Below are 111050 nucleotides of genomic sequence, written 5' to 3'. Positions count from 1 at the left end.
CAAAGAGAATAAAATAGCTAGGATTAGTCTTAACCAAGGAGGTGAAAGACATGTACTCTGAAAACTATAAAACGATGAAGGAAACAAAACAGCACAAATAGATATTCCATGCTCATGGAATAGAAAAACTAATCTTGTTAAAATGTGCATACTACCCAGGGCAGTCTACAGATTAAATGTAATGCCTGTGAAAATACCAACATCTTTCACAGAAGTAGAACAAATAATTGTAAAATTTGTATGGAACCCAAAAAGACTGAAAAGCCAGAGCAATCTTGAGAACAAAACCGGAGGTGTATCACAATCCCAGATTTCAAATTATACTGTACAACTGTAATCAAAACAGGATGGTACAGGCACAAAAACAATCACACAGACCAATGGAACAGAATAGAGAACCCAGAAATAAATCCACCCTTCCATGGCCAATTAATCTACAAAGAAGGAGGCAAGAGCATACAACACGGAAAAGATAGTCTCTTCAATAAATGATGCTAAGGAAACTGGATGGCTACATGCAAAAGAATGAAACTGGACCACTTTCTTACACCATACATGAAAAGAAACTCAAAATGGATTAAAGAAGAGACCTGAATGTGAGATCTGAAACCATAAAACTCACAGAAGAAAACAGGCAGTAACACTGGCTATCACAACATTTTTCTAGATCTGTCTCCTCAGTCAAGGGAAACAAAAGCAAAATTAAACTATTGGGACTACATCAAAATAAAAACCTTTTTCACAGTGAAGGAAACCATCCACAAAACAAAAAGGCAACTTAATAAATAGGAGAAATTCACAAATGACATATCCAATGGTTAATGTCCAAAACAGACTAAACAACTCGACCCCTGCAAAACAAATAATCCACTTAAATATGGGCAAAAGACCCAAACATTTTCCCAAAGACGACATACAAATAGCCAACAGACTCATAAAAAGATGCTCAACATCACTAATCATCAGGGAAATGCAAATCAAAACCACAATGAGCTACCACCTTACACCTGTCAGAATAGCTAAAATAAAAATGAGGAAATAAAAAGTGTTGACAAGGATGTGGAGAAAAAGGAGTTGTCCTGCCCTTTTGGGAATGCAAACTGGTGTAGCCACTGTGGAATACATATGGAGTTTCCTCAAAAAATGAGAATTACCATATGATCCAGTAATTCCACTACTCGGTATTTACCGAAAAATACAAAAACACTAATTTGAAAACATAAACGCACCTCTATGCTTATTGAAGCATTATTTACAATAGCCAAATTATGGAAGCATAATTTATTCATTGATAAATGAATAAAGAAAATGTGTATATACACAGTGGAATATTACTGAGCCATAAAAAAATGAAAGCATGCCATTTGCAACAACATGGATAGATCTAGAGGCTATAATGCTGAGTGAAATAAGTTAGAAAAAGACAAACACCATATGACTGCACTCGTGTAATTAAAGAAACAACAAAGAAAAAAGAGACAACCCAAAAAGCAGACTCTTAACTATGGAGAAATAGTTACCAGAGGGAAGGTGGGGGTGGGGAGGAGATGGGTGAAATAGTAAAGGGGATTAAGAGTATATTTATCATGATGAGTACTGAGTAATGTATAGAATTGTTGGATCACTCTATTTTTACACCTGAAAGTAACACCTTATGTTAACTATACTGGAATTAAAAAAAAAAAAAAAGGTGTGGTGTATGTATGTACATGTATATATGTAATTCCACACACTGGGATATTACTCAGCCATTAAAAAAACAATGAAATGTTGCTATCTGCAACAATATGGATAGACCTAGAGGATATAATGCTAAGTGAAATAAGACAGAAACACAAATAGCATGATTTCTCATATGTGAAACTTAAGGGAAAAAGAAACAAAAAAACATTCTTAAATAGAGAAAACAAACTGACGGTTTCCAGAGTGGAGCTGGGTATTCGGATGAGTGAAATGAAAGGGATTAAGACTACACTTAGCTCAGTGAGGACTGACAAACGTGTAGAATTGCTGAATCACCGTATGGCACATCTGAAACTAATAAAACACTGTCAGTAAAGTTCAGATGCCTCTGCCAATGCACAGAAGAAACATGAAAACGAAGACACTATTTTCAAACATTTTTAGAAGTGTTAAAGTTAAGCAATGTAAAAATAACTACACCCTAGTTTATTTTAGAGTGACAGTGCACAAATTCTATTGGGGGTTGAAAGCTAGTATTCTCAGACCATTCTAGATGGTCTTCATGCTAGAGGTTATTCAAGGTCCTGCTGATCACTGAGACAGAAATGGCTGTGGTGTCTGACCGCAACCAAAGGAGGGGAGGGAGTTAAAAGTGGGAGTAGGCTAAGGACCAACATGACTACTCCCTTTCAGAGCTCAGCGAAATTTCTCCAGTTCTTTTGTTGGCACTGAAAGAAAACAGGACTCTGAGCAAGCGGTGTCCTAGAAGCCATGGGAGGGCTCAACGGAAAAGGCTCACAGAGCAAATGTGGGGGAAGAAGACCATGACGAAAAGGGACTGCTAGGCATCATTTTGGAGGAGGGAAAGTTTAAAGGGGACCAGACAGAACAGGTGAGATTCTCTGCAGAGATGGCCCATCACCTAAATTATCAGTGAACTGCTATATTAAACAGCTTGTACCCAATTTTATCTCAGAACGTCTGCTTTATGTCAAGAACCATGAAGAATATAAGATTTTTACCATTCTTGCAAACCCTTTGCCATTCTTATAAACTAGTTTCACGAATGATGGCAAAAGACTTCAGATCCAGAGACAATGGACTTAATAATTACTTAAGAAGGGCAAGCACCATGAGCTTCATGTTTGCTTTGCTTCCCTCGTACCCCAAATACTATGGAGATGTCCTGAAGTAATCCAGGTGGATGCTGCACAGGCAGAGGGACTGTGTCACAGATGAAAAACTCTGAGCTTAAGAAATCGAATCCTAAAGGGCTGACTGCAAGCAAACATGCCTGACTTTGGCGTCAGAGGAAGACATTTTTATTATACTGGTTTGTGAACAAGCCTGTCCTATTCTCCAGAAAGACATATCTCTATCTTCCCAAACCATTCACTATATAAACTTTTTTGAAAGGACAGCCTGGAAGAAAAGCTGTCAATGCCTCTGTTCACAAGAGAGGCAGAAACTTAAAAGAGACTCACCGCGAAATGACTACCTATCTGTACATATTTTTACCTTTTATTCATCTCAAGCTTAATCTTTCACCAATTACAATGCCTATCTTGGACAATAGCATGGTGCAGGGAAAAATATTACTGGCCTCAGCATGAAGTGACCCAAGTTCTAACTAACAACGCTTTCCACTGCCTGTGTGATCTTAAGTAAATAATGTCCTATCCAGCTCTATATTACATGAAGCTACACCATACCCAATTAGAATCCCTTAGGGTAAAGAAAAGATTCCAGAACACGTAGAAGTCATTTAGCCAGAAAACTTATACATAAATTGGTGCAATCTGGAGGAATAAATTCACTCCAACGTATCACGTTTTTACTGAGCATTCATCATGGTGAGGACCAGCCATAAAAAGGTGAACATAAAGGCTTGAGGAGCTCCAAAATGAAGACAACAAAATTGGTACCATAAAGCTCTATCTATACAATGTGGTATGGAAACACACACAACAGTAATGAATTCTGCTAGGGCTTGACGGATAAATAGATTTAGGTAAGAGCTTTCTAGAAAATGGGAAAAACCACCAGAATTTAAAAATAAAACCTAAGTGAAGACACATTATAAGTATAAGCTGAAAATAAGCCCTCCAAGTTAAGAGTCCAGCAAGATGAAGCTGTTTTTATTTTAACTGGTAAGAAGATGCCAATAGTGTAGCTTCATGTTTGAGAACTATCCGCATATATTTAAGACTGCACATAGATGAGATTACTTCAGGAGAAAATAAAAAGGGCTAAAAATAAACCTTTGGAAACATCAATATCTAAGGGACAAACAAAGGTGGCAATGAAAAGTTGTAGACCACTAACCACAGTAAGACCAAGGTCCCAATGATAGTGTTAGGTTTTGGGGAGGTCAAATGGACAGGTCTACAAATAGATTATCAGAAATCTTTGCCAAAGAAGTGTCATTGGAATGGTAAGGGCAGATCCACTGAAAGACAAGAATGGACTAGGGAGCAGAAATGACTCCTTTAAGAAATGGGGTGAAAAAAGACAGTTCTAAATGAGGTAAACCCAAGGAGGTCCATACCAAGACACAATTAAAATGGCAAAGGTTAGGGGCGCCTGGATGGCTCAGTCAGTTAAGTATCTGCCTTTGGCTTAGGTAATGATCCCAGGGTCCTGGAATTGAGCCCTGATCAGGCTCCTTGCTCAGCAGGGAACCTGCTTCTTTCTTCTTCTCCCTCTGTTTGATACTCCCCCTGCTTGTGCTCGCTCTGTCTCTGTCAAATAAATAAATAAAATCTTTTAAAAAATAAAATGGCAAAGGTTAAAGATAAAAAAAAAATTTTTAGAAGCAGTATAAGAGAAGCAAAAGTTACATATAAGGGAAACCACCAAGTGATTTTTCAGCAGAAACTTAGCAGACCAGAAGAAAGCAGCATGATATATTCAAAGAGCTAAAAGGAAAACGCTACAACCAAGAATACTCCACTAGGCAGTTATCATTCAGTACTGAAGGAGAGATGAAGAGATTCCTAAGCAAAAGTAAAAGGAGTTCATCACCACTAAACTGGCCTTTCAAGAAATGTTACAGGGACTTAAGGGGAGGGGGGAAGCCATAGATAGAAAAGAAAATTATGAATAAAAAGATGTAAAATATGACAAAATACACATAAAATGTGAAAGAGGGAGTAAAAAAGAAGAATGTGTTCAAACTTAAATGACCAACCTAATGTAGTTTGTTATATACCTAGGGTCCTATAAATGAACTTCATGGTAACCACTAACCCAAAACCTGTAATAGTTACACAAAAATAAAGAGAAAGAAAACCGAGCCTAACAGTACAGAAAGTCATCAATCACAAGAGAGCAAGAAAAGAAACAAAGAAGAAATACAAAAACAACCAGGAAACAACAAAAAAAAATGACAACAAGTACATAGCTATAAATGAGTACTTTAAATGTAAATGGTCTAAATGCTCCAATCAAAAGACATAGGGTGGCAGAATGGATGGAGAAAATAAAACTCCTCTATATGTGGTCTACAAGAGACACTTTAGACCTAAAGACACATACAGACTGAAAGTGAAAGGATAGAAGATACACCATGCAAATAGAAGTGAAAAAAAGAAAGCCAGGGTAGCAACAGTTAGACAAAATAGACTTTAAAACAAAAACTATAACAAGAGGGGCACCTGGGTGGCTCAGCTGGTTAAACATCTGCCTTTGGCTCAAATCATGATCCCAGAGTCCTGGGATCAAGCCCCATGTTGGGATCCCTGCTTAGCAGGGACCCTGCTTAGCAGGGACCCTGCTTCTCCCTCTGTCCCCCCACCCCTGCTTGTGCATGTGCACTCTCTGACTCATAAATAAAATCTTTAAAAAATAAAAATAAAACAAAGACTATAACAAGAGACAAAGAAGACTACTACCTAATGATAAAGGGATCAATCCAACAAGAGGACATAACAATTGTAAATATGTATGCACCCAACACCAGAGTACCTAAATACATAAAGCAAATATTAAAAGATATAAAGGAAGAAAATGATAGTAATACAATAACAATAGGGGACTTAAACACCCTACTTGCATCAATGGATAGATCATACAGGCAGAAAATCAATAAGGAAACTGTGTCTTTCAGTGACACATTAAATCAGATGACTTAACAGATAATACACAGAACATCCCTTCCAAAAACAACAGAATACACATTCTTTTCAAGTGCACATGGAACATTCTCCAGGACAGATCATGTTAGGCCACAAAACAAATCTCAAATTTAAGAAGACTAAAGGCATATCATACATCATTTCCAACCACAACAGTATGAAACCAGAAGACAATCACAAGAAAAAAACTGAAGAAAATACAAACATGGAAGCTAAACCACATGCTACTAAACAGCCAATGGGTTACAAAGGAAGAAGAAATCAAAAAACTACGTGTAGACAAATGAAGATGAACATACAGTAGTCCAAATTCTTTAGGATACAGCAAAAGCAGTTCTAAGAAGGAAATTTATAGCAATACAGGCCTACCTCAAGGAATAAGAAAAATCTCAAATTAACAATCTAAACTTACACCTAAAAGAACTAGAAAAAGAAGAAAATCAAAACCCAAGGTTAGCAGATGGAAGGAAATAATACAGTTCAGAGCAGAAATAAAATAGACTGAAAAAAAGAAAAATTAAAAAAAAAACAAGAGAAAAGATCCATGAAACCAAGTCAGTTCTTTGAAAAAATAAAAAAAAGAAAGAAGATAAAAATAAATAAAATTGGAAATGAAAGAGAAGTAACAGTCAACACCACAGAGATACAAAGGATTACAATGCTATGAAATATTATATACCAGCAAACTGGACAACCTAGAAGAAATGGATAAATTCCTAGAAACATATATTCTTCAAAAACTGAATCAGAAAGAAACAGAAAATCTGAACAGACCAATAACTAGTAATGAAACCGAATTGGTAATCAAACTCCTAACAAAGTCCAGGACCAGATGGATTTGGTGAATTCTACCAAACATTTAAAGAAGAGATAATAACTTCTCTCAAATTATTCTAAAAAAATAGAAGAGGAAAGAAAGCCTCCAAACATTTTACAAGGCCAGCATTGCCTTGGTAACAAAACTAGACAAAAACACTACTAAGAAAGAAAATTACAGACCAATATCTCTGATGAACATAGATGTAAAAATCCTCAACAAAATATTAACAAACTGTATTCAACTATACATTAAAAGGATCATTCATTGTGATCACAGAACTCCAGGGATGCAAGGATGGTTCCCTATTTGAAAATTAATCAACATGATACACCACATGAACAAAGGATAAGAATCATATAATCATCTCAATTTTGTCAAAAGCATTTGACAAAATTAAACACCCATTCATGATACAAACCCAGCAAAGTGGGTTTTCAGGGATTACGCTTCAACGTAATAAAGGCCACATGTGAAAAAAGCAAAACAAAACAAAACCTACAGCTGACATCTTATTCAATGGTGAGAAACTGGGTGCTTTTCCTCTAAGATTAGGAACAAGACAAGGATCTCCCATAGTCTCACTGCTTTTATTCAACATAGTACTGAAAGTCCTGGCCACAGCAATCAGACAAGAAACAGGAATAAAACACATTCAAATTGGTAAGCAAGAAGTTAAAATGTCACTATTTGCAGATGACATACTATGCACTGGAAACCCTAAAGACTCCACCAAAAAAACCCATTAGAAATAATGAATATAAAATTAACACAGAAATCAGCTGCATTTCTATACATTAGTAATGAAGTAGCAGAAAGAGAAATTATAAAAACAATACCATTTACAATTGCATCAAAAAGAATAAATACCTAGGAATAAATTCAACCAAGGAGGTGAAAGATGTGTACTCTGAAAACTATTAAAAAAAAAATTGATGAAAGAAACCGAAAATGACACAAATGCAAAGATATTCCATGCTCATGACTGGAAGAACCAATCTTGTTAATATGTCCATACTACCCAAAGCAATCTACAGATTCAGTGCAATCCCTATTAAAATACCAACAGCATTTTTCACAGAACTAGAATACTAAAATTTATATGGAACCAAAAAACACCCTGAATAGCCAAAGCAACCTTGTAAAAGAACAACAAAGCTGAAGGTATTAAAATCCCAGATCTCAAAATATATTACAAAGTTGTAGTAATCAAAACAATATGGTACTGGCACCAAAAAAGACATTGATCAATGGAACAGAACAAACATCCCAGAAATAAAACCATGCTTATATGGTCAATTAATCTATGACAAAGGAAGCAAGAATATGCAATGGAGAAAGATAGTCTCTCCAATAAATGGTGCTGGGAAAACTGGACAGCTACATGCAAAAGAATGAAACTGGACCACTTTCTTAAACCATACACAAAAGTAAAACTCAAAATGGATTAAAGACCTAAATGTGAGACCTGAAAGCACAAAGTCCTAGAAGAAAACACTGGCAGTAATTTCTCTGACATCAGCCATAGCAACATTTTCCTAGCTGTCTCCTCAGTCAAGGGAAACAAAAGCAAAATTAAACTACTGAGACTACATCAAAGTAAAAAGCTTTTGCACAATGAAGGATACCACCACCAGAACAAAACAACCTACTGAATGGAAGAAGATATTCACAAATGATGTATCTGATAATGGGTAATATCCAAAATATATAAAGAACTTCTACAACTCAGGGGAGGAGGGAAGATGGTGGAGGGATGGTGAAGGAGTAGGGTACCGTATTTCAACCAGTCCCCTGAATTTAGCTGGGGATCTACCAAACCATTCTGAACACCCACAAAATCAGCCTGAGATGTAAGAATATATATCTGGATCTATACAAGCAGGAAATCTTCAACAGTCTCGAGGTATGAAGGGCAGAGCCGTGATTCTGCACACAGATATCAGAAGAGAAACAGAAGGGAGAGGGAGCTGCCATAAGCTGGCGCCAGGAAGGTGATGTAACACCAGAGAGCAAAAGCGACCCACGCTGGGGACCAGGCACAGACTCGCAGACCAGTAGTGGCAGTGAAAAGACTTCAGTCCAGCCCCCAGACAGGATCCAGGAGCTGTGGGTGCATGCACATGACCCACGGGTGGCTCGCCGTTTCAGAAGCACAAAGGGCAGACATGTGCCCGGCCCTGGGATCAACCTCTGGGAGTGTTGCTGTGGGGCGCACAACCGGGAGGCTGAGGTTTTTAGCAGCGCAGATGGAAACAGAGACTGTCATAGAGAGCTCAGGGAAGAGCAGACTGCGATTTCTCTGCTCTGGGACAGAGGTTTGGGTACAGTCACTTCTGCTCTGACTCTCGGAAGAGACTCGGAAAGCTGCCAGACAACAAAAGCTCAAAAAACCGGTTTCCACTGAGCCCACCTCTCCAACAGCGGGCAGGGCAACTCTGCCCAAGCAGGGTTGCATGAGTAACAGCATGACAGGCCCCTCCCTCAGAAGACTGCTGGAAGAACAAGAGGACGGCATTCACAGGGTCGCTATAAAACAGGTGTATCTTGCTTGGGTCGTGGTTAATACTTTGGACTCTGTACATTCCCTCAACCACCCCCCAAAAGAATGACTAAGAGGAGGAACCCTAACAAAGAAAAGAATCAGAGACTATGGCCTCTGCCACAGACCTAATGGATATGGATGTAAGCAAGATGTCAGAGACAGACTTCAGAAGAGCAATTATGAAGTCAATATCTAGGCTTGAGAAAAATATTAGCAACAATATAGAATCTCTAAGGGCAGAAATGAGATCTCGTCAGGCTGAACTTAAAAATGCTATGAATAAAATGCAGTCTAAACCGGATACTCTGTCTGCTAAGGTAAACAAGGCAGAGGAACAAATTAGTGAGCTGGTAGATAAGATGACAGAAAAGAAGGAAACCGAGGAGGCCTGGTTTAAAGGCCAGGAGATCAGACTGAGAGAGATTAAAGACACCATGAAACATTCCAATGTCAGAATTACTGGATCCCTTGGTGGGGGGGGGGGGCTAGAAGATATATTTGAGCAAATCGTAGCTGAGAAGTTCCCTAATCTCGGAAGGAAACAAGCATTCCTGTCCAAGAGGAAGACAGGATCCCTCCCATGATCAATGTGAACAGATCAACACCCTGACATATAATAGTACAACTCACAAATCTTAGATCCAAGAAAACAATCCTGAAAGCAGCTAGGGAGAAGAGCTTTCTTACATACAGAGGAAGGAACATCAGAGTAAAGTCAGACCTGTCCACAGAGACCTGGCAAGCCTGAAAGGGCTGGCAAGACATTTCAGGGTACTAAATGAGAACAACAGGCAGCCAGAAAGGCTGCCATTCAGAATGGATGGAGAAACAAGGAGCTTCCAAGACTGGCAGAAACTGAAAGAATATGTGACCATCAAGCCAGCCCAATAAGAAATATTAAGGGGGGGGGGTGTTCTATAAAAGAAGAAAGACCCCAAGAGTAGTACAGACCAGAAATTTACAGAGACAATCCATAGAAACAGGGACTTCACAGGCAACATGATGGCACTAAAATCGTATCTTCGAATAGTCACTCTCAACGTGAACGGCCTAAATGCTCCCATGAAATGGCACAGGGTTGCAGACTGGATAAAAAGACATGACCCATCCACATGCTGTCTACAAGAGACTCATTTTGACCCTAAAGATACATCCAGACTGAAAGTGAGGGGATGAAGAACCATTTTTCATGCCAACAGACCTCAAGAAAAAGCTGGGGTGGCAATTCTTACATCAGACAAATTAGATTTTAAGCTAAAGATTTTATTAAGAGGGGCGCCTGGGTGGCACAGCGGTTAAGCGTCTGCCTTTGGCTCAGGGCGTGATCCCGGCGTTATGGGATCGAGCCCCACATCAGGCTCCTCCGCTGTGAGCCTGCTTCTTCCTCTCGCACTCCCCCTGCTTGTGTTCCCTCTCTCGCTGGCTGTCTCTGTCTCTGTCGCATAAATAAATAAAATCTTTAAAAAAAAAAAAAAAAAGATTTTATTAAGAGATCCAGAGGGACACTATATCATTCTTAAAGGGTCTATCCAACAAGCAAATATAACAATTGTAAATAGCTATGCCCCCAACATGGAAGCAGCAAACTACGTAAGCCAAATATTATCCAAAATAAAGAATTCTATTGATAATACTTTAATAGGAGGAGACCTCAATACTCCACTCTCAGCAACAGACAGATCATCTAAGCAGAAGATCAACAAAGAAACAAGAGCTTTGAATGACACACTGGACCAGATGGACTTCATAGATATATACAGAACCGTCCACCCTAAAACAACAGAATACTATTCTTCTCGAACACACACAGAACTTTCCCCAGAACAGACCACATAAAGGGTCACAAATCAGGTCTCAACTGATACCAAACGACTGAGATTATTCCCTGCATATTTTCAGACCACAATGCTTTGAAACTGAACTCAAGCATGAGAAAAAAATTTGGAAAGAATCCAAACACTTGGAAGCTAAAGACCATCCTGCTAAAGAAAGTTTGGCTCATCCAGGAAATTAAAGAACTTAAACAATTCATGGAAACCAATGAGTACAAAAACACATTGGTCCAAAACCTATGGAATACTGCAAAGGCGGTCCTAAGGGGGAAATACATAGCCACCCAAGACTCACTCAAAAAAAGTAGAAAAATCCCGAAAGCACAAGCTAGCCTTATACCTAAAGGAACTGGAGAAAGAACAGCAAATAAAACCTACACCAAGCAGGAGAATAGGAATAATAAAGATTAGGGGCGCCTGGGTGGCACAGCGGTTAAGCGTCTGCCTTCGGCTCAGGGCGTGATCCCGGCGTTCTGGGATCGAGCCCCACATCAGGCTCCTCCGCTATGAGCCTGCTTCTTCCTCTCCCACTCCCCCTGCTTGTGTTCCCTCTCTCGCTGGCTGTCTCTATCTCTGCCAAATAAATAAAATAAAATCTTTAAAAAAAAAAAAAAAAGGAATAATAAAGATTAGAGCAGAGATCAATGATACAGAAACCAGAAAAACAGTTGAGCAGATCAACAAAACTAGAAGCTGGTTCTTTGAAAGAATTAATAAGACTGATAAACCTCTAGCCAGACTTACGCAAAAGAAAAGAGAAAGGACCCAAATTAATAAAATCATGAATGAAAGGGGAGAGATCATGACTAACACGAAGGAAATAGAAACAATTATTAGTAATTATTATCAGCAACTATATGCCAATAAATTAAGCAACCTGGAAGAAATGGATGCCTTCCTGGAAACTTATGAACTACCAAGACTGAAACAGGAAGAAACTGACAATCTGAATAGACCAATAACCAGTAACAAAATTGAAGCAGTAATCAAAAACATCCCCAAAAATAGGAGTCCAGGGCCAGATGAATTCCCAGGGGAATTCTACCAAACATTGAAAAAAGAAATAATACCTATTCTCCTGAAGCTGTTTCAAAAAATAGAAATGGAAGGAAAACTTCCAAACTCATTCTATGAGGCCAGCATTACCCTGATCCCACAACCAGGCAAAGACCAATTACACACCAATATCCCTGATGAATATGGACGCCAAAATTCTCAACAAGATCCTTGCCAACAGAATCCAACAGTACATTAAAAGGATTATCCATCACGACCAGGTGGCATTTATTCCTGGGATGCAAGGGTGGTTCAACATTTGCAAATCAATCAAAACGTGATAGAGCACATTAATAAAAGAAAAGAACCACATGATCCTCTCAATTGATGCAGAAAAATCATTTGACAAAATACAGCATCCTTTCCTGATTAAAACTCTTCAGAGTGTAGGGATAGAGGGAACAAAATTCAATTCATAAAAACTGTCTATGAAAAGCCCACAGCAAATATCATTATCAATGGCGAAAAGCCGAGAGCTTTTCCCTTAAGATCAGGAACACGACAAGGATACCCACTCTCACCACTATTGTTCAACATAGTGCTAGAAGTCCTAGCCTCAGCAATCAGACAACAAAAAGAAATAAAAGGCATCCGAATTGGCAAAGAAGAAGTCAAACTCTCTCTCTTTGCAGATGACATGACCGTTTATGTCGAAAACCCAAAAGACTCCACCCCCAAATTACTAGAACTCATGCAGCAATTTAGCAATGTGGCAGGATACAAAATCAATGCACAGAAATCAGTTGCTTTTCTGTACACTAACAATGTAACTGTAGAAAGAGAAATTAAGGAATTGATTCCATTTACAATAGCAACTAAAACCACAAGATACCCAGGAATAAACCTAACAAAAGAGGTAAAGGATCTATACTCTAGAAACTACACAACACTTATGAAAGAAATTGAGGAAGACACAAAAAAATGGAAAAACATTCCATGCTCATGGATCGGAAGAAAAAACATTGTTAAAATGTCTATCCTGCCCAGAGCAATTTACACTTTCAATGCCATCCCGATGGAAATACCATTGGCATTTTTTAAGGAGCTGGAACAAACAACCCTAAAATTTGTATGGAACCAGAAAAGACCCAGAATCGCCAAGGGAATGATGAAAAAGAAAAAGCTGGGGGCATGACATTGCCTAACTTCAAGCTATATTACAAAGCTGTGATGACCAAGACAGCATGGTACTGGCAGAAAAACAGACACATAGATCAATGGAACAGAAAAGAGGGCCCAGAAATGGACCCTCAAATCTATGGTCAACTAACCTTCAACAAATCAGGAAAAAATATCCAATGGAAAAAAGACGGTGTCTTCAATAAATGGTGCTGGGAAAATTGGACAGCTACACACAGGAATAGATTCAGATCAGTGATTAAACCTACATGAACAGATATTTCTCCAAAGAAGACACAGAAATGGCTAACAGACACATGAAAAAATGTTCATCATTAGCCATCAGGGAAATTCAAATCAAAACCACACTGAGATACCACCTTACACCAGTTAGAATGGCTAAAATTAACAAGGCAGGAAACAACAAATGTTGGAGAGGATGTGGAGAAAGGGGAACCCTCTTACACTGGTGGTGGGAATGCAAGCTGGTACAGCCACTTTGGAAAACAGTATGGAGGTTCCTCAAAAAGTTAAAAATAGAACTACCCTATGACCCAGCAACTGCACTACTGGGTATTTACCCCAAAGATACAGATGTTGTGAAAAGAAGGGGCACATGCACCCCAATGTTCATAGCAGCAATGTCCACAATAGCCAAACTTGTGGAAGGAGCCGAGATGCCCTTCAAAACAGATGAATGGATAAAAAAGATGTGGTCCATATATACAATGGAATATTTCTCAGCCATCAGAAAGGATGAATATACCTATCATTTGCATCGACATGGATGGAACAGGAGCGGATTATGCTAAGTGAAAGAAGTCAAGCAGAGAAACACAATTATCACGTGGTTTCACTCGTATGTGGAACATAAGGACTAGCACGGAGGACATTAAAGGAAGGGAAAACTGAAGCACTGGAATCAGAGGGGGAGATGAACCATGAGAGACTATGGACTCCAGGAAACAATCTGAGGGTTTCAGAGGGGAGGATGTTGGGGGATAGGTTAGCCTGATGATGGGTATTAAGGAGGGCATGTACTGCAATGAGCGCTAGGTGTTATACGCAAACAATGAATCATGGAACACTATATCAAAAACTAATGACGTACTGTATGGTGACTAACAAAAAACAAACAAAAAAACCACCTTATATAACTCAACCCCAAAAAAACAAATAACCTAATTAAAAAATGGGCAAAGGACCTGAAGAGACACTTTTCCAAAGACAAACAGATGGCCAACAGACACATGAAAATATGTTCAACATCACTAATCATCAGGAAAATGCAAACTGAAACCACAAATGATATATTGTCTTATACCTGTCAGATTGGTAGAATTAAGAAGACAAATAACAACAAGTGTTGGTGAGGATGTGGAGAAAAAGGGACACGTGTGTGTTCTTGATGAGAATGCAAATTAGTACAGCCATTGTGAAAAACAGTACGGAGGCTCCTCAAAAAAATTAAAAATACAAAGCCCTTATAATCCAGGAATTCCACTATTGTGTACTTACCTCCCCCCCCCAAAACCATGAAAACACAAATTCAAAGTTACATGCACCTCTATGTTTACTGCAGCTTTTACAATAACCAAAACAATGGGAGCAATCCAAGTGTCCGTCCACAGAGGAATGCATAAAGATGTGACCTATACATACAACGGAGCACTAGCCATAAAATGGATGAGAGCTTACCATTTGTGACAACATGGATGGACCTAGAGGGTATCATATTAAGTAAATCAGAGAAAGGCAAATACCATGTGATTTCACTTATAAATTGAGCCCAAAACACAAATGAATAAAACAAAGACAAAGCAGAAAGAAACCCATAAATACAGAGAACTGATGCTTGTGGGAGTGCGGGGGGGCAAAATGGGTGAAAGAGTAGGAGACACAGACTTGCACTTATCAAATGAGTAAGTCACGAGGATGAAAGGTACGGTGTAGGGAATAGTCACTGATATTATATCAGCATTGTACAGCGACAGACGGTGGCCACACTTGTGGTGAGCACGGCACAACGTACAGACTTACTGAATCACTACATTGTACACTTCAACTAATGTAGTATTTAGATAGACAATAATAAAAAGAAATGTGAAAAAATAGGAATATTTTACAGGATGGTACGGTTTTAAGGGAGAAACTTTGAGAATGAATCTACAGACACAACTGTACTAACACGAACACAAAGGAACACATTCATGGGGTTTTAAGTATTTCCGGAAGAGCTAGGAATCACAACACTCAGAGCATGACTACACCTTGCCCACCATGCTCCACTCTTCCAGATTCTTGTTCACTTGGTGAATTATGAACCAGCTACGAAGTAATTACTGAACAAGAAGTAATGTCCTCGCCTGTTTGAGTTTTGGTTATTTGATGGTAGATCTGGAGCTTGAGTTGTTTGCTGTTGTTGTTGTTGTTTTAAGTAATCTCTACACCCAAAGTGGGGCTTGAACTCACAACCCCAAGATCAAGAGTCTTACATTTCACTGACCAAGCCAGCCAGGCGCCCCCAGAGCTTAACTTTTTAACTCTTGATTTTAACAAACCACTTTATTCTAAAGTGTATTCTCTCTTCCAATAACTAGCTTTTACTTATTCTTCAATCTTCGCTCAAGAAGAAATAGAGCTGAATGAAGATAATAATTTAACAAGAAATACATAACTACAACACAAAAGTGGTTGTAAGGCATAACGGAGAAAAGCCCAGATGAAACCTGCTGCACTGGCAATATGTTTGGCCAGTGCACACATCACAGAACACACAGCTTTTCCCTTGCCATCCCCAGGATTCATGACCCACTCACCATCAAAACACACCACACACCGTTTAGGAGGCGGCATAAAAGACTTAAAACTACTGCCAGCAGGGGCGCCTGGCTGGCTCAGTCGTTAAGTGTCGGCTTCGGCTCAGGGCGTGATTCCAGGGTCCTGGGATCGAGCCCCACATCGGGCTCCCTGCTCTGCTGGGAGCCTGCTTCTTCCTCTCCCACTCCCCCTGCTTGTGTTTCCTCTCTCACTGGCTTTGTCTCTCTCTCTCTCAAATAAATAAATAAAATCTTAAAAAAACAAACAACAACAAAAAAAAACCCTACTGCCAGTAGAGCAGAACTTTGATCCTGAAACCTAAACTCTTGTCTAAGCCCTTTTTCACTTGGTAGACTTTGCAGAGACCTAACTTTTGGTGGCGGCAAGAAGTACTTCCTGAAACAACCACCTGATGTCACAATCTAACAGTTTAAACTCTGTAATGTTAGTAAGTTACTCATTGCAACCAGTGCAAAACCCATTATTGTCTGTTAGCTCTCAACTTTAAATAGCTAGGCCAATGATGAGTGGCACTTTCATAACTACCGGCATATCCTGACTTATTTCAACAAAGGACACCATTACTGTAAGGGAGTCACTTCAATTAGTTAAATGTGCGGCCTTATGTGAATTGCAGGAGAAAGATTGAGACATGTAATAGCAAACTTCAAAGTATTATGCAAAAAATATCACTGCCTAAGTCAACAAAACGTGAGGGATTACAGGGGAATGACCTTTAATCAAAACATTTTCATGGCCTTGAACGCAGTATTCTACTGTTACAAGTGGACCAAATCCACGGTTCACTTTGATCAGGTATCACTTCCTTAAAAGTGGAATCAGGTGGCATGTTACCACAAGCTGCATGAGAATAAAATGTTACCTACGAATGGAGATGCCTACTTCGTTCATTCATTTTACAGTCTCTGAATGCACCAGAGGCAAGACCACCCAATACAACACCAAAAGGACAAGAAGACATGCATTTAATGACAAGTTTTAGCATCCATGTGCTTATCTGTTATAGGAATGCTGCATAAAGGTAAAGTATCTTTCCTTCTACAGCAAGGATGGCTTGTCCACTGATTTTCAAGCTATTCTGAGCTGTTCTTTGAAGAAAATACTATAAAGCGTTCTCGGGGGACGAAGAGGGAATCCAAGGCAGAGGGCTCCTAGGCTTACCACACCCACATCAGTCGGATCATTCTTACAGATATAGGGTTTACTGCAAGATTATCTATCAAAAAATAGTTTCACACTAAAATTATGAAGTTTAAATATTTATCTGTGGATCGCTTCTCGGCCTTTTGGCTAAGATCAAGGGTAAATATTTATCTGTGGGACTACTAGGATACAGAGCAATGATTCTCAAAATACAGTCCATGGTAACCTGAAAGTTCTGACATCTTTTAAAAGGATCTGTGAGGTTTAAAGTATTTTTATAAAATACTAAGAAGTCATTTGGGAACTTCCAGTTGTGGCCAAGATGGAGTTATAGGGATCAGATTTACCCTCCCATCTGGAATAACTAAAAAAGGGACCACATATGAAATAGTATTTTTCAGACATCAGACCTCAGGACAGTGATCCAAGAGAAGGTAAACAAACGAGGCGAACCCTCTAATTGCTCCAGCTTGAGTTTCCAGTTTACAGCACAGGGAGCAGGAGCACAGCTGGAGGTTAACAGTCTCCCTGAGTTGAGGAGGCTAAGTTGGAAGCCCCGGGAAGCCAAGAAGGTAAGAGTTCACAGGGCAGAGGTATCGGAGAGGAGAGAGTTGCATACAGAGGAATCTCAAGAGATCTGCAAAGGGCGGTGCTCACATCTTCAGCTGAGTATCGATCAGCACATGGATATAAAGAAACTACCGGAATCATGGGCAGGAGCCACCTGACAGTGACAAAGAAAAGACAGCCACTGATACATCAGGCAATGATAAAGAAAAAAATACACCAAATCACAGAAACTAGCCAAAAGGAAATACACAGAAGAGACATGAGGGCGGTGTGTGGGGGGGGAGGACAACAATATCATTGTCGGGACAATTTCAAGCAGCCTGATGTACATGTAATCAGGAAAGGGTTCAAAACACTTTAAGAAATCCTAGTGGATAATGTTCTAAATTTGATGAAAATTATAAAATCAAGGATGCACAAATCACAAAGAACTCCTAAGCACAAGACACATGGGGAAAAAAATGCACTAAAGCACATCATAATCAAGTTCTATAAAATTAATGATGAAGAGAAAAATCTTAAAAGCACACAGAGCAAAAACAAACATTACAGAGAGGGACAAAGGATAATAATGACAGTACACTTTGCCTCTAGAATGCAAGCCAGAATACGGCGTAGCAACATATTTAAAGTATTCAAAGGAAAGAGGTGAATTCTATCATCAATAAAAATATATTTTAAAAAAATAAAAGTAAAATAAAAACTTTTCAGATACACAAAAACTGAAAGAATAAATCACCAGCAGACCTACGCTACCTGAAATGTTAAAAGAAGTGCTTTAAACAGAAACACAAAGGATCTACTCTAATGAAGAGTACCAGAGAGGGTAAATATGTTGGTTATAAAAGATGTTGCCTTTTTTTTTTTTCACTTGTTTTTTAAGTATCTTTAAATGATTACTGGGTGTTTAAAACAAAATTAGCAATGTATTGTGGGGTTCATCCATATGCTGACGTACAGTGTATGACAATACAAAGGAAGGGATAAAATGAAGTATACCACTTTAAGATTCTTACATGTCAACGGGCATAATACTTGAAGGTTGACTGTGACGTTAAGAATATATACTATAAGCCATAAAGCAACAAGTAAAATAACACAATAAAGAATTATAATTTATAATCCAACTTAGGAGATAAAGATCACAGAACAATAATTAATCCAAGAGAAAGAATAGGAAGAAAAAGGAAACAAAGAACAAATGGGATAAATACAAAATAAAAAGATGGTAGATTTTTTTTTTTAAGATTTTTATTTATTTATTTGACATAGAGACAGCCAGCGAGAGAGGGAACACAAGCAGGGGGAGTAGGAGAGAAAGAAGCAGGCTCCCAGCAGAGGAGCATGACCAGGGGCTCGATCCCAGAACGCTGGGATCACGCCCTGAGCCGAAGGCAGACGCTTAATGACTGTGCTACCCAGGCGCCCCAAAAGATGGTAGATTTAAATCCAGCTGTATCAATAATCACAGTAAACATAAATGGCCTAAACACCCCAATTAAAAGACAGATTGTCAAACTAGATAAAAGTGCATGACCCAGCTATATGCTGCATAACAGAAACCCACTTTAAACATGAAGACACATGGGACACCTGAGTGGCTCAGTTGGTAAGCAACCAACTCTTGATTTCAGCTCAGGTCATAATCTCAGGGTCGTGCAATCAAGCCCCACACTGGGCTCTGTGCTGGGTATGGAGCCTGCTTGAGATTCTTTCTCTCCCTCTGCCCCTCCTCACCCCATTAGCTTGTTTTCTCTAAAATAGACTAATGAACCAACAAGCATGAAGACACGAAGAGGTTAAAATTAAAAGGATAAATGAAAAAAGATAAATCATGTTAATACTAATCTAAAGAAAGACTGGCATTGTTAATATCAGACAGAGTCACTTTAGGGCAATAAATAGATACTTGCTTCATAATGGAAAAAGGGTCAATTCAGGAAGATGATGTAACAGCTCTAAATATTTATGCACCTAATAAGAGAGCTTCAAAAAACATGAAGCAAAAATTAATACAAGTATAATGATAGACAAATCCAAAATCCATAATTATAATCAGAGATATCAACACCCCTGTTAATTGATCAAAAAATTAGAAAATCAATACAGATATAAAAGACTAAAAACATTATCACCCAATGTGACCTAACTGACATTTATAGAATACCTACCAGCAAAATACACATTCTTTTTTTTTTTTTTAAAGATTTTATTTATTCATTTGACAGAGAGAGAGACAGCCAGCGAGAGAGGGAACACAAGCAGGGGGAGTGGGAGAGGAAGAAGCAGGCTCCCAGCAGAGCAGGGACCCGATGTGGGGCTTGATCCCAGAACGCCAGGATCACGCCCTGAGCCGAAGGCAGAGGCTTAACGACTGAGCCACCCAGGCGCCCCAAAATACACATTCTTTTCAACTGCACATGGAACATTTACTAAGACAGAGCATACTCTGGCCCATAAACAATCTCAAAAAATTCAATACGATTCAAATTATACAAGGTATGTTATTTGGCCACAGTGGAATCAAATTAGAAATCAGTAACAGAAAGATTTGGAAAATATCCAAATATTTAGAAACTAAATAACATAAATAACTAGGGTCACAGAAGATGACAAAGAGAAGTTAGGATTTTAAATTGAATGACAATGAAAACACAACATAACAAAGGCTGGGGATGCAATTAAAGCAATCCTGGGCCATTTAAAGCACTAAACACCTATACTGCAAAGAAGGAAAAGTCTCCAAAGTACTCAGTAGCACCTTAAGAAACTAGAAAAAAAAAAAAAAAAAGAGCAAATGAAACCCAAATAAGCAGAAGAAAATAAATGAGCAGAAATCAATGAAATCAAATCTAAAAAAGAGATTTAAAAAAAAAAATCAATGGAATCAAAAAATGGTTCTATGAAAGGATCAATAAAATTGATAAACCTCCAACCAGAATAATCAAAATTAAGAGACTAGATGCAAATTACCATGCAATTCTCTCAGACCACTGAAGAGCAGGAAATACTTTCCAAGTCATTTTTTAAAAATGTTTTAAAGATTTATTTATTTATTTGAGAGAGAGTATAAGCGGAAGGGACAGAGGGAGAGGAAAAGAGAGTCCCAAGCAAACCCCCTGCCACACGTAGAGCTCCATGTGTGGCCTGATCTCCTGACCCTGAGATCACGACCTGAGCCGAAACCAAGAGTCAGACACCCAGCCAACTGCGTACCAGGCGCCTCACTTTCCAAGTCACTTTAGGAGGCCAGCAAACCCTGATACCTAAATCAGAAAGAGGCTCTACAAGGAAAGTACAGCCCAAACTCCTTTATGAACACAGATGCAAAAATTCTTCAAATGTTAGCAAATCAAATCCGACACTAATTCATTATGGTCAAGTGAAGTTGACCCCAAGAAAGGAAGGTTGGTTTTACAACTCCAAAATCAACGTACTTCACCATATAAACAGCCTAAAGAAGAAAAAAAAGACATGGTTGTCTCAGTAAAGACTGAAAAGGAATCTAAAAAAAAAATCTATTTTTATCCTATTTTATCCTGTTCTGATAAAAACTCTCACCAGACTAGGAATGAAAAGGCATTTCCCTAACCTGATAGAGGGCATCTAGGAAGGGCTAAATTCTTCTCTAAGATCAGGCCCAAGACAACTTACATCCACTCACTACTTCTATTCAACACTGTTCTGGAACTTCTAGCCAATGCCACAGGCCAAAAATGAATGAATCAATGAAACAATGAATGAATAAACAGAACCAGATTGGAAAGGAAAAAGCCTATTTATTTTATGAAATGTCTTTATTTGCAGACACGATCATCTATGTAAAAAATCATATGGAATCTACCCCAAAAAAGCTGCTAGAACAAGTGAGTTTAGTGAGGTTGCAAGATAAAAGACCAAATACAGGAATAAATGTTATTTTTACTAGCAGTGAAAAACTGGAAATTAAAGTTTACAAAACAATACTACAGCATCAAAAAATCTGTACTTTTTACAGATAAATCTGACAAAAGATATGTATTACCTTTACAGAAGCAAACAAACATTGCTAAGAGAAATTAAAGGCCTACATGACTGAGGACATATCTCGTGTTTACAGGTTTGATATTAAGATGTCAATTTTCCACCAAACTGCTCTATAGATTCAATGCAATCCCAATCAAGATCCCAGCAGGCGTTTCTTTCTGTAGAAATTTACAACCTGATTCTGAAATTTATATGGAAATACAAAGGACTCTGAATAGTCAAAACAATTTTGAAAAAAGTTGGAGGACTAATACCATCAGACTTTAGTATTTGTTATAAAGCTACAATAATCAACACAGTAAGTTACTGTGTAAAAATAGATGAATAGACTGATGAAACAGGAGAACACAGAGGTAAACTGAGATATATACAGCTAATTCATTTTTCTTAAAGGTGCCAAGGCAATTCAATGGGACTAGGGTAATCTTTTCAACAAATGGTGCTGGAACAAATAGATAGCCATAGGCAAAAAAAAAAAAAATTAATAAAAAAATAAAGAAAAGAAAAAGAAAGAAAAGAATCTCGACTTATTTTTAAGATTTTATTTATTTATTTATTTTAGAAAGAGAAAGAGACAGCATCAGTGGGAGGGGCAGAGGGAGAGAATCTCAAGCAGACTCCATGCTGAGTGCAGAGTCTGACATGGGGCTCGACCCCAGGACCCTGAGATCATGACCTGAGCCAAACCCTAGAGTTGGACCCTCAACCAACTGCGCCACCAGGTGCCCTGAAAAGCATCTTGACTCTTACCTCACACCATATATAGAAAATTGACCATTCAAAATGGATCCAGGACCTCAATATAAGAGCTAAAACTTCCAAAAGAACACACAGGATAGTTAGTGACATCAGGTTTGGCAATTTCTTAAACACAACATAAAAAAGACAAACTTTTTAAAAGAAGATAAAGCAATTAACTGGCTTTCATGGTAATTAAAACCACTGCTTTAAAGAATATTTTTTAAAAAATGAAGACTTTTTTTTTCTCAGACTTGGAAAATTTATCTGCAACACATAGTATCTGACAGAGGATTTTTATCGTGAGTACAGAAAGAACTCTTACTAATCAATAAGAGGATAAATAACCCAACAAAAATATGGGGAAAAGACATGAAGAGACATTTCACCAAAAGGGTTACTCAGCAAAGCCATGAAAAGTTGCTCAGCGTTAGTCATTAGGGGAATACAAAGTAAAAACCACAATGAAATAACCTTACACACACATCAAAATGGCTAAACTTAAACAGTCGTCATACCAAGTACTGGTGAGGCTGTGGGGCAGCCGGGACACTGACAGACCGATGGCGATGAAGTAAAATGGCACAGTCACTTTGGAGAACAGTTTGGCAGTGAAATACACGTGGGACCCCTCCATGCCACTCCTAGATATTTACTCAAGAAAAAGGAACAACTTGTACAAAACGTTTTTAGCAGCTTTATTTCTAATCGCCAAAAACTGGAAACTCAAATGTCTATCGAATTATGGTTTATCCATACAGTGGACTGCCACTCAGCAATAAAAAGAAATGAGTGATACACACAGGGATGGGTCTCCCAATAATCATGATGAGTGGAAGAACACAAAAAAGTAGACACATGGTATGATTCCACTTTTAGGTAATCACAGAAAATTCAAACTCATCTACAGTGACAAAGCTGTTCAGCGACTGCCTGGGGATGAGAAGAGTAGACAGAGGGGACTGATTATACAAGAGCTCAAGAGAACCGCGGGCGGTGGGGGGAAGGGGGGAGGGAGGGCTGCTCCTTATTTTGATTAGGGTGCTTTCATGGATGTATACATGAGCCAAATTTTACCAAATTGTACTCTTGATTTTAAAATGTCGTTTACCTTTTTCATTCTTATATTTCCCTGAGCATACATGCTGGTTTCCAAAGATTAAATGACACATGACGTCATCGCTCTTATAGCTAACAGAATGTGTGTGCATGCCTTGTTTTGTTTTAAAATGTTTTACTTTCCAGGGTGGCAAATATATACGTAAACAGTGCTGTGCTAGAGCAGGACTGCACCAGCTCAAAGTGCCAAGTGTGTTTTTATTTCCAACTCTGTGTTCAGAGGTGTCATACTGACGGTTTGAACCTTAGCCACGGTGAAAGTATTTGCACCATGGATCTGGCAAATGCTACTGCGAAACCAGGGCTTTCTGGAGGACGGCTGGTTATTAAACGTTTACCAGCCCAACATAGAACATGCATAAAAATAAAGTTCATTGGAATTCTTAATTTTTAATTGTGCAAAGGGATTCTGAAAACCACTAGGCTAAAAATTTGCCTTTATCAAGCTAGAAAATGTTACTAGGCAGAAAAACAAAAAGATTTTCAGACATTCACCCCCATCAAGAAAATCTTTTGCCGAGACTCCTCTTTAGTTGCCTTGACTAAATGCCACCACCGCCATTCTCCCACGGGACTCACTGCTGACACAGCCTCTCCCCTGAGATCAGGAGGGTCTGGGCTTGACCCCTTAGCTCCTTCTTGAATCTGAAGACTCCCCAGGCTGCTAGGAAAGACTGGGGCTGCCACCTCCTCTAGCAAACACCAGCGGTCCATCACCTTACTTCCCACAGCTACCACAGACAAAAACTCTAACATCCTGCTCGAAAAAGTGCAGCATCGGACCAAGTTGTCTACATAATGGATTCCAACTCCAGCAATGAGATAAGAGGCGTGTAGTGACACAAATCTGTACCAGGTGAATCACCCTGGATACCAAGGTCTGATACCTTCACCAACTACTATGAGGCAACTTAGCAAGGAAGGTACCTAGTCTTCCCCTCTTCCTCCTGCTCTCAATGCCAGCCTGAGTCCTTCTTAACTATTTAATAAGGTGTGAAAAATACCACCTGCTGCTTGATGCTCCATCGTCTCATTAGAGAGTTCCCAGGAAGGGAAAAAGCTGAATTGGAAAAAAAAAAAAAAAAAAAAAAAGATCTCTTTAAAGAATTCAGCAGGGAGTAGATTACGTTGCAGAAACATATCAGGCTGTTTCATGACATGTTAGAAACATAAACCTTAGGGCTTTTTCTCCACCACTGCATAGAGATCTGATCGCTTCTGGCTAAAAATGGGGATTTGCTGGCGTATTTCAGCCAACTTCTTCAGGTCTGCAAAAACAGGAAAGCGTACCATTAATAAGATGTAACTCCTCGCTAACCAATGAGAATTTCTTCCCAAACAGGATAAAAACCACCAGAATCTCAGCAAGTAACTCGGTAATATCAGCCTTGTCCAGAGGCGCAGGTGGCCTGGCACTGCCCCTGGGGTCATTTCAAACCAAACCAAGAAAACTCAAGCTGAGCTATAGCCCCCAGGGTTTGCCCAAAGAACCAAGGATAAATGAGAAGGGGGCCCAAGGGAGCCCCTCCAGGTGACAGCAGCTTCAGAGCTACGGAATCACCTCAGACCGATGGGGACACCACGGACCTAAACTGTGCCACGGCAAATCTTACCTATGTCTGAACACACGACTGTCTCTTCGGTGCCAGCTGTGGCAAGGACCTCCCCCCTGAAAGAGATTCAGGAGGGAGTGAGTGCGTTGCTCATGCTTGCGGGCATCAAGATCCCTGTTCTCTTCCCACCTCACAGGCCCCAGGGGAAGGAACCGGGGGATTAAGGACAAGGAGAGAGGGGCATGAATTCCTGCTCCAGCATTTAAGCAGCCGTGTGGCCTTGTATCAAGTCACTCCTTCCTAAATCTGGGGAAAGGCTGACCGGGAAAACCTTCCAGTCCTGAGTGTCTTGGCCCAAAGCAGAACTTCAAAGACATCTAGCGAAATGAAATTTCTCCAAAGCACAAAATAATCTGACTTGACAAACAATCTGACATAGTAACTGGTTCCATTTCCCAGATGGCCAAAAACACATTTCTGGCACGGATGAGCTATAAACATCATCATTAATGCCATTTAACTGAATTCTTTTTTATTCTTTTCTATTTCCTCCCCATCTGCCCTGGTATTCAAAAATCTCTCTCTGGGGTAATCCCAGGCACCCATCCTGATGTCAATATAAGCCAGAAGGCCCCCCAAATCCACAGACAGAATTTTGAAAAGGAAAAATAAAGATAAATCTCGTACAACTATTTCGTGTCAGAGCAGTGATCAGGAACAAAGTTCCTTGGGAGAACCAGCTGGGGAGCAGAGCTGCCCAAGAGTCCAGGAAGCCTAGCACTAATATCTGGACAGCGGAACTTGCACTAAGGTGGAGAAAATCTTCAAGCCAAGTCAATCCTTCCAGGCTGCGGGTGCCTCCCGAATCCTAATGTGCAGGAGGCTCCCTGGGCATAACTTCCACGGCCTTCCCCTATCACACACTTTAATCTGTGGGGCCTACAAAATCAGAAGAGAGAACTGCAGGGACCCCACAGTGGTACAGAACCCTTCTCAGCCTTGTTACTGGTATATTTACCCTGAAATTATAGAAATACACATCAGTGTGTCTATAAACTGAGCTTAATACAGGCAGTCTCTGTGAGTTCACATGGGGACCACGTGTGTGAAACTGCTATGAAAACCACACAACTACAGACCTTAGGTGCGTACAGTAACAAATGACAGCGTGTGTAGCTGGACAGACTTTCGTGCTGGCTTCACTGGGACGATGCTTTTCACTCTCACAGAGATCAAGGTCGGAGTTTCCCTTAATTGAACTCATCCTCCCCCATCCTCTATTCACTAGGCGGGGAGTGAAATCTTCACCCTGTAACTAATCCCTGCTCTAGAACCAGTCACCCAGCCTCAATTTTAACCAAAAACCAAGAGTCTGGGAGCCCTTTTTACTAAAATCATCACTGCTGCCTTGTTTCCCCCATGTGATCCAAGTCTGACAAAAGCCACTCAGAAACCCGGAAGAGAACTAAGGCCAAACACTCCATCGGGACAGCAGGACCGTTCCTTTCTCACACGGTTTTCAAGCAGAAGCGTCTCTCGCGGACGAGGCGCAGACCTGGCAGGCATGTGAGAATATGGGGGCTGGGGGCAGGGCTGGTCAGGAATCCGCAAACCCACCCACCATGTGCCCTCTCTCAAGCTCCTGGTGAGCCTGTCCCCACTCAGCCCACTCACCAAGGATTCACAATAGTGCTGTGTCCCCAGGCAACGTACGAGGCCTGATCGTTCTGGGCGGGAGACGCTGTGGCCACATACACCTGATTATCAACAGCCCTGTTGTCAACAGACAAAAAAGAGATAATTCATACGTTACAGATTGGCAACATTTTTCTATTCCAAACGTACAGATCCTTCGTTCGAAAACTGGCACAGGATAGGCTGGCCCAGAAGTGGAAGGAAATACCCAAAGCCATGAAACCCTCTCTTCGAAAACTATGTTAATGCATAAACCAGTTCTCAACTGGGGGTGATTCTGCCCGGTGGGGACATCCGCCAACCTCCGAAGACACTGACTTTGACTCGGACTTTCGTGATGGGGGCTGCTGTCGGGCCCTAGTAGCCGGAGGCCAGGGCTGCTGCCGAACACCCTACAGTGTGCAGGACGCACCAGCAACAAAGAATGCTCGAGTCCGAAGTTCAGTGCCGGCGCAGCGGAGACCCTCGCCTGAGCCAACCTGTTCACCTAAAAAAGAGCAAGTCAAGGCGGCCAGAGGGAAGGGCCTGGCCTTGCTGGGGCCGCACGCCTTGCGGGGCCGCATGGCACTTCCATGCCCCCGGAGGCCGAAGTCCCATCAGCCCAAATTAGGTAAGAACTTCAGGTGGCAGCCTAGGTGCATCAAGCCACCTCACCTGGGAGCTCTCCGGGCTCAATCCGCAGATCACGCCGGGCCACTCCAATGCCTCCCAAGCTTTTCCGGCGTTCTACAAAACTGCATGAATTAATATACATGGTATCGGACATCCCTACCCCACCTTCCACCGAGCAAGCAGCCGGACACCTCTGCTGCCTCCTCCAGTAAAAATCACCAGTAACTTCAGAAGTGAGACTAGCAGCTACATCTGGGCCAACAAGGAGAGGGTCGCTGGGAGGAATAAGAGAGAGCATTCTAGAGATCTGGAAGTGTTCCATGTTGACCTTGGTCGCAGGTGAATACACGTGTAAAAATTCACTGACCTACAGATTTAAAATCAGTTTACTTTTCTATCAGTATACTATACCTCAATGAACAGAATGACGAAAACCAGCATTTCTGACCCATATTTCATGGTTTTCAGCACACTTTACACAAATACACATGGTCACACTCCTCCTCCCTTCCACATTACACCCACCTCCGCTATCTGCCCTTCACTGCTCACTCCCCAACCTTAGGGGACTCAGGACACGGCTACTGTCACATGCCAAAGACACTACGCAACACCTTGGACTTCAGATTAGAAAAACAAGAGCTTATGACAAGTGTTTAGGCAGAGTATTCCAGGACTAGCAAAATGGCGTAAAGGATGGGGTGGGAGAAGCACCCCAATCTGAACGGCACAGTCAACGGGGTGATTCATCTTTCCCGACTGCATTTGAATGTCAAGGCACACTGGGTCAGGGGCAGCATTCTGAATCAGGAAGGTCGGTACTGCCACCAAACTGGAAATCTTCGCACAAAGCTACACTGAGACACTTGAAGGTACGACTGAGGCTCTTTCTTACCGGCCTCGTTGAAGCAACTCCCAGTGGGCTGGTCCAGTGGTCATGTTAAAAGCTCCAGGATATACCAACAGCTGGCAGCCTTGGGAGAGAAAGGCCAGAGAAGAGTGGATGCAGGTTAACACCCCACCGCACTAGCTCCCCATTTTGTCCCTTACCCAGTGGGGACCAAGCATAAAAAGATGTCAGCCAAGCCGGACAGTGTCAGGAATATTAAGCTATGGCTCTGAATTCCTTCAGAGACACGCACATGCTACAGACATACAGAAACAGTGATACTGATGACCAAAAGCATGGTATGTGGCTTCACTTAAAAAAAAAAAAAAATCATTCAAGTTTCTCTCAGCACCAAATGGTCAGCTCCGCACCGCCAAGGACACTTTGTAATGCTTTTCAAATGAAATGGGGGGCAGAGTAGGTGTTCTAACGCTTATTGAGAGAATTCAATAGGGTCTGCCAACCCAGAGCCCCCACACCTCCACCTTTTTTTGCTGAGCAGGCCGTCAAAATGTTCACACCCACTCCACTTTGTTAGGTCAGAGTCAAGTCCGGATCAGAGTAGCTTGGACAGTCTAGAAGGGATGCTCACATTTGCTGAGTACCATACGAGGAGCTAAGTTCTCCCCCCTTAATCTCCACACCATGCCTATGGAAAAACTGAGGTCCACACTACTCTAAAAATTAAATAATTTACTCAAAGTATCACATCAGTTAAGGAGGAGAGCTTGAACCAGAACCCAGATCTTCTGACTTGGCTCAGTGTTCTTCCAGGGCAGTAGGACACTTCTTCTCTGGACCAAAAGGTCCAGACGACATTTCTACTGTACCCAACATTGAGGACAACTGAGTGTGAAATCCACGACAGACACCAGAGACCACATCTTCATTTCTAGTGGGCTCCAAGGGAGCCTTTCCAAACACGGGGACAAGAAAGGCTCAGAGACTAGAGCCGATTTAGGGGTATGCTTCCTGCCTTAGCTGCATGGGGTGTTGAAATACAACCTCAGAAAAACCATACTGTCCACAGGCAGCAAAAGTCTTAAGCAACCAGATGGGGGTGGAGAGATTAAGACCTCTTCTCCAGTTCTTCTGCCTAAGGGCTCCCTTGACCCACAAAGACCAAGGCAGAATCAAGTCTCTAAGCACCTATGCCACACAGCCGTGGTGCTGTCTCACCTCTCTGTGCGTAGATCTGCGCGAGCTCTGCAAAGCGCATGTCGTAGCAAATGCCCAGGCCCACTCTGCAGTACGCTGTTTTTCAAACAGAAAATGCACAAATGAAAAGTTAACCTCTTGCAACGTGGTGTGGCAGAGAAAAGCCTCCAAGATCACAAAACACTGATGGCAATACATTACCCCAGGGCCATGGACGGAGAAAATGTATAAACTTAATCCTGCTTGGACTTTACCTCATAAAGACATCATTTATCGCAGATTAGAAATGAGAAATTCATTCTAACTGAATGCTTATTATCTCTGGGGGAGGTGTTCAATCACAGCCTAAGAGGTAAACTCCGGAGGCGAACATACTACTAGCATGCTGTGACCAAATGGTAGAGCAAAACCCTTCGTTCTCTATTCAGCCCGCCCTTTCTAGATCTCTGACCATTCTCTGCCCGTCTCACTTCTGGTCTTGCAGTCAGGGTATATAAAGAAGTGGGGGAGGGACATAAGAAGAAAAAAAGGAAGGAATACCTGATTCTCTTCTCCTGATACTACTAAAACAGGTGAACGGGTCTGGTACTTACGAGTATCAAATGTGGAGAAACTATCACCAGGACTCAGTATTTTAGATTCTTCAAATGTGATTTTCCCAGGCACATCGATGTCAAACAAATGGAGCTGCACCACAAGTAATGAGTTTGGTTACCTCTTCTCCAGCAGAGCTCATGGCAGTCATAACAAAGATCTTTCCATGGCCAGAAACGGGATGCTCTGTGATCAACTACACAAACAGCAACCCCGCCTGCCCCCAACCCACCCCACACACTGACATCTTATCAAAATGAGTTCTAAGGAGCAGAACGGGAAAATCATGCTGGAGGGTTTATGACACTTCTTTCCTAGGTGGTGTGCAAGCTGATGTCTAGCTTTCTTTTGGGAAGCAATTAACATGTTATTCTTTTACTCAGTATAAATGCTAAATGAAGTCTTCACAGAATCATCATCAGCCTGACAATCTGGCACGAGAGGTGGAAAGTGGGAGAGCAATTAAAAATAGGTAAAATTTTCCAAACCAAATACAGCAGTATATAAAGAGTAACACATCACTTTGAAATCGGATTTATTCAAGGAAACCAATGTTTAACAATTGGAAATCAATCAACGTAATTTACCATGCTAACAAAAAAAGGAGAAAAGTCATATGATCATCTTAAGAGGTGCACGGTAAGCATTTGGTAAACTTCTACATTCATTCTTATTTTTTTTTCCTTTTTTTTTTTTTAAGATTTTATTTATTTATTTGAGAGAGAGAGACAGCCAGCGAGAGAGGGAACACAAGCAGTGGGAGAGGAAGAAGCAGGCTCCCAGCGGAAGAGCCTGACATGGGGCTCGATCCCAGGACCCTGGGATCACGCCCTGAGCCAAAGGCAGACGCTTAACGACTGAGCCAGGCGCCCCCGTTCATTCTTATTTTAAAAACAAAACAAAAAAACTCTTCAAGAAAGGAAACTCCCTTAACCTGATAGAGTATCTGTGGGGAGGTAGGGGTAAAAAGAGAAGGAACGTCATACTTAATGGTGGAATATTAACAGCCTTTTCATACTGAGATCAGGAACAAGACAAGGACACTGGGTGAGTTTCCTGTTTATACCTTTTAGTTGGAAGCAAGGTCCCAATTGTTGCTAGGAGTGGTGGTGAAAATCACCTATAATCATATTGGCCCAAGGAACCAGAGGACAGAGTTTCACAGCAGCTGGAAAGTGAGGGAGAAATCCTGAAAAGGAGAAAGCCAAAGAGGAAGAGCCCTAAATTCTACATATAAAAATCTGTCCAAGTCTCTGGCTAAGTACTGAATTAAAGATGTGTAGAGCAGACTCCGAGCAGCCCAGCTAAAGCTAAACAACTTAGAACAGAGCAGCTGGTGTTGCTGCCTGCCTCCCAAAGGAAAAAGAGTAGAGTGTTTGCGTATGACCAAGTTAACTACTTATTAAAACAAAAAAGTACAATATTTTTCAGAGTAATAGAAGCCAGAATCTCAACAACATATAATCCAATATGCAATCCAAAATTACTAGACAAAGAAAACAAGAAAATGTTACCCAACTTTAAAGAAAAGGCAATCAATGAAGCAGACTCCAGCAAAACCCAGATGTGATAATTACCAAAAAGTGGCTATTGATGGGGCGCCTGGGTGGCACAGCGGTTAAGCGTCTGCCTTCAGCTCAGGGCATGATCCCAGCGTTATGGGATCGAGCCCCGCATCAGGCTCCTCCGCTATGAGCCTGCTTCTTCCTCTCCCACTCCCCCTGCTTGTGTTCCCTCTCTCACTGGCTGTCTCTATCTGTGTTAAATAAATAAATAAAATCTTTAAAAAAAAAAAAAAAGCGGCTATTGAAACTAAGCTCAAAGATCTAAAGAAAAACACACTCTTAATGAATGGACATATAGGAAATATCAGTAGAAAAATAAAAGTTTACATGAAATTTTAAAAGATTTCACTGGATTGGCATACAGGAAACTGGGGTTTACAGAAGAAAGATGCTGTGAACTTGAAAACAGATCAATGGAAAGTGTCCACACTGAAGAAGATTGAAGGAGAGAGAGAGAAAAGCTGGGAAAAACAAAAAACCAGAGTCTTGGTGACCTAGTCTGGTAAAACAGTATCAAAACTGAAGTCCAATAAGAAGAGAATGGAACGGAAAAGTATTTACCAAAGTAATGCCCCAATATAACGAAAGAGCGAAATTTACAGATTAAAGAAGCACGAAGCAAGACAAATACAAAGAAAACTGTGTCCAGGCAGGCACACCACCATCAAAACACTAAGACCTAAAGATTATGAAAAAAATTTTGAAGGCAGACAGAGAAAAACATGAATTACATACAGGAGAACAATACGAATCACCACTGACTTCTTATCAGAAAAATTTTTAAACAGAGCTAGAAGATACCTGAAAAACATCACTCAAATTGCTAGGAGACAAGAGAAAACTGTCAACCCAGAATTCTATTCCACCAAAAGTATCTTTCAAGAATGAAGACAAAACAAAGATATATTCATAAACAAAAACTAAGAGAATTCCTATCTGGCACATCCTCACTACAAAAATTCTAAAGAAGGTCTTTTTGTTTGAAGGCAAAGACACCAGATAGAACTATACTCTTTAGAAAGAAAAATACCAAAAAGGTAAACATTCCAGTAAACAAAAATGTTTTTATATTTCTTTAAAATACACACAATTACTTAAAAACTTAGTGCTTTGTGGGATTTACAACCTATATAATGCAACATGTACGTCAACAGAGAAAATGGGGTGGGGAAGGAAATGACCTATACAACTGGGAAGCTCTTAAATTTCATATGAAACAGTATAATATTAATTCTAAGGAGACCGAAAAGATAGGGTGCATGTTGTAATCCCGAGGGCAACAACTTAAAAAAAAGCAAAGAGGTGCAACTAAAAGCCAATAGATAAATTAAAATGGAATTCTAAAAAATACTCAACTAAGCCAAAAGAATGCAAGGAAGGAAAAAAAAAAAAAGTCAACCTGATATCTACTGCCTAAGTCCAACCATATCAATAATTAAATATAAGTGGAGTAAGCACTGCAGCTAAAAAGGCAGAGACCGTCAGAACGAAGACGTTCACGAGACCCAACTGCACGCTACAGGAGAATCGTTTTAAAAATAAAGACACATACAGGTTGAAAATAAGGAACTAGAAAAAGATGTATCATACGACACTAAGTATAAGAAGCCTAGAGTGGCCACAGCAATATCAGAGATTAAATAAACTTTAAGACAAAGAGTATTATGAGGAAAAAAAAGGATTTCATAATGCCAAAAGGACCAATTTCCCAGGAATATTTAACAATCCTCAATGTGTACGCATTTACTACAGCAAAGATGTCAACTCTCCCCAAAGTGATCTCTCTGTATTCAATGCAATTTTAATCAAAATTCCTGTAGATTTTTCCTTTGCTGAAATTGACAGGCTAAGTCTAAAATTTATATCAAAATGTTAACAGCCAATATTCGACAAGTTGACTGTACCAGTTAGTGTAATGCCCCGTGTGTGTACAATATGATGGAAGGAACTAGGGGGTTTACGGCAAATTCTCAAGAGGTAATGAGACTTGCCACACACCATGCTTACCTTTCTGTACTTTACCAGTAAAGTTCCGTCAGGCCCAAACACGGTACAGGTGTTATATAATTTCCCAGCATCTTCTTCAGGAATGGAGCCTTTCATTGAGAGGAGAAACACACAAAGAAAATATTCTGAAAAAAGCATTCTTTTATGATCACTGGACAAACACGTGATAAACTGTCACTTGGGTCCAACAATAAAGTATACTGTCTTCTAAGGGTTATTAATGGTTTTCTTGTCTTCTTGAGGATGATCTTTCAGAGATAAACTCCAGAGTATAGATGAAATATAATCAAGTCAGATGCCAAAGACAGGTTTCAAAAATAACCAAACTGTTTCTGAATTCTTTGATCTGGAGCTGCACTTAATCTGTAACGTGGGGGGTCACTGTTGCTCAGCTCAAAGTCGGGAAGCCCTGCAACATAACTGTATCCAGAACGGCCTCAGGAAGGGAATGGAAGCCAGTCCTGCCGTCACGGAATGTAGTTCCTGCAATTCTCTCTTTCCTTGCTTTGTCTTTTCTTCACCTCTCATGCATTTCTAATTCTTAATATAACAGAATAATTTTGCTATATTTATTAAACAGTTTTACAGTATTTTTTCTTTAAGCAAATAGAACATTTTAAAATGTATTTCAAAACCACATTTATTTCAAAACCACATAAAGTTACCTCGATGTATATGGCCTCTTTGTGAAAAAACAAATTTCTTAACGTTGTATTAGTATAATGAAAGACACTCCCATACAGTTTTCCTTTCCACATTTCTACTTGCCCCTGTATTCCCGCTGCTTCTCCAGCGAAAATCATCATTATCAGTTCGGTGTGTCCTTACACAATATTTACTATGTGCTACATATATAAAGACAAACGAAAATACACAACCTCTTGTGTGAGGGACTAATCTGAATGGGAGTACCTGTTCATGTCATGCTGAACTTGCTTCTTCCAAGTAAGAGTGTGTCCTGAACATTTTTCCACATTATTACATAAGATCCACTTTGTTCTTTTTTCTTTTTGGCTTAAACACTTATTTATTTATTTGAGAGAGAGAGAGACAGAGAGAGAGAGCAAGCAAGCAGAGAGGGAGAAGCGGACTTCCCATGGTAGCAGAGAGCCTGATGCGGGGCTCAATCCCAGGACCCCGAGATCATGACTTAAGCAGAAGGAGCCACCCAGGTGCCCCCACCTCATTCTTTTCAATCCCTAATTTACATGGCTTGTATTCCACGGTTTAAATGTAACAACAGAAATTATTCAGATGTTTTTAATGTTTAGGCCATTATACCTTGGGGGTAGGAAGTTACCTCCAATGAGATATATGCCGCACTCCTTTGCTACTTCAGAAAGCTTCTCTGTGGATTCACCAGGAATTTTCTCAGCATACTCAGGAAAATATTTTGTGCCATATGGAGAATTAAAACATTCCTAGAATAATGTTGGCAGAGAAAAGGGGGGGTAGACACGAAAATATCCAACTGATTTTAAAGTTCTGCTTTAAGAAGGCATAGCTGCCTCTCATAAGCTCTGCTCTCGAAGGGGTAAAACACAGCTGATGAGAAAAACAACAGAATCCCAGAGCTAAAGAGCCTGCAGCCATAAGAAGAACACCTGGGCTGGCTCCGGTGGCGCTAGGGGCCACGAGTCCCGTGTGCTCTCCCAGATCCTCGTCCACCCAGATCTGCCTCTTCCTCACTGTCTGCAGGAGAACTACAAGCTCCCAACCTTGGGCACCCAGGCCCCGCTACAACTCGGCTTCATCATAGGACCTTGGCTGTTAGAAATTTGGGTTTCAGGCTCAAAATTATTAACTATGGAAACCAATAAAGCCTGTACTTGAGAAAAATACAGAAGCTTCAAAAGCCACAAATGTTTCCTCATCTGTAAAATGAGCTGTTTCTAAGGTCCCTTCCAGCACTATCATTCTGATCCTGCCCAATCTCTCATTCCCCAGAATATGTCTGTCTTCCGCAGCTGTGATAGTAGAAAAGCAAAAACTAGATTTTGACTCGAATTCATTTATTTGTATCCACTGAGATTGTGCACCGGGCCCTGTGCTAGGAAACTCAAACCCGAGCACAGCCAGCTTGTACAAGCCACACGTTAGAGAGGGCACAGGCAGAATCTACGTGCTTTCACTCTGGTCCCTGGCAACGGAAATCAACAGGAGACCACGTCAGGGTACAGATACAGGTGAGCCCCATAACTGTGCTGTAAGGAAGGCTGGATTCACATTAAGACCTCGAGTTCCTCTGTTAAAGATTCCTACTCACTGGCCACATCTGTGATGGACTGGAGCCTGGAAAATTCTCTAGTCAATGGAAGCAGGGTTTACAAAGGGCTACCTCCGCCCGAGAGTGGGAGAGGGAGAGCGAAGGAAGGGGCGGTTGGAAGTAGTTCTGCTGCAGATCCCAGCGGTCCTTGGCCACAGATGCAGTACTCGCTGGTCCCAACATGTGCGAGCCCCTTGTCTGGGGCTCACCCTACATCTGCTGACAAACAAATGGGGTGCAATCTTTACCTGGCTCCGTTCTAAAAGCCATCACCTAGGAAACACACACAGAGTCCCACCAGCTTGCTACAGGCTGCCACATTTAGGAAGGTACCGCAGGCTTCCTCAAGGTCTCTAACAAGTTCCAATTTCCTAACGATGCCGGAGGCTTAGCATTAAAATCAGTCACTGTGTGACTGTGTCCCGTAAAGACTTCATTACACAAGGAAAGAAGGTAAGTATCCAAGGCACTGACCTTTAAGTAGGTCTCACAACCTACCAGGATTCTGAGCAGAGTAAGCGCTGCTAACGTTAAAGACCTGTAACCATGTTGGCACATCGTATCACAAAGACCACTGCTAAGGCCACCTTCCAGACACACGCGGAACGATCCTGGGGCCCCACAGACCTGCTGGACCCCTGGACACAGGAGGACCCCCCGCGCGAGCAGGCAGTACTCCATTCGGTCAGAGTTCCCGGACAGAGGTGGCCACCTCCGCCTCCATACTCACCGGCAGAGAAACGATTTTCGCTCCTCGTGTTGCTGCCTCCCGGACCAGGCTGCAGGCTCGAGCGAGGTTATCTGATTTGATGGAAGAAACCTGAAGCTGGATGAGGGCCAAGCGGAAAGCTGAGGATGAAGAGAAAACCGTCAGATCTGACTGCTGACGCAGAGCAATTCTCAACCACAGGGCAAGTCCGACCCCCAGGGACATGCGACAACAGAGACATTTTTGATGGTCACAACTGTTGGGGTGCTACTAGCATCTAGTGGGCGGAAGTCAGGGACGATGCTCAACGTGCTACAGGCCGCAGACAGTCCACCGTAAAGATACCCAACGTGATGTGACTGAGGCTGAGACACCCTGGCACAGAGGACCGGCCGTGCCCCCGCCGGCTCGAGCGTCTCAAGGCGGGCAGGCGGGCCAGCTTCTTATGTGCTAATGAGAACACGGCTTGAAGGAAGGAGATGGAGTCTGAACATGGAATTATCCCTTACTCTTTGATCTTGGGACTCAACCTACCCCTGATCCGGGTATTGAGCACATCTCAGTGCAGGTGAAATCGCTCGGAAATCACCCACTCCCCGTGAAGTGGGGCAGCGGGGCCACGGGAGGGGGAGATGCCTGCCTCTGCTTCCCCACCACCAGCTGGGACCTGGTGTCACGGGCCAGCTGATGGGGGTTGGGGGGGAGGTCTGGCAGCCAATGAGCTGCACCTGTGCTTAGTCACGGGCCAGAGCCCCCGGGTGCCTGCGAGATTTTGCACTCACCCCATGAATATTCCTGTGCCCCAAAGAGCACAACAGTAAGCAGCAAATAAAAAGCACCAGGAGAGCTTGAGAGAGAGACTGTGGAAGGAAAAGCTAGCAGTGCTTTTTCTTGCTACCTGAGTAAGGGGCTCCACATTTCCATCAGAGACTGAGTCCCACAGATCATGTGGCCAAGAAGAAATGCTGTCAGCCAAGGAGGTCAGGGGCTCCTCCAGGCTTCTTCCCTGCTTGAGGTAACAGCTACACCCTACATGTGCTTTTCCTATATTCTTTAGAGTTCTCTTGTAGCTCTTCGAGTCATCACCTACCGGTTAATCATTCTTTATATACAATTTTCCCTGTTCCAGTGACTGGTGTGGTTTCTGTGTCCTGTCTGCACGCTAACTGATGCGCAGTTTTCGCTCAGGGTGTGAGGAAGGGCACATTAAGGGATCCAAAGCACGTGGTAACCCATGGAGCTCGGCAAAACTTCAGGAATTATCAGTAATGGCCTCCCCTGGCTTCCCTACCCCACCTGTGCTCTGGAAATCTGAAAAGCTCTAGAACCTGAAAACCAATAGAGACTTCTCCCCTGAGGGTCTCCTACAATGGTGCAAATGTCCCCAGAAGAAGCAACACCGACAGACCCTTACCTGTGAAGGCCTTTTTGGCTAAGTGGTAACCCTAAAAGTAGGAAAACTCAGACGTTCCATTCCTTGGTTTGTCCTAAATACAGTGAGAAGAGCTCAGTTTAACCCTGAATGCAGTTTCTTGAGTTGTTTCAGAATCTGAGTGAAGGGGCGCCTGGGTGGCACAGCAGTTAAGCGTCTGCCTTCGGCTCAGGGCGTGATCCCGGTGCTGTGGGATCGAGCCCCACATCAGGCTCTTCTGCTATGAGCCTGCTCCTGCCTCTCCCACTCCCCCTGCTGTGTTCCCTCTCTCGCTGGCTGTCTCTCTCTCTGTCGAATAAATAAATAAAATCTTAAAAAAAAAAAAAAAGAATCTGAGTGAAAATGAAGGAAACTAAAACAGGAAAAACCAAAGCTGGGATTACTCTGGAGCAAACAGATCCCTTTAGGTATCTTTTAGATATACCTTTAGACCATCCCACAGACCCACTGGAAGTCACCGCTGTAACTCTGTCAGAAGCTGGGCTTCACCTCTGAGGGATTAAAAGCTGAAATTCACCGCGGCTCTGCTGACGGTTTCCCCTCCCCCTCATCCTACCAGAGAGGCAGCTGTCCTGATCCAGGCTTGGGACTGCCTGACATTCTGCACGCCACCCCCTCCACAGAGGGGCTGAGGCAAGGAAAGTTTCTTGATGCTGAAAACAATACTAGTCACTTCATCTCCTCAGCTGGAAAATGAAAATACAATGACTTTGAAGGTCCCTGGCCGTTCTAATATTTACCATAATCTAATAATGAAATACTGACCAAAGGATAAAAAAATATCGTTAAGTAAAGGGACCAACATGGGAAAAAGCATAAGTAATGTGCCAGGCCCTCTAGGCACCCGAGCATCTGTGAGTGTCCTTAACACTATTTGGCAGATGAGGAAACGGAATTGCAGGGGGGACGCTGCACAGAATCAGTGAACAAAGTCAGTGGCACAATCCAAGCCAAAATCTGGAACTGCAAAGCAGGATGGGAACTTCATCTGTTTTTGGGTGGGCTGGGGGGAGGTCATGTAACTTGAAAACACTCCGCAAAGAAATCAGACACCACCCTCAACCCCATCAGGAATCACAGCTCTCAAGTCCACCAGCCTCTGTCATGCACTGTGTCTTCAAAGATAGTGGTCACACCCAGAGGGAGGGGTGTACAAGGACTTCCATACCCCGATCCTGAACATTGATTCAGCTACCAACTTGCACTGAGCTCTGGAAGGTTAAGATGAAAAACAGCACTTCCACAAACCTTACCATCTCCTGGGAGCCTCACAAGACTCAGCAAGGGCAGTTTATGTCCATTCTACAGGTCAAGAAACTGAGGTTCAGAGAGATTAAATGACTTGTTGACATGGGCTGAGGCAAAACTGTAACAATCCAGGTCTCCGGACTATGAGTCCAGAGCACTCCAAAGTCTTCTGTAAAAGAACCTGGCAGAGGCCTGGGGACAGAGAGAGCTAGAAACGTGCCCCTGGGGACAATCCAGGGTAGGGATGTGTAACATATAATACCTAACTTGAAAGCTCAATGTCCAGATGCAGAAACAGTTTGTCCAGTTTTCTTGTTCAGAAGATTGCAATCTCCACTGGGTGGGGGGTGGGGTGCAACATGGGGCAAGTTAACCTGTCCCCTTATCACACAGACCAAATGAAAGAAAACAGATGCTTCATTTTCACATGACAGGGTTCCAACCACAAATAATTAGGGTTGATGCCTTTGCAAAACCCAAGTCCAAAAATCAATCTGCGGTGAAGAGAGTGAAAGCGACCCCACTGGATAGTCGCGCTTTCTAACGCAAAACCTAAGAGCCTCCAAGAATCCCACCAGGCAGAGGCTGCCACACTCGGAGAGGTAACATAATCACTGAAGGCTTTACTGAAAGTGCAGTCTTCGAGTTGGGGCAGGGGAAAGGGGGTGCGGAACTTGGATTTTAAGTGAGCACCCGTAAACCCGCCTCTTCCCGCGCAGGTGAACTTGCAGGGGGCGGCCCCCGAACGCACCGAGAAGCACGGGACGCAGGAGCCCAGCGAGGAGCAAGGCGTGGGCCCTCCTGGCCGGGAGGCCCCGCGCTCCCGCGGCCGCGTCGGCCCTCCCGGAAGCCGGGAATCCCCGGGAGTGCGCCGGGCCGCGCTCCACCGCCGCACCCTGCCCACCTCCGCCGCCAAGCCGCCCGAGCCCCCAGCCCCCAGCCCCGCGAACGTCGGGCCGGGGAAGACCTGGGGCGCGGCGAGGACACGAAGCGGAGGCGACGCGCTGAGCCGGGGAGACCCGCCGCCGGTTCCGCAACCTAAGCCTCCCTCCCGTATGGCGGAGCTCGGGCCACTGCGCTACTTACTGGCCATTGCTCTCCCAGGTAGCACCATCGGCGGCGCGGCCCGAGCGGAGGTCTCTAGATCGAGAAGGGCGACTCGGCACGGGGCGGGGCAGAGCCGCGGCAGAGCCGCGCGCAGGAGGGGGCGGTGCCCTAGGCTCCGCCCACACCCCGCCTCCCGGCTCCGCCCAGAGAGTGTCTGCTTTCCCGCAAACCTCAAACACCTGTTAGTCCGCTGCTGTTTGCACTAGGAATAACAACACAATCCAGAAAAAGGAATGCCTTAAAAGGCAAAGGGACCAAGGGGGGCGACCTAAATTGGGGTGGTAGTTAACAATCAGCCTCTCCGATTCTCAGCAAAGGACTGAACCTCTTGCTGGTTAGATCACCCCTGGCCGGGATTAATACCATATATGCTGATCGCCTTCTGCTCCTTGAACAAGTCTCTGTGACGGGGATAGACTTACCTAGGTTCCTTTAGTCACTCAAGACTTATCAGTGGGCTCTGACCACAAGGCTGCTGCGTCATGGGGGAGAGGAGAAAAGAAACAGTTCAAACACAGTATCCTCAAATGTTCAGTACTCTAGAAGAGGGGAAGATAGGTTCTTGTCTCACGGAGTCGGGGAATAAATCTAGTCGACAAACGAGAGTGAGTACAGCGATGCAAGGATACAGAAAAAAAGCTTTTAGGGGTGAGAGTAGTCCCAACAGGGCTGCCAAGGAGGGCCTCCACTGACAGCCTTATTTAGAACTGACCAGGGAGCTTGTGGCCTTATCATTCTTGCGACATCTTGGCTTGAGTAAGGACTGGTGGTATCTTTAATGGCTTACTTCTTTTTTAGGGTCTGGTTATTCTTTGTTGGTCACAGGTGACTATCATAAAAAAGAACTCCCACCACACGCCTAGGGCAGAGTGGTCTGGTTTGTTCCCTTATCTCTGGTTTCCTTATACTTCAGCATTTTTTGGATTTCTGTGAACCTGATAACCCCTACCTATCTCTCCCTGCATAGGCCCACCGGTCCCTTACTCATGATTACTGAAATACACTAATATTGTTAGGACTTTTGCATTTATACTTACTAGGATTGCTTTTTGATATTTTTTAGATTTTATTATTTGAGAGAGTGAGCGCTGGGGGAGAGGGGGGAAAGCACAGGGAGAGGGAGAAGCAGACTCCTTGCTGAGCAGGATTCCTGAGATCACGACCTGAACCAAAGGCAGACACTTAATCAAGCCACCCACTCGCCCCAGATTGCTTTTTGATTTTTGTGTTTCGTGTGTTTGTGCTTTTTGTAATGTTTGGGGATCAAAAATCATAAAACGAATAAAAGCTTAGCCTTTTCTCTTCTTGCTACCTTTTCAATGCTCGAGTAGTTTATTGAAGTGGATCCTAGTTTTTAAAAGGATAATCTAAAAACACTTTTGGAATTGAGACATTTAAGTATGAACTGGGTATTTGATGCTTTAATGAATTTTGTGATTGTGCCAATGTCTTTACTCTGAGAAGATGCATGCTGAAGTATTTAGGGGTAAAGTGTCAGAATGTCTGACTTGAAAATGGTAGGCAAAAAGGAAATATGTGCTTATAGAACAAAAGTGGCCAATTTATTAAATCTAAGAGGAGAATATATAGCTGTTCATGGTACTATTTTAAGACTCTCTAAAGGTTTTAAACTATTAAACTTCAAATTATAAAGCATTCATAATAAAAAGTTGGGGAGAAATACATAGCAATTATGGTTTTTTTGAAGGTTTAACAGATTAGCTGGACCTGGCTTTGTAGCAGGAAGATAATAACCTTTTAATTTCTGCTATGCTTATTAGCCTATTAAGGTTCCTAAGTCAGTACTGGCCACTTATAATCTGCCAAAAAAAGTCACCCAGTTCATTTAGATTTGCAAGTTCATTGGCATAAAGTTGTATCTAACAGCGGTACCACACATGGCTGGACATGTTATTAGAACATCCAGGTGGAGATGCCCACTGGGCAGCTGGTCATAAGCCTCCAACTTAGATGTTCAGGTTGGAGACTGATTTAGGAATCATCAGCAATTTAAACTAGGACAAAGTTCTGAGTATGGATGAGAACTCGCGAGTGGACTGTGAAAGCCACAGGTATAAGAAGGGCCTGTGAAACCCAGTAAGGAGCCACCTGAGAGGTAGGAGAACCAGGAGAGGGACGTCAAAACCAAGAGTCTGTGGGCGCTGTGTTCCCTACATTGCTTGCAGAGAAGCTAGTGACTACGGTTCTAGAGAAGGGAACAGTAAGGAATAGGAAAACTGTCTTTGAGCTTTCCTTTAGGAATTTCTGGGCATAAGGGCAAAGCTAGTCGCTGGGTTCCAGTTCTGGCTCTGCCACGGATACGATGCTAAGGCAAATCACCTCCTTCTCAGGACCTTCTCATCATCTGTTGCACAAAAGGATGGAGGGGCAAAAGGAGAGGCTGGAGGACTGAGTTTCTGCAGTCCTTCCTGTCACCTCTTCACTCCCCGTGAACCACAGCAGCTCTGCCTTCTTGCGGCCATGTTCCCTTTCATCTAACATGTGAAAAGTAGCCAAAGAATCCAAGCACTACGCTAAATGGATCTCTGAAGCCCGGCTCACAATCTGGTATTGCCGATCAAGTCTCACAGCTTCAATGACCATGTTTAGGCCGGTACTGGTCAGCTTTCTGTTTTTACTCCAGAGGAGCTTTGCCAGCATCCCCAGCTGCCTGTAATCATCTCTATTTACATGTCTTGACATCCGTTTTAAACTCAACCACCCAAAACTAATTTTATCATCTCTAGAAGAGCTTCTCCCAGCTTTGTTCTTACAGACAGGCACCGCACCCCCATCTGTGCTGCTTCCCAATTCTCCTAGCTCCCCATGCCCTCTCCTCAAAAATCCAAATCAGTTCATATCTTTCTTTCGTCGTACACTTCTGGGGAAGGAGTGGGCCCTTCTGATTCTCCTAAAATACCCCTTGATTGCTGCCTTCTTTTCTGTCCCTGTGACCACCATTCATGGCTAGGCTTTCCCCATTTGGGGAAGACTACTTTAGGCAACTTAACTTGATCTCCTTTCCCGCAGCATCTTATCCTCCAATCACTCTTCATAGTATTAGGGAAGTTAGTCTGGGGGGACATAAAGTTCAATTTTTGGGGGTGAGGTCAATATACAAATAACTAATAGCAGTCAGAGACAAAGGGCTAAAAATCAGAATTCGAATCATCACCACCATAATAAGAACAGGAACTCTAAGAGCAGATGAGATCTTAGGAGAATGTATGATACTACAAAACCAAAGATCCAATTTGGGAATTATCACACTGGATTTAGAGCTTTGCACAAGTGTCCATCAAGTGATGAATGGATAGGGGTGCCTGGGTGGCTCAGTCACTTAAGTGTCTGCCTTCACCTCAGGTCATGATCTCAGGTCCTGGGATGGAGTCCCGCATCAGGCTCCCTGCTCAGTGGGGAGTCTGCCTCTCCCTCTCCCTCTGCCCCTCCCCCGGCTCATACTCTCTCTCTCAAATAAATAAAACCCTTTTTAAAGTGATGAATGGATAAATAAAATGTGATATATCCATACAATGGAATATTCTTGAGACATAAAAAGGAATAAAATTCTGATACATACTACAACACAGATGAAGCTTGAAAATATTATGCTAAGTGAAAGCAGCCAGACACAAAAGACACTTACTGTATGATTCCTTTTATCATGAAATGTCCAGAATAGGCAAATCCATAGAGATAGAAAGGAAATTAGCGGCTGCCAAAGACTAAAGGGAGAAAGGGGAAAGGGGCTAATGTGTATGGATTTTTTTTTTAAGATTTTATTTGAGAGAGAGCGAGCGCATTAAAGAGCACAAGGGGGGAGGGCAGGGAAGAGGGGCAGAGCGAGAGGGAGAAGCAGACTCCCCCCCCAACCCCGACCCCACTGAGCAGGGGGCCAACGGAGGCTGGATCCCAGGACTCTGGGATCATGACCTGAGCCAAAGGCAGACACTTAACCACTTAAATGACTGAGCCACCCAGGCACCCTGGGTATGGGTCTTTTTTGAGCAATGAATGTTCTGAAATAGTTGTGATGGTTGCACAAGTCTGTGAATATACTAAAAACCACTTTGTTGACCTTCGAAAAGGTGAACCTTATGGTATGAGGATTATAGTTCAATAAAATTTTAAATTCAAAATGTTAAGGGTAAAGTTGAAACATTACTGTCAATTTAAATAGAAGTGCCAAACTATGGCTGGTTAGTTTAGTATGTTATAATATCATGCTAAGGAGTTAAAGGTCCTGTGTGAAACATACTGGCAGCAAAAATGGTTGAGGATGTATCAGTACAAATTTTATCATCCCTACTAGAAAACCTGCTTCATTAATGGTTGGCTATTAGCATCAAATCTATGTAAGAGAACTGATTTTCTACCTTAATAAGCAATAAGGATTCTCAGGGAGCAGGCAGGGAAGAGGGAATACCTTCCCTTTTCACTCACTTTATTTCTTTCAGCCTTCGCTTTCTAATCTTGGAAATACAGAAAATATTAACCACCTCATAATGTTGCAAACTCTGCAATCCTTGAGAGTCCATAAGAGGTGGATATCCCAGAGTGAATTCTAGCTCTGTACTTAGTGGGCCCATTAAGGAAAGATGACCTACATAAGTGCCTAATACAATCAGTGACATGTATTTTCATTTAATATTTATGACTAGTAACTGTGGTGTTATTGCAGATGAGAAAACTAAAGTTCAGGGAAGTTAAGCAGGTCAAGGTAGAAATTTATTACACGTGGAATTTAATGTCATTAGTTTTAAACTACCTCTTCCCCCCTCCCCATACAGATGAGCAGAAATAGGAATCTAATACTTTCAATCCTAAAACCTGAACATTAAATTCTCCTGAAAGGATAGCCATCAATTCTCTAATTTTGTGTTATTGACAGAGATTTACAAATGGGGGGGGGGAGGAAGAGAGCAGGAGAGAGAGTCATTAAGAAAAAAATTATGAGCAAATTGTACGGGTTTATTTACAACTGTAATTTATAAACAGTAACACAAACATCTTTACATTGATATTATGAAAAAAGTCCCATGGCTGAAATGGGCAAAAAATGGAGACTTCAGGGCATTTCTAAAGGGGGAACCAAAGAAAGAAAAAAAGAAAAATGCAATACAACCGTTGTGGGTAGAGTTATAAATATCAAGTACTGCACCAGGTGCAATTTCATGCAAATGTCTTCAACCACTCAAGTAAACGGTTTTTATTTAGATATTAGAATAAAATATCTTGAACTATGTTGCCTGTTATTCACTTGATTTCCATTAAGTAAATTAAAATAACTGGCTATAAATAGGGTACATCTAAATATTTCTCCTATCAACCCCTTAGAGATAATCCATTACATTTTAGGACACGGCAGATTGTTAGGATTTGCTAGTTCCCAAAAAGATTTTATAAGGAGTCATTCCATAGCCACAAACATGTTCCCAGATTTCTCTCACCAAATGTGTCTAATATAGACCTCAATAAATTAAATTCAGAAAGCCGCAAAATGAAGCAGATCACCTTTTAGTTTTGTCATATTAAAAGATAAAAATAGTTTCAAACCACTGGAACTTTAGCAAGAGAAGACAAAAACCAAAGAAGAGAAAGAAATTTCAGAAACAGATGATAAAACAACTGTACTTAATACAGCTCTTATTATGTGGCTTTTTTTTAAGTGGCTACTAGTGTGGTCACAGACCATAATCTCAGTAAGGGTAAATCAATGCGTGTATAACACCTGTTCTGAAATATCCTAAATCAAATATTCCACTTGTAATAAAGACCAATGACATTTTTAAAGGTACACTTCTGTCCCCAAAATGTTTATTTTAATCTTAATACGCCTACCTATTTGTAATGCTTTTAACTGCTCCTTAGAAACCATTAGGATGAAGTTTAGTATGAGAAGCACCCAGCGTTCAAATCATTAGCTAATGGCACAAAAAATGATTTAGGAATTGATGCTTCAACATTTCACTAGCTGGACTGCATTTCCGGGTTAGCTAGAATCTTCATCCACTTCATTAAAAAGATCTCACATTTTTTAAAAAACAGAAACAGCAAGCTATTAATCTATGTAATACTTTCAGCTTCTGATACTGCTCAGTGGATAAAACTAAACGTAGCAATTAAAGGGGTCTCTTCAACTAATTCTATCTCTAATTTTCAGTGAAGACATTGCAAGTATATATGTGTATGGGTGTTTTTAAATCTGAAAGTGATGCATGTTCCCTTTTAAAACACAGCTCTTCAAAACAGAACTGCATTCTGCACCCTTAGTTCATAAGGGCATAGGGTCAGTTACTTCAAAGTCATTCAATAACTGACCTTTATAAATCATTTTACAAAACCAAAAACGCAAAAGAAAATTTAAGAAAAATTTTAACTGTCCAGAAATTGATTATAATAATTTACACATTCTTAAACCTGCAATTCAAGCACCCCCATGAGCAAATGAAAGGTCCTCAGTTAGTATTCAATCAGGAAAATGTGTCCATGTTTCTTTCTCTTGGTTGCCTTAATTTCTTTTGAAATAATTCTCCTTTATATTAACTTTCCAAAGCATCCAAAACTTTCATGATCTGTTGTTTTATGGCTTTGGTAGCATCTCCGGCATTTGGAATCAAATACCTGGGGGGGGAAATGCACGTATATATTAATAACAATTGCTTTCACTCCAGGACTCAGCTTAGATGTCACTTCCAGTGGGAAGCTTCCCCTAACCTATAAAGCGAGCAGACACCCTTATATTTGCTCCCCATAACTTATCTCAAAACACATTCAAAAGCATATTTTGAAAGAAAGAAAATCTAAATGTAAAAGCAAAGTGAGTTTTCATACAGTGTATGTACAGCCAGATGGAATGAATCGTAGATCAGGAGTCAGAAGGGCTATATTTGGTCCAATCATAAGCTAGGTGTGAAGACCTGGAAGTCATTCAACTCTGCTGGGCTTCACATTTTTATAGGATTATAAGGATGGTTTAATTTTGAGATCAGTGTGGTCCTATGGCCCTTGGTGCTGTCCATGAACCGTTTGTCACTGGTCCACAATAAGACAAGGAGGAGCTTGTACCAGACTGTAAGTTAAACCTACAACTCAGCACACTGCTTACTTCACTGACACTTTTTCAAAACAAGAATTTTTTTAATGAAGGAAAACAGAAACACTGACATATTCTGAAACAAGCTTCCTATCTGATTGCAAACCAGCATTTAGTACAGCAATGGTACAGATTACTTAAAGACCCTTCTGTCAAAACGTTTATGAAATTAACTATGGCACTCACTGGAACCATGTGCTGCTAACCACATATGATGAAGCATACGGAAGAAAAAGATCAGCAAAGAATACTAATGAATAAGGCTCAAGTATCCTATTCCACCATCTATTCCCCTAAGAGAGAAAATGTGTTTAATAATGAACTAATTCATGCAGATAATATCATCCTAAGAAAATCTTACCTTTCGATTGCCAAGATTTCTATTCCTGAAGCACTGCTGTTTCCATACTTGAAGGTAATTAGCTCAGGATGTTTTTTTTTAGATGTAATTTTAACTACAGAATTTAGTGCTTGTCGAGACTGTATATAAGCCAATCCTTTCCGTGAAAGAATCTCCCTTAAACAGTACATGTGTGTTGCAGTAACCAACAGATGACTTGAGAGAGGGAAAAAAACATTAAAAAACAAAAAAGAATTTTAAAGAAATGTCATGCAAAACAGCTGTTACCTCAACAATAAAAAATACTCAACTCCAGATGAAATTACTTTTGAATTAAAGAATACAGACAAAAGATCACCTAAAAACAAAAAAGCTAACCAATAATAGTTTTTTATTTCCCTTTAATTGTATGCAAAATTAATACTTTATTAACAGAAAATCCTGTAACTGTTTAAGAGCAAGTTTTATATTTTATATAATAAAAAGTACAATACAATTAAAAATCATTAAAATAATATTTTTAGAATCTACTCTGTATGATATACAGAATACAGTACTTTTCAAACTTTTCCACAGTTATCGTCTATATTCATAAACTACTCTCATTCACTATACTACAGTGTATACTTTACATTGAAGACCACTAAGCAGTAGTTGGGCTGCCTTACATATTTTATAATATCCTGTAGCTGGATCTTGACCGTAGAATGGGCACAGAATTATTAACACACCTCCTCCTTGTGTCTCAGCTCACGTAATATAGGGATATACTCATACACTTTTATTTAATGCAATAAGAATAATATCAGAAAAGTCCAGAATGCAGGACATTCTGCAGAATAAATGGCCTAGTCTCAGAGGATTCATTCATCATGGAGAAAAGGGGAGATGGTGGTGAGGGCAGTGGTACTGTTGTACACTGCGTGAGACTAAATAGATTAACAGGTAAATGCATTATGTGAACTATGACTAGATCCTGGATCAGGAAGAAAAAAAAAGAGACTATAAAAGATACTTTGGGGACACTATGAAAAATCTGAGTGTGAACTGTATGTTGAATGATGTTCATTTTAAGGTTATTAAAGAGTGATAATGTTACTGAAGTTGTGTAAGAGAATGCTCATATTCTTGGGTGATTTATGCTGAAGCATTTAGGGGTAAAGTGTCATATATGTAAGATTCCTCTGAATGGCTTGACAAAAGAGAACTGCGTATGTATGTGTGTCTATATATACATACATAAATGGAGAGACAGGGCAGTACAAAAAGAAATTAAAATGTGACGAACCTAAGAGAGGCTTATAAAGATGTTCAATGTACTGTTTCTTCAACTTTTCTGGTTAAATTTTTCAGAATAAAAAATTATATAAGAAATATTTTTAAAAATCAAGACATTCAGAGGCACCTGGGTGGCTCAGTTGGTTAAGTGTCTGTCTTTGGCTCAGGTCATGATCTTGGGGTCCTGGGATCGAGCCCCGTGGTGGACTCCCTGCTCAGTGGGGAGCCTGCTTTTCCCTCTCCCTCTGCCCCCTGCTTGTGCACACACACTCTCTCTCTCTCTCTCAAATAAATAAAATTAAAAAAAAAGAAAAAGAAAAACATATAATACAAGTTGACAAAGTGAAATTATATCTTATACTTGAATAAAGAAAATTTCTTCTGCAGTTTTTTTTATTAATGTCCCTAAATTTAATTTTACTTCAGCAGAAGGCATTTTAAAAAGTACCTAGGAAACATGTGTCCACTTTCTTTAACTTCTTTACAAGGAAAATGATGCTTGACGTCTGGCTTGTTTATCCAAGTCTGGATGTTTACAACCTCTTTTCTGTCATCATCTGACATTGAAGAGCTGTCAATTTCATCTACGAAGCGTTGAAAGTATTAAAAGTGGGAATTATCAACTTTAAAAATGAGACATTTCTTAACAGCCTGAAAAAATTTTGAATATTTTAAACATACAGTTTGAAAAACAAATCAAAACAATTCTAATCCTGCTACTATATTTCCTTATGCCACTGGCATAATACAGAAATATTATGAAACATCAGACCACATGGTAAGAAAGTCAGGTGAAAATACTGAGAATACACTAGTAATACTGTGTGTCAAATATACTTCAGTAAAAAATAAATAATGTAAATGAATTTTTAAAAGACTGAACTATCTGAGGAATTTCAATACTTTTGCTTTATGTCACATGATTCTATGTCTAAACTCTAGAGAGATGGCTGAATTGTCCAATAATAAACATATATCTTGAGGGCAAAAATGGCATAGTTCTTCTTTTCTTGCTGGTTTTTGATTTTAAGAAAAACAACAAAAAAAATCCATCCTGGGATAAATGAGTAAAAATCTCTTTACTGTTTTTTCTTTTTCATGAGAGAACTGTAAGACACTCTAATTATTTTGTTTTTCTAATTTAAGAAAGGGGAATTACAGTTGCTAGGTTAGTAATTACAAATGTTCCTTCTTTTTAAGAAATACTTCAAAATATAAAGAGACATAATAAAAAAGGAAATCTCATACATCTATACACCTTCAGCCTAAATAAAAAGTGAAACACTCGTTATATATCTCTCCCCAATCACAATCCTCTCCCTTGTCCACTAAGAAACAGTGACAATCTGTTACGGTTCCATCCTTTCCTTTAATCATATACGAATATCCCTAAACAATATACAGTAGTGTTTTGCATTTTAAGTAACATCTATATAACAGAATGTTCAATTGTATTCTTCCACAACTGCTTCTTCACTCCCAACACTGTAAAATTTATCCACGTCGATACACACAACTCTAGTTTTCTCATTTTCATTACTGTGCAATTTTCCATAATATAAATATAGGTGTAAATATATGACACGTGAAAATATACCATAATTTATTCATCCATATGCCTCTCAGAGGAATGAAAACAGTTGAAATGAAAACTGTTAACGAAAGAAGTTGAAATATTCAGGGAGAGCTAGAAACTTATAAATAACAGGAAGATAGCAACAAACAGAGAGGAGGAAGGACAAAAAGATGTAATCAGAAATAGCACACAAAAAATTTCATTTACCTCAATATAAGTTTCTGGGAAGGTGAATCTGTAATATTTATTAAACTGTCAAATGTGGTTCCCTATAATCTAACAATCTTACTGCTAAGAATATACCCTCTGTATATACTTACAAATGTTCATATAGATATGTGTAAAAATATCCATTGTCATTTGAGACAAAAAACTAAAAAACTACCAGTGTGAATTGTGAGAAAAATGATTACATAAATTATGGTATGCTTTAACGATAGAAAGAGAACAATGGTGGAATATGGGCTGAGATGGAAAATATGCAACATGTCTTATAAATAGAAAAGGCAAGGTGAAATTTGGGAGGTTTTTCCCCTCTTATTTTGTACATTTATTTACTGTTTTATTTTTTCTAACCCAATATGCATATTAATTATGATTACTTAACCAAAGTAATCTCGGCAGCACCATTATGAACCAAAGTAATAAATTATTTTGAAAAATATGAAGACAACCACAGAGAATGACAAATTTCCCTGGCACAACATCCCCATCTTGTGGCCCTTCAGCATATTGCCTCCAATTCAAAAAGGCTCTTTCCAGACGTCTCCATTTTGGAATTCCCTGACTTTAGTCCCACAACTCTCAATCTTCTAGGTGAATGGATCAAGGGGATTTAAATAAAATCCCATGGACTTAAGTACGATTTCAACACCGATAATTCCCAGATCATCACCAGTTTATTAGACCTTCTCTCTTTGGCTGAAGACTCCTATAATCAACTGCCTACTCAGCATTTCTGCTTGAATCCTAATGGGCGTAACTTGAGGTGTCTAAACCCAAACCCAGAGCAGAAAAACTACAGATTCTCCAATCTACAAAATCTGTGTCTTTTTTTTTTTTTAAGCCGTTGTTGGCTAGTCCCAGAATGCCTTCTCTAATCACTGCTGGTGCCTGAGGAAAGCATCTACAGATAAGTGTTATTACTACACCTGTGTCGTATTCTTCTTCATCCCCAATGCTGAAAACAGGCTTTACACCACGGTAAGGCTTGCCCACTCTGTCACTGCTGCTCACATGCCTATATTCAAAGAATTTTAGAGGGGAAATCATCACTTAGGAAGTTACCAAAGATTTTCACCAAGTATCATATGAATATTTAAACAAAATGTACATATTCTTTGTCTCTAGCCCCCATATCACCCAGTTTAGAACAGTTATGTTAGGGAAACTGTAACAAGATAAGGAAATTATGTTAGCAAAAGTGGCATTATGTCTTGATAGGCTGAATACTTTCAATCTGTAAAAACTAAAAAAAATTTTTAGTATTTATATTAAAACCAGTGCTTAGATTTGTGTAGCCTTAGGGAGGAAGTCATTTAACCTCTGTGTGATTCTGTTTCTATATCTGTAAAACAGTAGTAACGACAATATCTACCCTTCAAGGTTACTGTGAGAATTGAATCAGTATTTTGTAAAGCTCTTAGAACAATGCCTGGCATACAGCAAGTGCTATGCATATCTGTTAGATAAAATAGATTATGGAACCAAATATTCAAATTCCAGGAGAAGTGTTAAGGCTTTCTCATATGGGAGCAAACACCTAAAGGTTTTCTCCTCCTATTTTTTTTTAATCACAGTTTCAGTTGTACAACACTGTGATTCAACAATTCTATATATTATCTAATGCTCACATTATAATCCTCCCATTTTTTATTACTGTTACTTTTGTTTTAATAGAAACATGCTACCTCTTTTAAATGTAAATAAATCATGAAAAATTAATCTGCCTTTCTTTTTCAAGTGGCAGAAGTATAAACAACATGTAAACTCAAACTTGATTAGTTCTGTAGGAAGTATGACCTCTCTCTTTTTAATATAAAAATGTATACCTTAGTACTTTTTAGGTAATCTCAAACCAAGGAGAAAAATGAAAATATTTCAACAAAATACATGTTTCTGGGGAAAAAGCACTGTATTATTTGTAAGATGTTCCATCAAGATTATCTACAATGAAGAAAAACTGACCTTTTTTGGGTCATATATCAAGAGATAGTCCAATATGGAAAAAATTCAAGTTACAAGTCTTTACTTAATCTTAAAATTCAATTTTTCCAGAATATGGAGATCAAATCTGTATTTTAAATAATTTCTTAATACATATCATCAATAAAAATCTTATGACCCAATTTTGTTGAAATAGGCTTAAAACTTTACTTCTCCCAAAACAACATTCCTCAACAGAAACCTCACTAGAAAAATCAATTGAGAGCTGAATGTATAACATTCTTTGGGAATTATAAATTAATCAAATATAGTATACAGTTAAAATTAAATAATAAAATCATTTGATTTTATGTTAAAACTTAATACCTAATATAAAATTATCCAATAAATTATCAAATTATACTCATTAGAGAGAAAATGAAATAAATAATTCAAACACCTATGAAACTCAGACTGAGTTCTCTTATAAAAGACAAAGATAATATAGCTTTGTCTGAAAATACTTCAGTGCCTAGATGATAAAATTGTATGAGATTATTGGTTTTCTCCTGAGAGTAACGCATAATTAAACAGACATAACATAGAAACAAAGATGTTTACAGTAGATGCTTGAACCAGAAGGCAAGTATAAATGAAGCGAAAATTTAAAAAAAAAGGGGGGGGGGAGCCTGGCCAGCCGGCTCAGTTGGTAGATGTGACTGGTTCTCAGGTTTGTGAGTTTAGGCCCTACCCTGGGAGTGCAGCCTACTTAAACTTTAAAAATATATATTTTTTTAAAGCTATTCATTATTGATCTAGATTTATAATACAACGCATGCACTTTTTATAAACAAGATTTCTAAAGATTACTGAAATAGTTCTTAAAACACTGGCTAAAAATTAATGAAATTCAATGGCTGGACTCTTTTTAAAAAGCAGTATATTTATATTTTTTTAGCTGAAGTAATAACAAAAATAGCTATAACATAGTTTGACCAGCTTTTAATTTATTTACCGTGCTCAGAAAGAAACCCGGTTCTTTCTAACTTTTCACTAAATTCTATTTTCAAAATAGATATTTGCCTATAGACCAAAGAAGATAATTTAAATTTTTAAAAACTTCAGAATTTGGGAGAAAACTTGGGATTTAAAATTAGACTAATTCAATGGTCCTATAACAAGAGATGGTAGAAAGATGATTCACAAATAGATTATAATTTTAAAAGAAGCAACTACCCTTAAAATAGTCTCAGATTAAATTATAATAGAAGCTCTATAATTGGCATAGTCACAGTAAATAAAATAAAAATAAAATAAATAAATAAAATAAAATAAAAACTCTTACCAATAAGTTAGGGGTAAACTACTGCTTTTAAAAATGCTACTTCTAGTCACTGAAAATACTGAAATGACCAAAAAAAAGTAAACTCCATTATTCCAAAGCTTAACTTATATTTAAAATACAACTAGAGGGGTGCCTGGGTGGGCTCAGTCAGTTGGGCCGCCAACTCTTGATTTCAGCTCAGGCCATGGTCTCAGCGTCCTGGGATCGAGCCTGGGTTGGGCTCTGTGCTCAGTGGGGAGTCTGCTTGAGGATTCTCTTTCCCTCTCCCCCTTCCCCTCACTCACATCTCTCTCTAAAATAAATAAATAAATAAATCTTAAAATAAAACTAGAATTTCTTTTAAAATGTCCATAGATATTGCTGTAATTGATACTCTAAACTGCAGAAAAATTCTGTGCGTATAAAAACTGTAAAGCCATATAAAATTATTAAGTTAGTAAAGTTCTTCTGTGTATCCTAATTGAAGATCCAGTAGATTTTTAAACTTTAGACTTACAGAATCTAATGACAAGTACCCCATCTTACTGGGGCAGAGAAGAGATGGATTATACATTAACATGTCCCCCATGACCTAATTTCTTTCATGGAAAACCAAAGAACTGTGGTTCTTTGGAACTGATTTATATTTGTTTATTCACCAACCTAAATATGTACATCTAATTAAGAAAAATCTTTTTAAAAAGACTGTAAAATTACATAACATACTTGAATTAACAATTTTGAACCATGACGTGTGTGCCTTCTCTCAGTAATAGTCTCTAGTGTTAGGGCAGGAGATAGAAGCAAATTATCTCCAAAGCTACTACGCTGCCAACTCTGAGACTAAGTATTTTCTTTGCTTCACTTTCCTCTCTTTCAGAATAAAACCTGCAGGTTTTATGAAGTTCTTGGATTTGAATGTATTTGATTTTTATCTGAGGAATGGGACATACAAAGAAGCATGCAAGGAAAAACAATTAAAATGATCAAGCGAAAAACAAATACAGCTTAATCAGTATCACACACTTCGAAAAGCAGAATAAGAAAGGTTTAGCATCTGAAACAGCTGCATGAAGTTTTAGCTGAGACAGTGTGAGGCTTATAGAGAGCATGAGGCATGCTAAAAAGGAAAAGGATGGTCCCAGAAAGCTGCTCTCCTCATTGGCTTACCGCTCTGTACATGCTCTGTCTGGCCAAGGAAGATTGAAAGACATTCTATGGCAAATTGAGGCAGAGGACAGAACAAAATGATTATTAAAAACACAAAGGCTTTAAAACAAAAATATAGTATAATCACTTTTTCTAACCCTGAGTGTGCATTATAAAGAAAATGTTTTGATCATCCCAAGTACAAAGAAAAATGAAGAAAAGCTAGTTCTGACAGATTTTTTTTAAACACACACAATAGTCTTTTCAAGTTACAGTTATCACTAGTTCATTTTAAAATAAAATTTTAATAAAATTTTAAATGTTCATGCTACAAAATCTAGCAATAGTACTCTAGTTCAGAATGCACTAACTTTAAAGTAAAAAAATTATAGGTTTTTGAGAACAATTTTAATGTGCAAAAAAGACTCTCAGGCTTGATAAAATACTTTAGTATTATTTATCAGTGGACCATTTTAGACAGGCAGAATTTTTTTTGGATTTGTGAAATAACCTATTATTTACTAAATAAGGGGAAAATGTACTTTTGTATGAATATGTGCTATAATTAAAAAGTGACAAATAATAAATTTCTGACATTCAATCCTTAAAGTCAAATATTTCAACTTTCCCAGGATACTGCAAGGAAGACATGAGAGTGAAATGAAATAATGCACTTTCAAGATCAGGCTTGCTTAGCAACAAATTCTGTGTTGGAATTATTAGGTTAGCTTCAAACTGTAGGAACAAGAAAGATCAACAAGACTACTATGTGGAGGAAAAAACACTGTGGACTCTACAGTTCCAGTAAGAAACATTATTAACACAATTCCTAAACCTATCATTTGTTAGCTAAACCATTTATTTGTAATTCATGGGAAAATAGGGGTCACTTAGATTCTGTGAACACAATTCTATGAAGAGCTAAACTCTTAAACTTAAGAAAATGGGTTTCTGGGGTGCTTGGCTGGCTCAGTTGGTGGAGCATCCGACTCTTGACATGGGCTGTTGAGTCTGAACCCCATGTTGGGTGTAGAGATTACTTAAAAAATAATTAAAAAAAAGAAAGAAAGAAAATGGGTTTTTGCTTTATTTAGCATGATCAAATTTTCTAGGTTATAAATTCCTAGAGGAGAAGAGGAGGTTCCTGCTTTGTGATTACTGCATTTAACAGACAGTTCCCATCCATCTGACATGTGGGAAACCGCTACCATATGAAGTGTAATACATATAATAGCATCTTAGTATTTTTTTAATGAACCGCATAAAGAGGCAGTACCATTATTTGAGTTTTATTCTGAGCAGAAGAAAGAAATCTTTACAGTCAAATTTTATAGCAATAAAGGACATCTTTGCAATTATGATGAAAACTGAAATTATCTAATTAAAAAATGGACTTTATGATTTTTCTAGAACACATTCAATTCAACTAGCATTTACCGTAAGACACGTTTCTTTAGTTACCCATCATAAACTCATACCATATAAGCAACTCACCGGTCCACAGGAGTTGATGTATTCTCAATAAAACTGATAACTTTTTCCCTGACATTAACAGATTTCGTCTTCAAAGCAACAGTCATTTTATTTACTAGTGATTTCATTCCTCTATCATTTGAGCCATTAGAAGATTCACCCTGCGGGGAAAAAAAAAGAACTTACTGATAAATTAACTGCTCTCCTAATGATTAGCAGACACACTACTGCTAAAGGTTATCTAGATGTTATGGACTGAATTGTGTCCACATGTTAAAGTTCATTCTTCTAGTACACCTCAGAAAATGACTGTATGCAGAGATAGGGCTTTAATGAGTAAATTAAGGGTAAATGAGGTCCACACAGGTGGGCCTTAATTCAATATGACTAGAGTCCTTATAGGAAGAGGGGGAGACATCAGGGATGCACACACATAGAAAAAAAGCCACGTGCGTGCAGACAGACAAGAAGGTATATATCATGTGCAACCCAAAGAGAGGCCTGAGAAGTAATCAAACCTACCAACCCTTTGATCCCAGACCTGCAGCCTCCAAAACTCTAAGAAAATAAACTTCTGTTGTTTAAGCCAACTACTTGGTTGTATTTTGTTATGACAGCCCTAGCAGACCGAAACACTAGGTAAAACCATTTTAGGGATGGGAATTAGAAATGAAAAATGACGCTATCTGTTGCATATATAAATGTATAAAGTCTGAAACTACCTTCTTTATTTGATAAGAAATAAAGTTATTGACCTTTTCTTAACTTCAATTACTCCATAAAAATAATCATAAGTATCAGAATATCGTTCATGTGGCCAAATTTTTAAGCATTTATTCCTCATAAATTTTTGCTGTTTAAATATTTTCACTTAGGCTTTTAATTTCTCAAGAAAAATTATTTTTATGTACCTAATGTAATAGGTGTGAGTATAATTCTTAAACTGTTTCACGAAATTGCGCCATATTCCCTAAAAGGCAAGCTGGCAAGAGGTGTCAGAAGTTTAAAAGTGTGCCCATCTTTTGCCCATTAATTCCTCTTTAGAACTTAAGAGAAGGAAATAATTAGAAAGTGCCCTAGGATTCAGGTATTATTAGATGGAAAATTATAAAGATTTAAAAAAAAAAGAAATGCTTTTAAATAAGCACTTTGTTTTTTTAAAATTTTTGTTTTAATTACAGTTAGTTAACATATAGTATAACATAAGATTCTGGTGGTGGGATGCCTGGGCAGCAGAGTCCGTTACGTGTCTGCCTTCAGCTCAGGTCATGATCCCAGCGTCCTGGGATGAGCCCTGAGTCATCAGGCTCCCTGCTGAGCAAGGAGCCTGTTTCTACCTCTCCTCTGCCCTTCCCATCCTTCTCTAAATTTTATATTTATGTGTGTGTGTGTGTATATATATATATAATATATTTGAAGGAAATATTTCAAAATATGAAAATATGAATAGCAGTTATTTTTCTTTATATTTTTCACATTTATGTATGTTGCTAAAATGAACATGTGTCATTTTTAAAGAGAAATTATTAAATAACACAAAACCATATTTCTATTTCCATATCCAAATTTGAAACCAAATTATATTAACTATGGAAATTAAATCCTTTGGTACTTTTTAATATAATATATAACACATCTTTAAGACAGTTTCTTTAAAGGCCTCACTCATTATTTTTCAAATCTGAAGATAGGAACTTGAACAGAATTACTATCCAACACTGTGGGTGGCAATATAAATTAGAATAATGTTTTTTTAGGATAATGCCTTAGCCAATTAAGTGTTTGCCTTCAGCTCAGGTTGTGATCTCGGGGTCCTGGGATCCAGCCCCGAATTGGGCTCCCTGCTCAGAGGGGAGTCTGCGTCTCCCTCTCCCTCTGCCCCTCCCCCCACTTGTGCTAGTGCTCACTCTCTCTCAAATAACTAGATAAAATCTTCAAAAAAAAATGTTTTTTAAAGGCCAGTTTGATGATACTGTAGAATTCTAAGAATTCTGATATGCAATCTTTTGATCAAGTTATTCTCCTAGCGCTAAATAATCATGGCATATGTAAATATATTACTACAAAAATTAATTATAGTAGTGCTTATAACACGAAAAGACTAAAAGCAATATAAATATTCAAAAATTGGGGCTAACAATAAATTATAATATATCCATACAGTGGAATACTACTTAGTCATTCAAAATAAAAACAGCAAATGTTTATTAAATAAATGGTGATCTCACATGAAGAGTTTTTTTTTTTTAAAGATTTTATTTATTTATTTGACAGAGAGCACAGCAGGGGGGCAGCAGGCATATTGAGAGGGAGAAACAGGCTCACAGAGCAGAGAGCCCAATATGGGGCTCAATCCCAGGACCGTGGGATCATGACCCAAGCCAAAGGCAGATGCCTAACTACTGAGCCACCCAGACACCCCTCACATGAAGAGCTCTTAGATACCTAGAAGATTAAGTTGAAAACAAATTCCAGAGGTTTATCTCCTGATAATTTGACAATAATATGATCTGACTTATATGGCTGAAGATAAACAGTAATTAATCATCCAGTGAGTTATAATTTTGTAATAACTGCTATCAAATATGTGACACGTACAACACTATACATACACTTGCACATTTAATCCTCACATCACCATGAAGAAAGTTCTGTTATTATAATCTCAATTGCCCAGGTGGAGAAACCAGAGCTGAAAAGATCCTGCTGGAGATCATGAAGAATATAAATTGTGGAGATAAAACCCGAACATCAAGGTAAGTCAGACTGGTAAACCTAAGCTAGTAATAACCATGATCCGTATTGCAGTTTCCTTCTATTTCTGTTTTAAAGAATGATCATTAGGTAGGTGTGAACTACTACTTGTTAAGAAAATGACTTAATGACACCTAATTCAACTGACGTAAAATATTTTTGAAAGAGCACAAAAGATTTATTGCCCAAATATTTCCAAAGAAGCACAGGAAAGTGAAAAGTAAATTTACCCACTATAGCAAAACCCTGCAGTAGTAACATACAGCTCTATAACTAAAAATCAAATATAATGGTATTGACAATCAGTTCCTGTCTTCTTCTGCCTAGCCCATTCTCAAATATGGGTGGACTGAAGTTATAATCATGTAAATTTGTGGTGGGGAGAGGTACAGACATGGTCTGCAGGAAATGTGATCACAAGTCTCACTATTCTTTTGGTTCGTACTAATTGGGAGATTTCTAGAACCAGATCACTTGGGAATCCCAGCTAGTCATAGGGCTCAGTATTATCTCCACTGATATTTAAGCTGAAGCAAAAAATTGTCACTAGATGATACCAAACTGCAGCTGGACAGGGAGAAATCTGAATTCAGCAGGTGGCTCTCCAGAACTCCTGGCTAGTATAGATGTGCAGGCCTATTCCATCATTACATTAACCTTGCAATAATATGACTCCTCACAATCAGTGTTTGAAATATTCTGGCTCCATTTCTGTTACGGTGAGGGTTTAACAGTCACCTTTTCTGGGCATTTATCCAAATCTGGTGACATACTGACACATACACTTACATCAACAGAAGAATTGATACTGCTCCTTGAGCCTGAGGTACTAGCAATCCAATGGCCATATCCATTTTCTGGTCCATCCACATTAATGTCTGCCAGGTGCTGCTGCAGCGCTTAAGATAAACAAGAAGGAAAAAAAACAACAGTTCACATACCAACCCCCTTTGGAAAGATTTGTTACCAGAGAAATGTAATAAACATGTCCTAGCTGAATGAAAAGAGTATCTGAAGATGATTACTGTTATTTTTTTCTGTACCTCTGTAAAGGAATGAAGGACTGTAAGCTACAGAAAGCCTTCCTCTTCTCCTTCTTCTAAAACCCTCTGTACAACTACAATTTTCCATAACTGACCTTAAAGACGACAATAACTATATGTAGGCTTGATTTTTTTCCTCTTTGAAAGGGAATCTTTGAAGTATTAAGAGATAATCTCAGCAACATTTTTATGACATAAAAGATGAAAAGAAAACCTATGGTGACTTTTGTTTTACCACACACATCTAATTAATCTTCCCCATAGTAAAGGAGGTATTAACTGCTATGGAGAGATTATTCTTGAAAAAGAAATTATCCATAATTAGAAAAAAGCTTCTAAAACCCAGACTATAAAAGACTGTTTTTCAGATACTTTTGATAATAAGCTTAATAACCAAGTTCTGTATCATGCTGTCAAAATTCCTAATAAATCACACTGGGGCTTATGGCTTAATACTACTTACTAAAATAACCCCTTTTGTAGATATCTCTGGGTATGAGCCCCAAAGGTTGTTAGTTATCAGGCCATGATATGTAGGAAATCATCATAATCCTTGCTAATATCAACAGAGACCAAGAGGAAATGGATCCTAATCTATCAAAAATTCTAAGTTATAACACAAGATTATATTAGGTCAGAACTTAATCTTTATGAGACTCCCATGATTCAGACTCATGATTCTACTACTCAACAAATATTAATTTAATTTTACTATTTCTTAATTGAAATATATTTGACCTATAACACTGTATAAATTTAAGGCATACAACATGTTTGGTTCATATATTGTAATATGATTTCCAATTCAGCAACAGTACCTCTATCACATCACATAATTACCATTTCTTTTTTATGGTGGCAATAATTAAGATTTAGTCTCTTCGCAAGTTTGACTATTATAATACAATATTGTTATCTATGTTCACTATACTTACAGTACTCCAGGACTTATTTATCTACTAGTCACAAGTTTGTACCCTTAATAACATCATGCGTAAAAAAGACAGGCTCTTTTTAATCTTTTTACCCTGACCTAATCCTTCATAAATTCTCAAATCTCTGCCTGCAGAGATTTTGGCAATTGTTTTACTATACTCGATTACCAAATATTAGTTTGAAGATTTGAAAACATCAGCTTATTTGTTTTATTCCATTCCATCCCACATTTTTTTAGCAGCTAATACTTTCAAGTAGCTCAAAAATAAAATAAAAACATAACAAAAAAGGAAAGAGTATGAAAAGTATTCCTCCTACCCTTGTTTCCAGTCCTATCTATTCCACCTTCTCCATAAAAACAAATCTTGTACACAGTTTTTCATGCATCTTCATAAAACGACTTTTTACAAATATAAGCTCATTAAACATATCTACTAAAATAATCTTCCATCAAATATTTGCTCATTTCAATTGTCTATTATGTTTGTTATCTATATGTCCTGCTTGCCCTGCCTTTTCTGAAAATATAGAATGACTGAAGAGGGTGTTTATCCATTAACTAATTTGGTCACTCCAAATCAGGTCTGATGATATAATTTCCTCTGAAAAGTAGAGGCAAAGCAATTAATAAATTAAAACGTTACCCATAAATCCTCCACTGGCAATGCTCACATATTCTTTGTTTTTCTGTAACAAAAAACAGAATTTAAATTATTCCAAAATGTAATTTAATTAAAACCTCTCATAGTTCTATAAACATTGACAAATGTAATATAAAGTTATACATTAGATTTCTGGACCTTTTCTTTTCTTTGACATTTTGGAAGCTGACAAAAAGATATACATATATTTACCTTGTATATTGTAAGGCCTGGTGTTTGTGTGGAAAGAAGGGGACAACTTCATAGCTACTAACAAGACTATGATTTTATTTGTATTATAGTTCCAATAATGTAATAAAGAGTCAAGCCAAAACCAGTTAAATTATACTTTTGGATATAATTAGAGTGGTTTTTAAAAGCTTTCAAAATATGTTGTGTCCTTCATAAAAAAGAAATATAAAAACAAATATTAGAGCTAATTATGAATAAGAAATAACAGAATGTTACCATTTTACAAACTATTATAAAAATTAATAGATCTAATAAACAATGGCAAAGAAAGAATGAGATATAAAGAAGAGAGATATCAGGGCATCTGGATGGCTGAGTTAGTTAAGAGTCTGCCTTCGGCTCAGGTCACGATCCCAGGGTCCTGGGATAGAGCCCCACATGTCAGGCTCCCCACTCAGCAGGGAGTCTGCTTCTCGCGCTCTCTCTCTGCTCTTCCCCCTGCTGGTGCTCTCTCTCAAATAAATAAGATCTTAAAAAAGAGAGAGAGAGATCGATCTGGGCAATATGTACTTCCTGATGAAAGCTCACAACACCCAGGACTTCCTGTCCCCCACCAAGTCTCTAGATCTAAATACCAATTTAGAGGAAATACCAGGGACAGAACCTGATAAACAACACCATGTGAATGCAATCAGCAAAATCTACAACATGGGAAACTCTCTATAAGACAAAGTAACCAGTTTTTTCCAACTAATTTGCAAGGAAAAAATTAGGAAAGGGATACTATAAACTAAAAGAGACTTAAAAGATGTCAACCAAATGCAACATCTTGTTTTGGGTCCTGGGAACATCAGGGAAACCTGAAAATGGTTAGATTTTTTATAATAAAGTTTAATAATGATAATGTGGTTATGTCATTATAAAGAGTTTTCAGGGTTCAATTCTACCTACTTTTGTATTTGTTTAAAATTTTCCATGATAAAAGTTAGGGAAAACATTTCTAAAACCTCACCAAGAACTTGAGTTATAAAAAAGAAGTTCACAGTATTTCAAATTCTTGCCATGTGACGGCCTTACAATATATAGTTTATACCAGAGCATTTTTTAAGTAGGCCAATTAAATTTATTAACTTCTTAAAGGTGATAGCAATAAATTATTTCAGCAATAGCTGAAATAATTTGTCAGCATACCTGTAAAAAGTGTGCCAGGACCATGTTCATGTACATGTCTTCTTCCTCTCTACCGCTGCCCATAAAACAGAGGTGCTCCCCACCAGCGATGGAGCCGGACTCGATGGACTGCTTTTGTGCTTCCAGCAAAGATTTTACTGACTGTGCGAACTCAGATGGATTCTGGAGCATCTAGACAATTTTTTAAAAACTAAAAATGTGGCAAAATGGTATCTGACATACATTTCCAAATTTGAAATATTCTCCCATGGAAAAAAAAATTTAAATAGCTACCATAAGAACAAAGGAATAAAGGCTCTTATAAATAAAATTTCTGGGATAAGAGAAAAGAAATGTATATAAATGTACCTATAATACACTAGAACAAAAGTTGAAGATTCACAGAAAGATTAAATATGCAAAGAAAATATTCTAAGAGAAAAATGTCTTTTGTTGTTTTTTAAACGAGCTATGGTGTCATTAGGTATCATGACAAGAAAAGTTCAACACTGAGTGGAAGGGTCCATAACTAAAAACAATACATTAAAACATGGTATATTTTTTTAGTTTCCACTTATATGGCAAATGATATATTTCTTAGAAGACAGAAATAGAAGCCATTTTTTATCAGCACTACTCTAGGTACTAGAGATAAAAGGATGAAAAATGTTAATTTCTTTCCCTCAATGAAAGATATGCCAATAACTACAAAAATCTGTTAAAACTGTTTAATAGGGCTACATAAAAAGCACAGTGAAAATCCAACAGAAAAATGGATAAACCAAAGAAAAGCAATTTGTAAAACAAAATACAAATAACAGACGCTCAGTATCACTTACAATTACCACTGTTTTTCACCCATCATTCTTGTAAAATAAAAAATAATTGGCAATATTCTACAACGCAATGGTATGAAAATTACTCACATCTATAGCTATAAAGTGTAAGCTGGTTCAGTCTCTTTAAATGGTTATAAGGCATTTCTAGTAATGTTTTACATACTCACACCCCTCAAACCAATGGTTCTACTTTTAGAAGCCTATTTTACAGAAATATTTGTGCAAGTTCAAAAACATGTATAAGGCTCAACTGCAGCATTGTTTACTACAAGAAAACTGAAAATAACCCAAATGTACATCAACTGGGCAATAAATTACAGTATATCTGTACCATGGTTCACAATATAGTCATTAAAAAGAATGTACTTAGGGTGTAACTCTTGATCGTGGGGTCATGAGTTTGAGCTCCATGTTGGCCGTAGAACTTACTTAAAGATAAGTAAATAAATACATAGATAAAATGTGGGGATATTAAAAAAAAAGAATGTACTTAAGTGGAAAAATCTCTAAGAAACAGTTTGCTGAAAAAGCAAGTGAACGGTTAAGTGAATAAAGTAAACAAGAAATATATAAATACACATTAAAAGGTCTGGAAGATTAAACAAGTTGGTAATAATTAACTATGGAGATATTCTTTTGAGTTTTTGAAGAAAGAAATCAAATATTCATGAATCACTTGAGCAAATTTTTAAATAAGCATAAAAGAAGAACCATCTAACCCCTCCTAGGCAAATCAAGGATGAGAAAGGCTCAGGGTTCACTTTCAGGATGCAAACAAGTTTGATCACCTTCCTTACTTAAAGCACGCAAAACCGTCTGATTTGTTTTATCTCTATTTTCCATTAAGCTTCCTCTCAACACCACCTAAACCTCTCACTGTCACCTTTTCAGGCCTCAGCATCACCTTTTTCAGATAAGATGGGAAGAAGGGCAGATTGCATAGTCAGCAAAAAGGGTTACCTTTGTCTTCCCCATCCCTGAGGCTCTTATAACCCAAAATGGTTTAAATGATGACTATCCCACTCTAAATATTTCTGACAATATTTCATTATTTACTTCACATCTACTCTTTTAATTAAAGTGACTCTTGGATAGCAATTTTAACAAGCAAGCACTACTTGTGTTGTGACAGATACTACTTACTAAATATTAGTTTATTATATGCATAAGTGCTCATGATGGAAAAAAAGGCTTATACTAAAAAGTTTTAGAACAATTACCCAATTATAATAAGAGCTTATATTTATAGAGTACTTACCAGATGCAAGGCACTATGCTAAGTGCTACATCAGACAACTCACAGTAAGTAGCTTAGAATTTACTGACATAACAATGGTAGGCAATAGTAAGCCACAGTTAACTGTTTGCATCTATCCTTTATCATACCCAAAGAGTGTCCTGGTGAAAAGGAAACCTGTTTTAAGTTCAGAGACCCCTCCTTAAGCAGAAAGAAAATGTCCCCAGTCTAGTACATGTATATTTATTTATGAACTAAAGAAAAAAAAACCATTTATTCTCTTACTTTATAAAAAATTTTAACTAGCATTTATACTAACCAGATCTGAATCTAAGTGGAAAGCAGTTGATAAATGCCCAGCATTATACTGTTCCGCAGGACGGCAATCCACCACAAAGAACCGGACTCCTTCCTAAGAGGAAAACAACATTTGACTTACTGGAATTTGCCGTGAGGGTCACATTTTACACAATATAATGTTACAATTAGCCAAAGGAGAGGGAACAGATCTATTAAAAACAAAACTAAACTAAACTAAACACGGCTCTCACAGAATTACGAGGACCCAATTAGAAGAGACCAAGAAAATCTCAAAATTTCAAATAACTATATTCATTTTCAACAGTTGAAACACTTTATATATACTGTTCTTGACTAGAAAGTCCTAAAATATGTAGCAGCAGAATATCAGTTTGGGCTATAAAACTGTATTAGAATTTAAAATTTTCATGTGTATCATGTTAAATATATATTTAAAAATTACATAGTTATAAACACAGATCCAGATACAGTTACTATTTCAGCAAATAGGTGCCCAAGTTGCTAGCAATTCAATTCACGTAAGAACTAAACATCTTGGGGATGAGAGGAAGTTCTGCAATGCTAGTTTGAATTGAAGAAATTCACAAGAGGTCTTTAAACTGGATTACAGGTCTTCATTTGTTTTTTAATACTAGTTCTAATAAGGGGCACCTGGGTGGCTCAGTCAGTTAAGCGTCTGCCTTCAGTACAGGTCAAGATCTTGGGGTTCTGGGATTGGGCTCCATATCAGGCTCCTTGCTCAGCGGAGGGAGTCTGATTCTCCCTCTCTCCCTCCCCCGCTTGTGCTCCCTCTCCCTCTCTCTCAAATAAATAAATAAAATCTTTAAAAAAAAATACTAGTTCTAATAAGAAAAACATGAGAAATGTTTGTTTTAAAAAGATCTATTATAAAACTCCTGTCTTTCCATGCCCATTCTTCTTCCTTCCATCTTGGAAATATACCCAACCTTCCAAATACACATACCCATGGTTAACTGTTGCACTACCAACAATTAAGAACATATACTGAAAAAAACTGGCTCGTTAGACTTTTTATGAAGATAGCAGTAGACAGAAAATTATGGTGTATCCTCAATTCTCCTTTGTTATATGCTCCATGGCATTAGACCATGTAATTCAATTAGCTGTCTAATTACCCAGAACTTAACTATTAAATGCCAAATTCACCTTTTTAAGTACTTTATACAATACTGAGTTGCTTTGTTAAAATATAAAAAAAGATTTGGCAATTTAAAAAAATAATCATCAAGAATAATTATTGACAAACACACAAGCTGGCAGTTTAAAAATGAGCACATAGATTAAATATATTAATCATTCAAAAAAAGCAAAACAGCTACATTGTTGCAGGAAATTAATTTTGTGGGAACTGACAAACAAGGAGGACATGTCGGTTCCCTGCATTTAAAAGGGACATTCCTCTGACAAACTGTGGGCTTTCTTTATTTACCCCTTGAAGCTGATTTGCTTGAAGGATCTCTGACACCGAGATAGCCAGGCAAAGAGCCTGACTCAGATCTGCATCATCATCCTTAATTCCCAACAAAGTACTACCAAATAGATGGTGATTATCCTGTTTGAAAAGAAATTTTTAAAACACCACAAAGAAAAACAAAATTAATCTTTCTTCCAAAAAATATTCTTAATAAACCATGATGAAAGGTAAAATGGTTACAACTTTTCACATTTTAACATTATATAATAAAAACAAAAATAAGGCAAAAATTATGTTATACACTGATCTACAGCCTGATTTAATTAGCAACTGCTAGTGCATATTATTTACTATGTCTGAAGAATAAAACTGTTCCTCTTAAAAGACTGAAAAGAATATGACTTCTTTTTCATCCAGCATCCTAAACCACTACCCATCATCTGACTTGTTTGACATTGTTAGGAACTGAGATGGTCTACATAAGGCAATTATTAAGATAGCTAAAATGAATCCCTAGAAACAAATCTCTTTTTTAATTAATTAGTTTCAGGGGAAATGTTTTTAAAAGGTTTCTCTTGTCTCCCTGCTGAAACGTCTTACACTGAACATAATTTAACCTCATCTTGATATTTCAGTGACATGACAACCAAATAGCAATCATTATTGTAGAATGCCTAAAAAAAAGAAAGAAAAGACAATAATGCTCTCACAAGCACCTGAGGTCACAGATGAACCCATTTACTTTATAAATGGTACTTCTGTGCCTCCTCCACTATTAACTTTTTGCTCTTGGAGTTTTACTTTCTAGGAGCTCACAGCACTCATGTTTCTAATCTGGTGTCCTTCACTTGAAAGCACCTAAGAAAGGTTCTAAGTCTCTATGCAGCTCAGGGACCCTTTTTCGTTCATGAGACAGCTCTGCACCATTAAAACTGCACAAAGCTGAACTCCAGATAAAGGAGGCATAATTATACATCCTCCATCAGATTTTTGAAACTTTTAAAGAAAGCACTAACTTAAGAAATATCTCAATTTTCTCATGATCAAAAGTAACCAATAATCAGAGTAGAAATGAAATAATTCCTAGCGTATCTGTATACTATCTTTTTAAATTTGTTCCTCTACTATGGAGAGTATTTACAGTGAAAAATCACACAAAACTGCAACACATAAAAAGAAAAGAGTGACAACCTAGAGCATTTTAACTAAAGTGGACACAACATAAACAATAAAACAATGTACAAAATGTGAAATACTGAAGCTGGCAATTTCTTGTCTTCTACCTTCCTAAAAGAAGCTGGTGTTTTACTGCAATAATACTGAGCCAGAGAGAAAAGATCTTCTACATCTTCTAGATTCAAACTGGATGGAGTATTTTCCAAGAACTCTGAAAAAGGATTACAGATAACGAGAACATTTAAAAAATTGTGATGAATACAATCATGAACATTTACGTATCAAAGAGAGACTATCTTCAACATAATAAAAACTACATAAATGGAATCTTAACAGCAATGCTTTGAAACTGTTTGAAAAGAGGGCAACGCTCTTGGATCCCCCCCTCCTTGGGAACTTTGTACTATGACTTTGGTATTGCTCAATAAACCTTGCTTTGCTGTCCCCCCCCCCCAAAAAAAAAACCTGAGGAGAAGCAGAGCTCCTTCAAAGAGCTGAAACTATTAATGTAATTCTGCTGTTAGTGAAAGATCGGCTCAGGTAATCCAATCAAATTCATTAGCCTTGATGGCAGTACTGTGATTTATTTAACAAACACATGCTAAGTGCCAGGGCCCCTGGAAACAAAAAATGACTAGGAAATAGTTCCTGATCTAAGGAACTCTGTTTTATGTGAGAAATGTAAAAATAAATCATTATAATGTAGCAAGATAAACACTATAATATAAAAAGTACAAAGTGGCAGGCAATATAGAGAGGAAGCAACTTAATCTGTGTGAGTGCTAGAATGGGGAGAACCCCAAAGAACCAAATTTCCACAATGGAAATAATTATGAAATCTCAGTACTCAAAGGTAAATTAAGGAAGAAGGAAGGGAAGAGGGGAGAGAGAGGAGGGAATGTGATATGAACAATGACACCAAAGTAACAGTATATGAAAAGGAATTGAAAGAGTGAAAAAACATGGAAGAAATGAATGAGGATGGCAAAACTGAAGGAAAACAGTCCTTAAGGTTTGCACCTGCAGAGTGTGTCTGAGTTGAATGAAACCTCAGAGTTCTATAGACTAATCTCTTAAATTTATAGATGAAGAACATGAGTTTTAGAAAATAAAGTGACTTGAAATATTTTCTCTACAGTAAGTGATACTTACGGATAACTTCTTCTTTGCTGTCTGACTCCTGTGCTAAAATAACTTCTCTGTAAAAGAGAAACACATGAATTTGAGTTAAATATTAACAAAGCATCCTGAGAATACAAAGGCAAAAAATCTAAGCAACTTGATACTTACTTTGCATTAACAAGGATTATTAACATTAAGAAATAAATAAAAAATGGATCTGCTTGTTGTAGATATCCATCCCACATTGCCTGAGTGACTTCAATGGAACAGTAACATGCAAAAAGGCTTCCAAGCTGTAATCAGGAAATGAAATGAGACATAAACCACTGGAAATGACCTGTTCTTTTAAAAGTATGAAAGCATATGTGTAAGTAACATTACATCAAATTATCTGCACCTGATACCTAATGTGTAGCTTAATTTTACTGCATGTAATGCAAAGGCAGAATACATGGATTCAAGGCACAATGAAGCCACTTATTCGCTGTGTGACTTAAGGCACATTACTTAACCTCTAAAGTTCCAGTTCTACTTCTTAAAAAAAAAAAAAAAAAAAAAGGAATACTGCTACCCTTCTTCTACCATTGTTGGGAAGAGAGAGAGAATTAACCTAGAGTATCTAAAGTAACTAGCACTTATCTGCCATAGCATAATAACTAGCATAACTACCACTAAAAGGGTAACTAGCATAATTATTATGGTACTTATAAGGTAACTATAAAGGATCAAACATGGTAATTTAAGAACACAGAGAAAAGTTTTAATGACAGTATAATGGTGAACTGCTGCCAAAGCTTACTTGTCCATCATTTGAAATAGATGAGACAAATTTATATCCCTCAATGTTTCAGGAGCCCTATGGTTTTCTATTTCAAATAAAAGAGTTGTTTAAGCTTCTCTAGAGCCTGTGTTTTAAATTGCATAAACGCAGTGATATTTTTGAAGTATTCAATTTTCATTAGATACAGAAACAATTCCATCTAGAGGTTTAAATTTAAAACATTTTTAAAGGCTAATGGAAACATATACATTAGTGCACATTTCAATACTAAACTACTGTCTCATATTCTTTATTAGCTATCACTTATTTTAAATATTCTCATAACAGGTCTTCAAAGTTGACATTTTTCTCCCCAGTTTATAGGTGAGGAAACAGACTGGTATTAAATAATCTTCCCAAGCTCACAGAGATGGTGAGTGGTGGTATTTGCACTAGAAAAATGACCTGATATTATTCCACAGCCAGCTAACTGCCGTTACACTTGACCACAAAGTTTTTAAAGTATATAACCGTACTAATGTTTTTTATTGTTTTTAAAATTACTATTACAAATAAGAATACCATTACAAATACCAAAGATGTAAATACAAACAGAATCACAATATATGGTCCTCATTAAACTCGTGTAGCCAAACTACAACTATCACTGCATTGCTCACAGTTACAGGTTCTCAAGGTTCAGGAATTAGCTTTAACTGTTTCATCTCATGATTTAAAAAAAAAAAAAAAGACTCAATTCCATAGACAAGATACTAGTAGCAAGAACAAACTATTTGGGGCACTGAAGACAGAACAGTTGTTTTAGTACTTAGTTAAAATCTGCTACCAGCACTGAGGACTGAATCAGAGATCTGGCAACAGAAATGGCAGAAGTGACAGGAGAGACCTCCATTAGATATCAGAATGCATAAAAGAAATAGTTTTTTACTTTAACACAAATAAGTACATTGAATGGCAACATATGTATCTCAGAGAAACCATAATTTTACAGGTAGGGGCTCCTAGGTGGCTTAGTCGGTTCAGTGTCTGACTCTTGATTTAAGCTCAAGTCATGATCTAAGGATTGTGAGATTGAGCCAGCCCCACATCGGGCTCCACACTGGGCACAGAGCCTGCTTAAGATTCTCTCCTTGTCCCTCTGCCTTTCCTGCCCCTGCCTGCACACACACACGCCCACTAACTCTCTCTTAAAAAAAAAAAAAAAAGAGCAAGAGATAAGTATAATTTTACAGGTATTTTATTATTTTAATTCAAAGTGACAAGATTGTGGCTGAGAACTAAAAATTAGGCTACTCCAGTTTGAGATTTAATATGCCAGAGCCGAAACCAGTTAGAATTCTCTAAGTACCATTTCTTGATTGTTTACTTATCCCATCACCCTCTGAGATAGGTATTATTATTATTATTATTCCCATTTTACAGATAAAGAAATTGATGCTCAATGGCTAAGTGTCTTAAATCACATAGTTAATAAGTGGCAGAAAGGAATCCTTTCTGAAGAAAATTTCGGTTAAGACATGATCAAGGAAAATGTTTAATTTCTGAATATACATTCTTCTAGCACCCAATCACTGTTTTAGAAAAATCTTCAAGTTAATCTAGAAGAGAAGTTCTCAAAGCGTAGTCTAAGGAGCCCTAGAAGTCCCCAAGAGTATTTACAGGGGAGTCCATGAGGTCAAAACTATTTTCATAATGATATGTAAACTTTAATTGCCTTTTTCATACTCATTCTCTCACAAATGAACAGTACTTTCCCAAAGGCTACATGAACTGTAGTATCATAACAGACTGAATAAAGAAGCAGATATGAGAATCCACCTATCTGTGATCTAGCCAAATAGATTCACAAAAATATAAAACAATGTCACTATTCTCTAATTTTCTTTTGGAAAATAGTTATTTTGCATTAGAAAAATAAGCTATTTAAATGAATTGGGCTGTGCATTAGAAAAATAGGCTTCTAAATGAATTATTAAATTTCTTAGTTTCAATTTCTAACCAACATAATCCATATAAACTGTGGATCCTCAATAGATACTGAGTATAAGAGGTCCTGACACCAAAAGGTCTGAAAACCACCGACCTAGAATAATAAAACTTTCCACTGAAAATATAAATATAGAATAACAGAGCTGAGATGTACTTTATATTCTTTTCTACTGATCATTTGACAATCTTGAGATGTTCTCCTTATGATTAGATATCAATTCTTATACACACCATCAACAATTTAATCAGTTTTAAAGTGAACCGATACATATCACGTATTTACATATATTACATGCATATATTTGCACATATTATATACAGATATCTCACATATATTATATATATAGCACATACATATGTAATATATATGAGATATATATAAAACAACAAATGTCTAAACTTCATTTTAAATAATGTGAACAGTCAAGAGCTAAAAAACCAATTTTTGAAGTGCCCAAAATTTTATTCCTTTGGTTTAAGTAGTAATGGTCTATAATTTAGTACTTTTCTTTCTGTTCCTTGGGAAAAGAAAAAACCTAACTAAAGTTTTATAGAAAGCTATTTTTCATTAAGTGTTCCTACTTTCACTTTATTACCCAGTTGAGTGCATAGGAGTCTGGAGTAATTTTCTTTGTATCAAGAAAAGAACAAAGCTCAGGCTCATGGTATTGGATGAGTAATCGGAAAAGATGAAATGGTCTTCCCTTCAGAGAACAATCCCTAAAAGACAAGAGAAGCAAGGTTTTTGCATTAATGGGTCAGAAATGGTCATATTAGTAACCAGTCCCCCTGGAATACTTACCTTCCCCCGCCACAAAACACCTGAACACCACAGCATTCATAACGAGCCTATCTGATACAACCAGGTTCACAACACCTAATACACCTGTCTGACAGAAAGTTTGTAGAAAACAGCAGGTCTACAGCCAACTCTAGGGAGATTCTCTCCAGGTAAACCCAGGTAGCACTCAAATGAAAGGACTGCAGGGACCACTGAAAACAGCAGGACCATTTAGGTTACTGACAAGTTCTGGATCCCAAAAGGATATCTATAGAGTTCCAAAGAAGTCCAGCCCTCTTTTTCCCTACCAAATAAGAAGAAACTCCTAGAAAGGCTTCAGGTTAGCTCCACAGTTAACATACTCAAGTAGGGATGTCCTTTAACAAAGGTAAAAGTGTGAAAGGGCCACAGATGAACAAAATACTGGACCAGAGCCTTAGAAGCTATTGAAGTGGCCTGGGAACTAGTGCTCAGAATGAACTCCAAGAGGTACAAAACACTTTATGGAGCAAGTGTACTACTTTTTTCCTTCTTCCCTTGTGTCTCAATGAATCAATAAAAATGTAAACAGCTCAAAGTACAGGCCACCTCAATAAAAGTCAGTATTTATTGAGAAAATATCATGTGCCAAACACTGTAACAGGCACTCTACAAAGTTACCTAATTTTATCTTTACAAGCAACCCTATGAAATAGTTACTATTTTTTCCCTCATTTTACGGATGAGAAAACTGAGGCTTAGTTGTGGGCAAGTAGCTCACCCAAGGTCACATAGCTAAGAAGTCAGCTAAGACCTCTATGCAGAAACTGTATTAAACTATCATGCCACACTCTTCACTATATATAATTTGGTATTTCAACAAGCAGTATTTTGGTATGGATACAGTCTCTAAAAAAACAAACTGTAAAGAAATTGAAATAAAGTAAAAGGCTTCATGTGAAAAAGCTAATGATCGGGGCGCCTGGGTGGGTCAGTCGTTAAGCATCTGCCTTCGGCTCAGGGCGTGATCCCAGGGTCCTAGGATCGAGCCCCACATCAGGCTCCTCCGCTGGGAGCCTGCTTCTTCCTCTACCACTCCACCTGCTTGTGTTCCCTCTCTCGCTGGCTGTCTCTCTCTGTGTCAAATAAATAAAATCTATTAAAAAAAAGAGAAATGAATGTCACAGTTTTGACATAAAAGCACTCTGATAAAGAATGCTGTCAAATGCTATTTAAGTGGAAATACTGAAAAATAATTTCTACAAAACCAAGATCTGAGATGAATGCCAGGATTTGGTACGAACCTCTATCTACCATTTTTTGATAAGGTAAGTGAAAGGGAAGTTTTGTAGAGAAAGCCCTAGGTTGTTAATTCAGATGCCCAGAGACAGAACTGGATTCAAAATGGCAAGACTACCTCCTCCTTTGTCTGAATATTCTCCCCATTCTATAAATGCAAGGCAACTGACTGCTAAGGCAAAACACAGAAACAAACAGTAAATTGTGCAGGGACATAAAAATGTAGAAACAATTGCCTAGTTTGTGTCCCTAACAGGACCTCTCAGGGAGTCAGCCACTGCAACAGCATCTATTCATTTAATAGCTGTATACTATTACTGCAAGGCACTGTGCTTGATAGGATTCTACCCAACTTATATTAACTCTGTAATAAGAAGATACATTACAATGGAGTTCTAGCAGCATTTTGTGGGCTGTGTTCTATCCAGGGGCATTAACACTGACACTCGCTGGAGTGCTATATTACAGGTGAAATTCATAGAAAGTAACTGGAGGAACCTAACAAGACCCTGTGTTACACAGTTGAATGTAAATTCCTCTCCCCCACTACTACTACCTACCACCACCAATGTCCTTTAGAGAAAAAGTTGAACATCATGTTCCTTACTATCACTAGCTCTGTTACACTGAATGGTGGTAAATATATAAGCTAAAATATAAGCAGCCGAGACTCAGTATGACTCACAAATATAAATTCCAATCTCAGCTCTACCATGACCATAGTAGGCCTGTCTCTTGGCATCTCTGGGTCTGTTTTACTTACATGAAGCACCATGGCTTCAAGGTAGCACAGAGGTTCTCTACCTTGCTTCATGAGAACACCTGGGGAGTTTTTAAAAAATATGCCTAGGCTCTATCTCGTCTATTCATAGTTGATACTTCAAGGACCCACATGTTTTAAATGTTCTTCGGCTAAACAGACAGACATTTCCCGAAAGAAGATATACAAACTGCCAATGAGTGCATGAAAGGTGCTGAACATCACTGTCAGGGAAATGCAAAGCAGAACCATAAAGAGATACCAATTCACACTCATTAGTTTAGCTACAATAATTTTTTTTAAATGTTGACAGGATGTGGAAAAACTGGGATCTTCATTCACTACTGGTGGGAATGTAAAATGATACAGTTGTGGAAAAGACTGGCAATTCCTCGAACGGCTGAACGAACATACAGTCACCATATAATTCAGCAATTCCACTTCTCCGTACATACCAAGAGAAATGAAATACATGTCCACACAAAAACTTGTACACAAAAGTTCACAGCAGCATTATTCATAAGAGCCAAAAAGTGAAAATAATCCAAGTGTCCATTAACTGCTGAGTAAGTAAATAAAATGTGGTGCATGCAGGCAATGCACGCAAATCCAGAGACAGAAAGGGAACCTAGGGAACCACTAGTTGGGGGAAAATGGAGAACTGACTACTAACGGGGACAGGATTCCTTTTTGGAGTGATGAAAATGTTCTAAAAACTATTGTGGTTATGGTGGCACAACTCCGTGACTATACTAAAAACCAATGAATCGTACACACTAAACGTACACACTAATATCTTGAACTATTAAAGAAAAAGTTCTTCAGCTGATTCTAACAAGCAACTAGGGTGAAGAACTGCATTCGTTAAAGCACAGGTGTCCATCTAAACTTAGGTTCAAATCTTGACTCAAACATACACCAGAAGCGTAATCCTCAGTAGGTCTTTAATCTCTCTCTTTCCTTGCCTCAGTTTTTGTAGTTGTAAATCAGGGATATCTACCCTTTAGTGGCTATGGTTGAAATGAGAAAACAAAGCACCTGCACTTAGTATAATGTGTATTACAGGAAGCAGTAAAAAATGGTAGTCATTTAACCACTAAGCTCCAGAACAGATCTCTACTTTGGCTACATACTGTAGTCAACTGAAAAGCTCTGAAAAAACAATGATGCCTGGGTGCCCTCCTAAGAGATCTGATAATCAGGTACACAAACAAGCATCAGGACTTTTCAGAGCTCCCTCAATGATTCCAATGAGCATCCAAGGTTCACTGTGTAGCCAATCCACTGGTCTAGATCATGTCAAAAGTTCCTTTTGGCTCTGAAATCCTGACTACCTCACCCATACCACTGGGAAGTACAAGAATTCTTTCTGGCCTCATGAATGCAGCTCCTGTACTCCCTCCCCACCCTCCCTGCCCTCACCACCACTACTACAACCATGTAAACATCTACCTATCTATTCTCAGCATAAGTGTCACTTGCCCAGGAAAGCCATCTCTGACCTCCAGAGCAAGTCAGGTCACCCTCATCAAATATTCCCATAGCATTCTAGGGGCACCTGGGTGGCCCAGTCAGTTAAGTGCCCAACTCTTGAATTCAGCTCACGTCATGATCTCAGGGTTGTTGAGATCAAGCCCTGTGTCGGGCTCCACACTGGGCATGGAGCCTGCTTAAGATTCTCTCCCTCTTCCTCTGCCCCTCCCACTGAAAAAAAAAATTCCCATAGCATTCTATATTTCACCTTCCTAACACACAGCACACTTCTAATTACTCATTCAACACCTGCATATCTAAGATTACATTCCAAGCTGTAATGCCAGCACCTCACTTAAGGAAGCACTCCCAAAATATTACTTTCCATGTAGACATTATAATGCTATTTTTATTTTATAAGGAAAGAAATTAAAATAGGGATACTATGAAAAAATTGGCATAAACTCTATAAGCATAAATTCTTAACTGAAGAATCCTTTAAAATCTATAACCACAAAAATAAAGTCAAATAACCATTAAGACTCAAACAATCCTAAAAATTATTTTAGCCTCTTACTTTACCACCAAAGTAAATCTAACAACTATAGTTCAAAGCAAACTAGACCTTTATTCATTCTTAAAACTATAATAACTAAACCATATTTTACCTGGGAATGTACTTATTCATGATAGCATAAAAGCAGTTGTATAAATCGCTGCGTGGCAGTTGAAGATGCACCAATGGCTTCAGTAGATGTATCCAGCTAAGGGACGTGCTGTATTTAATATTACGTGATTTACAGTAAAAGGTAATTACAGATTCAATATCCAAAAGTAATTCTGTTGCCTTCTCTTCTGGCACTGAAAGCTGTTCTAGAAAATAAGTGTCAAAATTAAGTTACCAAGGGTCTGTTAGAGACTCCATTATTGCACATAACACTTGTTTACAAACATATGATACTATCTTAGTGTATCTGGAGCATGAAAAGGACAAAATAAAACTACATGAAAGCACACGTTTCCTTTTACTTATCCAGTATTTACTAAATATTCAATATTTATTAACTCAATGTAATAATATTTGACCTATATATATGTTAAACGTTAAGAATGGATAATCTGAAGTAGAGAGGTAGGAAACATAGGCTTAACCCTTATCCCTCAAAAGCAAAAAGGTTTTTTCTAAACAACAGATTATCATCTACCGCATGAGGGACAGCTGCCTCTATAGCTCTGTCAGGGATGGTGATTCATTCTCTACCACCAACTTCCCTTTCCTTTGCACACACCAGCAATAATGTTACTGCTGTGGTTAGTACACGAAAGCTTATCTAATCAAAACTTAACTAAAATGTGATGAAAAGAGAAACAGAAAGACACCAAAGACTGTAGATGAATTTAAAAATATAAACTAAATTCATTTAATGTTGAAAAAGACCTTGTGGAGTCATTAGAAACCTTTCACCCATGACTTACAATAGTTTTTTTATAGCAGATCATTACCAATGATAGATAAACTTTTGGAACACAGACCTTTTTAATGTGGAGATGATATACAATCATACAGATCTTTACCCAAAAAACTGTAAAGAACTGAACATATAATTAAAAAAAAACCCACTAAAAGAATTTTAAAACTGTAAAGAACTGAACATATAATTAAAAAAAAACCCACTAAAAATTGGACTCTCTTAAAAATACTAGACATTACTTCATAAGAATTTCAAAAGAGAAGTTCTAAAACTATTTACTAGCCCTTCACAAACACAACATATCCCAAATTATAACAGGATGATTCTAAGAGAGTAATTCCTCTACCTCAAAATATTATTTTCAAAATTTTCACTGTTTGAAAACAATTATTAAACTTACCAATAAACTCAAGACAATCTTTGTGAATAGCATTCTGTTCTGGCAAGTCTAAAATACCATCCCATGATGCCAAACTGTCGCCTTTTCCTGCAACATTTAGAGCAATCTGCAAGAAAGATAAAAGCAACTAGCTTCACATGTCATTTCTCATTCTTGGGGAAAAAAATGCTGTAATTATGGAAAGTCCTGAATTTAGAAATAATAATGCATACTTCTAAGATTACAAAGTAATAAATTTATGCTCCACCAATTGCTGATCATATCTTAATGAACATGATTATTTTAAATCTTCCTACATTAAATTTTACTACTTCATATCAATCCAGTGAATAGCATATTTAAATTTATTTCAAGCAAACATCATCAATGCTATCGACTGAATGTTTGTGTCACCCCACAAAATTCATATGTTGAAACATCTCCAATATGATGCTATTTAGAGGTGAGGCCTTTGGGAGGTGATTAGGTCACGAGGGTGGAGCCCTCATAATGGAATTAGTGTCCTTATACAAAAGACTCCAGAAGGAGCCCCTGGCCCTTCAGACATGTGAGGACACAATAAGGATTCACTTTTTTTCAGTTTAATGGTATTACAGTTGTTTTAAAAGTTTTTATCTTTTAGACTTTCATACTAAAGTATTTTGGTGTGCTACCAAGGATTTGCTTTAGAATAATCCAGTGTGTGGAGTGGGGAGGAAAAGATGGAGATACTAATTAATCAAGATTGGCCAAACAGTTAAAGCTAAGTGATGGGTCATGGGGGTTCATTATACAAGTATCTACTTTTGTATGTGTTTTACATTTCTATAATAAAACATTCAGAATTCTACATACAGTTATAATTCCATTTCTGTTACATACATATGCGCAGAGAAGAAAAAAATAAAAAGATACATACTAAGACATATGTTTTACCCATAGGTGATAGACAACAGATGATTTTTACCTTATTCTATGCTTATATGTTTTAACAAAGATGAGTATTTCTTTTGCAATCATAACAAAATCTTAATTTAAAATTAAAAAAAATGATAATACACATGCACTGGAGAACAGTTGAAGAGGAAAATAAAGCAAAGTAAATTATCCTGTAATTCCAACACACAGAGAGACCTATGTCCCTTCCCCACCTCGTCTTTAACATAGCTGAGGTAATTCCTGCTCCAATTATAAATCCTATTTTATTCATTGGTTGCATTTTCTCATTTCATTAAACTATCTTCATAAACATCATTTCTAATAACTACAGAAGAAACACTGCCTTTCAAAACCTAAATTATTAAACAACCAAACATGACAGAAACACACATTTTTAGTAAGTTGCTCTGTTTGATAAATTCTCTAGATGCAGCACGCTCATAAGATAAAGTTTTCTGCAACTTAAACAGCTGAACATAAAAATTCTCAAATGTTATTCTTAAGTGAACATATTTTGTTTTAGTTTCCAGTTACCTTCCAAACCTTGGCCCTCAGATCAGCAGGCAGTGGTCTCCCTTGAATTATATTTCTCAAAGTTTCAAGATCACAACCTCCTGCTTCCAGAGCTTCTTCAAGATCTTTTTCCCTAAAAAACAAGTCCTTAATAGATCAATTTTACTTATGTTTTCTTATTCGAGATTCATTTATCAGCACGGCCAATTAAAGGTCGTGTCTATGAAAAGAAGGTTCTCAGCAGCCAAAACGTAATGCCAAGGCATACACGGCATTTTATTTGCTTGAAAGGGAATCTCAGGTTTCACGCAGTTTACTCTTACTTTGCATTTAGTTCTAACAAGCTGAGTTATGTTTTCTAAGATACGAAACTTAAAAAGAGAAGACAGGGCATGCAAGCTGACGGCACTGAAAAGTCATAGTAACAGTACTATTCATGGTAGTAGTAATGACTAACACTTTATATCGCACTATCTTTGTGCCAGGCACCTTTCCAAACACTGTGCCTGTGTTTTTTTAATTCTCACAACAACCCTATGAAGTAACCACAATCATCACTGGCCCCAGTTTACATATGCAAAAGTTGAGGCAAAGAGGAATTATATAGCTTATGATCACTTATCAAGTAAGTACTAGAGCCAAGATTCAAACTTTAACAGTTAGGTTCCAGAATTTATGTTCCTAATATTATGCTAAATAGTGGCAAAGAGGAGAAATCATAAAATTCAGCCAAGAATTCAAAGCACTGCAGTATGGGAATACTTAGTACATTACTTATACAGATATCATGCCTAGAGCAGTGCCTGGCTTACAGTGTCCAATTAATGTTAGAGGAACAAAAAAGCTCTAATGGCACCACTGTATTATATAGTAAAGCAAAACAAGACAACATCACCAAGTAAATCATCAGGCAATTATGCTCAGTCTACCATGTTTAAAGAGAAAATTAAACATGAAATAAATTTTGTTTGTATATACTTAAAAAGAATACATTAAAAAAAACTTTCACAAATGTTATGAATTTTTAACCATGAAATAACACTTAAAATAATTAATTCCCCAGAATTCTCAAAAGCTGAAGTTTCACTCTTTGTAATTTTAATATGCAATACAAAAAAAAATCTACACAAATAAAAATCCACAACTCAGCCAATTTCTAAAATTCTTTGAAGCAGACCAAAAGGCAGTCTCCCATTACAATCAGGAAACAAAGATTTTGTCACATTTTTGCGTGTATAGGTGGTTTTGAGAAAAATAATTTACTTCCATTCTATATTCTCTCAATAAGACAATTTAAATCTCCCCTATTGATAGGATTCCAAAAATATTAGTTTAAATGTATAACTTTTTTGAAAGATTTTATTTATGTATTTGACAGAGACAATGTAAGCAAGGGGAGCAGCAGGCAGAGGGAGAGGGAGAAGCAGACTCCCCACTGAGCAGGGAGCCCGATGCAGAACTCCATCCCACGACCCTGAGATCGATCATGTCTTGAGCTGAAGGCAGCCACTTAACCAACTGAGCCACTCAAGTGCCCCTAAATGTATAAATTTACTAAAGTGTTCCCTTCTTAAGAGGAATTAAATGAAAATATAATCACTTGGGATCATATTCAATAGAAATATAGTGATCAAATTTGAGAGATTTCTTAACAAAGCTACTATAAATTCATAAGAACAAGAAGATAACAGTAATGACACAAGAAACATTTTGTTCTTTTGCTATATGGTCACCAAAGTGCTGGAGGAGAAAGTGAGGGAAAGAGATTTCAAGTCTTCTGCTGAGAAATGGTTCAGGCCTGTAGCTGATAAAGAATGGGGTTTAATCTATTATATTCTGGACGAAATGTAAGAGAGATCCTGTTAGAATTTGAAAGATTGTTTGTAACCATGAAACAAAGAAAATTTAATGTGATCTTTGATGAATAAATACCATATTTTTAATGATTAAGTATGTAAACGAACTGAAGACACCACTGCATGAGATGGAATTCTTCTACCAAATAAATGAAGAACCAGAATTTTTCTATTTTTCAATGCAAAAATCTTTCGTTTCTTTTTGAAGTAACTTTGCCAAATCCCTTAGTATTCCAGACACCAAAGTCAGTATTTTGGGGCAAAAGGCCCAACCCTCAACATACTTTTTAGATCATAATAATGTACAAGCACATCCCTACTGATACAGCTGCTGTTGGATTTTTTGATGCTGCCCCCAGGGAACCACAAACGTGGTGTCCAGCAGAGCAGTCATAAGCAAGAAACCAGCAAATGCTCCAACTTAAGTAGTAAAAGGAATTTCTCACAAACGGAACAATTAAAAGTAACGTTATTTTCTGAACAAGGTACTCAAAAGTTCAGTTATCAGACCTTCAACATTATAAACGCACTTGTGAAAGTAGGGAAGAGTTGAAAATAGTGAAGTTCAATAATTCATGTAAGGCTCAAGTTCCTATCAAGAGATAGGAACTCTATGGCACTTAGCTCTCAAACAGAATTTTCCTTCCCCTAAACCAAGTTTCCCCCTACTTTTGAATAAGCAATACCTAACATTCGAAAGCAAGACCCACGTCTGATGGAGTATGATTGGGCAGACTATGGTTTTTAAATCTTCTTTGATGATGGTGGTTTCTTACAGGATAAAGGTTGGTAGAAATGTACTGCACAGTCAGGCAGGTCCTAAAATAGAAAAGCACAGGCCTTATCCATTAATTCTAGTTAAGTCCGAAAAATTATTGTCTACTTTGCTCAGAAAGTTCATGGCAGAGCAAATTCAAAACATTGGGGTTGCAAATTAACAGAAATGCATCTCTTCCCGGTTCTGTGACACTGAAACTGTATTTGTTAGTATAATACTATAAGTTACTGCTGATGATCTAGCAATGACTTATTTTCAAAACCTAAATAAAACATAACAGAATATTCCCTCACTTGATGTTCTGTGGCAAAATCACCTAATCTAAGCATTGTAACCCAAGTTGCTTTAGAATTATGGCAAGGCAAACAATCTGACTACATTCATATGAAGTTAGTTTAATGCTTATTCAAGCTAGCAACAGAGTAAGATTAAGATTTTTATTCGTCAACCAAATGGTGAGTAACTTCTGGCACATGGAAGCATTTGCACAAAGCAATTTAAGAGGGCATGGTGGGAGAGGGGAACATGAATTTTCAAGCACTACCAAATTAAATATGGATTTCTAAATGCTTCTAGGATTAATAAATTCAATTCGAAATTTTGTACATAATTATTTTATGAATAAGCCATAAAATGAATCCATTTGAAATTATAATTTTTAAAAGCAACTAGATTATATAAGTTGTGTTCCTAGAAGTTAAAAAGTCATAGAAAATCTGCCACGGGGTGGGGGGGAAGGGACGACTGTATATTACACTTTTTTTAAAGATTTCATTTATTTATTTGAGAGAGAGACAGAGAGAGAGAGCACAAGCAGGAGGAGGGGCAGAAGGAGAGGGAGAAGGAGGCTCCCTGCTTAGTGGGGCTTGATCCCAGGATCCTGAAATCTTGGCCTGCAGCCACTTAACTAACTAAGCCACCCAGGGCCCCTACACTATCTTCTAAATTGTTTTTCCCCTAACCATGTTTTAAAAACTTCTTTTCCCTATAATTTCAAAAATTGATGAAAACTTTAATTGTACATACTCCAAACAGGAGATGAAAACAAGACTTAGTTCATCTGTGTCTTCTTTTTTTAACATGTATCTTTCTGCACTTAACTCCATATCCATTATCAGCCATTCTCCACTCCTCCCCACCCTGCTCCCAGCCTCTGACCACCACTGATTTACTTTCTGTCTCTATACATTTACCTATTCTGGACATTATATTTTATTTTTTAAAGTTTATTCATTTTTTAAGTAATCTCTACACCCAACATGGGGCTCGAATTCATGACCCCAAGATCAAGAGTTGCATGCAAATAAGTGTTGGCGAGGATGTGGAGAAACTGGAACCCTGTGCACCATCGGTGGGACTATAAAATGGTGTAGCCACTATGGAAAATGGTATGGCTATTCTTCAAAAAATTAAAATACAGAATTACCATATGATCCAGCAATTCCACTTCTGATTCTATACCCAAAAGAAGTGAAAGCAGGAACCTGAATAGATATTTGTACACCCATGTTCATAACAGCAATATTCCCAATAGCCAAAGGTGGAAGCAACACAAATATCCTTCAGTGGATAAATGGATAAATGAAATGGGGTATATACATACAAAATGGAATATCATTCATCCTTACAAAGGAAAAAAATTGAGACATCTACAACATGAATGGATCTTGAGGACATTATGCTAAGCGAAATAAGCCAATCACAAAAAGACAAATACTGTACAACTGTACTTATTTGAGGTACCTAGAACAGTCAAATTCACAGACAGAAAGAAAATAGTAGTTGCTAGGGACTGGAAGTAGGTCAGAGGTATGTCAGTATCCATTAGAACAAAAACCAAAATTGTGAAAGGTAGCTACTTCAGAGAAATGAGATGGGAAGGACAATTACTTTGCACATAGCATTAGTCAGTAAAGCTTGAGCATATTTATGTCGTATATTTGTATGTACTGCTTGAATAATTTAAATATTTATGGATTCCTTTTTAACATTAATACCCTTTCAGTCAGCAATAATGGAGAATGAGTAAAATGATTCAGCTAAAAGCATGTTCAAAGTAGTGCTTATTATGACTATGAAAATTACGATGTAGCTGTCTTAAAATGAGGAACTGATCTAAATTAGTAGAGGGAATATGAGGCAACAATTTAAAATGCTGAAAAACAAAAAATGACACAGAAAATGTTTATCATATTAATGACATATAGCAAGTTTTTAAAAACGGGCAGTTTTAAAGCTAACATACAGCATATATGTGCTAAAGAAATAGTATACTATCCCCACTTCCCATCCACTCTTTCCCACACACACTGGGAAGCTATGAAAAAATGTTTATTTCAAGTAGAGTGCTTATAGGACAGTTTTAATGTGTCCTTTTTTTTTTTTTTTTTTGAAGGGGGTATTATTGTAGTCTAAAATGAACAAATATTTGTGAGGAGAAAGAAACAAGAATGATGCCTCACTTCTTGTCTTCCATCTTAAGTAAGACCACCCCCCATAGCCCCCTGACCATGGCCTAAGTAAGACCTTAAGCACTAAATGTCACTCCTTTGTCCTCCTGCATCATTCAGAAAGCTACATATTCTCAGCATTGGGTTAATCTAACCAATTCTGTCTTTTGTTCCTACACTCCGCTCAATAAAGACTTCGTGGGAAAATAAATTAAGACAACTTTATGATGCTATCATAAATTCACCATCTTCTCTATCCGCTTGGCATCAATGCTGGCTGAAAATTTCCTATTCACCACTTTCTTCAGAACCCCTATACAGCCACTTTACCTCATCTGACTTGAAAGAAAAAATAGAGGCCAGCAGGCTTCTCTTCCCTTTGATCTCAGCTCCTCTCCAAAAACAAACACAAGCAACTTACCATCATCTCCAGACAGCGTTTCCGTCTTTCTTCTGTGAACAGACATCTATGTATCCTTTCTCTAGTCTTAACACTGGTAATTTCACCGGGGTCTTCTCTCTTCCCCTGAACTCTTCTGAAACCATGTGCCACCAATTATCCCCTCTCTCCTATCTTCCACTTTCTTTTTCCAGTATGCTTTATATCAGCATTAGAAACAACATCAACAACACCACGAAAGTTCCTCCAAACTTTCCTTTCCATCTAGTTACCAAACTCTTGGTTGTTCCTTTCACAACAAAGAATTCTCAACAATATATGTCACTATTTCTCCCTCATCTTCCTCTCAATTCCCCCTCTTTTACTCCCCATCATTTTTCCTCCCTCTTTCACCCCCACCACTCCATAGGGACCACTCTCCCTATGCTCCCCACTTCCTGTCTAATATCCAAATCTTTACCTTAATGCAACTTTTCCAAGGCATCTGACAACTCTTCTTTCTTCAAAAAGATATACAAATGACCAATAAGTACATGAAAAGACATTCAACATCATTTGCCACTAGGGAAATTCAAATAAAAACCACAATGAGATACCATTTTACATTCACAAGAATAGCTAATATCAAAAAGACACACTACATTTCACACCCATTAGGATGGCTAGTATCAAAAAAAGGAAAAGAACATGGAGATATTACAATCCTTGTGCACTGCTGGTGGGAATGTAAAATGGTAAAGCCACTGTGGAAAAGTTTGGCAGTTACTTAAAAAGTTACAGAGAATTACCATATAATCTAGCAATTCCAGTTCTGGGTATATATATCCAAAATAATTAAAAACAAGGACTCAAATAGTTATTTCTACAACCACATTCATAGCATTATTCATAATAGCCAAAAAGTGGAAACAACCCAAATATCTATCAATGGATGGGTAAACAAAATGTGGTACACACATACAATGAAATATTACTCAGCCTTAAAAAGGAAGGAAATTCTGACAGATGGTACAACATGGATGAACTCTGAAGACAAGTGATACATGAAATAAACCAGTCACAAAAGAGTAAATACTGTATGATTACACTTATATTAGGTACCCAAAATAGTCAAATTCATAGAGATAGAAAATATAAGTTACCAGGGGATAGAGGTAGAAGAAGTGAATGGGAAGTTACTGCTTATTAGTTATAAAGCATCTGTTTGGGATGATGAAAAATTCTGGAAATGCACAGTGGTGAGTGATGGTTGTACATAACTGAATGTACTTAATGTCACTGAACTGTACATGTTAAAATGGTAAAACTTAGATGTTATATATATTATACCTCATAAAAAAAAAAACAAAAACTTGTACATCAGTGCTTATGATGGTATTATTTATAATAGCCAAAAAGTAGAAGGAATCCAAAAGTCCACCACCTGATGAATAAATAAAATGTAACATATTCATACAATGGAATATTACTCAGAAATAAAAAGGAATGAACTACTGATACATGTAACACCTTGATAAACCCTGAAAACATTATGCTAAGTGAAAGAAACCAGACACAAAGGCCACGTATTGTATGATTCCACTCACATGAAACATCTAAAGTAGGCAAATGTATGGAGACAAAAAGTAGATCAGTGGTTGTCAGGGGGTCTAGGGTGACAAGGAATGAGAGAGACTGTAATGGGTAGGAGGTTTCTTCTGGGGAAAATGAAAATAGTATAAACTTATATCACAATGATGACTGCCTGACACTTCAAATACACTAAAACCATTGAACTGTATATGTACACTTCAAATGGGTGAATTTTATGGTACATAAATTATACATCAATAAAAATGTTACAAAAGAAGTAACTGTATCAGAAAAAGTTTAGGGATGCTTTAATTTAGGGCTTTCAAATAAAGCTACTGTGTCAAACCCTCATTTACCATTTCAATAAAAGAGTGTATCATACGAAAGGTTCAAGCCACACCTCAGGTTAAAGGGTAAGAGCTTGCCTTGCCTCTTTAATTCCCTGACTTGAGAGCAGCACATTTAACTACCACTGTGGGAAAGGAACTAACTCCTAAACAGTTGATATGGCAGCTCAATAGCAAGACCACCAAGAAACTGAGGATATAAAGGATTTGAGGCGACATATTACAGAGAAAATAACATAAAATTTAAAATCAGAAAATGTGACATCACACCTATACACTTAACAGCCGTGTGACCTAGAATACAAACTTATTCTTCACCTATAAAATGGGGTGATTCATTGATACCAATGAATCAAGAGGTGGGAAGTATTCATATGGCATATGAATATCTTCTGTTCTACCACAGTATCCCTCCCACTCCTCTTTCCATTTCATCTTAATGCCTAAAGCTTGCCTGAATCTGTCCTTTTCAACCCTCTCTTTCTGGATAGTATCCATTGGCACTGAAGCCTTCACTGTAGCTGTGAGACAGTAAGTTGTTCACCTAACCATTTATGGGTACATGTGACACAAATCCTGAGACAAATGGAATAATAATAAAACACGGAAAAGAGAAAATATGTATGCAGGAACACTAAGCCACTCCTTATTTAGTTAAGAATAAATATTTAAAGGCAAAATTAGCACTCAATAAAAGTTTTTTAAAGAAAAAGCATTCATACAAAATAATGAAAAAGTCCTAGAATTAAGCAATTAGTAATCATTCCCAGCAACTTATTAGATAGTCTGTATGATTTCTCATAGCCTATTCAACTTCAGAGTAACACTCTTGTCACCTGAGCATATTGAGATAAATTTCTAAGTTTACATACGATGTTCTCTGAATGGAAAAAAAATTTTTTTTAATTCATGAAGCCTCTCAGTCTACCAAGTACACCAAATCAACTTCACCAGTTTTCCAAATTCTTGAAATCTAATCCTTTTTAAAGACCTAAATGTGAGGTAGGAATCCATCAAAATCCTACAGGAGAATACAGGCAGCAACGTCTTCGACCTCAGCCACAATAACTACTTGCTAGACAAGTCTCCAAAGCAAAGGGAAACAAAAGCAAAAATGAAGTATTGGGATTTAATCAAGATAAAAAGCTTCTGTACAGCAAGGGAAACAATCAACAAAACTAAAAGGCAACCTACAGAATGGGAGAAGATATCTGCAAAAGACATATTAGATAAAGGGCTAGTATCCAAGATCTATAAAGAACTTAACAAACTCAACACCCAAAAGACAAAGAATCCAGTCAAGAAATGGGCAGAAGACATGAACAAACATCTCTCCGAAGAAGACATACAATGGCCAATAGACACATGAAAAAAATGCTCTATATCACTTGGCATCAAGGAAATACAAATCAGGGGCGCCTGGGTGGCACAGCGGTTAAGCGTCTGCCTTCGGCTCAGGGCGTGATCCTGGCGTTGTGGGATCGAGCCCCACATCAGGCTCCTCCACTGTGAGCCTGCTTCTTCCTCTCCCACTCCCCCTGCTTGTGTTCCCTCTCTCGCTGGCTGTCTCTGTCTCTGTCAAATAAATAAATAAAATCTTTTAAAAAAAAAAAGAAAAAAAGGAAATACAAATCAAAACCACAATGAGATACCACCTCACACCAGTCAGAATGGTTAAAATTAACAAGACAGGAAACAACAGATGTTGGAGAGGGTGTGGAGAAAGGGGAACTCTCTACACTACTGGTTGGAAAGCAAGCTGGTGCAGCCACTCTGGAAAACAGTATGGAGGTTCCTCAAGAAGTTTTAAAAATAGAGCTACCCTATGACCCGGCAATTGCACTAGCAGGTATTTACCCCAAAGATACAAATATAGTGATCCGAAGGGGCACCTTCACCCCAATGTTCATAGCAGCAATGTCCACAATAGCCAAACTGTGGAAAGAGCCCAGATGTCCATCAGCAGATGAATAAAGAAGATGTATGACATATATACAATGGAATATTACTCAGCCATCAGAAAGGATGGATACTTACCATTTACATCAACGTGGATGGAACTGAAGGGTATTACGCTCAGTGAAATAAGTCAATCAGAGAAAGACAACTGTGGTTGTCAGAGAAAGACCACATATGGTTCCACTCATATGTGGAATATAAGAAACAGCGCAGAGGATCATAGGGGAAGGGAGGGAAAACTAAATGGGAAGAAATCAGAGAGAGAGAAAAACCATGAGAGACTCTATAGGAAACAAACTGAGGGTTGCTGGAGGGGTGGTGGGTGGGGGGATGGTGTAATTGGATGATGGGCAGTAAGGAAGGCACATGATGTGATGAGCACTGAGTGTTACATGCAACTGCTGAATTACTGAACACTACATCTGAAACTAATGATGTACTATTGTTGGCTAGCTGAATTTAAATTTATAAAAAAATCTAATCCACTACAAAAAAAAAAAAAGACCACATGGGACCTAGAATATATGTTAATCACCTAAACTTCAAAGAGTACAAAGAAACTATAGAGAAAAAACAATCACCAAATTTTTTCCAATCTTTAAAAATTAATTTTGTATCTTCAACTGGTTGGGGTCTAAGATATATTATTTTTGATAAAAATAAAAATTTAGAAGCTGCACTAATAAGGAAATCAATAAAAGCCAAAGTGTGCTACATAAACATCTTAAACATGTTATTTCTACTGCAAAGGATATTACTCAAACTTCTGAGTCTGCTAGCAGTATTAAACAGAGCCAAGAGATAAAATGGACTCATAACTTAGAGCATTCAAAAATATAAAGAACAATATAGTCTGTGATTATTGTTTCCTCAAATATTTCCACATCTGCTTATTCAACAGGTCCTATACATGACCCACTCCCTTTCAAAGTCCTCTCTCCCCCTCCTTTTCCAGTTCAACTCCCTGAAAACAGTAGTCACCACTCATTTCTACTTAACTCTCTCCTCATTCACTCAAATCCTCCACCCTTTTCCTGAAACTGCTCCAAAAAATCATTGATTATCTCTCTCAGTCGTTGTCCTCTTTGCATACTCTGCAAAGCTGGATTCTCTCCTTAAATCACTCTCCTTAAGTTTCCATTACTTTCCTATACCTCTAACCCTGGCTCTGAATTTTCCTTCCCTGTCAAAAGTACTCTTTTATTCAAACCTTCAATAAATACATGTTGAGCACCACTACCTGCTAGCCACTGTGTGAGGTACTGGAGATCTAGCAGTGAACAAAAAGTCAGGCTCTCATGTAGCCTACATTCCAGCTGGCGATTCCAAGTTTGTTTGTTTTTTTTAATGTTTTTTTTTTATTATGTTAGTCACCATACAGTACATCCCTGGTTTTTGATGTAAAGTTCCATGATTCATTAGTTTTATCTTAAATCCTATTACCTGAAACCCACGCAAAAAAGGTGGGAGCAGGTCCTTCTGAAGTGCAGTCTGTTTGTATTTGTCTGGAATGTAAATCACTATGAGCACAAATTAAAACATGACAGGCCAGCTTGCCCATATATATATATATTGCATCCAGGCACAAGCCTCTGATCAATTACTTAAAAACTCAAAAACGACCAGCTAACTAGTTGTAAGAACCAGCAGATTGTGTAAGTGTCAAGTTGCACAAGTGAAGTTGTGGTTTCATGACTACCTTGTGCCACCTTATTTCTGTTTATTTCTTAATGCCCAGGTCCCGACACATCAGCATCAAAAGCTTTGCTTGAACTTATTTTGCTACCATTGTTAGCAAACTGGTTACAAATTACTACCACACCCATACTCCTTAATTAGTTCCTGAATGTTTTGTGTGATATCTGTTAGAGATCGAAATAAGACAACTTTGTTACACATTCACTCCTACAGTAGATATGGATGAAGCTCAATGACCATTATATGTACTGTGTAACTTATTTATTTTATTTATTTATATATTTTTTAAGTACGCTCTATGTGGGCCTTGAACATGACCCCAAGATCATGAGTCCCAAGCTCTACCAACTGAGCCAGCTAGGTGTCCCATGTGTAACTTATTTTTAAATACCAATCTCAAACCATTAAAACTTTTTTTTTTAAAGAAAGGTTTTTTATTTCTTTTTTTTTTTTGAGAGAGAGAGAGTGCATGCAAGGTGGCGAGTGGGGCGGGGTGGGGGGAGGCAGAGGAAGAGGGAGAGAGAGAATCTCAAGCAGGCTCCACACCCAATGTGGAGCCTGACGTGGGGCTCCATCTCAAGTCCCTGAGATCATGACCCGAGCTGAAATCAAGAATCAGATGCTTAACCGACTGAGTCACCCAGGTGCCCCCCAAACCATCAAAACTTTCTAACAACAAACAGTATGAGACACATTAAGAAATGACCATGATACTTTACAGTCAATGAAAGCACAATATGGTAATTGTGAAATCTTGATGTTATCTAGATTTTTGTCAGAATCAGACACACTTATTATAGCACTTTAACAAGTTGTATATTTGAATGCCAAGAAAAAAAAATCCCATTCACCAGCTTTAAAAAAAAATTAGTGAAACTTTGTATCAGGATCAGATCCACAAAAGCAGCTTTGGGAGATTCCCCTACCAAATCATACAATCCTCTCCAGAATTTATGCTTAAGCAGGATCTTGTGCCAAGTAAAGAAGGTGTAAATCTAGTCCTCTGTGCTTGACAAGCCAAACAAACATGGTATCTACAGTATTTCAGCACTGTGCAAAGGCAAAGGAGTCAGAGATCATACAACGCCGCTCTGTAAACTACTAAAATTAACTAACTACAAATAGAACAGATGCTTTAAATCTTCAGACTTATTTTTGATCCATAATCTAAGTAGATCAAATTGCAACAATGGTATCAATGGGGTGTGCCCCTTCTAAGAAAAAACTCAGGAATTTCTGCCTTAGCAAAAGGGGGAAAAAAGCAACTATAGCAGCTCCTCATAATTTCTACTGTATATATAATGTTGCAATGCATTTGCTGTAAGACTTTGCTTGCAAAATGGAAGAGTATCTTCTTTACTAATGGGAAGCTGACTTTAGAGAGTGCTCCAAATCCTTTCCTCTTTCATGCTTCCTCAAAATGAAAAGTCCCTAACAGCATATACTGTGCTTTTCTATAGATAAGAGGTGACCTTTCCAGCACTTTTTTTAAAAGATTTATTTATTTATTTTTGAGAGAGAGAGAGAGAGACTGTAGGCATATGCAGGGGGGCGGGGGGGGGGGGGGAAACAGACTCACTGATGAGTCCAGAACCCGATGGATGTGGGGCTCCATCTTAGGAACCTGAGATCATGACCTGAGCTGAAATCAAGAGCCAGGCACTCAACCAACTGAGCAACCCAGGCACCCCGACTTTTCAGCACTTTCAAAGCACAAAGAAATGCACATTCCAGCTGGCGATTCCAAGTTTGTTTGGAGGTATCCTCAAGGTATCCCCCACCCCACCAAAGCAGTAGTTTATTTGGAAAAAGAGTATGTCCTTTGCCCAAGAGAAAGAATGGGATAAAAACAACACAAGTCAACACAGAACAGCACATTACTTATTTCTATCGCAAATTTCCAATTTATCTAAAATGTGATGAGAAAAGAAACACTACCAATATCCCACCATCATTTTAGAAAATAAAGGAACACTACTACAAATGAGGTGACAGCACTGCACGTCTTTCCAAGGGTACTTTACCAATGGAGATTAGCTTGGCAAAGAAATTACACAATAGATTTTTTTTAACTTGCATTGCAATCATCAATGATAATTTATTTGATTTATTTGATTAAAGAGAATCTCATTTACTTTCATGTCAGTGGTTAAATCTAAACAGAATCTACAAAATAAAGCTCAAGAATTGCTGGTATTTAATTACACAGCTATATGAGATAAATACATATCTTCTATGAGATAAATACATTCTATATGAGATAAATATGTTACTTTTATACTTCAAAACAAAGGCTAGAAACTCCTGAAAGGGGAAAGTAACCACAAGAGAATTATTTTAAAACCAAGTTTCTTGGGGGAGGTAGGGTCGTCTGCTTCTCCCTCTCCTTCTTCTCCTCCTCGTGCTCTCTCAAATAAATAAAATCTTTAAAAACAAAAAACAAAAAACCAAGCTTCTTGTTTCTTCAATATCCCTGAATAAAACTACAGAAAAATTACTGAGCTGATAAAGTTACTAAACTGTATAATTACTTATATTTTCTAATTAAATATCAGTACTATGTCCTCACAGACTGTAAATAATAATTCCATTTTATATATAATATAGGTACATGTAATATATTACTTATATAACATATATTTAACATAATTATACAAATACATTTAAATATATAACATATATAAGATAAGTACATATTATCTAAATGTGATACATAAGCATAATATCTCAAGATCAAAATCTAATCTATTTATTTTTGGCAAGGGTATGAGAATACATTATGAAAACTAAAGAGGTATATAGTATAGAATGCTCTTTATCACATCCCACCATATCAATTATGAATTGTCCCTTTTTGTGTATATAAGACAGACAATGTGGTACACAGCTTATGCATACCCTTACAGCTTTATGGGTGCCTCTGATATCAAATACATATGTTCAACAACGCACATCTTAGAACACTGTGTTTTCAAAACACAAGACTGAGCATAGGACTGGCAAATTTAAATTTTTTTTTTTAAAGTAGGCTCCACATCCAGCGTAGAGCCCAACACAGGGCTTGAACTCACAACCCTGAGATCAAGACCTGAGCTCATATCAAGAGTCAGATGCTTAACCGACAGAGCCACACAGGCCCCAGGACTAGCATATTTTTAATTGGGTTCTCTCTAGGTGTCTGTCCAAGTACATGTGAAATACATAATATATATGCAATCAACTTTAGAAAGGGCACAAGGCTAAAGGAGAAGTTTAAGTCCTAGATTTTCCACTAACTGGGTTTGTCATCTGACCATCCTAAGCCTCTCTTATCTCTAACAAGAAAACTACAATAACTCATAACATCTCCTTCTCATAGAATTGTTGTAAAAGCCAAATGAGATAGTATATACAGGCATTACATAAGAGATAAAGCCCTATGCAAACACATAGTATTTTCTTATATCTTGCTAAAATTATTAAATATCACCATAGCAACCAGTTTTATGTAACAACTGCTTTAAAGCAAGAAAAGCACACAATACAGCATTCCTACCTAACTATGAAATGCTACGTCAGCTTAAGGATAAGAAAAAACTCCTTTAATCCTCAAGAAAAAGAGAGGAAACTTAAAACAAATGATTTAATGATTTAATTACTGATCATTTTCTCAGCTCAGGTCAAAGGTTAGACAGACTCTTAAAAACAAATATACATGAAATTTCAGGAAATAGGTTTTTTTCAAATTGGCTCTTAACTTACTGCTCTTGCATTTCCACAAGAAACAATTTGCTCTTGTAAGCCTAACATAAGAGACTGATTTCTTTTCCATTTATAATTCTCCATATCTAAATAAGTTACTTCAAGCAATGTCCCTTTTCCCTTTCAAGCTACATGCTATTCAAGCAATTCAGAACAATGCAACTTCTGGTTTCAAATATGTCTCAAATTTTTTCGAAAACACCACAGAGCAGCTTGAATATAACCAGTCTTCAGTTAATGTCTGCTGAATGCTTTGCTAAACTGTTTCGCTTTTTTGATACATGAGGGAAGCCACTGTTTTTAGTTTATACCAAGTAGAATCCACATTTTAGCATAAGCAGCAGAAATGATTTGCCACACAGTTCTGTTCAGAATCAATTCTGTTCAGAAGTCAATTCTGTTCAGAAGACACCAACTCTAAGGTGGCTGTGTATTCCAGCACACTTAACAGGCTGCTCCAGAATTACCTGACTTGCCTCTAAGATAGGGAATGCACCTGTACTCTCTACAGTAAGTACACATAAAGGAAAATAAATTAATTGAATACTTTTTTTGGCATGCAAAAACCAATTACTAACATCCACAGGAGCAAAATCCTAGAAGTGAATTATTATTTAGGAATTACCTTTAAAAACAGTAAAATCTGAATTATAAGAAAAACATTAATGTAAATAGTATAAACAAAATAAGTCTTCTTAATTTCTTTTTTAAGTCTTAATTTCTTTTTTTTGTGAGTTCATGAAAAGCTAAAGGTGAATCTTGGTATTTATTTATTTATTTTAATAATATTTTTTTATTATGTTATGTTAGTCACCATACAGTACATCATTAGTTTTTGATGTACTGTTCCATGATTCATTGTTTGCATATAACACCCAGTGCTCCATGCAATACGTGCCCTCCTTAATACCTATCACCGGCCCAGCCCAATCCCCCACCTGCCTCCCCTCTGAAGTCCTCGGTTTGTTTCCCAGAGTCCGTAAGTCTTCTTAATTTCTAACCATTGTTGGCATTCTACTTATAGTTTACAAAATCAAACAGATGTCACTTAAAAACCCCTAATTCAAAACAATAAGGTTTATTTTCTCTTCATTTTCTGTAGGATAGTATCTAGTCTGCCCAGAACCACAAGCTGTCAATATTCCTCTTAAATAATAAGTTCCATTCTCTTTCATATTAAGTGTATTTCTTAACTGATTACATCATATCTGAAATTGCAATCACCTACTCCTTAAATCTCTCCTCATATTTGAAAGCTTATGAAACGGGAAGCATTGAGAATACTATTTACAAAGTGCACAAAACTTTGAAAAAGACCCTATTATTCCCAAAACAATTCTATTCACATTTAAAATGAACAATTAAAGTTTCTTTATGAACTGCTACTTTTACAATTTTAAGAAAAGGATAGCAACAATTTAAGAAGAGTTTAGCAATAAATTAAAATCATGACTTTAAAGTGAATATTGTGCAAAAATTTTAAACTAAACTCAGAATACCAACAACCGTTGGTAAAATTATTTATCTATACAAAAAATATTTTTAAAATTATGACTTTAGATCTTTAGGCATGTCAGGAAGAAAGCCTCAGAAAATGAGAAACTTCTGTACAAATACCGAGAAGAGTAATTATCCATCTTTGAAGTATAAAAATTTAACATGTGTTTGATTTTTACAAACCAGTAGGTTGTTTAAATTTAAATAATTTCAAGCTCTCAGGCACCTGGCTGGCTCAGTCAGCAGAGCATGAGACTCTTAATGTCAGGGTCATGGCTCAAGACCCACATTGGGAGTAGAGTTTACTTAGTAAAAAAAAAAAAATTTTAATAATTTCAAACTCACTATAAACATTTTTAAAGAATTTCTCCACACCCTCTGAGCTTACATGGCTGCAGTTTCAGAAAGTTACAGAGCTATTTTCTGATATCCTTGGTTTTTCATAAAAGGTGAGCATACAAGCAAACAATTACACAGTTCACAAAAACAATGGAGTCAGAAAATGTATATGAAATGACAGCTTGGTATGTTATTGCACGTGATTTTACAAAAGTCATTCAGACAATAAACATCTACTGAGCCACCTGCTATCAGCCTCTGCTCTTGAGAAGTTCACTAGGTAAACAACAAATGATAAATCATGTAATCAGATATATTACAGCATAATGTGTTAGGTGAAAAATATAACATAATATATAGAGATAAATTCCTCTGGCCAACTCATTTTGAGATATACATCATCTAGAACCTTGCTAAGGAGTATGGTCCATGAACCAGCACAATTGTCATCACCTAGAAGCTACTCAGGCAGAAATACAGAATCTCAGGTCCCAAGCAAATCTAGTGAATCTACATTTTAACAAGATCCCCAGGTAATTCTAATGCACATTTAAATTTTGTGAAGGACCGGCCTGGAACATAACTGAAAATATGTAAGTGTCGTCTTGTACTTTTAAGAACTTTGGGCCTCATCCTGAGCCTTTTTACAAAAGTATACACAATTTTAAATGGTCAGCTACCTAGTTTCACAGATTAAGAACAAAGAGGGAAATACCACTGACCACAAAGTAAGAAAACAGAAAAAAACTAACAAAAAGCAATCTCAAAAAGAGATGGTCACATGGGGCCATTTAACATAGCAACAATCCACCCTTTCAATAGCTGTCACCATATTACAGAAGTATAATAGTAATCGATATTCTTAAATGTGCCTCCTCTAACTGGATCACAAATTCCTTGAGGACAGGGACCTAGTTTTATTCTTACACACTTACATTTGTAAACTGAATGACCCTAAGTCACTGAGCTAAGTTCAGGTTAGGCAATGAGATACATAACACATTTCAGAAAAACTTCCATCTGAAAAAGTTACAATAAAAATGTGACTTGGTAGCTCAGTCGGTTAAGCATCTGACTCATGGTTTCAGCCCAGGTCATTATGTCAGGGTCATAAGATTGAGCCCAGTGTGGAGACTGCTTAAGATTCTCTCTCTCCCTCTACTTCTCCACCACCACCCCCCACACACACGCACTCTCCCTCCTTCTCTCAAAAAAAAAAAAAAAAAAAAAAGCGACTTTTTTTTTGGAAAGAGTAAACCCTCCCCATTCTGTAACAACCCATTCACCAGTCTAAGTACAGAGGCTTTACCAAATCTGTAGCTCCAAATCCAAATGTCCTCTCTGACTGTATTCAAACTCACTCCTAGGGGACACCCCTGAGCGGAGTAAGCAGAGAAAAAGGAGAAAGATTACATAAGAATGGAAGGAGAGCAGAAATCAGAGAATACCTCAGAGTTCCTCCACTCATGAAAATAAAAACAACAAAAATTGAAAGCCACACAACCTTAGAAGAGAACAAATGCTACCTTTAACATACCATTAATTCTATGCTCCTTGCCTCTGTGAATCAGACTCATATTCACAGTCCTCCTAAGAACTTCTCAAAGATACTTTAGAAACATTTCTCATGGCCTCCAATAAGCTTAACAGATCCAGTTTGTGATACAAAAATTCACACTTCCATGACAGCAAATTTCATGAAGTTCTAGTCCTCACTCTCCAAATAATTAGTTTTCTTGCCTATGCCCATGCTCACACTATTGCTCCTTTCAGAGGCCTTTCCCATCTGTTAATCCAATGTTAGCCACTAGCCATGAGGGCTATTTAACATTTGAAATGTGGCTAGATCCAATTGAGATGTAGGGTAAAGGTAAAATACACGTTGAATTTTGAAGGCTTGTTACCAAAAAAGATGTAAAATTATCTAATTGGTTTCTTTTAACAATGATATGTTGAAATAATATTTTGGATATAAATGTAATAATTTCAACTGTTTTTTGTTTTTTTTTTTTAATGTGGCTACTAGAAAATTTTAAATTACAGGGGCACCTGGCTGGCTCAGTCAGTGGAACATGTGACTTTTGATCTCAGGGTTGTGAGTTCAAGCCCCAGTTTGGGTGTTGAGATTACTTTAAAAAAATTTTTTTAATCTTTAAGAAAAAGAAAGAAAATTTTAAGTGGCGTATGTAGCTCATATTATACTTCTACTGGACATCACTAGTCTAAATCCTGTTGACTCTTCAAGGCCTAATTCAAACACCTTTGCCTCCATGAAGCTTCCCCCAATAACTGCAAATGGAAGTGGCTTCTGCCCCCCCCCTCCCGGAAATCCCATTAACACTTTCACTCACATTCCCGAAGAGCTGGATTAATTTTACCTTGTTACTGATCGTAATTTGTCACAGCTCTAACACAAGCAAATTGAGAAAAGGAACTACATGTAGGTCACAGGTAAATTTTCCTCCTACACCTTGGAGAGAGTACATACATGCATTAAGGTGATACTGGATGTCTGCTAATTGAGAGTTGAATTTCTCAGTTACTATATTATCTATCCCTTTCAATGATTTCCATTTCTTTCTCAAGGATTAAAGTCCATGTCTAAAATGTCCTGCATAATTTTTAGGCAAACAGCTTATTACATGAGCTGTATACATGTCATATGATGAAAAAGCAAATCTAAAACTAATGCATGTGGTCAATATACTTAAATAAAAATTCAAACAGTATCTAAAGGTTTCATCTTTCTTTATGACATCGTCCCTAAAAATGTATTGTAAAGATCAACTATTTCAAAAGTAGGTGCCTTTCTCAAAGATTAACGACCCTGCGTGACTGCAGTCTACCAAAAAATTATTGGAGGTCCCTCCCCCCAAAACCTCGAGTATAAGGTAAGCATGCAAAGTCTTGGGAGCAGCAAAATCAATGTCCACAAGGCATCCAAAGCTGTAAAGATTGAGCTGTGAGAAAAGTGGTCGGGGGGAAAAAAAAAGATCACTTGTATGAGACGAACAGTGGGAACTGTTGAAACGCAAAACAAGAAACAAAAACTAGAATAAAAAATATATCAACTCTGTGAGAGGGATCCTCCCTGGGTGTATCTCTCAACCTCTCAGGCAAAGGTTGTGGTGGTAATTTCAAGTATCTTGTCTTCAAATGGTATTCTAGTGCCTCAGATCTGTATCCCCGAAACTTCCTTCCGAACTAACCTACTCTAACTCCCAGGGCCACGAATTCCGGCCAAACCCAGCCCTCTCAAGCACGTTTTGGAAACCGGTGAACCAAACAGGAGGCCCGAACTGAGGATCAGTATACCTGGGCGACACCCCTCTCCCTAGAAGTCCGGCCTTAGCCCCTCTGGCTTGACGGAATTCGCTGAAAGGACCCGGCCGGCAGAGGGGGCGGGGCAGGGCAGTGGACTTTGTCCAGGACGGGTCTTCCCGTTCCATGCTGGCGCCTGCTGGTGCCTCAGGGACCGGCAGGATGGTGAGAAGGAAGAATACAGGGGTAAGAAGAATAAGCCCACTCACCAGCCGTCACCGCTCGACGTTGGCGGTGGCAGGACCTCTTCTCCTTCCGCCATTGCTGTTGACGTCCACGTCACTTTGCCGAAAAGTGGACCCGGCGCCGGGACAGACTCGGAGACCCAATGTCGTAAAAGATTCTCGGAAGTCTGGGACTGAGCTCCTGCAGAGGAAAAGAAAGAGGGAGGAGGCAAGAGACGAGAGGAACGCAACGTCACGACATCCCCACGGCGAAAGGCAGCTTGGGGGAGGAGACTTGGTCAAAGCTGTTACCCTTTCAAAGACTACGTGTCCCAGGATGCCCCGGGGACCCGGACGGAATGAGTGAGCAGGGGGAGTGGGCGGAGCTTGATGAGGGAACGTGACCTGGTAAAAGGACGCTGTGAGCGTCGCTTTTTAGCGTCCATTTGGCTTCTTCATCATATCTTGGCGTCCTACTTAACAAAATCAGAATTGGGAGTCCCAACCAGTGGAGAGAATAGGAAAGGGGAGAATGCCACAGGGAAGGTGGAAGGTAGGAGGATAGACACATTTCAGTCATTTCCTACTGTTAACAGCTGGGTTTGCGGAAAGAGTTGGGTGTAAGGAAAGGTCACGCCCACCCCTATTTGTGGGGCGCGGTCAAAAGTACAAATGGAGGCCACATACTTTTTGCCTGGATACTTGAAAGTTGTTTGAAAGCAAGCGCTAAAAATAAAGGAAATATGCTCCAACCTCCCGCCTTTATATATCTATCTTCCTAATAATCTGGAAGGTCAAATCCAAACTAGATTTCTAGAACTCCTGGAGTTCCAGAAAGAGCTGCCACGTTTCTTCTCTTCCCACCCTTCTTCCATTCCTGCTCACTCCACAGGTATGGGCACCTTGGCCTCCACATCCAAGCTCGGTCCACACCACCACCATCAAAGCACTAGTCTTTTGTCTCCCCTTGACCATTCCTGGTGGGCACAAGCTCAGGAGGATGGACCTAGGGAAATGCTTTTGCAAGCCCTGGAACCAACACAGATGAAGTAGAGATGCATGTAGCAATATGAATAAATCTGAAAAATACAATGTTAAATGGACAAAACAGATTGCAGAAGGTTAGGTAAGGTATGGTGTCATTTATAGTTGGTGTTAAAAATAGGCAATACAATATGTTTATGAATAGAGACTTATGTGATTTTTAAAATGAAGGGGACGGATAGAAAAACGGGAATGCTATTTCTCATACAGCCAGACATTAGTTATAGCAGTGAAAACAGAGTTTATTCAGAAACTACTGACAGTAGGGGAAAGAGCTGTGCTCCATTCCAATTGGTGCAGAGGTGATTAGAGGTTTTAAAGGGAGAATGAGGGAGTAGAGAGAGTGGGGGCTCATTAGAGTCAGAGAAGTGCAAAATTACAAAGAGCCCGTGTGATTGTGATTAGGCCCGCTGTGTCTGCTAGCTGGCAATTTTTGAAGTTAGGATTCTATCCTCCCACAGAGGCTGGGAGACAGTGGCCCTATCATTCCTGATGATTACATTTCAAAGAAATGACTCTCAGGTCCTTAAGAAGTTAAGTTGTAAGAGAAACATATTCACAGTTGTAAGCCCTTTCTAATAAATGCATCAAGAAAGAGAGGTCAGGAACCTGTCATTGGGATTGGCTAGAACGAAAAGTGAATTCTCCTGGCAGTTGAACTTTTTCAATCAGGCATTTTAATGAGGTGCTGGATCTCCATGGGGGGCTAGAGTCCTCCTAGGGACATGGTGTTAAGTTGCTAGAAACCATGCTAGAGTTTGGTCAAGTCTCTTAGTGCAGAGGTTTGGATGAGTTGTTATCTGCGGAAAGTTCTGCAGTTCTCAGAATTACATTTGGGGAAAGGGGTAGAAATGGCTTCAGTTATATTTTTAATATTTTGTTTCTTAAGAGCTGAGAAGTGTAGTACAGTAGGTGTCCAATATTTTTCATAGAGTCTGTACTTTGGTATACAGAATTTTTCATAATTTTAAAACTATTTGACTAAAGTAAGCAAGCAGAAAGCATAGTCCAGCCATTTCATTAACAACCAAAAACATGTTTACTCTCTTCCCAAAAGGGGGATGATGCAGAGCCACATGTTATTACACCCACTTCCAAGCCCAGGATCTTTGCATGATGTCCAATCCTTCTTTGGGGAAAATTTCTTTTAACATGGAATGAGGGGGGTACCTGGGTGGCTCAGTCGTTAAGCCTCTGCCTTCGGCTCAGGGCGTGATCCCAGAGTCCGGGGATCGAGCCCCACATGAGGCTCCTCTGCTGGGAGCCTGCTTCCTCTCCCACTCCCCCTGCCTGTGTTCCATTTCTCGCTGGCTGTGTCTCTCTGTCAAATAAATAAATAAAATATTTTTAAAAAATGTAATGAGGGTTTTGATGACAACCATCAAAAAGAATAAAAGGCATGAATCTAGGTCAATTTACCATCCTAACTTCAAGACCTCCACTGTGTCCCTTCAATTGTTGGTGGGTTTTCAGAAGCTTTTCTAAAAATGGTTTTAAAAACTATTATGTTGGGGGGCGCCTGGGTGGCACAGCAGTTAAGCGTCTGCCTTCGGCTCAGGGCGTGATCCTGGCGTTATGGGATCGAGCCCCACATCAGGCTCCTCTGCTATGAGCCTGCTTCTTCCTCTCCCACTCCCCCTGCTTGTGTTCCCTCTCTCGCTGGCTGTCTCTATCTCTGTCAAATAAATAAATAAAATCTTTAAAAAAAAAAAAAAACTATTATGTTGGGGCACCTGGGTGGCTCAGTCAGTTAAGTGTCTGCCTTTAGCTCAGGTCCTGATGCCGGGGTCCTGGGATCCAGCGTCTCCCCACCCCCGCACCAAGTGAGGATCTCCCTCTGCCACTCCCCCCACTTGTGCTCTCACTCTCTCTCTCTGTCAAATAAATAAATAAAATCTTTTTTAAAAATGTGTCAACATAAAAAAAAACTATTTTATCAGTGACTTGACAAGCAGTTGTTTACTGGTTAAGATGTTTCTAATCCTCAATTGTAATTCATGTTTAGTATAATTAAATCAGTGATCGCTTTATACTCTGTATGGTAAAAATATTATTTCATTAAAAATATGTCACTTGACATTTCAAGCAGTTCTTCACTTTGTAGAAGTAAATTCAAAAGTTCTGACTTCCACTCTTTTTAATAGGGCTAGGGTCAGCTTCATGAGCTTGCAACCTGGGCAACAGCACGAGACCCAGTGCTTAGAAGGGCCCTGCACTTGGTTTAGTGCTCTGCTATTGCTATCTTGAAATTCCTAATGATTTTGGAACAAGGACGTCTCTTGTTTTCTTTTTGTATATGACCCCTCACAAATTCTGTAGCCAGTCCCAGATAGGGTTAACATGATATTAATATATAACCCATTGGGGACAAGATCTCACTTGAAATTGGTTAATGATAATATTTTCTGGAGTTATATCATTTGTTCTTTACTCATCAAGCTGTTCTGTGTTCTGCTGAGTTCACTCTGAGTTCATGATACTCACCAAGATGACGTCCTCTTCCTCCAGTGGTAACTCTGTTGGTGAAGCCCTTGAAACTTGCTATGCCTTTAGTTCCTCTTTCTTGAACAGGTTCTACTGGTTTACTTTCCACAGTGTATAGTGTTTGCTCATGTTCTGCTTGTTAATATCCAAGCTGCAGTTACCACAGATCTCAGTGGTAGTGAGTCCTCTGCCCACAAGCCCTTTCTCCTCTTTTCTTCCTCTGGGTCAGGGTTATCTACACTTTACCCTCACCTTGTCTCATCTTCTGGAAGGACAAACACCACACTGGGTTGTTGAACTCCAGGCTGCTGAGTTAGTACTGACCCCCTTGCTGATGGGTTTGTTATCATAAGCTCTTCTTCTTGCTCTGAATCTCGTTTGTCCACATTTTCCCCAACACACCTCACTTCCTGAAATGACAAGGACCATGCTATGGCCACAGAACATTTTCTAACAGGCTGCAAATTTTTATGGGTGTAACTTCCGAGTATTTTATGCTTAAAAAAATCTCATAGTCCTGCCATTTACCCCATTTGTTATGTGCTTTAAAAAAAAATAGCCTGGAACTACAAGTAGAATTTTTTAAATTCTAGTAGTGGATCTCTGCCCTGAAAAAAAAAAAAAAAGCCCTTTCAAGAGATAAAGAAGAAATCATCTGTCTGTATTTTCTTACATTTCTCTTTTTTCCTAATTTTAAGAAGATTTCATCAATAATACTAGGAACTCTTTCTGTTCTTGTACTTCTCTATATCCCTCTGGAGCAGAGGGAGTTAGAATCTCTTTTTTTATAGACCCAGTGCTGGGCTAAGGTGATGCCGATAGTGGTGACCGTCTGGAATAGTGGATAGTGCAGCCATTCCAAGATGCGTGTCCAAAAAAGGCACACCCAGTCATCCACATAGAGTATGTTACCTGCCTGCATTTGTGCAACTAATTGTATCCCCACACCCAAATAAGAAGGTGTAGAATTATGCCATATTATCCTTGGACAAAATCAAGTTGCAATTTTTATAAAGGAAAAATTTAAGTCTCTTGGTTTTAAATGAAACTATAAAAAAACAAAAATATTTTTCATCTATTACTTGCTATTCTATGCCATATAATTATGTAATTTATATTTTATGTGTACTTAATTCATATTTTGACACATAGTTTATTCTCAATAAATATTTGTTAAATGAACTAAGGTTTTTTTTTTTTTGAAGTATTTTTGAATGGATAAAGTCATTCACCTATACAGCTGGTTGGGATTGAGGCAGGTAGGTATTGTGAACTCATTTGTGTGGTCAATTGTTATGTTAGTGTAGTAGAGTTTATTTCACTTTTCATTATAATATTATTATAACATTTCTTTTAATGAGAGAAATGATGCTAGCTCTCGTTCCCTTATTCATGTTTCAGCAATCTCCTCTTGATTTTCATGCATTCCTAGGTGAAGATGAAGACCTGTTAAATTGTATTAATCTATTGCTACATTAAAAATCACCCCAAAACTCTATGTCCTAGAACATTCATTATCTCACAATTTCTGTGGGTCAGGAATTTAGAAGCAGGTAAGTGGATGTTCTGGGTCATGGTCTCTTGAGGTTAGTCCAGATATTGGCCAGGTTTGTAGTTATATAGTCATCTGAAGGCTTCACTGGGGCTGGAGGATTTACGTCTGTGGTGCCTCACGCATGTGCCTGGCAAGTTGGTGCTGACTATTGGCGGGAGGCCCAGGGTCCTCTCCAAATAAGTCTTTCCGTGGGCTGCTTGAATGTCCTCTCAACATGGAGCCTGGCTTCCCCTAGAGTGAGAGTTTAATAGAGACCAAGACTGAAGCCACAGTATTTTTTAATGACCTAGCCTCAAAAGTCACACACCCATCATTTCTGCAGTATCCTGTTGGTTATAGAGGTCAGCTCTGTTCAACCAATATCCTATTGGTTAAACAGGTCAGCTACAAAAAAGCTTGAATACCCAAAGGCAAGACTTGCTGAGAGCCCTCTTATAACCTGTCACTTGAGGTAATATTAAATCCTGTACATCCATCGTTGTCCAGCCAACTTGCCCCTGAGGTCCCTGCCCATATCATCTCAGTTCTCCTTGAGCTATTCCTCCTCTGTACTTGTGAAGGACTATTAACAGGCCCCCTCATGTGGGTCCTGGGTCATACAGCATCTTGTACTCTTTCACTCTGAGAATGATAACCACTTTGAAGTTCTTTTGTAGCCTCCATTACACCAAATGTAGGGGTGAAAGTATAGGTGGTATCCAGAATTTCTTGTTGAATATTAAAATATTGATATCTGTTTCAAAATACTGATTTTTGAGTTTCAGAATTCCAAACTTGCCCAGGAATTTTTCTTTTTATCTTATAAGGATAAAAGTCTTCACAATTATAAAAATTACCTCAGTTATTTGTAACTTTAAAATCCCATTAGGACCTGCATTCCATGATTCCTTAAACTAGTGAAGCCTAACATTTAATTTAATGATGAACAAAACCAAGTTAATTCCCATTCACAAATGACAAGTCAACAGTTGGCAACAATTTCAACATCTGCTTTTAATTCACTTAAAAGTGTTAAGCAAACAGTGATTTTTAAAAAGACCTGGAAACTATAGTATTTCTTCATTATCCTTCTGGTAGTTGTCTTTGCTAAACAAAGTTGATTCTTAATAGGTTACGTAGATGGACCCAAAGTAAACATTTTGGTGGGGATTGACCCATTCCTGAGTCTGGGATTGTTATGTTTTAATGTGGGAGCCTGTTTCACCCTTTCCTCATTCCAGGTTTGTTCTCAAATATTCCAGACAAAGGGCTCTTATTAGGGTTGAGTCACTGCTGGTTGGAAACAGGGATAGTAAACAATTTGTTAGCTGGAACTAGCCTAAATTTTAAAAACTTACTACTTTTGGTGAGTTCACACAATCTATAAACAGTATTCTTAGACAATGGCTGTACTATTTATGTCTGATCTGTCTCCATTCACCTCATACCCTTTTTAGGTGTATGTCTTGCCAAATAAAATAGTTAGCAAAGAACCATCTAAGGTAATTGAATGTAGTTACATGATAAATGCTTTTAACAATATGTGTAAGAAATACAGGTATGTTACATTTTCTATGAATATGTTATTTCCAGGCTGGTTTCTCCAGTACCCATGCTGAGTTGCACATATTATCACTGTCATTTCTACATGCCAAATTCATTTAAGAAGAATACAAAGTTGGGATGCCTGGGTGGCTCAATCGGTTCAGTGTCTGCCTTCGGCTCAGGTCATGATCCCAGGGTCCTGGGATTGAGCCCCACTTTGGGCTCCCTGCTCAGCGGGAGCCTGCTTCTCCCTCTCCTTCCCACTTGTGCTCTCTCTCGCTATCTCCATCACTATCTCTCTCTCAAATAAATAAAATCTTTAAAAAAAGAATAATACAAAATTAAATAAAAAGAATTCTTAGGATATAATGAATATGAAAGTGACCACAGATACAAAAGCATTTTTAAAATTTAGATTAAAAAATTTCTTCTGTATAATTTTTCTCACACTTTTATTCTGTACGATATCAACTACATCTCTGTTGTTAATTCCTACGTATAACCTGATAACTCCCATATCTGTATTTTTAGCCCTAGCCTTTCTTTTGTACTTTCGATCTGTAAATCTAGCCATCTACTGGAAGCTTACACGTGAATGACCCACAAACACTCCAAACTCAACATTTCTAAAACCAACTCATCATGTCTACCTGCTTCCCAGTCCTCACCATTTCTGTTTTATCATATTTCCAGTCATCTAAGCCAGAAACTTGAAAATTATTCTAGCTTCTTTCCTTCTTCCTTTCCATAGGTCATCAGGGTCTATGGATTTTTTTCTTCCCTAAACATAGTTCGGTCGGGTCCTCCTTCTTCACCCCTGCAGCTTTTCTCTTGCTTTTGTTCCTTGTTATGTTTTATATGAAGGGATTCCTTAATTAGTCTCTACCTTCTTCCACTTTTCCCCAAACAGTCAAAAGCCTCTACACCAGGAGTTCAGACTGGATTTACTTAGCAGCTTTTATTTTGTTGTTATTTTTAATTTTAATTATAATTTTTTAAAGATTTTATTGTTAAGTAATCTCCAAACTCAGTGTGGGGATCAACTCACAACCCTGAGATCCAGGGTCCCATGCTCTACGGACTGAGCCAGCCAAGTGCCCCTGTTATCTTTAATCACTTGAATGTCTTTATACACTTTTCGGTTCCCCCATTGCTCCCCCATCACTTTAGACCATACCCCAATTTACACATTTGTTTTTGTTTTTTCAATTTACACATTTGTTAATTGCTTGGTCCTCACAGGTATTTGAATTTGTGCCTCTTGCTGCATATTTTCTAAAATGGGAATCTACCTCAAATCCTTTAGTTGCTCACCATTCTCTACAAAAAATGTTCAAATTCTTTATCAATGATACAATCCTGTCGTAATCGCAAATACTTTACTTTCTTCCCTTATAACATGTACATCAGTGACTCCATAAGGCCTCAGATATACCCTGGTGCTCTGTGACTTTATGTCTGTTAAAAGCTTATTTCCTCTTGTCACTTTCTACTAACTTCTCTTAACTGGTTACTCCTAGCCTTAGCACTTGAGTGGCATTTTCTCTGCAACTTTCTCTCAAGCAAAATTATTCGTTTCTGCCTTTTGCTACCACTTCCCCGTAAATACACCTCAATCACTGCATTTATCACACTTTAATTATGTGTTTATATATTTGTTTTCTCCAGTAGCGATGAGATTCCTGCAAACAGTTTAATATGTTTACATTTCCAGTGCCTGGCATAATACTGGATATATCGCTGTAATTTGCTGTATGAATAAGTGAATGAATGTAGAATATATATACATATAAAATTATTACTGCAAACACTTATAGGGCATTTACACTGTGCCAAGTATTGTTCTTTTTTTTTATTATAATAACATTTTTTATTATATTATGTTAGTCACCATACAGTACATCCCTGGTTTTTGATGTAAAGTTCGATGATTCATTAGTTGCGTATAACATCCAGTGCACCATGCAATACGTGCCCTCCTTACTACCCATCACCAGTCTATCCCATTCCCCCACCCTCTCCCCTCTGAAACCCTCTGTTTCCCAGAGTCCACAGTCTCTCATGGTTCATTTCCCCTTCTGTTTAACCTCCCTTTCTTTATCCCTTTCTTCCCCTACTGATCTTCCTAGTTCTTATGTTCCATAGATGAGAGAAACCATATGATAATTGTCTTTCTATCCTTGACTTATTTCACTTAGCATTATCTCCTCCAGTCCCATCCATGTTGCAGCAAATGTTGAGAAATAGTTCTTTTTGATAGCTGAGTAATATTCCATTGTATATATGGACCACATCTTCTTAATCCAGTCATCTGTTGAAGGGCATCTTGGCTCCTTCCACGATTTAGCTATTGTGGACAATGCTGCTATGAACATTGGGGTGCATATGGTCCTTCTCTTCACTACGTCTGTATCTTTGGGGTAAATACCCAGTAGTGAAATGGCTGGATCATAGGGTAGCTCAATTTTTAACTTTTAAGGGACCTCCACACTGTTTTCCAGAGTGGCTGTACCAACTTGCATTCCCGCCAACAATGTAGGATGGATCCCCTTTCTCCCATCCTCTCCAACAATTGCTGTTTCTTGCCTTGTCAGTTTTTGCCATTCTAACTGGCGTAAGGTGGTATCTTAGTGTGGTTTTGATTTGAATTTCCCTGATGGCTAATGATTTTGAACATTTTTTCATGTGTCTGTTAGCCATTTGTATGTCTTCATTGGAAAAGTGTCTGTTCATATCTTCTGCCCATTTTTTGATTTGATTATTTGTTTGATTTGTTTATTTGTATTGAGTTTGAGAAGTTCTTTGTAGATCTTGGATACAAGTCTTTTATCTGTAGTGTCATTTGCATATATATTCTCCTATTCCGTGGGCTGCCTCTTAGTTTTTTTGACTGTTTCCTTGGCTGTGCAGAAGCTTTTTATCTTGATGAAGTCCCACAAGTTCATTTTATCTTTTGTTTCTCTTGCCTTTGGAGATGTGTCATGAAAAATGTTGCTTTGGCCGATGTCGTAGAGGTTGCTGCCTTTGTTCTCCTCTAGGATTTTGATGGATTCCTGTCTCACATCGAGGTCTTTCATCCATTTGGAGTTTATCTTTGTGTATGGTGTGAGAGAGTGGTCAAGTTTCATTCTTTTGCATGTAGCTGTCCAATTTTGCCAGCACCATTTATTGAAGAGACTGTCTTTTTTCCACTGGATGTTTTTTCCTGCTTTATCAAAGATTAGTTGCCCAAAGAGCCAAGGGTCCATTTCTGGGTTCTCTATTCTGTTCTATTGGTCTATGTGTCTGTTTTTGTGCCGGTACCATGCTTTCTTTGTGATCACAGCTTTATAGTACAGCTCAAAATCGGGAATTGTGATGCCCCCAGCTTTGTTTTTCCTTTTCAACAATTCCTTGGCGATTCGTGGCCTTTTCTGGTTCCATACAAATTTAAGGGCTGTTTGTTCCAGTTCTTTGAAAAATGTCATTGGTATTTTGATCAGGATGGCATTGAAAGTGTAGATTGCTCTGGGTAGCATGGACATTTTAACTATGTTAATTCTTCCGATCCATGAGCATGGAATATTTTTCCATCTTTTTGTGTCTTCCTCAATGTCTTTCAAGAGTGATTTATAGTTTCTAGAATATAGATCCTTTATGTCTCTGGTTAAGTTAATTCCAAGGCAATGTATGGTTTTTGGTGCTATTGTAAATGGGATGGATTCCCTAATTTCTCTTTCTTCAGTCTCATTATTCGTGTAGAGAAATGCAACTGATTTCTGAGCACTGATTTGGTATTCGCCACATATTACTGAATTGCTCTATAACTTCTAGTAGTTTGGGGTGGATTCTTTTGGGTTTTCCATATACAGTATCATGTCATCTGTGAAGACAGACAGTTTGACTTCTTCTTTGCCGATTTGGATACCTTTTTATCCCTTTTGTTGTCTGATTGCTGTTTCAAGGACCTCTAGTACTATGTTGAATAATAATGGCGGAGTGGGCATCCTTGTCTATCCTTGATCTTAAGGGAAAGGCTTCCAGCTTTTCCCCATTGAGAATGATATTTGCTGTAGGCTTTTCATAGATGGTTTTTATGAGATTGAAGAATGTACCCTCTATCCCTACACTCTGAAGGTTTTAATCAAGAAAGGATGCTGTATTTTGTCAAATGCTTTTTCTGCATCTATTTAGAGGATCATATGGTTCTTGACTCTTTTCTTGTTGATATGATCTATCACACTAATAGATTTGCGAATGTTGAACCACC

The 111050-nt window shown here is 38.3% G+C and overlaps 2 protein-coding genes across 3 annotated transcripts; both read right to left on the bottom strand.

Annotated features, from left to right (window-relative positions):
• Window positions 1–23183: 23183 nt before the first annotated feature.
• Window positions 23184–40540, bottom strand: NIT2 (nitrilase family member 2). The gene is made up of 10 exons (XM_040621153.1): window positions 40440–40540; window positions 36695–36813; window positions 34999–35119; window positions 33699–33787; window positions 30126–30219; window positions 29554–29628; window positions 28381–28459; window positions 26853–26951; window positions 25239–25294; window positions 23184–24893 (listed from the first exon to the last, which is right to left on the bottom strand). Exons 1-10 carry the CDS (start codon window positions 40465–40467, stop codon window positions 24802–24804), a joined length of 852 nt encoding a protein of 283 aa, XP_040477087.1. The 5' UTR covers window positions 40468–40540; the 3' UTR covers window positions 23184–24801.
• Window positions 40541–45413: 4873 nt separating this feature from the next.
• Window positions 45414–100515, bottom strand: TBC1D23 (TBC1 domain family member 23). Of its 2 annotated transcripts, XM_008702005.2 has the most exons (19): window positions 100240–100514; window positions 80094–80205; window positions 78642–78747; window positions 77438–77642; window positions 73074–73197; window positions 69876–70000; window positions 69738–69784; window positions 68693–68796; window positions 67425–67547; window positions 65973–66065; window positions 63599–63769; window positions 62219–62261; window positions 60385–60494; window positions 56863–57002; window positions 55390–55434; window positions 51902–51990; window positions 49623–49758; window positions 47918–48112; window positions 45414–47084 (listed from the first exon to the last, which is right to left on the bottom strand). In XM_008702005.2, the coding sequence occupies exons 1-19, from the start codon at window positions 100290–100292 to the stop codon at window positions 47003–47005; spliced, it is 2103 nt and encodes a 700-aa protein (XP_008700227.1). In that variant the 5' UTR covers window positions 100293–100514; the 3' UTR covers window positions 45414–47002. The 2 variants fall into 2 exon arrangements, with proteins under 2 accessions (XP_008700227.1, XP_008700228.1); XM_008702006.2 differs by lacking the exon at window positions 55390–55434 and having other exon boundaries at window positions 100240–100515.
• Window positions 100516–111050: the final 10535 nt, after the last annotated feature.

The sequence above is a fragment of the Ursus maritimus genome, unplaced genomic scaffold, assembly GCF_017311325.1.
Source record: "Ursus maritimus isolate PB19 unplaced genomic scaffold, ASM1731132v1 scaffold_4, whole genome shotgun sequence".
Classification (NCBI taxonomy): Eukaryota; Metazoa; Chordata; class Mammalia; order Carnivora; family Ursidae; genus Ursus; species Ursus maritimus.
This window is presented reverse-complemented; position numbering and strand designations above follow the sequence as displayed.

What these genes read in the sequence shown, in the direction of transcription:
- NIT2 (XM_040621153.1), bottom strand. Translation starts at nt 40,467, where the DNA reads ATGGTGCTACCTGGGAGAGCAATGGCCA. An exon ending in GCAGATCTACGCACAGAGAG is followed by an intron (nt 28,460 to 29,553) that starts GTGAGACAGCAC and finishes TTCTCTCCCAAG; the next exon opens with GCTGCCAGCTGTTGGTATAT. An exon ending in AGCACTATTGTGAATCCTTG is followed by an intron (nt 25,295 to 26,852) that starts GTGAGTGGGCTG and finishes AATCTCTTTCAG; the next exon opens with GGGGGAGGTCCTTGCCACAG.
- TBC1D23 (XM_008702005.2), bottom strand. Translation starts at nt 100,292, where the DNA reads ATGGCGGAAGGAGAAGAGGTCCTGCCACCGCCAACGTCGAGCGGTGAC. An exon ending in AAGCAAATCAGCTTCAAGGG is followed by an intron (nt 66,066 to 67,424) that starts GTAAATAAAGAA and finishes TTTTCCTCTTAG; the next exon opens with GAAGGAGTCCGGTTCTTTGT. An exon ending in GAAATCTTGGCAATCGAAAG is followed by an intron (nt 47,085 to 47,917) that starts GTAAGATTTTCT and finishes TTCCCCCCCCAG; the next exon opens with GTATTTGATTCCAAATGCCG.